Here is a 144179-nt window from a genome sequence, read left to right on the forward strand (position 1 = left end):
GATGTATTTATCAGATACCGGTAGTGCATGATATAATAATATAATACTATATCTTAAATTTTTCTGCTGGTTAAGAATTTTTTAGTATTTAAACTAATGAATTATATAATAACGTGTACGAATACATTATAGTAATTATAGTATATAGCCCAAATTGATCTATAATTTAATTTTATAGTATGAATTTCAACTTCAATAATTCAAACAAGTCAACTAGGTACTTTCATCAAAGTTATCTTTGCTATACTGCTTACCGTTTAAGAATAATATATAAAAAATTTAATATATTTAACTATAGAGTCAATAGATTCTTATAATGCATTGTTGACGGTTCGACAATTTGTTAATTTAATATGCTTATAGTCACGTAACAACAATTCATTGATAAATAAGCGTTTTACATTAATTAATCTACAAACTCTTAAATAATTCACATTATTGAATGCAAAAATTAATAAAAACACAATTGATATCCGTCGTGCCTATGTGACTACATTTTTCATTTTTCATTCTTTTTTCTATTTATTCTTTTTTTTAATATAATTATATTGGCTTCAATAAGTAAACTTTCTATATGTTTCCGGTTATCATTATTTTTATGATTACTATTACCCTTCAAAATACAGTTGTTCGTGTAGATTTTATAATACTATTCAAACTTGATTTTTGTTTAATATTGGTATCTATAAGAGACGAGCTAACTATGTATAATTTACTATTTATGTTTAATATATTTTTAGACGTGCTTGTCAAAGTCCGAGTTATTTATTAGCTGTAGGCACGCGTTATTCTATAGCTATTTTATATGTATTTTTATGTATAACGATAAATAAGTATATACATGGTAGTAATTTAATCATAGTTTAATGATCTTAATGATAATTCCTAATCAGAAATTTAATATCTGCCCTCAATAAAAAAAAAAACAATCTCATTATACCTGCGACAGATAAATCAGTTATGTTTGAAAACATTTAAATTAAACGTTTTAAATTATAGGCATGCATAAATGCTCTTTGTTTGGTATTCTCGATGGGTTTCTACATCTATCTCAAGGCAATTAATTTATTTTCCCGTGACAGGTATTTCTAGGGTTGAAAAAGGGGTAAACTAATGCATTATTAATGTCGTGATGGATTAATATCGTAAGGTTGGAGACATTCATACGAGTATATATTATAGCTACCAATATATAGCGCTGTTGATCATATTACAACTTAAGTTAAGTAGAAAAAACGTGTGTATCAATTCAATAAATATAATTACCATCGCGGTACTCTATAATTTTCTGTAGTAAATATGACCTTCATTTTTTGTGTTTTTATTGACAAATTTACCACATATCGTCTAAAAGTTTCGTTAAAAATATATGGGTTGTTAGGAATGTTGTGTAATCTCCTTTTTTTGTACCGTAAAAATGTGCTCGGCCACATATTGTAAATATATTATAACATCATATACCTATATACTTCGCATACCGAATCTAAATTACTTACACACACACACGGAATTATTGGAAATTTGTATTCATAAGACAAACATAAAATAATACAATACGACGTATGATAATATATTTTAAACCTTTAACATTTAACAATGAATATTTCACTTATAAATTATAAGAATAATGTTATGTGCTAACAGAAATGTTTTGGTTATCAAAACTCTTGAATGTACGTATAATATTTATCTATATTAACCATTAACAGCTGACTTATTCACTTACTTACTGTTTATATTCTATAATATTAAGTTTGTTATGACTTCCACATTATTTTATCGTTACATAGTTGTCGATATGTAGTTATTAGCGTTTTAGCACACGTGGCATTATATATCGTTATATCCATAACCGGAGATCCTTGTAAAGAAAGGAGGATGATAGACATTAAAAATGACAGTTTTAGCTTAATGAAAAACAGCTGATGATATTTTGTCATAATAAAATCATATTAAATTAAATAGTTACTCTTATAACCAAAACAACACTTCTTTATGGCGTTTTCATAATTATAGTATCTAAGTAAATATTTACTTATACATTTTCTTTCTTTAAATTTCGTATACCCGCTGACTACTGCTGGTAGTTTAGTAATTTTTCGAGTATTATAATATTTACAGCTATAAATAATATATAAAAAAGTATTTTATTCTTAAAAGATGAACCATATTTAATTTGTAAATAAGGTTTTATTGAAAATTGTTATATTATGATAATATAGTATTTTTTTTTTTTACTTTACTTAAACTAACCTAATATTTTTCCTATAAATTCTGAACACATTAATTTTTTTTTATATGCATAATAATAAATTACAGTATCATTATAATATTATAGTCGTATGTTTTCAGTTTCCACTATCGGAAGTCATAAATATGTCGTCAAATAATGTGGTATCTTATGATATACTCCAGCCAGCAAGAGATTGAATGTATTATTTATGTATTTCTTTTATATTATATATAGATACCTGACAATTGCAAAAAAAAAATAATAATCGAAGTTTGGAATAAATCTCTTGTTATTGCATCAGAAGTAACAAACTCGTTTATATAATGGTTTCTGTTTCTATTAGTTCTGGTTTGATGTTTCTAAATCATTTCGTACACAAACGAACCAAAACAAGCTACGTAGTGAAGTTACGAATGTGTGTGTATGAAACTTTTTCGATTACTATAGTTGAATTGATTTCAATTTTTTTTTTTTAAAGTGTTTTGCAAATGATCAGAAAAAAATTATATTCTAATGATTTTTTGTTGTTGGCTTACATTTATTATCTCTATTTTTCTTTTAATGCAACTTTTTATTTATGTCATCAATTATAGAGCTAAACAATAGGCTTAATCGATAAAATAATAATAGGTACTAGTACGAAAATAGAATATGAGCTAAGAGGCCTTCTAATTGGAGGTACTTCTTCATGAAATAATAGTACCCATACCTGTAATATTAAATTAACATAATAATGATCTAAATTTTTTAAATTTTAGATAAACAAACGACCACTGTATTTTCCCCCTTTTTATGGGACTGCCCATAGTATTTTATAATATTACGAGTTACGAAGAGAAAGTTTGAGGTGTACGAATTATTTTTTTTGCTCACATTCGATTAGTTTAAAAATAACAGTATCGAATAAGGGATTTAAATTCAACCTGTCTATGTTTACTGAAGTTGCTTCGTTTTGTGTAGGTTCGAGCAAGTTTGTTTGTGGTATGTGCAATATAGCTGCTATATAGGTAACGACGATTTTTTTAGTTTTATCGATTTAAAAAAATCAACAATTTTCTCTGTTTCAATATGTACATTGAACATAATAAATAAATCAAATTATTACTGAACATGTATTAATTACATTAAACCGTTTTATTATGTATTAATATTAATAAAATATGTACGTAATGAAACATAACATTGTAAACACATTACTCATGCTCTTATTACATTTTTGATAAGAATTTAATTAAAAATTTTGGATTAAAATAATAAATTCGTTGACAAACGGAATAACAAATGCTTAAACTTCAACGGTTCGGGAGAAATAAATAAAGTGTCTTTGAGCTGAAAGCATATCTGTTCCATTTCAGTGGCGTCCTTCGATTCTGCTAATGCATTCATTGACAACGTCAAAATCGGATTCCATATTATCATATTATATATGAACACAACTGACTGATACATTCGACTGAATGAGCCGTTCGGTATGACTGACCCACGCTTATATTATCTCCTGCTTGTCCAGTACCTATTGAATGACCCACAGATATGTATATTATAAATGTATTGTTGTACATCGCATTTACTGGTGCCATTTAATACCATAATAATACATAGGTACTTACGTTCATATTGTGTACAGCTATTACAATAAATAATTAATTTTGAAAGTTTATAAACGTGACTCATAATGTGTTTGCATTGCTTTTTGTGAAGATTAACAATGAACGCAAGCGACGTAATATGCCTTAAATAGATCATCTTAATAAACGACCGGTAACTATATAGTATATATGCGTATATAATATAAATACCAACGCCGTCCACGTGTTTAAAATTCAATCCCAGACAAACATTAATTTGTATGCCGAGACCGTTTTAGATATATGTACGTTTTACACGTTATGCGCGACGCAATAAAGCGCTGTTAAAAAATATTACAGTTTTATTGAAAATGTTCACTCTATGTCAAAATCTGTTCTATTTAACTGTCATAGTCATATCACATTCTCTAACCTAATATAATATTTAAATATAAACGGTTTAAAAACAAAATACGAATTATTTATCGAGGTTTGTAAATTTCATTTACACCAATGTTAAAATCTTTTACAAAAGTTGTTCATTTATATAATATATTGTAAATATAATATAAATATGTATTTATTTGAATTAAAATTACTCTAAATTATAATACTACAATTACAAGACTATAGTAACAATTTTTTCAAATTTTAATTACAAAATTAATTCAAATATACTCAATAAAAAAACTCTATACACTTAATATAGATAGGTCTAAAAATAGCTCTTTTCTACATATTACATCAAATTCAATATTGATTACTATTGCGACATTTTTCTATTTTTATTTTTTTTCAATTTATTTTCAATTTTTTTTTATTTCATCAATGACATCAATCATTCTGCTAATTTTTTTAATTTTTCGGATTTCCGTAGAAAATTATTAAAAAATTATTAATCCCAATATCAATTTAAGGTGTATTATTATATTATGTTTTTGTACCTTTTAAAAAATGTCTGCTTATAAGAATTAGAGGTATATTATGTTACTGATTTAATGATAGTAAAGCAAGTTTTGAATATATACTGATTACATTTTGAAACATGTTTTTATATTTAAGAGTATCACCAACTTGAATAATGAGCCTTTAACTATGAATTCATAATTATAGTTACAATAAGTATTAGAAAAGAATAATTCAAAACAATATCTATTTATTACAACCAAAACAATGCCATTTTATGTTAATAATCACTATTAAATTACGCGAGTACTTATTTATTTTTATTTTTATTAATGAAAAGTGAGAACAAGTTAAATATATCCTTTTGATACGAGTCTATGTTCTATGTCTGACCCCTTTTCTCAGAATCGTTGTCTTTATTATTTTCTTCAAACGGTTAACTAGTACGTTCGAGCGTTTAAGTTAAATCTAAATAATTTCTTCTGTTATAATTTTATTCTTAAGTTATTTCATTAAATACTTTTTAACTTAATACAAATACCATTATATGCAGAAGTAACTTGGTTAATTTTTTTCTCACTATACTATATTCCATAATATGTTTGATTAAATACTTTTTATTTAATTTATGTTACATTTTTTATTAGGTTTATTTTAATTTATTAAGAACATTTATAGGGCCGTGTAATGGAAATTCTAAAGAAAAGAAAATTCATATTTTTATTGTACTATATTTATATACTGAATTATTTCAAAAAATATTTTTTTATTGAAAACAACGATGTATAATCAACACATAGTTTAAATTCTAAAAAAATCGAAGTTAGTAAGAATTTTAAAATATGAAAAATGTCATTAAAAAATAAACACTTTTTCATATTTATTTAATTTATACCTACCATGGATAAATTTATTTAGATTTTAGAAATATTAATGGACACAAGGATCTCTCTTACCATCGGTTATAACTACGTGATAAAACAACAATTTAAAAAAATCAGAATTGTATAAGTTAAATCTTTGTTTATGCTTATGCGGAACGCTCAAAATATTTTAGAAATTATATAGAGAAAAATGCCTTTCGCCAGTTTGTTTTACTCTAAATCCTGCGTGGCTGCGTATATTTATTTCATACTTTAATGTTGGTGTTTTGTTATTTATACATTTTAAAGTGATGTAAATATATCATTAATAGTCAAATCTGCATCGTTAACTAGGTATATTCAAGTTGTGTCAGACCGATGATAATCCACGAATAAATCATGTTTTAGTCTGACTGACTTGTACATTTTATGTTTGAATGTAAAGAAAAATGTTTGCGTAAACGTTACGACGTGGGATAGGTACTTACGGTTATTTAGATTGATATATCAACAATGGGTTGATGAATATTCTGAGTTCCGACGTATATAGAATACATTGTCTAGAGAATTTTGCTTTAAATAACGAAAAACATTTTAGATATGAGAATTCAATTTATTTATTTTTTGATATTTTATTTATAGTTGAAGTAACACGGATTTACTCTTTTGAGCTTTATGATTTGATTTAAGGAGAGATAGCATATTGGTACATCGCGTCATTCGCATAATATATACTCGTACTTATACCACATGGTAGGATTATACCTAATACTTTTTTTTGTTTAAAAATATGATATTTTTCTTTTTATAAATCATTGATGTAAAATTAATTAGTACATAAACCATATTTTATATACAGCATTGGATAGTACTAATGTAATAAAATACATGTTTTTTGATGTTATAAAATGGTTACTATAACCATCTTAATTCAAATTTGCTTTGTGTCTTAGAGAGTTATGGCTGAGAGCGATACATCGGATTCACAGCCAGAAAAGACGGAATCAACATGTCGACTTACAAAAAACAAATTCTGTTTCAAACATGACAGTGGTGCGTACGATTTTTTTTTATTTAATATAAATAACAATTTGTAATAATATGTATAATAACATTTTCTTCTAGGATACTTTTGACGGTACAGACTACAATACCAACAATACATCACAAATTCCAAGTAATATAATATTTAATATAATTAAATTAGGTGCTATAAAATTATTGAATTTGTCACAAATATGAACAACTACAATACAAATAAAATACAATATACTTCAAAGAATCATGAGAAATATGAATTATGATTATAATTATTATTTAATTTATTAATTAATCACACTTCTGAAAAAAAAAACTTCATTAGCGAAATTTATGTACATATAATAATATATATAAATCAGTTATATACCCAAATTATGTACATAATATATATTATACAATATAAGTGTAATAAATTTATAAAAAGAAAGCCATGGTAAGTAATGGCTAATTTACTTTCAATCTATTATTTGTTCACTTTATTTTAATAGAATTAAAACTAAACTTAAAATTAATTTAAAAAAAAGCTAATTATTTTATTTGTCTTGCTCAATTTGTTGTACAATGTAGCGATATATATAATAAATAAATAATAACTATTATAAAATAGGAAAACTTATTCTTTGAATTGAACTAAATTTCCAAGTAATGTATAGGATTAAGTATATGAATTTTTAGAGGTGTTTTTCTATACCGATCCAAAAACATCCATAAAAAACAATAAGTGATCACATCATAACATTCATAAATCATCACTAATGCATTTAAAAACGTTTCAATTAAATATTTATAAATATATCGTACTTATTTGAGAGTTTCAAAGTAATTAATTGAAACAATTAATCAACTATAAATACTATTATTGTACCTATGTACTATTTTTTTAAATTAGGAAAGTCAATCCAAAGTGCAATAGTTACATAATTTATTAATATTTAAAATTTATTTTAAACAAATACATTTAAAAATAAGTAGATGTTTTTTTCAAATGTAAATGAAATATAAGTTTTCTGATTATTAAATCTAAAATCAAAATCACTTCATGTATTATACAGTATATTGAATATTCTATTTTATTACATCATTTTTAAATGACGTATTATAAAATATTATTAAGCATTTAATAATTTAATGTAAGTATATATATACTTTTTAAATTTGTATATAATATATAATATCTAATATTATATATATATATTGAATACGATTCTTTTAAATGTTTTAATTATTTTCCGAGAACCATAGTAAGGATGTTCTTTATCTATACGTTTGGTTGAAGTTCTAAAAATTAAGAAACAAATTATTTCGCTGTACCTACTTATAAAATATTAAAAATAAACTTTTAATTTTTTTAGCTCACTTACTAGAGTAGGTACCTACATAACTTCTATCTCAATATCATATAATATTAGTCAGATGCACTACAATTTTCTCAAAATTTTTTTATTTTTATTGTTTTTAATTAATACATTTAATTTTATAACAAGTTCAGATTTAACAAATATGTATAACTGAGTAAGCAGCTGTGAATCTGTAGTAATACTAATATAATGTTATAATTCAAAAATTGTACTATATTTAATTGTTGATTTATAATATTATTAAAGATTTAGACGTTATTTTGTATTTATTTTTCACATAAAAGCTTGTTTTAACAATAAAGTGCTGATAATAACTAAAAATTCAATTTATAATCAATAAAAATCGTAAGAAAATGCAATTTTCTCAAAGTTTCGACCACTGTCCACTAAAATATTACTCATTAAATCGTTCTATAAATCCGAACATTCTACATCTCAAGTGTAATGAAATTGTCTTGTAATTGGTTTATTTTATACTGTTCAGAAATGTTCATAAAACAATATTGTATGTTTATTAAAATATTGTATAAACAGATAATAATTTAATGAAATGTTTACCAATTGATTACGCACTACAAATAATATTTTTTTTAGTACCTTAATTAATTTTATTAAATTATATTTGTATTTATAGTTTTTAATTATCAATCATAACATTTTGATACAGAACAGGTACGAAATATCTGCAGAAGGTTAAGTTTAAAAAAAACGGATTATTATATTAGGTATATTTTTGAGAACAAGATAATGAACAGTTCAAATTAGTATACAGTTTTCCTGTAGATTTTCACAAATCCTTTCAAATAATTTTATAATTTAATTATACGAGTAAGTTATCTCTTATCACTATTATCTCCATTACGTTAACATCTTTAAATCAATAAATACAAAATTACTATAGTATTAATTAATTAAACAAATTAAAAAAAATATAGGAATAAGTACCTATTGTAGGTACTAACCTACTACCTACCCTTGTAAGTATTAATTTGGTGTGTATAGGTAATTATTGTAATAAATTGAAAACAAAATTAAATCATTGAAACTAAAACTTTTACCATTTAATGAATTGTTTATAAAACATTTTGTTTTTAAATTTAAAAATTAAGTATAGGATACTGGAAGGATAGAATAATATAGTATGTCATCAATGTTTAGAAATTAATTTCTTAAATGTTAGGAATTACTGTAAGTGTATGTTTATAAACGGGAATATACCATTAGTAAATTGTTGTTAATACAGTGTACTTAAATAATTAAAACTCTCAATAAAAAATATTTTAAAGCCTTCACGTTGATGATTGATGATAGATTTTTGAAGATGCTTTGTATATTTTTCTAACCAAAAACATTTTAAAGTTGTTATTATTTTAAAGACTTGAATCAATTTAAATTTATTTGGTTCCATAGTGTACTCATATTTCAATCCATTAAAATATTTTTAAAATATATTTTAGTAATTTAAGAAAATTTACTAAGATCATCATACAAACATTCAATTATGTGTTTATTTGTATTAAGGAAATTAAAAATATCTAATATTTAATTTATTTATTTTAAACTTTTTTGAGGATAATATTTTTTTTTGAATAAGAAAGATTCAACATTTTATATTATGACTTGTTCTTTAAAGAATTATATCAGCAAGTATAATTTGAATTGCAAAGCTGCGGTCAGAACAATTGTTTTTCAATGATATACCATTGCAAGTTATAAATTTACAATAATAAATAGTAGTACGATTAAACCCTACTATCAGCCCTAAAACGAGTGAATCGAGTGTCTGAACTGACACCATTTTACTGTGCCCTATCGAGTTCTTTCCTATGTACATCTTAATTGTTTTAATAACCTTCAGCTTTGTTATTAAACTTATGAGTGTTAACGTATACAATACATATGAACAAAATATTTGGTATCAACCTGGTACAAAATAATATAGACATCAATAATATACTATAATAAATATAATGGTTTTACTTTTAAACGAGAAAATGTGTAAAACTGTAATTCAGTAAATTAAATTATTTTTAAAAGGATAATATTTTTTAACTTGAATTAGTTGAATGTATTTTTTATTTTTAAGTTACTTAGTTCAATATATGATGTATATATGTATTTCTATACCATTACTTAAGTCCTATTGAAGCGGAAAAGCCTATAGGCCAGTCATATGGGATTTATATTTACGAGAAAGTACGAAGGTAACTAATAGAAACAGTACCTATACTGTGCTGTTGTACTACTGTATAATATAAAATATTAGCTAAGCAAAATATTGAATTAAAACTTCAAAGCTTTTCATATTTCAACATTAATATTTATTAACATGATTTATATATTGAACAGTACTGTTAATGTCTATCATCATAATATGCAAACCGGTATAGTTTGTTGTACACAAATTAGCAATAATGTTCAATGATACAAATAAACAATAAATAATGAACAATATTACTGTGTTTATCACAAACTATACACTAATTATAAAACAAAACAATGCTTAAAATTACTATGTTACAATATTATTTACAATTTAATTACAATATTTATAAAAAATACTATTTGTGTTTAAAAAAATATTTTAAAATATATTAAAATATATTGAATATTTATATGTGTTGTATTATATTTCTCACAACAAATCAGATTTCGTTTTTATTTTATTTTAAAAAACAAAACGTATCTATAGTACCTACCAATTCATATTCTAGTAAAATATTGCATGTTCAATTTGCTTTTGATTATATTTTCATCTACAAAATATACAAAATACATTGATAACAAACATATTATTTTTAAAAAAATAACGCTATTGTTTTATAATATCTTAAGAGAATTCAGTGCCACATTTTTTAGTTTTCTATCGATTACATTCGTAAACAACATTTTGTATTTTACGAATTGTGACTAGACGGTAAGACTTGTACAAAAATAACCAATCATAAAAAAATTACCCAGTAAAAACCATATACTAATATGTTACATATATGCTCCTTTATTAATAATTTAAATTAAATAGCTTGAAATTCATTACATAAACATATAATATTATTTCACAGTGTGTCGAATAACGTTAATATATAATACAATTATTTATAGTAATTTTTATAATTTACTTTTCGACTCAGCAAAGCTTCACTGTTGCTAGATATTTTATACATAGACTAAATGAACACAATTAAAAGTTAAATATCAATTATTGTATAGAATATACGCTGAACGCATTTCTACGCCTCTGTCCGAAATTCAATACGGGAAACTCGTTATGACAATAAGATAATTGTTTATGTCTTTTTGTACGTTTTCTTCAAAAAAATTATGAACATTAAATGTTTCGTTTTAATTACGTTTATTTAAATGATATTGGATACACATTATTTCTTGTTTTTTTCGTTTAACGTGCACATACAAAGACGGATTTCCTAATAGGTAAATTAAGCAGCAGCCTAGGGTGGAAAATTCTGTAGTGTTTTACTGTTATTCTTAAAATATATTTTTCATATTATATAAAAGAAAAAAGAAAAAATTCTTTGTTTTATATTTATTAGTAATAATTGTAATTTTTTTAATCTTGTAAATTGAGCACCTACCCACACATATACCTATTTTGTATTTATTATAATTTTTTAAAGCCATAATTCATGAAAATAATCGAAAATGTTCATAAAGAAGATTTTGAAGATTAAAAATTTTCAATGTATATATGTAATATATTTATCTCCAAGCCCGCCTTAAAAACAATGATAATATGACATAAATATTAATTATAGTAGTAATTTAAATTTAAATTTACCAATAAAAATGATTAAACACATATTAGTAAATATTACAATATTGTTCTACCTAAGATATAAAAATACCTCCTAAAATAATGGAGGTATCATAATTTTGTTTTTTTTTTTTTTAAGACTCAAAGAGACAAGAATTACAAGTATTTCATATTTTAACTTAATTTAATGTTTTGGTAAAAAAGTTAAATTTTTTTTTTTTTTTTTTTTAATATAAGCGAGTAATAAGCGACTGAATTTTATATTCACGAGTCTTATTAGCGGCGTTCACTCCCCTATATTTAATATTTAGAATATTTATTTAGTAGAGAGTCATATTACTTGTTTACTCAATATAATATAATAACGGTAGAAAATGTTTAATGCCTATAACTGTAAGAAGCTAATCTCACTTCTCTGTAAACGAATAAATCAGTTAGTTTTCCGATTCTCAAGTAGGCAACATACAGCTGACATTGTGGGAAGCATGAATATTCCAAATTTAGTCATATATTCCTTCTTCACGTGACATATGACGGACGTTAATTGCTTTCCCGAAAAACAACGAAGCATGGAATGTGTTGGATTAAGTTGATAGTTAATTAAAAACAGTTAACAATACAATTTGTAGATCTTATTTTTATAAAAATTCATATTTATTTATTTTGTACCCACTCAAAACTACTAGTTAGGTTACTTCTACTGATCACATCGAGAATTCAATAGCTGTAAACCTTCTTTTGAGAACACAGACCATTTTGCTAAACACACGCGAAAATCGGTCCTGTAGTTTTTAGTCTATATAGAGGGCAAAAAAAAGGAAAAAACGAAAGAAAAGAAAGAAACATTCGTTTATAGAACATAAAGATATATATAGATATTGAGTTATGGTTATCTTAACCCGAACCACACAATACTGTACAGGCACAAAATAAGAACATCTAAGAAGAGTATTTCTATACATCGTACAATGATAAACGGCGAGGACAAAAAAATATTGCGCCGACATCCTCTAATACATAATACAACTCTTAAGCATTTGACAAAACATTCCCGATTGGCTGGTTATACAAACACTAAACATGAGCAGACACTTTGTTATTTCTATCCCATAACACACAATACACATTAGTCTTTTACTGAATTTTTTCACACGTTTAGTGATTGACTAAAAAAAAAAAAAATTAAAGAAATTAAAATGAAAACAAGACTTTCAAGCTTCTACAATAGAACATTGATGAATTATGTTCATTATTTTGAACTAGGTATTACGTCTGTATGGATAATCAGCTTTATAATACATTAAATTTGTACGAATGTGACAAAAACAAAATGCTAATAAGTTAAGGTCGATTAACATATATATTATATTTATGTTTAAATACTGCAAGTATACTACAAAGTACGTTGTAACTATTGAGTGCTTACAAGAAACTTTCATAATTACATTTAATATATGCATAATATTCCGGATAAGCTACAATTATTACTGGTAACTACAATACTATTATTAACTATTTTCATAATATTTCAATAACGCAAAAGGTAAAACGCTGTAATAAGATCTTGTATTTGTTTTTCTATTTGTATATAATTAATTTTACACAATATTTGTGTAATGATATGTACATATTTAATTTAAAATGATAAATATAAAATTCAAAAAGTATTATACTAATATAATGTAATACTGTATGTACTTAAGCATTTCACTTGACTATTTAAAGAAGGGGATGAACTCAATATATAATTCAAATTATATATTATTTATAAAATATACATTATGGGTAATGGTTAAGAGTATGCCATGGAACCACAGTATCATTCTACCATTACCAACAAAATGAATTTAAAATAAAGAAAAAATAATCTAATATTTTGATTATAAAAACTACGTGCGACATTTTTTTTCTATAAAATAGCGTAATATTTCCTTTCACCCACAACCGCACGTTCAGTTGCTCTTGTACAACATATTATAATATATTCAAATATTTTTTTTTTAAAGAATAAAATTTTCTGTTAGTTATAAACACTCATAATAAACTTATAATACATATTTTCCTCTATATTTTAGTAAAAACATGTTTTGTCAAAAAATCTCCATTTTTCTATAATATCAGAGCATTATAGTCCCTCATTAATTTATATTTAGATTAAAAATGTTTGATAAAAGGCAAAAAAATTACAACACTGAAAAAAAATGATTGAAAAACGCATTAGACATGGGTGTAACTTATCTCCGGACTCCAAATTTTATATTTTTCTACAGTAAATATAAAATGCGACGTACACATTATATAAACAAAATGCTTTCTACCACCGACCAACGTACCAAGATTGCGATCTAGTGCATCGGAAAAATTTAAATTTAAATATTTATTCCTATATAATATGTTTAGTCTGTTTTAGTCTGTTTTTTTGGTGTAATTTTAAACTTATCACCGAATAGATATATTACTGAATTAAAAAAAAAATTACTAAATAAAATGTTTTATGTCTTAAAATTAAAATTTTTAGTTTGTATTTATAAAATAAACGAATTCAATTATTATTACTTTGCGCATACTGTAATGATAATATCACCAGTAGAGCGCAAACGGCATATTAGCCGAAAATGTCTTTAATAGGAAGGCGAGATATAGTTTCACGTATTCACATTTCCCGAAGTATTTGAACACTTTGCAAAAATGACAAAACCCATTACTTTTCCGTAGTAAGAGCATACTATTAAAAAGAAAAAATAATAATTCTATTTTATAATATAGATATTACATGATTCATAACTTAAGTCGAATTTTTCTTTTGTTTTTTTTTTCTTTTGTGAAAATAAAATCATACATTCATATTATTACATTAAATTATTAAAAGAAAGCATTTTGACACACATATTAAAAATTAAATTATAATAAATTGCTTTTCATCGTATAAGTATTAACTATATAGTCATATATTACATTTGAAATTTTAAGCGAATATAATAATTTAAATTACTTTTGAGTTATAAAATTTAATTTTAGATATATGCAATTTATAGGTACAAAACTTAGTTTATTTCCAACAAAAATAAAATCGAAAATTAATGTAGCTTAATAGTTATAAATACGTTTAAAGGGTTGTAAGTAACTTAATCTCTCTTTTAAAGTATATTATATTGTGTGTACCTAATCTATAATATGTATACAAACTTGTTTTATTTTATATAACTGTTCTAATTTTAATTTATACATTAAAACTACAAAATTAAACTTTAAATGTAAATTTTTTAATAAAAGTAAAATATTAAGACATTATATACCGTTAATTAATAATTTTATAGTATAAAATAGGTAGGTATTTACATACTATATTTTTAAGACTATTAAATCCTTCTCCGGAAATTAATTAAAAACTCATTGATGATTTATCTATATATTTACAAGTTACGCGTACGCTATGTGTAGTATACTAACTAAATATTTACAACAATCAAAAAATTTAAAAATAATTATGTTTACCTAATTATATATTATCATACAATAAAAAATAATTCAATCAATAAACTAACGATCTCACTAAATTTGTGTTTTAGATTAATAGTCAATCTAAAATTATTCTATAAATAATCAGAAGACTTTTTCCCTTGCTTGATTTGCTTACAAACCCTTATGGGGTCGAGACCGGCTCACTGACACTCATGAGAGATTTGCTTCTATGATTCACGGATCACCTCCCTTTACAATTTAAAATAGGTATTTAAAAATAAAATACGTGAAGATAAAATAGATTAGGAGTTAGATTAGGTTAAGTTAGGTTTGATAAAAACCAAAATGCATTTATTTAATGTGCGGAAGACAAAAGTAAACTTATTAAATTATAATGAGTTACACAAGGTGATTGTTTTAAAAATTAACTCTAAATTTTTCGAAGGCCGTTAACAGTTTTAAAGATTTTTTCACGTTTCCTATGTAGTCATTACAAAAAAGTTTTTTCTGAAAATTTCAATAAAGTTAATACTTATTGAATTTTAAAAGGATCAGTTAATGAGTAAAAAGTATCAAAAATTTTGATGAGCGGAGTGGAGTGATATAATGATGTACCTCGCAAAATGTTAGTCTACTTTGCTCATTAAAATGTTAAACACTTACAACAAAATAACCACTAATTCAAAATTCGACTTTTATATATCGATATTTTCAGACAAATTAAGCACAATTGCTTCGGATTTTAATATAAAAAATGGCAAAAATAATTTAATGAATATTTACTGATAATGTAATCATCCATTACAGAATTATATAATATATTTTAATTACTTTAGATACTATAAACGATAAGAACTATAAGATATTACTCGATTTCATCAATCCAAGTAAATTATAAAATTAGGCATATGAATGATATAATGCTATATAGCGCATTTGAAAACAAATAATAATATAATATTTGAGCTATTATCAAAATACTTATTATTTTTTCGCTGTCGGGGTCGTGGGTACTTCCCGAGGCCACGCGTGCTGTATGATTTGATATTTAGAAGGGGTGAAAGTTGATAAACGCTCCCTAACCTCTCTGGGAAAATGGGTTTTTCGTGACAAAACTGAAATGTATTTATTTATGTACCTACAGCAATATCAAAGTGGAGAAACGATTGTGGTAAAATATTAGTGAATGGGGGGGTGAAGTAGTTTTATGTTACAGTAGGAATATACACATGTGAGTGTGTGAATGTGTGTGTGTTTTGTGTGTGAGTGTGTGTGTGTTGTGTGTGGAGTTGTACACTTGACAAACTACCTCGTCATCGAAAATACCGAAACATTCTCCGGTACACCAAGTCTAAGCACGCATTATTACTTTTCGGTGCAGTATCTACTAATATTATATACTCCGAGTAATCATTACCGTTTGTTTAGTACACGATATTATTTATTTATTTATTATTATTTTGTATATACTTTGAAAATCAAAGTTTTTTTACATTTGACAATCACTTATTATCGCTTACTGCATAACGCCCGACCAACAAAGTAAAAATAATATTAACACCTACCGCACATCCTATATATATTCTACACTAAATAGATAAATAACTACGAGTAAATAAAAAATTCAATTATATACCCGACTATACGAGTTTAAATATGAGAAAATTCTATTTTTCTTATTCAATAATATATTGAACCTAACCTAACCTTGCTATTTAGCTAGTATTATACTATAAAAGCATGTTTTGATTCATAAAGGTTATTATGACAGTTGTATTTTGGTATGTCTAATTTTTATAAAAAAAAAATATATATGTGTGTACATTTTATCTATTAGTTTTTTAATTATTTAATTAAAATTTAGACATTATCTATGAGCTTTAAATAATTTCATGAATTTGTATAGAGACAAAGTGTGTATAAATGTGGCTTGATAAAAAGTTTAGTCATTTAGTATGAAAATTATTTAGTTCAAGTTCAATAAATCGTGAGTGCAATTGGTAAGATAGTTATATCTTGTATTTTTGTTAGAGATTTTGTACTCACAACTCATAGCTAATGCCTAATGAATAACAAATAATAATATACTACTCTTATAACTACGATAATAATAATAATATGCAAAACAAATTAGTCATTTCTTGAAAAAAAAACATTTATGTATAATAAAGCATGATAGTTATACAAACGTATACATAAATGAAACGTTGAATTCGTTTAATTAAACTAAAACAACTCACAAATTTATATAAAATTTATTTTTCATTTCCTACTTTATAAAATTAAGCCTTAGGTATATTATATTATTATTGTACTCGTCAAGGCATATTTTATATAAAATAAGTATTGAATTTTACACGTAAAATAAATTATAGTTTAATAATTCATTTAATAATGGTGTTGATATTGTACAAAAATAATTGAATCAAAAGTATTGTTTAATAATTATTAATTACGCTAGTTACCTGGTAATTATTTTTACCAATTTCAAGGATCAAAAATAAATAATATTTTCGTAATTGATACATGATATATTATTATGTATAGATATTTTTATAGTTAACTGGGCAATATTTGCAGAATATACACAATAAACAGAAATATATAATGCTTTGGACATATCTATTTAAAATTCCAAAAAGACATTAAAATAGCATATTACAATTGTATTATACACAAAGACAAACTTTTTATGTCTTCATTGGAATTTAGTTTTTTGCATTCGCATGAATAAAGATTTCATACAATATTCTGAGCAACTATTAATATTTTTTACAATCATGATGAATCCTAAATATTATGATAATTAAAGTTTGCTTTAGAACTCACAATTTACTTTCTCAAATACAGTTTCAATTTAGGGTTTAACCACGGTCCTTCGTAACCCCCTCACTGCTGAGGCAACTTCTGTGACTTCTTTCACTTATTTATTAATTTCCCTACACTTTCATTTAACGAGACAATTTTTTTAAAAAAAATATCTTCTCTTCCTTTAATATAAACCTTTCTTGTGTCAATTACTTAACAACTAATAACGTAAATCTAATTTAAATCCTTTTAGATTTCATTATTAATACAGTTTTTAACTACTATGTACTTAGCACAATATCCTATTTTCTGATATAAATGAATTTATGTTTAAACGCCTTCTTTATATTAGTAGGATTATAATAATTTTTATTAATCTTAATGAAAAAAAAAATAATTGAAGAAGTTATAGTTATAAATATTATGATTGCATAACCCACTCGTTTCTAAAAATAATTGTTAAATACTTAATTAAACCAAGTCGTACTGTGTTTCAGATATAATTTTAAATTTATTAATATGAATTTATAAAAATAACATTTTTATTTATCAGCTTTTTTCTTTTACTAAAAATACTATTATTATACGACCACGAGATCTCTATTGATATACTAATCTATAAAAATAAACATATTACTCAGTTATAAATTCACATTTCACGTATGAAATTCTATGATTTTGATCGGTAAAATAACTTAAATAATTCGAAGTTACTGAGTTTAAATTTTCACAGTGATTAATTAATTTTGTTTTAATTTGTAAGGTTGTTCAATTTACATACAATTATATTTGACTCATATATTTATCAGATTACCCATAGTTTTTATTATAAAAATTAAATTTTAAATTTCAATAATTTAGATAGCCAAATAATGTATTGTTTACGATATTATCTGTCTTTTGTGATTTATGTTTTTAATGAACTCATAATTTAGAGTATACTCATTTCTTACTTATTGGTTTATTTAAATTATTAAAAAATTAATAAACTATAAAAGTATAAACTTCAAAAATTATATCTTGACATCTTGTAGGTACTCTTACGTGTTATTTAAGTTACTTGTTTCTACTTTCTGTGTACCTATACTGTCCACTACGTATATACACTACTCATAAATTTAATTATATAGTATAAAACTTAAGTATTCATTGAAGTCTGAGTTTTGACTCAGTTATAATTAATGAGCACTTTAGTCACAACATGTGTTTAATGTATATCTTAATCAGTTAGAACTCGTGTTTACATGGCTATTTATTGTATTACATAACAAATTTATGTTCGACATTTTTTGTTTCAATCCTTGTGTAGTTAATCCATTTAAACAAAGGTAGGTATAAACCTATATTTACGTTTTTTATTTACAAATAAATGTGTACCTTATTATGTGTGATAAAATGACATAAAGGCATATAGTGTATGTGTAGTCATTATTCATTTGCGGAAAGTAATACTAATGTAGTTTTCTTCACAGTTCGCGAACCACGCGGAGAAAGAGTGTTCATTTGGAGTAAGAAAATGTCGAGTTACAAATTATAATAATCCAGCATAGTACTCAGAGAAATCCATACAATGAATACAAAATAAAATTATACTATTTTTACAATGGAAAAATAATTTTAAAATATTATTAAAGTTGATTTTTTTTATTTTTCAATTTTAATACTACCCTAACAAAAATGTGTTCCAATACAAACTGAACATTATTATTTAATTGATTTAAGATAATAATATACGTATATATTATTATATTCAATTTCATTTAAAGTTTAAATATCATATTATAGCATATAAAATATAATAACAATACATTAACATATTATAATATTATACAGATTCTATAACAATAAAATATTATTGGAACTACTTTAAAATTTTATTTTAAGTGAAAATATAAAACTCCATATATTTTTCATCATTTAGTAGATAAATCTTTATGCCCTTCTTGGAATAATTTAATTCCGAATGAAAATATCTTCACAATTTTAATGCCTAAAGTTAGACGCAAAATAATCCTTTTAACTTACACTTTATTGCTTGAGGTGCAAAGTTTATATGGAAAACGAGGACACATATAGTATAACTCTATACGTAATCGTCTTTACGTTTGAAGAAATTAAACAGTTTACGTTCGACTTCAAAAGGACGAAATCAACATAATATTATAAATATATTAGTTATAAATGTTATAATAGATATTGTGTGTGTGTATATATATATATATAGTTATCCCCTACGGATGCAATATAAACCATCAATTATTTACGTTTTAACAAAATAATATATCGTTTGGCTTTTTTCAATCAGCATACATAAAAATTATATCTATACGCTTATTGCATAATTTCGCTTACATAATAGCTTACATAATTTTAACGTGTGTAGATTTTATTAAAAGTGTTTGTGACATTTACTTACTGTCTCCTCAAGATTTTTATTTTACTATAAGGGCGAGATCATTTTTACGTTTCCGCACGAAAGTACAAAACTTTTGTTTTATAATAAACATTTTTGTTTTCTATACTTTAAAAACTATACAAAGATTATTCCCGACTCAAATCGCATTAAAAGATTATAGGTATTATAATATAACATATAGGTTGTTTGCCATGATATCAATTTCCGTTCGTCGCGTGCGCAAACAAACTGTAATCATGTCAAAAATTAATAGAATTTTTGGATAACAACGGCATCGTTTGTATGTACAATGTAGACTGTGGTGATTTACAACTTTAATTTTCACGTCATGAAATGCCAGGTGAAAATTATTGATCTAATTGTTAAAAAGATATTCTATTTTCGTCACATCTATCGTTTTTCCGACGTAAATGTTTGTATTGAATATCCCTAATGAGCGCAATGAACGGTTTAGCTATTATTATGCTATTAATGAATGATTTACACGATTCTCGTACGAAACTAAATGGACAATGATTAATACATAGTATATAGATCTACCGACTCTTTCTTTTTAATCAGTTGGTCTCTTAACAAAAAAAAAAGAAAAGAAAAACTCATAAATCATAGTGTTATTGACATTTAACTCAAATAATGTTTGTCCGTTAACGTAAAGTGAGGAACAGAATAAAAATATGTAACGCACTATAATGGGAAAACTCGTTAATATTTCTCGAAGAAAATGGAAGATATTATATCCAATACCTACAGTTATATTTAGTCGAAATTACTTTAATGCAGTTTTATAATTCATCATATACAAAGAATTGGACGTGAAGCTAGAAATAATACATGTTTTTGGTTTTTGGAATAACTACATTATTATTTCACTTAACTCAATCTTATTTTTGGACAGATTTTGTTAAACATGAGATTATTTATAAATTACAACAAATATGAAATTAAAAGGTTATAAACGTTTAATTTAATACCTGATTTACCTAACAAAAAACTATGGTTATTCTTTCATACTTAGCTAATCGTCATATATAACATACAAAAGCTGATCACAAAAAAAGGCGTTTTTAAGCATAACTCTATAAACTTGTGCCTATAGCGACGACATTTTCGACGCGGGGAATATTAGCATATTTTTTTTTTTACAAAATTACAAAAAATGTTTTTCATTTAATAAAATCAAATTTTACAAGTTTTAAAATAGAAAACTTATTTATAAACAAATTATATATTATAATATTCATAACTTAGAATAGTTTTGATGTATAGATGATTTTTCCAACATATCAATTTTACGTAGCTGTCCCGCCTAGCGTTGCTTTTATTTAACATTTAAAAGCCTTTTTTTATTCTTATTTTTTATTTTTTGAACGAGCTAAATTTATTCTTATTTTTATTCTGGACCAAAATACATCAACTCATTTAGTGTGAACCAAAAAACAACGAAAAAGTTTTGTAATGTCACAACTAGATGTCTAGATATTTACTAAAATACTTACTTCTAACAATAATTAATATTTGGTGACACAATTGGAAAAAAATATCTTTATATGCGTATTTATAGATTATTTAAAAAATTAAGCAAAGGTTAAAGGTCGTTAAGTTTTCTGAAATTTTCCCATTTTCTTAATTTTTCATTCCGTAAAAACCTTCTACGAAATGTAAGAAAACTTAAAAGTAAAAAGATGAATAAAATCGGTAAAGGCGTTCTCAAGTTATGGCGTGATTAAGGAAAGTAGGGATTTATTTTTATATACATAGATTTTAAAAGGAATAAGGAGAGAAAGGCGAAAAATGTAAAAGTGCCTTTTGGCAGAAAAATCCTAAATACGCAATTGACCACAGATCAACTATTAGGGTACAACTATTTATTTAACGTTTAATCTGTTCGTGGAATTTTTAATAATATGTGTTAACATACTGATTAAAATATTCTCTTAAGAATTCACATAGGTATGAGTTTATCTGTATGCTTATAAATATTATAAACTAAAAATTAAATAGTTATTCTATAACCAATAGAACCCTGTAAAAAACATACATTTTTATCAAGGAAAATGTTATTATTAAAAAATTATAAGAACTTTAAAATCCAATACTCAAAGAGAGATTCCAGTTTTTGTAACAATGTAGTGTAATAAAATAATATGAATTTTATTGTTTTTGAATTAAATTAATCTTTTCATTTTAACCATAATTTATAGTTGTTTATTGTAAATGAGTTTTAACAGTTTCCAACAGTTTTGTACTTTTAATGACAATCGCGGTCGTGATAATTCTATAGTGACAGATAATAATATTTAACTGTCTTTATGTTTGCAACACAGACTTCTATAGTTCTATACAACCATCATGGAATACACATTCAATTTAATATTATACTATCATATTATTAGAATCATGCTTTATGACCTTCGGTGGTAATAATAAAAATTAATATTGAGTTATATCGAGTCTACAATTCGGAGCTGGGGTGGATGAATATTACAATTATAGTATAAAATCTGCAATATAAATTTTGAAATATTTTAGCCTCTGAACTTCTGCAGTGAATTATTACTTGCGTTCACATTGGTGGGAATTGCAAGTCATGTGTATGAGCATAGATCGAGGGAGATATTAACCCTTCTAAATATTTCAATTCTTTGCACAAATCAGTAAATAGATTTTTTCACTTAAGGTTACAATTGGATCAGTTTGTATCACTTACGATAGAACTGATTAACTTAACGTACATATACAAAACAATATCATTGATTATTTTTAGCTTTTATAAGTTTATAACGTATAGGTAATTAATTATTGTAAAAATTGACAAAAAATCACTTGTAAATCATTATTCTATATTAGTCATTTCTCATCATGTCTCTCATGATAAATTATTTATAACATAAAACGGTATTTGTAATTGTTTCCACTATTCGTCTTATACCTTCAAACGATACTGTCTATATGACTTCATATCGATTGTTTTTCTTTTATCGGAATCCCTTTTTGATTACTGTTGTTTTTCTGACATCTTCTTAATTAAATCGTTGGTTGACTTTTTTTTTAAGGAATTTTACTATAATGTTTATACCTATTGTTTTGGTTTGTGTGTGTGTGTGTGTGTGTGTATGTTTATTCTTAATTGTCTGATAGTTATAATATTAATGTTTTTTTTTTTTTTTTATTTGATAAGTATTTAGTAGCATTTAGTTGCTTTGGTTTGATTTGAATAAAATCCTGTAATATTTTAAATATAACATTTTACTCAGAAATTAATTTAAAAAAAGAGTTAATAAGTAACCACTAATGTACCAGTAAATGTCAATTATAACTCATTAAAACACGAATCGACTTACTAAGTAGATACCTTATTTTAAAATTACAAAACTAAAGTTGAATATTTATTATATTTGAAAAAATGGTTGAACTTGAATAAAATAAAACCATCGACTAATCGACTATTTTTAAATTTCAATGTATAAAAATTGAAAATATATAAGTAAATTCGTAAATTATTTTTCAATATAGTGATAATTTTCCGTTTAAAAATTGTATTATTTAATATTTTAAAACTAGTAAGAAAAATGTACTGATAATATAGCCAATAAGATCTATTAGAGTTGAACATTGTACATACGTACGTGTATATTTCATAATAATGAAAAGTTATTTTTCTCTGCGTAAGGATTTGAAATACATAGAGGTTCTGTAAATCATATTTTTTATTTGTATTTACGAGTACATACAAAGTTAAACTTTTTGTAAATTAGATTATCATCAAGTTAGATCATATACTTTATAGTTAAAACTAACTTTTTACCAATTATCTAGTTATTAGTAATTAGTAATTACTTATTCTTATATATATATTTTAGTATCTTAATATAGGTATATCATAGCAAAATTTTACTAAATATCCAAAAACATTAAATAGTGATTAATAGCTTACTAATTTTTACATTTTTTTCTAATGAGGATATATTGACGCAGGAAAACTTAAATAAATTGGATCATATGACATTTTTATCACGTCCGATGTATCATTGAAATCTTAATTAAAAATAACCGAATGTTTTATAAAAAAAAAAGTAGAAAAGCTGAGTATCCTGCTTATAAATACAATAAAAATCCGAACAGATAAAATGCTGTTTTACATAGCAAAAAATTCTAATGATAATAATCGTCATGATAAACAGTATCGCTGAATTAAGGAGTTATATGCACTGATACAAAATATAGTGTTTTGTACATCATAAATCATAATAGTTTTACACTTCTACAAAAGTGTAGCCTGTGCTGCACGTGAAATTTGTATAATATATTATATACATACAAATATTTTATTTGGGTGGAATAATAATGATATTAAAAATTAAAATACATAATATTATACAGTTTTGACATTTTTGTAGAATACCCGTATGATAACTGATAAGTTATGTTTATATATTATATATATAGAATTTAATATATAGTTGAGTTGGAGACAGGTAACGGAAGTAAGTCATGAATTCACTAAAAGGTAAAAAAAAATTAAAACGAATTGGTAAATAAAAAAATGGACTTTCCCTTTCCTCTCCATGGGCAGGCACCCTAATAGGACACCAAAGTAGTAATTTTATTTACAGATGACATCGTAGGTTCGAACAACAAACAAAAAGACACCCTGTATAGGAAACTATATATAGTGTCCTACACAAGATCAAAAATTAAGGGTCCTATATCTGTGTTACATTCGAGGAAAAAATTTGGCGCCGTTTATGTTGTAATGCTTTGATCATGTCTTTTTTTGTTATAATATGATTCACCGTTTAAATGTTTGACAATAACATACAATTAAGAATAGGTTAGGTAAAGTAAATTCGTTAAACAATATCAAAAATTTATCTTTTTTTTAATAACAGTAGACTATAATTTCTTATGATATTTAAATTATATTAGTTAATATTATAACGTAAAGTTTTGAAAAATACTTCAATTTTAAAAGATTTTATTACGTTTTGTAAATATCATATCTATAGAACGATTATTATTTTATACGGTTTAGTTAATGTTACTTTTATTTACACAGATATTTATAAGGAAATTAAGTTCCTTATTAAGAATTGTTGTGTATTATACTTTCAGATTTATAAATAAATATAACTATTACTTATCAGTATTAAAATAATTTTAATCCGAGTGACAATATGGGATGATTTGAGTTATGTCAGTGCGTGTAGTGCTCCTATATATTTTCCATAAATTTCAAAATTAATTTAATTCAACAGAACAGTAAACGTTGTAAACTTACACTAAAATAGATAATTACCTACTCGTATATACATAATGTTAACGTTAAATGTATACAAATTAAGTTTAGCTCAAACCAATCCCTTGGGTTACGCCAAATTTGATCAACACTCAGCTTTATAAATCATCAGTATATTTAGTATATTATGTTTACCGTTTTCCATTGAGAACATAACTTTAAAACTGACCTGGTGTTGATAGATTGCTTTATTTATTAATGATGCTCTTAGAATCTTGGATACATATTCATATTTTGAAACGGATCTGGAATAAAATCAAATTACGAGGGTATATTTACTTAACCTTGTGATGTATTTGTGTAGATAAAAATGCATATCTGCTCGTTGTTAAATATGTATATAAAATATAAATTTATGATTATATTTTTTAATAATATTTTCGTTTAATTAGTATACCGTATGATATGTATTCTGTAAGTTAAATTAAAAATAAACTTTAAACATTTATACAGCAAGTTGCAATTATACATTATACACAATACACATTATATGTACCTACATATTATGTCATTAATAGATAAACTTTAAACGTTTGATGACGTTCTCAAGCTGATTGTAACGTATTAACGTATAATATGTTTACCGAGTACCGACAACTGACGAGCGGACGATGACGATATTATTATGAAAGATTTCATTTAACTATATTATTAGGGCCAGCGGGTTATATATTTGCAATTTCCTCTTGACAGCTTTCTGTGTTCATCCTTTCCCTCGTCACTCGACTAACCATCGTTCTGACAACATAATTACAAGAACTGTTAATTACGATGTGTACTAGACAAAACCAATTTAACTTCAACACTGCGTTGTTATATTCATCGTAATCGTGTTTGGCAATCGCTACATTATTATAACCGAACAACATCCTTTGGCTTCAGCAACCAGTGGAGCCACGTGCATATAAAACACCGTAAGCGGTGCTTACAATTTCAGTTGTAAAACGTTATTAGTAATTTTTAAATGACCAAATTAAATAAAATTTAAAGCATAGTCAAATTGTGATAATGTAAAATCATATATCATTACATTTTGTTGGTGGTATTATTTTTTATATACTATTGTTATTTATTGGTAATCTATAAATAACATTGTTGATTTCGTGTATTTTGACCATAGGAACTAGGAAGATAACAAATTGAGAATACTCAGTAAAATGTCCACCGAACTTCCAGCACACGAACATTCAAGTCAATATTGTATTTTCTATAAATATGAAAAACATGACATGTGTGTAAGGTGTGATTTCAATTCCCTTTCCTGTATTGTGTATGAGACACAATATTTTCTCATGTGCTATTACGTTGGGCATATTTCAACCGTGACATAACGCTTAAAAACAAATTATGGCCACATCGTCAGGTTGTCATGGTTACAAAGTAATCATACTTTCTGTAAAAGCACAGTTTTTTTTTTTTAAATACAAATTGAAATGGAAAGAGTGACTTCAATAAGTTCATCAGAGTGGAAAACTGTAACGATTTTAGCGGTTTTTGTTGAACAAAATAAAAAATCTACCTGATTAGTTGGTACACCAAAACAATAAAAATAAAAATAGATGACACATTGGATGAATTCAATCGTTTGATTCATGAATTACGAATTGGTCCCAGACGATTTCACTTCAAAGTACAAATATAACATGACACGCGTGAGGTGACAATAGCGTGGTGACGATACATTCAAATAATAAAACAACGTACAAATAAACAATCTATTTTTTTTCTCATAATGTGATAACATATTACTACAGTACGTGCTTAGTTATAATGCTAAAGCTGCTTATTGCTTATAGTGTAGAAATAATTGCATTGGAATTAGTGTATGGAATAATATAAATTATAAGAAGAAATGGTAGGTACTGACATAATATAAGCGATTTTCAAATGTGTTATACATGACAAAATAAATAGGTACCTATATTGATGTTTCTTCATCACTGTTGTAATGGTTTTTAACTATGCGCATATCCTTCACCTCTGGCTTATGCCGTAGTTCTCCACTTCTGATTGATTTGTTTTTTTTTTCGTATAATCTCATTTTTCATGTAATATTATATTTATGACGACTTATGTCAAATCAATAAGTGTTGAAAAACTACTATATATTTAAGAAATATTCGAGAGAAAGAGGTGCATATCAAAAAACTGTGATGATACCAACTACCTATATCTATTTTATCGTGCGATCCATCCATAGTGGTTTTAATGGTCACCATTCGTTACGTTTTTGAGTTAAATTTGTTTATACTTTTAATCAGACGTTGTTATTATATGATTTCGGTTATTGGTCAAAGACTCGCAAAAACGATGTGTTTGTGGTCATTAGAGATTCTAGGAAATAGATAGCTAGTAGATTTATTTTGAATATTATAAACAACCAAACAATCTATTCATTTTAATGGTTATAAATAAAATTATCAGTTACCTAAAACCAAGAGTTATTACTAAATATATAACCAAAATCGCGAAAACGACTTGTTTACAAAATATAGTAACCGGGTTACATTTGGTTAAACTCAATAACGCGCCTTTTATATCATAGTAGTATTTATTCAACGGCGTTGATTCGACACTGGGACTTATTGACTTCCAAGTTCAAACTGTTATTACTCAATAATCGAATAGTCGATATTAGGTACTAGCTTAGTGATTATAATCAATTATTTAAATAATTTAGTTTGATATTTATATTTTTAATTGTCTTATGACGAATTGACGAGTGATAATAATCTTGATAAAAATGTTAATTTTACCATTTGTGTGAACAAGAAACAATAACTAGCTTATGCGCATATTATATTCATGCGTTGTGCAAAATAGGTAGCTTTTAATTTTTAGTGATTGCTTACACCACTGACGGCTCCATTTTCGATAGTGTTCACACATACAGGAAACTTATCAGTCCATCGATTTCCACAGATAAATTCGACCGACATAAAAGTAAGTGGCGACAGTATATATTAATTATTGGGTACACTATTTCTGTCTAATATACTGTAGTAATTATTATATTTCTAATCAAATATTCAGTTGACGAATAATATATATATATTTCAAACCCATTTACATACACCGTGCGTTTGGATACACTTCAATCGCGTCCTCTTAAAAAACTATAATATTTTGTAATATGTATTGTGTAATTTGGGCATCGGTTATTCACCATCGCGGTGCAACTATTAAATCGTATTTTGAAAACCACATAATCATTGATTACTGAGAATCGACACTGAGTTTTATGTGTTTATTGACTGCTCAAACTGCACGGAGAACAATAACACAATACTGACCCACAAAATTTCTCAAAATTTCTTCGAGCGCGAGCACCCCGCAGTTACAAATAGTGTTATCGTTGAGATGCGATAAGCTTGACCGAGTCGGCTTCTGTCTTTGAAGACTATCGGTGTGTCTATATTATGTCCATAATATTATACACGCTGTGTGTCGATATAATTCGATTTCGACGGTCTGAACACGACCGCGAGGACGCTAAACACGATCATAACGTGCCCTAATAATAATAATATACCTATAATACGAGCATCACTGCACTCAGTTTACATTTTACTACTACAACACTGTAGTGTAGGTAAAACATATTTAATTACAATGCAATTATTGTCCAGCGTGAATAACACAATTAATACGTATAGCCGTATAGGTATTGCTAAGCCCAACGCGCGTTTCATTGTTCAAAATAAATTAATTGCCAAAATTTCGCCGAGTAGTCGTCACCCTGCTCAATGTAGAATGTGTATTTAAAGTGTAAGTGGGTGCTTTTTGCGAATAATAGCACTACCCACCCTTCGACTTACTTATTTAACGACCTATTTTATTTATTTTATTACAATTTTCACCACAAATATAGCCACAGTTTTTGTCTTTGTCACTTAGTCTTAAATTCTTAATAACGGTTCGTATATCATTTTATTCTTAAGCTATAGTTGCTGTGGTTAAAGAAAATTTAATTTTTAAATTTTCACGGTTTTTATTTTAAAGGACACTGAAAAATATCCAACCGCTTTCAAATCTGTATTACCGCTATTATCATTAATAATAAAACCATTCATTATATGTTTTTGTTGTTAATTATTTATGTAATTCTAATATTAAAATTAAAAATGCATATACATAATATTACTTATTGTTGTATATAATTATTTAATGCATAATATACATTATCTTTGAACAGTAAAAATACTTTTTACCTTTTCATATATTATATTATTTATATATTTACATGGTTTAAAGTCATTGCATAACAAGATATTTCCTACTAAAGCTAAACTTTAAATACTCATAAAGTAATAACCTGTAAATTATTATAAATTTACTATATTGGTTATGAATTCGATTTTTAGAAATATTTTGTGCTTAAGAATATAACATTTTAACTTTTAAGTGAATATTAAAATATTTAAAATATGACAACAATAAAACATTTTTTTTTTTTTAATGAAGTTTTGTCACGACTTAAAATTAAGTAAAAAAAAAATGATTTACAAAAACTTTAATACTTTTCAAAACAAATATATCTTGCTGTTTAAAAAAAAAAATGACATTGTAGGTACTTGATTCATTTTTAAAAGATTAATTTAATTATAAATTCTGAGTCGAGTGTTTAACTAGCATTTTGATACAACAAAAACTATATTTATATCAGTTATATCTATTAAACTTATAATGTTTTTTTTTTTTTATCATTTAGTTTTTTACTTTGCCAGTATGTGATACCTTTATCAACAAACACTCATTCTAAAAAAAATTATATATATTAAAAAATTTAAGATACATAATATATCGAATTCTAGTTGTAGAAACATGTTAAATCTGTACGATTCCAACTCTTGCATTTTCTAGACGAAATATTTTTAAAAAAAATTATAATAGTTTTTAAAACATTGAATGTTTGCTGTTTAAATGGTCATCATATTCCTGTATATTCACTGCTATATTACAACTTTAGTTGGTGATACTTGATTAATAATATTTATTATTAACGTTTCATATTATTAAACCTGCTGGCTGCAGTTAAATATATTATTATAATTTATTCTAAAATTCCGTTGCATAATTTTTTTCTGGTCCACACATTTGGTCAAAACCTCCATTTTCTATGCAACAGAATCATCCCAACTTGTAATAAACGTTTGATCGATCAATTATTATTTACTAGGTAGTAATTACTACAAATTAGATTTTACTGGCGTTAGTAGTCAGAAATTTCATTTCTCTAGTTAACTACAAAATATTTGCATTTGAACCAATAAATGTATACAGTTATTATTACAGCTACTGAAATACCTCTAAATGTGACCGGTCCCTATAAAATCCAATACTCACGGTTACACACTAACACTGCATCCCATTTTCAGCAGGTCTGATATGGAATATATGTATATACTTTTCAATCCCTCTCCAATCGATATACCTAACACACCCTAGACTTATACGTCGGTAGCCTGTAAATTAGATAAATGTTTATAATATAATCATATAAATTTTGCAAATATTTCGGCACAGCCAATGGTTACACTTTAACGTACTATTTCCCGACACGTGACCACGAAGTTTTGACCTAGTGGTATAGCAGATTTAAGGCGGAAGTAGCCTTACTAAACCTTGTGTCTGAACTTAAAATTTCTAGTATATAGTATAGGTAATGTTATTTAATTTGATCATTTATAATAATATACGTAGCATATGCTGTATATGCTGTGCATAATATATTATTTTATGGTTTAAACTTTCAATTAGCAAAGCCGTCAATCATTCGAGGAACATTAATTTCTTCCACTGTTTTAAGCTTGTGTTTCTAAATTTAAAAGCTTTGTACACTTAAGACGCTCTTAGTATATCTTAAATTATTTTTTTCGTTATTTCCAGGAAATATACATTTTAAGTAACAATAACGTATAGTAGATAATACTACTTTATAATAGTCTATTATAAACGCTAGTATATAATAAACTTATTACTTAAATAGCTTCGTACATTTTCATTTTCATAACTAATATTATTCTATAAAATATATCTGATGACGATTGACGAAATTTTAATCACCTATAACATTATTATATTTTCTACAAATTATAAAAGAAATAAATAAATCATTTTAACATTTTAATTCATTTTAAGTTATAATGTCATCGATACAAGAACATGTATAATTTGTGTAATTTAGATCGTTTGTATATTTACGTTATTTTATCCAAATTTATTCATTATAATCATATGTATTATGTATATATTATATATTGAGATTATATGTATGTATATATATTTAATAACACTAATACTTAAATTTATATAAGCCAAACTCGTATACGATTTCACCGAGACCTCTATACATTTATATCCACTGAAAACTTATATTCAACCATGGTCCTTTACTTAACAGTTTACGATAGAGATAATTTCGCATGAAAAATTATTTTTCATTAAATGTAATTTACGAGGACAACATTGTTTTCATCGATTTTCTATATAACCTCGTCACATATCTATGTCTCTAATGATAAAATTTTATAAAATATATTTTTATTTTTTGGCATTTTTTGCTTCTGAGATTAAACTTATCCCCGTCCTATATTTTTCCCCTCTATTTAATCTAATATAAAAATTACGTACTGTTCAAATAAATGTATATATTATAATAATGATTTAAGATTTTTAAAAAAAATGAATATAGTTTTATACTTTTATATAATATGCGTGTGTGTGTGATACATCATTATGTGTTAACTGTTTATTAAAATTTTACAATAATAACAGAGTTATACCTATATTGCATGCGAAATAAATTTAGTATAATTGTTTGAAGCTAATACAGATACTCAACCAGTAATGTCTTCATAATATGATCTATTAAGGTACATGTGATGTAGGCATTTAATAATTCAAATATTTTTTTTTTTTTTTTGTTAACACGTTAACACTATATACACAGTATTGAACTCAGTCAACAACAAATATTATGTACGTAAAATATATAAAATATAAATTAATATTCGCGAGAAAATTTTAAATATAGAAAAATATAAAAATTAGAATTTTTATCTGGATAAAAATAATTAAGTTTTATTACTGCAGTTATAATAAATATTCAAAACATCATCGTTTATAAAACTAATTTCTTAATGTATTCGTTAAGTTTTTAAGTTATGTGAAGTACACGATGATGATGTCATTGCAAGGATATAAATATATATTAGTTTGAAACTATGTGCATAAATTAAATAATAATGTATTTGAATCCAATTTATTAATTTATTTGTTAATATTTTATATTTAGAAAGTTCGTATCGAGTTTATTGTCGGGTCGGTTAATTCTATTTTCTCGTGAGAGTTAAATACATTTAAAAAAACATTTAATTTTATGCTGTATCCCAACGGTACGTTTTAAATACTAAAATTTTTAGCAGTGAGAATGTTAATTTTTAATTTTTTTTTTATTATTATTATTATTTAATACTTTAATCCATAGCTGGGCGAGCAACTGTTCCGAGGTATGTCTATGTATTATACAGAATACAGAAATTACACTATATAACATACCTAATACCTATACACAGGTAACGGCCCTTGCGGTGAGCCATCGCGAATTGTAATTGTATTTCTCTGTGGAAAATAATACACGTTTAATATTGTTATTTCCCCAAGGACGGTAACCCGGAAATTTCGAAGACTCGTTTGAATCTGTCTATAATTTTATACAATATTGTGAGTTCGTAATATGATATAGGTATTTTATAATATGAGCGATTCATATTTATTTACAAGTTACACTGTTTACGTTGTACATGGATACCCTCTTGGTTTTTATTGTTACCACGCGCAATGTATAGTAAAGATAATGATATACAGTTTATTATGATTTATAAGTATAAAATAATGGGCGTGTGCCTTAACCGACAAAAATAGCGAAAGGGTAGATAGTGAATCAAAGTCATGGGAAATTTTTTTACAAAATTGAATCATATAGCTAAAGAAAATATATCGAATGTTAAGTGAAATACCATAAATATAATAATGTAACTACATATATTTCTTGTAACCTATATAATCAGATATATGTAAGTCAATTACAGTAATAAGTAACAACTGTCTAGAGTCTAGACTCAGTGTAGTATCCTTTATCGCGTTTATCATGAATGGTGAACGCAGTACAAGTATTCAGTATACACACTATTTATACACTATAGTATAGTGGCTATACGAACATCAAGCTATAAGTTATTATGTACAACGATGTACGACGAATAAATGTATTGCGTATTATTGTATTTGTATTATATTTTAAAAATTTAAAAATATGTACGCCTCCTTAGTCGTTTAAAAAAATTAAGTCAACTGTATCGCATAAGTCAGTTATGTCAGATTTTTAAATGAAATCAATTAATACATTTATTTTAATTTATTTTATTTTATTTTATTTTATTTTAACATGTATTTGATATAAAATACAACAAATCTATTAAACAGCTAAATATGTACATCAAATTTGTCATTTTAATTACAGATAAGACTCTTAAAATTAGGATTTCCATAATATATAACAGAAAATCTTTTGATAGATGCGTTTGAAAAACTAATAGGTTCACAATACTACATGGATAATGAAAACATTTAACTACCATCTATTGGCAACAGAATAGGTCACCCAATAGGCCGAAAAAGGTAGATTACTGAAATATTCAATTAGTTTGTGGAATTGTTACGAATCAGCAAATACTTTATTGTCAAGGACTATAATAATTCATTAAAGGGTTGACATAATAAAGTGTTGGCAATTTGTACTTTATACCTACAAAAAATATGATAAAACAATACCTTTTGTGAATAAAAAATAATTTAAATTAATTAAATTACGCTGTTTTCAATTCCGTATAATAATGTTAACTTACTTCATTTTTATTTTTTTATTATTCTTACATTTACTATTTAGTTTTTGTCATTATAGTTTATAGCATCGATATGTACATAATATGTAGAGTTATAGGAATACAATAATACAATGTTTTATACCTACTATAAAGTATAATTAAACATACAGAAATTAGTATAATATTTTAAATTTTGAAAGGAGTGATTATTTATCAATGATGTGAAAAAATGTATGTGTCATCATTCAATTCAAATTTAACACATCCATTACAACGACTTACTCCATGACAAAGTGCACTCGATAATCAATATTTTTTATACAGCAAAGCTACTTCGCTGGTTTTTAAATGTGTTGTAGTACATAATACATTATATTATCAAAAAAACCTATTTGATCCACCTGGAAAACAGTTAGTGTATTGTGTATGTGAACTATTTTTATTTTATTTTATTGAAAACTAGTTGTAACTTGTAGACGACGAAAAATTTAATAATTTTTACGGAGACCATAAATGTTTTTAACATTTTTTGAATAATTAGAAATAAATATTAGTCACCTAAATTATCATTATGAGTTATGAAATTATATTATAGACATTTTTTTTTTAAAAAAAAGAACATTTTTTTAATGACGAAAATTGTATTAAAAATTATTTTAAATAAATAAATCTCCTTTCATACTTCATAAAATTGTATAAGAGACTGCATTTTAAATTATTTATTTTTCCTCTTAATTTAAGTTAAAAAAAAAATAGATACATTTTTAGATCATTGATTATAGTGTAATTCATATTCAATTATAATGGTATTATGCTATTGTGACACTAATCTTGATGCGCCGGCATGTTTAATAGTGTAATTATTATTTGTTACAGTTGAGTACACGGAACCTGTGTTCAAAAAAGGCAGAGTTTACAAAGGCATTTATTGTCCGACGCTCACCAACAGTTTCCGAGAACCGAGTCTCGAGCTATCGTATCAGAGATACTCTCACAGGCAACGACAGAAGTCCTTAATCATCGTTAATTTCGTCGACATGACACTTAAAGCAGTCTTAGCCGGTAAAATGTCTTTCAGATTTACGAAAATTATTTCGACTATTGATTAAATGTGTTATTGAAGAAATTTCTAAGGTAAAAATAAAATAATAACACAATACTATAGCGTAATATATTATGTAACGATGCAGTTCTAATAATATACCGTCCGTACAACGCCATGCATTTATATAGTGATAGCATCACAATAGTCATCGCACTTGTATAATATACTGTTATTATTTATTTTAAATCTGTGGTATTAAAATATGGTCCACGCACATTTAATAATATACATATTTAACATAGTTATAACGAATATGCGTTCGAATGAGGGATTTCGACTTTTGACAATATAATAACCACAACGATTATTATATAAAATATTATTGTTAAACATTATTCGTGTACATAATAATAACTGATGATTTTCCTGTCCAAACAGGTGTGTGGCTGTTGCCGACCTACCACGAGCCGTACCACAGTCAAAGGGCCATATGGACGTGTTTGACAATGTTCGCCAATCTCACCGTATGTCTGCTCGGTTGGTGGAAATGTTTCGCCAATAACTATCTTCAGTGGGCAGCCGTTTTCACGTGGTGTTTCATTAATGTACAAGGTACCCATCATGCAATAAATTATCATTTACTATAATATTATAAAAAATGCACAACATCATAATAACGTTACCGATAAACTGTCATAACACTTATAAGTATTAGTGTTGCTAGTGTTGGAAAATTGGAAAAATTCTATTTTTCCATCAATTTTTCTTCTATTATATCGTAATATAACAATCGAGTTATATTTCCTTTAGACGTAGCCACGTAGGTATTAGGTATATACGATTAGTTGCTTTTATTTCTGTATAAAGCATGTTGTAATGTTAACAATCGATTTAAAGTAAAAATGAAAATTTTCTATAAAATCATCCACTAAATAATTGACAGAAAAAAGCAGAAGTTCTCGTTTGAAAAACAAATGCATTCAGGAGTTTCCTGTATTTCTTAAGTACCTAGTACGAAAAATCTCGGAAGCTTGAAAATATGGTAAACCTATTTCTTAATTTTTTTTATATCAAAATTCAAAAATCAGATCATGAATAAATTAATTATTAAAGGAAAATGAGAGTGAGTTTACTTGGTATAATATTGAATCCATCCTAGTAGGTATATTGTATACGTAATTGTAAATGTTTTTCCACCGTGGCAACAATACATAATAGATATTATAGGTAATAATTATTGTAATTTATAATAACATACATCTGAGAGTTTTGCTGAATTCTGTATTATGTATTATATTAAAGGTTTTGTGTGGGAGAGTTACGGCCAAGGATCTAGAGAATATCTGGTGTGGTACGTGCTATTCATCGTTTTCGTTACATATGCCATGCTACCGCTTCCGCTGAGATGGTGCATATTGGCCGGTTGTTCGACCGCACTGTTACACATACTCATCACCAGTTACACGAAGTCATCAAAAGAAAAAGTAATTTTATAGCGTTAATTATTCTAATACCTAATCGATACATCGATGGAACACGCAGCATAAGTCCGAGTTCTCAGTCGTATCAGCGATGATGATGTTTATACATAAAATCGAAACTTAACAAATTACTAAAAAATTCACTTTGATCTTGACAGCAGTCGCACACGATAAGTAAATATGACTTAAAAGTTATACGCGATAGCTCAACCTGTTTTTGAGCAGATAAACCCGGTGGGGTGTTAGTATAATTTTCGCAAAAAACAATCCCCCCCCCCAAAAAAAAAAAAATTTATGAGTAATTTTCGCCACATCTAAAAATTAATTTTGATAATTTGAGCCACTTTAAAATAACTAAACAATTTTTACAGAATAACATATTGTATTTTTCATCATTGATCAATCAAGCTCATTTAAAATGTAAAATTTGCAAATATAATAACAAACCTTTGTGTCTAGTACATATAATAATTTTACCAATATTCTTTTCCATACCTTAAACTTTTATATAATTTTTAAATGTGAAATGTGAATGTAAACGTGATTAATATTGGATTAACTGTAAATATCAAGATACTGATGTTTAATATTGTTCGATATTGTTTTTTATTAGATTATGCAAGTATCAGTATTATAGTATTATATCGTGACGTAAATTACCAAAATTAATTTAAAGATGTGATGCAAAATACATTTATATTTGTATATTTTGGCGCAAATTACTTATGTATTTAGATGTAACTATTAATTGGTGGCACAAATTACAAGTAATAAAATTGGCGCAAAATACCATCTCCCACAAGATGTGCTTATTTTTATCATGAATATTTACCAGTTATATCAATTGTTTTTCTCGGTATTCATATGCATTGAAAATTTTTTACAATAACAAATATATCGAACATTTGTTTGGTTTTAATTTTTATAATACCTAAAAAATATTATAGATGTTTCAATTCCAAAATAACTAACCAAACGTCTGTAACTAGTTAACGCACAAATACATTTTTGCTACCTGCCTATAATGCGCGATAAAAACAATAATAATGACTTGAATGCTTGCGTGTTATCCTCGTGAATGTGTATACCGATCTTTTAATTTGATAGTCTTTAATTTTTTAATTTTAATGAAAGTTTTTAATTTTAACATTTTTTTCTTCGTAAATACAGAATAGACTATGCGTCTTACGCCAACTAACCGCAATGAGTTTGTTGTACGCTGCTGTCAACTTTGCCGGAATGTATACAAAGTACTTAACGGACCGAAGTCAGAGAAAGGCGTTTTTAGAAACGCATAGGTCCACCGAAGCCCGGTTCAAGACCCAAAAGGAAAACGAACAACAAGAAAAACTTTTACTCTCGGGTACACTAACAAAACAATATATTGTTATACAAATCGGTCGTCTTAGAATGTCATTAACATATTTTGTTTGATGTAGTTTTGCCGGATTTCGTGGCTAGGGAAATAATTAAAGACATCGCTTCTGAAACGGACAAAGGGCCTTTTATGCCAAATCAATTTCACCGAATCTACATTCATCGCTACGAAGACGTCAGTATTCTGTTTGCAGATATTAAAGGTTTTACAGGTCAGTAAAATATTTACAATATACACGTGGCAATACTTAATCGCTCGATCTTAATATTTTATTTGAAATTATTTAAATCGGTTGATTATCTTATAAAATCCCTAAACGCTACATATTTTTATTGTTATTTAGTTACACTCAATTTACTCAGTTTACACAGTTTAATATTATCGAGCAATAAAAGAGATAAAGTTTTTGTTATCATAATATGCATTATAAAGTTTCCTAGTTCTTATATTATAAATATAGTTAATATTAATTATATATTTAAATATTAACTATAGTCTATTTTTTAATAAATACTATTGAAAGTGTTTTATAGAAATGCTAAGCATAAATTGAAAATTCATGAAAATAAATGTAGTGTTAATAATGTTTATAAATCTATCTAACCTATCGTTGCATTTTTTAATTTTTTTACACAGAGTGGGCGAGTCGTACTTGTGCTCAAGAATTAGTCAGAGTACTGAACGATCTATTCGCTAATTTCGATAAACTAGCTGCGGTAAATACGAATTTTCTATTAAAAAATAATATGTGTTATTAATGATTACAACTTATTAAATTTATTAATTAGGAAAACCACTGTCTTCGTATCAAGCTTTTGGGCGATTGTTATTATTGTGTATCAGGTCTTCCTCAAACGAGACAAGATCATGCCGTGTGTTGTGTAGAAATGGGTTTGCATATGATAAACGCGATTAAGGAAGTGCGAAATAAATTGAACGTAAGGACATATAATATTTAAACTATAATTAAACTTACGAATAATGTAACCCGTGTGCGCTCAAAAGATAAATATATAAAAAAAATAACTACATATCGATTTGTTATCCATATCCTGCCGTTTCGTGCATGCATCGTTGCCTCCGCATGAACATCTAGAACATACTTACTCATAAAATACGTTTCTACTCGTCGTGGTATTAATTCATATTCAATTAGCTATTTATCGGTCAGCTTTACTGATAAGACACGAGTCTAAATGTGTTTGTGTGACATTTAAAAAAAAATTTAACTTTGCACAGCTTTACTTCGTTTATGTTGAAAATGATTTCGGGTACATACAGTTATTATTAATTAGAACGTACATATCGTACATGGGCCATGATCAAATAGGTCGTGACGATTATATAGAAATACAAACACCAAATTATTGGATTTAAAACAGGTTGATTTAAATATGCGCATCGGAATACATTCAGGGTCGGTTCTTTGTGGCGTCTTAGGACTCAGAAAGTGGCAGTTTGACGTGTGGTCTTACGACGTGACATTAGCCAATCACTTGGAATCAGGCGGAATACCTGGGTATATTTTTGAAACGTTTACTCTCTCTTACCACCTTCGCTATATTGTTAATTATTACATGACGTTCGGTTTTAGACGTGTTCATATATCCAAGGCTACTCTAGATTGCTTAGAAGAAGCCTACGATACAGAACCCGGACACGGAGAAAATCGCGATGCTTATTTAAGGGTATAATTATCATAATATATTATTATACTATTATCCAAAATTATCCTAATATGACACGGTATTGTGTTTTATTGTGCTGCAGGATCACGGGATTGAAACGTTCTTGATTAAAGAACAAGAGCCTTGTCGAGGTCACCGAAAACTACAGAAAATCAATTCTTCAAGACCGCGTTTATGGTCGGACGAGAAATTGTGTTTCAACTCCAATGCGCAAAAACTAATATCACCAAAAATTGGTAATTAATAATTATTGTTTATTATTTTCTATAAAATTAATTTAAATAAACTTTACTAAACGTTTACGTAAAGTTTAAGATAGTAATAGAATATCTACTTTATCAACAATTTAAAAACTAAAAATATCCGATACATTACGTATGTATAATAATAATTTTTTTCTCGGATCAAAAACATGTACAGATGGTATCTATACCTATATATTATATAAAATAAAATACAAAGATTTGCCCCATATTATACGCATAGCTTGTGTTGGGAAGTTGTATTTGAATTCAGACAATAATAAATATGTATAACAATATAGTTAGAAATTACATACAATTGTCATTAATCATAAATTAATTTATGTAAGATCAAGTTTATTTAAGAACAATTTCAAATAATTTACATAATTAAAATAATATATATTTATTCTAAGTAGTCTACAAAGTTTGATTGCCATTGAAATACAATTTTTCATATCGAAATGTTTGTAGTAAAGAGATACATTTAAATTTTAAATTATAGGTTTTGTAACGAATATTATAATTTATAAATATAAATTTAATATTAATAAAAATTGCATTATTTAAAGTAGCATTCAAATAATGAATATGAGACTCATTTACTTGCTAGACAAAACTATAATATTGATTGAACTAAAGCTAAATAAATTGTACGTTTCATATTAATATCAAATATATGCCATAAAATTAAAAAATATAAAAAGTCTAAAAAACTGTAGAAGAGTATTTTTTAAAGTTATTAATATGATAATTCCATATAAGTTTATTGTCTAAAGTGAGGTCTAGATACTTAATATGATTTATATTCTCTAGAAAACGCAATTATGGCAATTATTAAAATGACATTTAGATGAATGTATGCATATATTTAATTCTGAACTAATTATCTCTGAATTAATATTAAAGTTGATATATTTAGATTTATTTAAATTTAATCCTAATAAGTTATTGTCAAACCAATCTTTAATATATTTAATAACATTATTTGCATTGTTACACACAACACACAAATTATGAGTAGTATAACTCAGTTTCCTACCTTTCTTGGTTAAATAATATTTCATGTTTACATTAAATGCACTGTACAATAGGTATATATTTACATTTGTTTAACACAATAATATAATATTTATTTAATATAAAAATATAGCATATTATATATGTACTCACGAATAACTTTCATAATTTTATATTGAATTATTTATAATTTTAACGACTATCAGATCAAATAATTCATAGGCGTGCGCACGGGGGCAGCAGAGGCAGCATATGCTGCCTTTCGACTTTCTTTGAGGCTACCGCGGACGGTAAATACCGACGGATTTTTTTTTATCACTTTAAGAACAACTTATAAGAAACCTTGTATTAAATTTTTAAGATTTTCTGGTCAGGCAAAAAATTTTTATCGTTATTTAAAAAACAAATACTTAGAAAAATTGAAAATTTCAATTGTCTATAAATAGTTCAAAAAAAACTCAAAATTCTTTAAAAATTTAACTGTGGTGTACGGAGAGCGCTAATATAAACATTTGGTGAAAATGTCAAGTATTTACATCGATTAGTTTTTGAGTTATAGCAAAATAAAAAAATTCGATTTTGACGTAAACTGGGTTTTGCGTAAAAAATCCCGTTTTTCCCTCATTTTTTTGGGGTTTTTCTCGATTCATTTCAAAAATATTGAAAATTTTTAACTTTTGACCCCCTAAGTACTAACTAGATTCAATTTCCTTTTCAAAGAGGGGCTGAGGTCAAAAATCGAAGCATTTTTACTGCTCCAAATGTTATCGACAGACACAAAAAAAAAAAACACACATCATTGTAAAATCAATACATTCATCACTCCGTTCAGAATCTAAAACAAATAACCAATATAATTTAAATTTTGATGCCCAATAATAAAAAAAGTGAAACTATTTGGGCTGGTGAATTTGAAGAATGGGCCGAATTAATCTCTTGCTGCTCCTGAAACCAGAGGCTGCGCACGCCAGATCAATACAATAATTATTACTGACATTTTAGTCAATTGAATTATTAAAATGATTTAATTAACACACCAAGTATTATAGTTAAATTTAATTTTATAGTCTCAATTTATGGTTCACGCTTAAAAATAATAAATCTCAAAACTTTCGATAAATACTAAAATTAATACTTTTAATTTATTTAAAAAATATATCTGTATATTAATCTTTGCGTAATTTATTAATTTATTCGAACAAACATGCCGTGGGACAAAAACGCTAGTTACAACACATGATGTATATATAGTATATACAGTATATAGTATACACACCTAGTTAGCTTAATGTTATTCAACAATTAATACATTGTTTTAATTTAAATAATAAATATTGTATCACAACATAAGTCAAAGTCAGTAATAATATTCACAGTACTGTTACGATACATTCGGTACAGCTATAATAGTGTGGCGTGGGCTATTCCGTACATATGCATTGTTCAATATTGTTCGAACGAGCAAGTTTGTTGAATAGTAAATTAGGTTTTGTTACAGAGATGAAAAATAGTATACGCTAAAATAATAATACATAAATAAATTCATAAATTAAACTTTATAAAAACACCATGCACGCCGCACGGTATATACTATACATATATATAATAATATCAAGAATGGCCATTCAGCAGTGTGTATACATCTTTGGCCCGTAAAAGTTTTGTGGTCGTTAAAGATAAGTGTCATAATCAGGATTCAAGATATTTTGATTTTCTTAGCCTCATTTAAAGGTAGGTAAATAGATTGGCCAACACGAATCATCAATCATATCCGGGTTATTATTATAGCTGTACTTATATTATTATTACGATATTTCTCTATTTTTTTAATTTTTTTTTTATAATATATTACTTATTTTTATCAAGATCTTATATTACTGTTTAATAGTAAATACACTTTAAATAAAGAATAGTTTGCCGTAAAGTGTATAGGTACGTAAAATATTGATGTACATAATTCTCGTAATTGACATAAATATTCATAGATAAAAGTTAATAATTATTTGTTAAAGAAACACTATTTTTTAAATAATATTCAGTAATTATTTATACATAGTATTTAGGTAACTTGTTTATTTTTATAATCAATAATTTTAGTTAGTTGTAATATTTTTTATTTTTATTTTTTATTTAAATTTAAATTTACTAAGCTGTTAGGAACAAAGATAATATATTTGTAGAATTCATAAATTTTGCTATCATTTGTATATGTTTTCGTGTTATTTTGACATTTCAGTGAAGATTTTCAATAGTTACCTTTAAGATCTTTATTAAGATTCAGCAAGCATACTATTTCCGATATTTATAGATTTCATTTCCATTTGACTACCGATGTAGACGTGTATATGACGTGTTATTGGTTTGAAAATATACCTACATTAAATAATTTAACAATAAGTACAACTGAAAATGTTTCAATAATTATGTATTGCAATAAACTAGTTTATAGAAAAAGAAAAAAAGAAAAATTCATAATTCATTAAAAAACTTAATTTGATGACTAAACCATGACTAATTGGTTAAATCTTTATTCAGATCACAGAGATAAAAAATCAAAAAATTCTCGATTTCATTGAATACTGTTTATAAGTATTAGTATATTTCTCTCGACCTTAAATTTATAAAAATAGTAAATAAAAAAAAAAACAAATTTTACATTGCATTAATATTTTACTGAATAAATTGTTTTATTTAAAACCATTTATATATTTTGAAATAATTATTAATATGATGTTATAATGAACGTTACATATTAAACCAATTCTTTTAAAATTAATGTAACTTTTACTGTTGTATATGTATGTATTCATTTAAGACTCTCTGGCTTACATAAATATTATGAACTACTCAAGTGGAGTTGATAGGAAATAGACGTCTAGCGCAAGTGGTCTGACTAATTATTATTTATATTGTTATGACTAATATGTTATATTGGGTTGTATTTTTATTAATTAGGTATATACAAAATTGTTATGTTCTATCATTTATTAGTTGTAAGTAACGATAAGTTATAACGAAAATAAAGTACAAAAGTTAAAGTTATTGTCGAGGTTTTGTAATATTTAATATAAAACCTCCATAGAAGTACATACCTATAACCACCTACCTATAATAATACAAGTATATTATATAGTTTATAATTGTATAATACTCAAATTAATTCTGTTATTTATGATAATACATCCCAAATATCAACTAATAGTAAAAGTATAGTGAACAGCTCGATTGACACAATTTTTATAAAATATCTCTAAGGCCGAAATAAAAATAGAAATTTAAGTATAATAATCCACAATAGATATTTAAATCAAAACCAAATTTATTATGGAAGGTGGGTTATATTTAATTTACAATGATAATCATAGCTTTAAGTTTGATAATATGGTTTATAGAGGATTATATCGATGACAACAAAGGCAATGAATGGACTCCAGAAATACCATTTGAAAACGTAAGTTTTAAATACCAAAATGTTAAAATGTATTAAAGTTAAATTATAAAACTAAATATATTCATTTTTTTTTGAAGTTAAATACAAGTGATCAAGAACTGGAAATCGAAGACGGTGAATGTGGTACTCCCATCACGATCGAAGGAGACGTAGAGCACGCCGAAGACATTATGGATCATTGTATCGAAGTCGAGAGTAATGAAAGAATGAGAAACGAAAACATAGATCGATGGACATTAAGGTTCAAACAACCAGAAATTGAAACTAAAGTAAGAATACGAATCTACTATAGAATATTTAATTATTCAATCATTTTTAATTATCTTCATTACTACTATAACACTAAATATTGTTAAAGTGTTGTATTAAAAGAAATTTCTCGTCAGTACAAACACACCAATACAAAAGTATAACAATATAATAGCGCGGGTCCAATAATAAAATGATATATATTTAATTATAACCACTGATGATATAATTATATTATTATTTTTAGTTTTGTCAGTTACGCGAAGACATGTTTAAATCAAACATGGCATGTTGTTTTATCATATGGCTATTGGTCGTATGTTGTCAAACGATCATGTTGCCACGATGCATGAAACTATTGGTCGCCTTGGCATTCACCACCGTTGTGCTCTGCGCTGCACTGACACTTGTCATGGCAGAAGAATTCTTGCATTTGCCGTCCGCTTTACAGAGGATGTCCTCTGTATTGGTGCAAAACCGGTTCAGACGGACAATGTTCATTTGCGCCGTCGTCGGACTTATATGTTTTTCTTCCACTCTGAGTCTCGTGAGTATCTCAACTGTTAATATTGTCATTGACATGCAGGTCAAGTCTCCTATCTGGAGGCGCATTCACAAAATTGGACCAAAAAGCACATAGTACTTTCATTGTTTGAATGAAATAAAAAATTTAACAACGTAAATTAATGAATAAAATATATACGATTTAGTTGTTTACGCCCGACGAGCACTTGATCAGGAAAGTGGACAACTCTGACGGTGACGATGGCCGAAGGACGAAACGGCGGACCGAGGAAACCAACGACTGTGTGCACCCCGAGTATTTGGTGTTCACATGGGTCCTGTGCCTAATAGCCTTAGCCACCACACTTAAGCTATACTTCCTAGTTAAGACTTTCCTGGCTTCTATCATGGTGGCCGTATACACAGGGCTTACGTCGCTAGCCTACCCACAGGTATTCACACAGACGGACACCGAACACCGGACCATGCCGTTATCATCGCAGATGCTGTTGCTGTTGATCGTGTTCCTAGTACTGGTGGCTTATCACGCCCGACTGGTAGAGGTCACTTCCCGACTAGACTTTTTATGGAAACGGGAAGCCGAACGGGAACTGACCGAAATGCGAGAGACCCGGACCAACAACCGACAACTGTTGCGCAATATACTGCCCGATCACGTCGCCCACCATTTTCTGTCATCTTCGCGCAGGCATACCACGGACGTAAGTAGAAGCGGTGATTCAAAGTTGAAATGAAAAATTTTCATGATATTGGGGAGGGGAGGTTCGATGAGTATGTGGTTTGAACAACAAATATGCTTTAACAACAACCCCTCGGACACGTATCAATGGGGATATGCATTATGCAACTTATATTTATGATAATGAACCTTATTCAGTTTTATATATTTATGTATACATAAACTCGTCTGTTTTCACAGGAACTGTACTCGCAGTCTATCGATAAGGTTGGTGTCATGTTTGCAAGCATTCCAAATTTCACAGAATTTTATTCGGAAGACATAAACAAAGGCATGGAGTGCATCAGATTGCTGAACGAAATTATCGGTAAGCACACGAGACATAAACACGGTGTACGTTATAATGTAGTGTTATTGCAACTGTGTATATTGGTACATCGAAAATGAGTACCTATTACGTGCTCATATTAAAATATGATACTATTTTTTTCCCCGTTTACGCATTGTTATTTCCGGGGAGGGGGAGGTTTACACAATATGAAATCTGTAATCCAGGAGGTTAAGGCTGTACGAACAGGCGTCAGTTTTGACGTCACGTGATCTATGTATGTACGTACATTTATATTATGTACTATGTATATAGTATAAATATTATACATGAATAGATTATACATCATATATTTTATGCCATGGACTTTGTGGGTACCTGCTGTTTTATTATATTGTGTCGGTTAAGTATATGTTGAATTCGATTAAAACTGTCACTTACCTAAATGCGCTCAGTGATATACTATGGTAGTAAACTATATAGTATAGTCATTATTATCATTATTATCGTCGCATTCGTGGCCTAAATTGTGATATATTATACATATAGTGCTTAATGAACCATAATCTAAAGCGTGTACTTTGGTTGGTGTTGAGTTTTTTTTTTCCCTTTCGAAAAATAAGGTCGGGTGTCTACTACTCATAATGGTCAAACCTTCACACGAAAGAGTTTTTAACTGTTTTAACTTTTAAGGTTTTTATTACAGGTGTACTAATAAATAACTTAAGAACACAAACGTAGAATGATTAATGTGCGTGTATAACAGTTATACAGTTATATAGTTACTATACCCAGTATACGATAAATAAACTGCAATGTTTATTAAATTTAATGTCATCAATTAATTTATTTTACAGCTGACTTCGACGAATTGTTATCGGAACCAAAATTTGGTTCGATTGAGAAAATCAAAACCGTTGGTGCAAGCTATATGGCCGCGTCCGGGTTAAATCCGGGTGTTAAGGCAAGAATGTTATTACTATTATTAAATATTATGTAATATTGTATCCAAACTGCCAGATCCAATTTTTTTTATCACGATTAATATCGTTTTGATAAATAGGATTTCATTTTTATTACATTATGTTTTTCAAAATGTAAAATCATAATATATTTTAGTTATTTTAATGCGTATCTTGTTTAAAAATTATCTGAATATAATTTAAAAAACAAAAAAAAATATCGACTAATAGTTATGTTTTTTTTTAGGGGGGGGATTATATTAGGTAATAATAATATCATCTCAGTGTTTGATTTAAATTTCCAAAATTCATATTATTTTCAACCTTGTATAGTTGAAAAGCTAAAACGTAAAAATTTAATTTAGTATTAAATAATCGATAATATTAATTCATATTTTTTTAATATTGTTGTTTTAGGACGGAGAAGACGAATACGGTCACCTGTGCGCTCTTGTCGATTTTGCATTAGCTATGAAACAATGTTTACAAGATGTCAATGTGCACTCGTTTAATAATTTTCAGCTCAGGGTTGGTAAGTAATTATTAGTAAAAAATTAGTTAGGTTATATACACTACAATATGTCCATTATGATCGAACCAACAAACTGACGTCATATAAACAAACTCGATTACCATTTCAATATTATATTTCACATTTATATTTGAACTATTGATATTAATTTAATATATGGCTCCTTATATAATACAATATTAAATTTATTATTAAAATAAAGGCTATTGCATAATAATTATTATAATAGATTCATAAAGGTGAGAGAAAATCCATGAAATCAATTGTAAATTACAATTTGTAATTTAAATGTTCTGGTACTGCATACAATATTTTTTATACTTTTTACTAATAATGAATGGCCAAAAATAAAATTACCCCTATATTTTATTTCGCAAAGTTTTTTCCTAATATATTTATATATTAAGACAAGAGTTCTATTATTTTCGAAAAATTATTACCGTATAAGCCGTATAGGAACACAATTATCGTTTAATATACGTAATTACTATAATCATACATATAATGTATTTATTTATGCATGTATCATTATAATTATTCATTTGAACTTTTGATTCGTCTATAAGCTAAATGTAATGTTTCTTAAAAATCTGAAACTCCCAACTTTCTAGAACTAATGACGTTGTAAACATTCCAATATAGTTGTACAAATACACGACCAACATTTAAAATTTATGTTCGGGAAACAGTCTGTTAGAAGAATGTACATATATACATTATAGACACATATATTGTGTATACATAGTTAGTCTGGGGAATATTAGAATAAACACACCGTAAGGGTCACCCAGTATAATGTACACCAAACTACCATAGTATGACGAAATTAATGCAAACGGTGTGATGATCATATTATGTACACATCGAAGTTTTACGAGTACAAACAAAACATTCTGTAGACATCAAACCCTTATATATTTATTTTGGTATATAGATTACATCCTTTGATCAATGTTACTTTATTTCGATCGATACGTGTCCTACAGGAATAAGCTGCGGTGCCTTAGTGGGTGGAGTTATCGGAGCCCGGAAACCAGTGTACGATATATGGGGAAACACAGTGAATGAGGCTTCTAGGATGGATTCCACGGGCACTATGGGTCGAATACAAGTTCCCGAGAGTACGGCCAAAGTAAGAATCGTGTAATTAAATTAATTTTGATGCCACTACGAATAATGTTTTAAAATTATAATATTTGTATGTATACATCATACCGTATCAGCATCGCTTTTTGTTACTCGCATTTATAATATTATGTTTTTATCTTATAACGACCAAAATACATATCCATAGGTGGTTTCACTATTTTTTTAATCTGAATATAATAAACATATCGCGACGTTAATAATCTAATACTATATACAATTTATATGACGTATAATTAATATAGGTACCAATAGCATTGTTAAATTATTTTCGTTTACTATCTATAAGCAATAGTCAATAGGTATAGATACTTTGAAACATTATTTATAATTTCTTTTATTTAACTAATTAACTAAATTCATTGACATCATAAGTTATTATTAACATTATATTTTAACTGTAGAAAACATTTATAAAATTATTATCAATGTCTTATAACTAAAATAAAATTTATAAAAAAGAAAACCTATTGCATAGGTATAAGGGCTTAGATACATTTATACGACTTAATCATACTTTATATACATAGTTCCATAAACTAATAAACAACTCTAAAACAGTCTAAACCATTTTTTATCGATATTGCATTGCTTATATAAATTCAATTGTTTTAGTATTTTGTGCTCAACTAGGACAAGTTTCCTAAAACTTTATACGTTGGAAATTATCTAGGTACATCTATCTACCTACATACAAACTTAACTTTAAGAAATCCTTTTTACAAATTTATCAGTATAGCTTGTGAAAAAAAAATAACAATAATATATTCAGATATTCTAGTACCCGTGATAGAAAAAAATCTTGACCTTTTTTTTTCGGGTAAGCCGAGATCTAGATAACTTAGAATCGTTTTACAAGATCAAAAATACCCGTTCCTACAACTATATATCCCTCTATTTTTTCTTTTAATTGATTTTTCGAGTGAAAGTTTTATGAATTATATTACCTGTTTGTGAACATTGTTTTTAAATATATTTAGACAAAATAAAAATGCACGAGTACAATGAAAAGTTTTAAGCTTGTATCGGAAAATAATACAACGTATAGGAGGGTAGGAATATTACATAATATATAGGTACGCGTGCGTTTTATGCATTATTCATGATATTTCGTTTTTAAATAAAAATTGGATACAACGGATCGATTTGGAAAATAAAATAGTGTAATGTACAGAGGTAGGCTATAAGCATATTATCCTTTTAGATGACCAACCAGATCCGTCGGAATAAACAAAATAATTCACTTTATTGGACTACGGTGATGCGCGCGTTTACTACATTATATTGCATTATATTGTAAACACGCAAGACGCAAGGCGTAGGTATCTCTACTTGTATTATTATTATTTTGCGGGACGCTCGACGTATAGTTTACTCGCATAATATCATATATACATTTTAAATTTACGTAAACATATTCTTCTGTCGGACACCTTAAACTTTGAACATTGTTTTTCTTTCGATAATAAACTGCTCAGTTTTCGTCGTCACACGCAGCAGTACAATCTGTGTATGGAGTAGGTGGAAACCGCAACCCATACATGAATACGTTTACGCATCCATTATCAAACGGTTATATATTTTGCAGAATCGTTTATTAAGATTTATGTCGTTTGTTACATCGTGTAACATATACATGCAAAATTGTGCCGCGCGCCAGTTATGTTCAAATGTTGTCACGTGCACGCAACAGCGTTAGAACATGATTATTAAATTATTAATGCTTTGAATGTGTGTTAACTACACATATATAATACAGTAGTAATATATAGTAGATGTACGTGCACTGTATAGTGTACCACTGGAAAATTACATTTCGCGTAATACAATATGTCAGATCAAGGCGGTATGGCTGACATTTGATCAACGCGTCGAGAAACAATAATTTCACTTTTGGTAGTATATAGTGGTGGTACAACCGAACAGTGAAGCAGCGTGAACACCACTTTTCCGTTTATGCATATAATATAGGTATTATAATTAAATGTCATAAATGCAGTTTATACGATATGTGCATAGTGCATACCTATATACCTACCTACTGTAAATAGGCGTGCACCGATTAAATTCGTTATTATCTATTATTGGTACCTATATTATGTTCTATGTAATTGTATTCATTTGATCGTCTAAAATTTGTATCTAAAAATTTAAAAATCTCAATCGATTTACGGTCCATGTAAAATATTTTTGTGTAATAATAATGTGCATTATTAAGGTATTATATTGTTGCTAGTACTTATCGTCATCATTGGTGTGTGTGTGTGTGTAGATCCTGATGGACAGGGGTTACGAGACGGAGTTCCGGGGCTCGATCGCGGTCAAGGGCAAGGGCGAGATGAAAACGTACTTCGTGGTGGGCAAAAAGGGAGCGGTGGCGAACAACCTGAGCCGACAGTCGAGTCAGATCAGCAGCTTGGCGACCGTCGTCTACGGAATGGTGCAAGCCAGACGCCGGCAAAACACAGTAAAAAAAAGACATTTTCATCGTGAGTGCGCTTCTACTAACAATACTAATAATAAAATAATGAATACATAACGAGTACAGGCGTACGGCTTTGCTATTACTATTGCGGTAACGAGAGAAGGGTGTGTTGTACGTATAGTATATTAGTATGATTATATATGTATTATCGTGCTTGTGTCTGGTGAAATGTTTTCGACTTATTATTATGTTTTGCTGCGATTGATTAACGATAGCTTTAACGAGTTTGACTACATATTGTTAAACGGTATAGGTGTTGCATATTAACATTATTTTACTATATAGCAATGTAAATATTATACGGACAATCGCGGTGTTTGAACCATCCAGTAGGTTATTGATAGACGAAATCCCTAAGTATAAGAATATCTTCGCGTCCGGTGACTCGCATACATCACGTCGTAGCGAATGGCGATTTATGTTTATTTACGTTACAATATTATAATATATACCGATCCATGGGATTATATTGTCGTTATGTATTATAAGTATATAAACACACGCGCGAGATTATATCCGTGTGGAACGCGGTCGTATAATAATTATTATTGTTGTTGTTCGTATTATTGTATTGACGGTAATACATCGTAATTATTTACGGTTTCGCCACCAAATCGGATCTCATTAATCTTGTTCCGTAAACTAATAACGTAACATTTGCATTAATATACCAAAACATTACGCTAATTTGGTATTGCCCACTACAATTACTCTACAACCGTTTAGAACGGCGGCTATTATGATACATGGTCATTGTAAATGTACGGGCACAATAATAATATACCACTGACCGGTAACCACCAAGTCAACAACAACATATTATATACATTGGCATCGTCTTCGTTATAGACGTAATTATATATTATATATATATATATATATATATATATAAAGTGGAGTAGTGGAGTATTTGAGGGGGGCTGGGGGTATAAAATGGAATTTCTTTTAATAATGTTACTACGATAATGTACCTTTAAAATACAATCGCATAATATAGGTAGTATTTAATTTTAGGATTTTTTTTTTTTTTTTTTTTTAATATATTTGTAAAAAAATGTTTATGCCATATTTCTATAACAGTAATTTAATCTATAGTCGATGGCAACTATTTAAATATACAAATACATATTGGATTTTCGGGAGCCAAAACTAGATGCATATGTGATCCATATATAGTGTATAGCATAGCGTCCTATATGAGTTGAAAAAATAAATTAAAAACACCGTTCGAGTCTCGAGGATCTATCGGTATATAACTTGCAATGAAAACAGTCCACTATCTAAATTTTAAGTCTAAATAGGACAAAATAAACATTAAATTTAAACATATAAATAGATATATAGAGAACGATATAATATGTGATTTGTTAAATCTGTTCGCGATTCAGTTATTACAGTAATATGATATATTTTGCAACCATCGTTGTGAATATAATAATATATTGCGTACAGCGTACGTGTAGATGATATAATAATGATTATAATAATGACGCGATTTCCGTGCAAACGTATTATGTGTAATACGAATCTTGGGGTCAACAAGATGCCGGAAAAGGATTTATATCTAGTATACAGGATGATTATTTTGTGGTACAACGACCGATATTCCTTATCCACTAACCCAAGAGAGTCTTCCAACCTTTTCAATTTTTCATACGTTGAACAAAATCTTTGACAATTCAGTCGTCCAAAATTGTCCGTAGAGAACAAGATATAGGTATAGGTATTATAGTGAGATTGAAAAGAATTTATTATTTTATTTCACCCAATTGTACAAAGGAAAATAATAATTAATTCGTTTTTCTTTTGGTTAACTCGGTAGATTTTCTACCTTACCAATAACAACTTGGATATTTATGTAAGTATAGTTAGAATACTTTGAGAATATCGGCTTGCCTTTAGAAAAATTTATCGTAAAAACACCTCTTGTAATTACCGAGTAAATTGGTCAGATTAATTTGTGGAGTATTAAATCGATGGAAACGAGGGTCACACCTATATATTTTGGGTCTAGTAATACTCGGAATATATCTTACAGGATAAAATATCCACCACGATTTAAAAACTTTCTATTTCAGTTTCTGTTGAAAACGACACTATAGTTTAATATTATTCAAATATTATTATTCACGCAATAATGTAATATCTAACATTAATCCCACGCATTCGTTGAACGGATATCTATCGAGCGTACAGTATTACCGTGTTTGCGTGGTATAGTGTTGTAACGACTTAATCCTAACGTCATAATCGCCACAATAATAGTATATACATATAACAATATAATCATAATAATATGAATGTCGTGATAACGTGATAAGCCGATACAGCTATGAGTAACTAAAAAACCGAGTTTAATTACAATATTATTCTAAGTATTTAGAAGACCGCATGTGCCTACTATCAAAATCAAATAAACCAGTACTTTTTTATGAAACAACATTTAAACGTAATAAGCACTAGGCAGATATTATTATTATATTATTTGTATGTAAATCAGTAAGCCGTGGTTTATTTAGTAAATATGTAAAATATGTTCATAATGCAAAATAATTTCATTGGAAACAATTTATATTTATTAGGTAATTCTTTTAGCAGTAAACACTGGTTATCTCGAAAACTATTATAGTTTTTTAAATTGTTTTTACTTAAGTATTTAAAGTTTTGATGATTGGCGGTGCAAGGTAAAACGGTTGTAGTAGACCAACCATTTGCAGGGTACTTTTGCACCACTCGACTCTACTCCAAACTTTAAAAACTTGTAAGTTATAACTTACAACTAATTATTAATTAACAATTCGTCTGAAATTTAATTTTTAGATATAAACATTTTCAGAAAAACATTCAGTTTTGCATTACAATTAAAATGCATTTTGTAATTCAAGAAAATTATAAGTGCTTAACGATAGAAAATAAAAATAAATAAAACAGTTTTTCAACATTTTTGTTACATGATGACTACAAATCGTATAAAAAAAATTAACTGCTAATAATATTTTCCAATAAAATGAGTTTTTACTGTTAAAAGACTCACAATGCATACATATTCTTTCTGGCAACCGACGTGTTTCCGTAAATGAAAAACTGTACAAAAAATATAAAGATATGTGTACGTGTTTGACGTATTTTTATGCCATCATAAATAATAGTTCATACTTCGATGATTTACTTTTACTAATAACTGCATTTTTATTTTTCAACAAAATTACAAATAATATATAGATTTTTCGTAATGATTATCGGGATTATACTATATTATACAATTTATACTTACTCACCTAATGATTGAAATTATTTTTTTTTATTTTTACACACAAGAGTACAACAGTGTTACATAAGCTGATGATATTTAATAGAAATTATTTATTTTATCAACTATTCACATATATTTCACTAAGTATTTATAGAACTAATGATCTGGGCTTCAATGATACTTTTTTGATTTTTGCTATAACTTTTCATACAAAAAGTTATTTCTTAAACTGTTTAATGTTATTAGGTTTTACTCATATAGACTGTTTCTGATATGTTAGTACTTTTGCATGTATGATTTTGATGCTGTAAAATTTTGGATGGTATATTTCGTAGATATTTTATTTATTATTTATGTTTTTATTTGGTACATAATTTTTAATGGATTATAGTCGTAAACTATTAGGTACAATAATAAAATGTTATAATACATTTATGTCAATTGATCGTTCAAAGGAAAGTACATTATTTTATTGATTAAATAAATAAAAATAACTAAAAGAATAAATTACCAGTATTCTCTACTGGTGCATACATAAATTATTTTCAATTTAAAAATTATTTGCGAAAAATTTGAAATCTCTAAATTGTGTGATAAAATCTCTAGAATTTCAGCAAACTATTACCTTACTATTATCTATTCTTAGTTTCTACTATATTATTGAACTTCTCGGCTTATTTTCAGTATTTTTATAGATATTTTCTAGTTTTCGATTGATAATTAAGTAATATTAATTGTCTGAAATCATTTACATAAAGTTTTATCTCTAGGGTCTAGTGGGTCTACCCCACCACCATCCAAGTATATCTTTGTTGCATTCTAAAAATATAAATATGTGTATGCTTTTAGCCTTTTTTTATCATTATTTATGAGAATCGATATCGAGAAACAAAAATTTTGGTAACAATATATAGTTAGTTTATGTTTGTGTATCAATAAATAATAATTAATTAATTAATTAATTAACTTTATTAAAACTTTTGCTTAAAAAAATGATTTTAGAGGATTTTAATATTTATTTTATGAACAATTTTGTTCAAAACTTTTATTTAATGACTTATAGTTAAATCATTACATTATTGTATGTACACAAAATATGTAAATATACTTAAGTTAATGTAAAAGTCAGTAAAACTCGATAATATTTTACACTATGTTAGTACCTACGCTTAAAATAATAATTAAAACATTTGACCCAATCTAAACTAACTTTTTAGTAGGTACCGTTGTCGTTGAAGATTAAATTTTTGTTTTTTGTTTTTAGTAACTATATTATTGTTTATTTGTGATTTCGTTTGTTTTGATTTAGCTCTGTAATATATATATATATATGGTCATAAAAAGGTGTTGGTAAACAAAGCTTGTTTTATAAATCTAAAAATTAAATTTAAATCTATATTACATTACAACCACTAACGGGAAACGACAGTTAGAATTTCCTTTTGAAAAGAAATGTATATTCAAACTTTTCAAAAATTAATTATAAAAGCTTTTTAATGTTTATCTTTCGTTTTAAAAAGATGTTAGATCTTTTAGTGTTCAACTTGTAATTTATTAGAAAAAACTATCACAAGAGTATCATCCTTACTTCACGGATGCATAAACAACAGCCCTACTTTAATTCTTTAGGCACACAATATATCGTTATTATACAAATAGTCCAACACGTACATAGTATATGTTTACTCTGTCGTAAAAAAATACTTAAATCAACACAAAAACAGTTGTGTTTGAGATTTACACTGAAACGTTTTACAAACTTATCTGGCACATTTAATGTAAGTGTGTTTACTGTTATAATATTCACGGAAATCCAAGAAAATCTATTCTCGGTCTAGTCGTTAGAATAACATTTCAGGAGCTTTTCGTTTGTTATTGTAATTTGTCTGTTTCAATATAATATATATAATATATATATAAACAGTATACACCTATCTATATATATTATGTATATTAATATATAGACTTCAGTGTGACGTTGGCTGCATGTCATCATGAACAGTCTGTTCAGCTGTGTTTAAATGTCGCTATACCTATACAGGGCTACGTACCCGTTGTAAACAACAATGGTCGTGATTAATAAGAAAATCGGGTCATCCGATTCGAAATCGAAATAAAATTAATCAAATAAAATGAAAATGCTCGTATTATCAATGCATCACTATAAAAATGATTCATCATTATATAGTATCATCGTAGATCAAAAGTTCAAGTTGAAACCATCACACAGCTATAAATCAGTAAATAAACACTATGAAATTATTGTGAATTTTTTTTAAAAAAAAAGGCCTTTTATCGTTTTGCGTAATGTTATTTTTATGATTTTTTCTGTTAGACGTCCAGACAAAGAGTGTGTGTGTATTATAATATATATCGTTAAAATACCAACGTACGACATATTGCTGATCACAGTAATTATTCATCATTTGTCTATCAAATATCTCAATTGAACATTTTCCAAATAATTTCTTTTTAATTCTTCTCGATTATACATATACGATCGTGCGTAACGTATATATAAGTATACAACGAATGAATTAAAATAACCGTACGATAAATTTTGTTCAATCTCACTATAATATATTAGGTTTGTTTATTCGGTTTTCGATCAGATGACACCCGATTTTCTGCAGGACGTCGTCAACCACCCCTATTTTCAACAAAATTCACATATTATTACAGGAATGATCAGACTGCAGTGGGTGCAGATATATATAATATGTATGATGATGGCACGCGTGTGGAGAATATAAAATCGATATTTATACACTGCAGCATCACGGCCTGTTACGGAATGGTCGTATGAGATATCCAAAACCGTTGTCGACGCGAGTCCGTTTTAGACCTAATATAATAATATAGTTATCACATGCAGAAAATACGCAGTTCCTTGGTCGTGAACACATATCGGTTACAAAATAAAACACTATATTATGTAAAAGTGTTATAATAAATAAACTATGTTATATGCTAATAATCTCCTTGCCATCGTATCATAAAATGAAACGTTAGAACTTTCTCGGTTTTTCACGTTTTCTGAACTATATATAATTATGTATATATATATATATATACATTCGTTATCTTGTGTAACGTGCTCAGTTTCCATGCTCATCGTTCAGAAAAATAAGCATGAAAAATCTTTTTTTGTTGCCGCGTATATATTTTACATATTTTATTTAATCTTTGTTATTTTTTTTTTCAAACATCAACTTTTAAGTAACTAAATAATATATTATATTTAACTTTAACTTTGAAATGTAATGCATGTATATAAAGATACTATTATTATATAAAATGTTTATGTAAATTTGCAGTCAAATACAACAGTTATGCATTAAAATATTTTTATAAAAGTTTACGTGTGTAATATTTTTGAAAGATTATGATGAATTTTTGTAAGAGTCTATCATCTTCCGTTAAAGTGGAACAAATTTCAAAGTGAAAACGTGCGTTTTATGTTTTCACATTATATTACCTGGTGTGACATTTACATGCATGTGAATATATGCTGTTACTACCTATATACCGTTTAAGAAAACGTGGTTTTTTTTTATGACTCACAGCTTTAATACGATGAGAAAAAAGTGTAGAAAAAAATATTACTATATATATATGCAAATAAAGGTAGATATACGGCGAGTCCGACAAGTTCGATTTTATGTTAAACCGCAATTGGATAAAAACATTTGAGGAATGACGTTTAGTTATTCTGTACGAAGCACGTCAAATTTTTGTCGGAGGTCGAACTATACACGACTAAACCGTTTTTTTTTTTCAATCGGTATTTCAACTGCAGTCGTTTTCTTTACAGTGCGCCGCTATACGTTTTTGGCGAATTCCAATATCGGCGAGCAACTATTTCACGTCCGCGCACAATAAACGAGTATTTATTACGATTTTAATATAGCGCAGTGGCGCAATTGCGGAAAGTGATATAATACCATCACCTCACATACATTTTTTTTTTGTGTTTGTTAACTTGTTTTTTATTTATTATATTTATCACTTTAACATATAATTTATTTAGAGCATGTCCTGTTAGAGTTTAGATCACCGGTTTTTTTATTATAGGTAAGGACAATACATTATTATAAAGGTAAAACCTTAGCTGCAGTAACGAAACAGCGTTATGGCTTGAAACAATAACGAGACAACATAATATACCTACCCTACTTAGAACGCAGACAAATAATTAGATTTTATCATACTTGAATCAAACGTTATTCTATAAATTTGAATGTAATAACTATTAATATAATATATGCGGTATCATTTTTTATGTTTATATTATAGATAGTTTCTCTCTTTTTTTCATATAGTATTCTTGGAATATAGGTATGGTATATACGACTACTTACATTCCGCGCGCGTGAGCTGGTGATGTCCAGCTTTACGGGTCAACCTTATACATCCAAATAAAGTATACAAATGTTTATGAGACGATGTCAAATTTGTCTCATTCAGACAGGCCTGTAAGGAGAATCAGAAAACGTATACTGGTTATCGTTTCGCTGTGAAACATGTCTCGCCGTTTATATTTTCGTTTTATTTTATTTTTTATAAATCGTTATTTTTATATCTCAATTACGGACGTCGTCGTCGTAAGATATGTATTAGTCCATGGTTTTTAATTTACGGTTTGTTTGTTTGTTTCCGGTGTGTGTAATATTTTTCAAACACGAAGAGAATCGATACTATTGTCTGGTTTGTCTGATTTATATTTTCAACTTCTCCCAACTTAAGAAGGATTCCTGTGGATTTTAATATTTTGATTCCCCTGTTTGAGATTATCCAATGAACTCTGAGATTTGAATGTTTATTTTTTTACTCCTCGAAAAATTTTGGAATAAAATTTACTTAGAAAAAATACATTTCGGTGGCTCAATTTTTGGCCAATAACATTTCGATATCAATATGATATTATAATCTTAGGCACGTTTTCCCGCATATTTTCATGAACAAAATATACATAATATTTTCAATCGATTGTTTATTCAGACGTCAAAATAGTATTCATACATGGATAATATCGTAAGTTAATCAAATTTATAATTTTTTCTAAAATTTTGCTTATTGGGCACAGGCACACAACTGTTAACCTGCATTTTAACATTCCTAACACATGCTGCAGTTGTGGTGATTTTTAATTAACTCGGCATAAAAAAGTTTTGATTTTTCAAATGTGCAACTGTATTATGTAAGAATCGCTATGAATATACGACAATACTATTACGTAAATATAAATATTAAGATTTTGAAATCTATTATAGCTTCATAAATCCTGTTGTATTATATACATATAATATAGTATGAAGTAAATCAAAATGCCCACCACTCGTAATGTGCTGGGAAGTAAGGGAAATACCTATCAAAATACTTTTAGATTTAAGAACTGAAACCGACTCAATTTTTATCTTTTATATAACCTGTATCTCCATGATAGAAATCAAAATTGTTCTTTTTGTAACCGAACTACTAAAAGAAAAACATCAAGGTTTTAATTCCTGCAAAAATACTATATGGTGCGTGAGTACAACACATAATTTAATACGAGTATAAAATATTATACTGGGTCACATTAAAAAAAAAAAATCATTGATTAAATGGTTCTCTGAAATTTAATGGATCAATCGTTGGCCACTACCTATATCGTGTTTAAGGTGAGTTACCATATACCTATATTAGCTCACTGTGCGATTCGTCAATAGATATTATGTTCACACCAGTGGCGTGCGGTCAGGACAAGCTATAGGTAAGCGGAGCATAGCAAAGGAAGAATTAAATTTATTATGTTAGATGACAATGCGGTTTATACATTAAAATGACTACTTTCTTATGCGAGTATTCATTTTAAAACAATTTATCAGGTTTTTTCGAAATAAATTAGATTTTTTTGTACAGACAATATTTCTTTAAAAAAGCACTCGTATTTTAGTTGCCCAGCCCTGATCGTTATCACAGGAATGACCAGTTGAAGTAGAAAGGTATATCTACGTTCGATGATCGCTTTAATTCTAAAAACGTAATTTCAACATTTCGCTATTGAATATTGAACAATAATTATCATCGTCAATACACTTTTATTTAATAAATACATTTTAAATATATTGTTATTTTCATCAATAAAATACGTTTTTTTAAAAGATTTAATTTAAAAGATTATTTTAAATAATAAAATATTCACTGCGCGCCACTGGTTTACATCTAATAGCCGCTAAACTTCGATTGTTCATGCGTTCCAGCGTAAAAATTATATAATGATGTAAAAAGACGTAAAATAATATTATAATGGTATTCCTGTTACTGAATATAAGAAAAAACATTTACAAAGCTTTCTGACATCTAATATTATACCAAAATACAACTAAAAACAGTTCTAAAAAAGCTTGTTTTAATTTTTTGTAAATAATATGAATAGTAAATATTTAAGTTTCGGGTCATAACTTTTTTTTTATTATTATATCTATACTCACACTTTTTTTTGATTTTCGGTTTGTAAATATAAGTTATATATAATAGTTATATAAATATAAATAATAAACATTGACATTTCAAATCATAATTTGGACTTGTTTTTTCAGAACCCCTACTATAGTATAAAAATTATAATGTTATTATAAATGTCGAAAACGCTTATAATTATTTGACATTTTCTGAAGGGACAATGACACAGTCGTAATTCTTCACAAGCCGCAGAGTGCTAATTTCTTCTTTTTTTTTTTAAAAAAAAAAAAAACAAAAACCTAAAGGCTAGATTTCAACTAAATTTTCCATTAAAAAAAAAAAATCTCTACATTTTTAGACTATCATATTGCTTATGTGGTCTAAACTATACAAACCGTACGATTAAATAAAATCACGCCGATTTCTGAAGAATTATAACGTCATATTTTGCACTCGTGTCGTTGTTCCACCGCCTATATATAATATATATACTTATACTTATACTTATACTTATAAGTACCTATCTTTAACACGCCTACCGATATTATTATTAACGTCCTCGTGGCGTACCACGACGCTTGACTGATGCGAGCGCGCGCGCGTGTTGCAGATGTTGCAAGCAACAACAACCTGACGCGCACCAAATCGCAGTACCACCGCACGCAACCCGGCCGGTTGGTGAACTTTAGCAGTTTTCGCGTGTCCAACCGTCACCAACAACAATCGCGGCAACAACCGCAACAACAACCACAACCACAACCACAACCACAACAACAACAACAACAACAACAACAACAGCGGCAACAGACGTCCCACGACGGCGGCGGCGCAGCGAGCCCGGTGGCCAGGGCCGTGGCGGCGGGCGGCAGCCGCCTGTTGTGCGCGTCCGGTTTCGCGCCGCAACGCCAACACGACAACGGGACGGCCACGGCCACGGTGGTCGCGCGAATCGACGCGCGCAAGAACCACAGGACGGCCACCGCCGTCTCGTCGCTCAGGTACTGCAAGTCGGTGTCGCCCATCGCCGAGAAACCGCCGCCGCGACGGAGCCCACCGAGGTCGGCTTCGATGAACCTCCAGGCCCGCACCTTCGCGGCGACCGCCGACTCGTTCCCGAGGTGATGATGATGATGCACCGGTGCGGCGTTCTGAGTGTAGCGGAACAGAGTCCGTATTATTACTACTATTATTATTATTATTATTATAATCATACGATTACTTTATATTATTATTATTATTATTATTTATACGGAAGGCGAACGTCTGACATGGGATACATTCGAAGGTTTGCTAAAGTATTAATTTGTTCTCTATATTTATATTATATTATATTATAAAATATGTATTATATACCTCTGAAATCACATTAAGTATAATATTATTATTATTATTATTATGTATTAGAAATTTGTGCGCATAAACATATTATGTTTTTTAATACTATCTAACTACCTATATATACCTATTTAATATTGTATATTTTACCACGATATGATAAATTCACAGGAAATGTGTCCTGTCGAATGCAAAACTCACCGTTTAGGGGTGGGGAAGACCGACGGCAGTTTTAGACCTGTACGAATCTAACGAGTCGCGTGTTTGAGTGAAATACAGTTTTACGGTAAATTCATTTCTTTTAAAAAACATACTAATATTCTTATAAAATAATTCTAAGTCAAAATATCCACGAACAAAATATTTATCTAGGAAAAATTCCAGGTAAAAATTAATTAATTACAGTGGTAAATAAAGCATTTACAATTTTAAGATTCATCTTTCATAACTCTAAACTAGATATTAATATTATTATAAGTCTTGATACCCCATCCACACAATGCAATTGCTTATTCTAGTCATATTTTCGAAACTATAATTTCCGAACATTCATATATTTTTGATTAACCTGAACCAATTTTAAACAAATTTTTTAATTATTATACATATTGGTTTTAATAAATAGGTAATCATTAAGTTTGAAAATCGAATGTTCTATTAATATCGATCACACACATACCACCCTGTATAATGCATAATATTATACTGTAACCTTAGATAATATTCCCTTATTATTAACTTTACAGATTAGCTAATATCGGAGTAAAATCATTAGCAATATAAAATATAAATTATTTTGGTTTGGATATTTTGACTTAATACATATAAGGTACACATATTATCTATATAAAGTGCATACTACGTAAATTGTTGCATTAAAAACTTGTAATGGATATTTATTAAAAGGTACTTTTTTACATTTTTAACTTTTCAAGAGAAACAATCAAGTTTAAATTTTTAAGTTTTTTTTTTAATATTTACTATCTATTTATTCGATTGAATTTAATAAATAAAATATCATTAAATCGTGTACAAACTTTACAAGTTCTATATTATTTTGATCTTGTATAATGTAAAATATTAAAATTTGTTAAAAGGATCCTTTGTCACAAGATTTCAACTATATTTATATAGGAAAAAAATAAAAGGTTTTTTATTATAGGGTGATTCACTGAACATGCTCACCTTTACTTTTTCTTCAGTAACACAGTTATTCAAAATCTGATTTCGAGAATTTTCAAATATACTTAAAGGGGCCATATTTAAGATCAGGATTTTTATTTTGTACTTCTTAAGGAGTGTTATGTAGAGTTACAAACTTCTGTGTTTCAAATGATAATAGGTGCCCTTTTCTATAGTATAAATTATTTAGCGAATAATATTCTAAAGTCTAAACTGATGACGTATCAAAATCTAAATTTGGATTAGTAGTTATACTATAGCGTTATTGTGACATTGTGTTATTTAACTTTATGTACTAAGGATAATAGAACCATTATTATAATGGGTTTAGGGGATAAGTGAGCTGTACTGCTATAGTGATGGTATCATAGTTTTAGTAGGTACCTACCTACCTAATTAATATCAATCCATCTACCAATATTTATTTATTGTAAAAATGATTCAAATATAATAACACTGTAGATTTTAAGGATTATTATGTTTAGCACTTAAATAATTTTTAATTGTTAAAAACTACTAATTAGAACTTCAAATTAGTTACCCAAATCAAAATTATTTAGTAAATAATTTATAGCAAAAAAATAGAGTTCTCATATGAAAGACAACAGTTCGCAGTATTTCCATATGACACTTGTAAGTAGATATTACAAACAATTAATATTTTTGAAATTAAATTCATTATTAAATGAAAAATGTGCACGAGTATGATTAGTGAATCACCTTGTATGGCTATATATATACCTATATAATATATAGACTATATGGATTATGGGTACCTATTTAATTTATACTAATATTTAATGCTATGATTTAACCAACATTTTTATGATGGGTCTTAAAATGAAAATCAATTAAGATCAAACCAGGTTTTTGTTTTTCGCGAAAAGTTATTAAAAATGTACAGATGTCTCGATAACAAAAAAAAAATACCATTTATAAGCATAAGCAGTGTTGAAAATCAGAAAACGCGATCCCTCACTTAACCTAGTCGTAATGTACAATATAACTTATAAGAGGTGTGTATGACATAGTCTATTACTATTAAATATTATTGTTATTATTATTATTATTATTAGTGTATTATTATCATTATATTATTATTATGATACGAGACTTATGATCACACCTATAATTACCCATAGGTCATATATAGGTACGAACGGACGCTTAAAAAATGTTAAGATTTTTTATTGATACTCATATAATATGGTCGTAAAGCAGTGATTCCAAACGTTTTATGAGAGCCTAACATTTTAAATTTTCGTTTCCCTTGAAAAAATTGTAATAATTGCAGAAAACATTATTCTCATTTATTATACGAATGCTTATATACGGATTATTTAAAATACTCATATCGATTTTCTCTCTCTAATTTTTCTAACCAAGAAAAACTATTCTAGGAAATTGTTTTATATACATAGGTACCCGACTGGTTTTCGTCGGAGCGGTGTATCCGGGGATGACATTTTGGAAATTATTTATTTCTCCGTTCGGCGCCCATTTTATAATTTCAAGGTTTCTACCCCGTTTTTCGATTTTTAATTTCGTTACGTGATCTGCAAAACCAACGTACAAATAAGTTCCTTATAAAAATTATACGAGTCTACCACTCAATGCTATATTACACAAGTTATTAAAAAACATCGCGGTGCCTATCCATCATAATATATATAATTTGGTCGATAAAAAAAAAATGTTTCAGACATCTAAGTATATCTCATATTAAATTGTGTATAGATATTGTAATCCGATAAATTCTATGTAACGGATTCGTTATAAACATATAATTATGTTTATAAATAATGTAAATTTCGAGTTTGAAATTATTTTTTATGTATCTACCTCGATTCTCTGTAAAAATTCTGTAGACAAATACGCCACTGCGTCGATACGGACATCGTCGGTCGTTTGTTTTGAATGAAATATGTCTAAAAAACGTGGTTTTTCATACTTCACGTTACTATTCGGTCAGCCATATAAATACCTACCAGTGGCGTGCTCACGGAGGGGGGGGGGTTATTAAAAAAAAATTTAGGTTTAAAATTCAAGATTTCGCTCGTAGATCAAAATGAATATCCCCTCCCATTCAAAAAAGCTGTGCACGCCACTGATACTTACCGATATATTATGATGATTTGTCGTTAATCACGGAATCAACTCGGGCAGTAGGACATCCGTCGACTTATCGCAAATTGATGGTGGCCAAATATATGCGTATTATTGTAAGACGGACGCGCTCGGTATTTTTTTGTTCGGGGGGAGGCTTACACATTTTCAAAAACTTTCCTCACGCGTAATCTTTTTTTTTTGAGTGGGGGGCTTTAGCCCCAAAACCATTCTGCGCACGGCATTGACTGTACACACACACGCGCATATTTGTATCTTAATACGATAGGTACCCATATTGGAAATTTTCAAACGTATTTTGTCATACTTAGGTAATATAATTTACTTTACAACCATTCTACCAGCTCACGCGCAGGCGCCGCCCACCTCTTCGTGATCGATCACTAATAATCTATAGAGAATTCGATATAGATACCTATAACCATGGGCGCCCATTGGGGGAGACAAGATAGGGCACTTGCGACTTGTCCCCCCCCCTCCAAGGCAGAAAATATTATGAACTTGTAGTTCAATAAATATGGCATATTTTCATTTATACGAAAAAATAACATTAGATCTTTTTTATCTTAGAAATTTGAGATTTTTTTTTATTTCAGCCCCCAAACCCCCTATAATGTATTATTGATATGTCGTACACCGCAACGTTCGTATCTATATAATATATATATATTAGGTATTCAATTACTTTTCTCCGCCCCATCAACGCCTTTGAATGCTAATGCACTGAGTATGTTTAAAACAATATTATTATTTCTGTTAGACGTAAGTGTGTTTTGTTCAAATGTTCATATTATAATTTATACTATTCCCATTTTGTACTGTGTAATCGAACCAACGACCTTTGAATATATTTAGTACTTACCAACATATTATTATTATTTACCTACATGTGTATAATATTGTGTTTCTATTACTGTAAGATAAACATAATTAAAATTTTTAAAAATTTACCCTCTTGTTCGTCATTAAAAACGTATTATTACCTGTACGTTTGTATACCCGTGTAAATACATGTTAACCGTCCTAACACTCGTCCGTGTTCTGCTGTTACTACAACCCAACACCCATAGACCGAAATACCCGGAGGTAGGTAAACAACGTTTTTTGTAATGAAAAGCAGAACAATCATTTTGGATTATTCGTGAAACATTGTTTGATATAATTACAACACATACAATATATAATACACCATATTACATAATATATTAATAACAATTAAAAATGCAATTACAACATTATTTTAAAAAAAATATAAATATATATTTTTATAAAATTGAAAATTGGAGTACAAGTAAATTGAACTACTCGACAATCAGTCAAAATGATACATAGTGAAAAAATTGGTAGGGGTTGAAAATTAGAAAATGAGTTTATAAATTTAACATTTCAGGTATTAAAATAATCAACAATCATAAGTTTAAAATAAAAAAAAATAATAAAAAAAAAACATTAATGGTTAAGTAGTATAGATTTAAAATGCATGTATCCAAAATCAGTAGTATTAGTTAATAGTTTTTCAATATTTTCTTTAAGACAATACATGACAACAATATACCTTAAGTAATACCTATTATTGTACCTACTAAATAATTAATTATTTTAAGAAAAAAAAAAAATGATTATGCACTCATTACATCAATTACATCAATTACATCAGTTTGTCTTTTTATCCATCCAGGTTAGGTACATAACATTGTTCTTATAATAAATATTAATTTTACACAAATTAATAAAATTGGATAATAAAAATAAATAATATTAAGATACATATTTTGATCCAAACAAAATAAAATGATAAATTCATAAAATTATTAAATACGTATGTATATGGTGTATATAAAATTACATAGACATAATATATGTATTATATATATTGTATACACATATATTTATATAACATTGAACTAAAGGCATAAGTTGATATTAAAATATATATTCGTTTCAAATCACACATATATAAAGCTCATTGATTCTTAAATTATTATTTGTTGTTTTTAATAACATCGTCGTCACTCCAACACTCGTTATCAGATGGCACTGGAGTGAGTTCTCTTGTGGGTCTAGGCGGAGTAGACATTTTTTCAATTGAGTCATTATCATTATTTGATGAAGAATTGGAGGTATTAATTGGTGATTCTTCAACAGGCAAGTTTGCAAAACGTTTACGGCTGATATAATATTCAATGACCGATGAATTGGTTGCCTTAATTGATGGTATTACTTTAGCTACTTTCTTTTTTTCCATTTTCAATTTGGCGCGTAATTTCGATTTTTTAAATGGATACATGTTCCGTTTGAATTTTAATGTTTCCCGCATTAATGCTTTAAGAGGAGGAGGTGATAGCGGACAACCGACATCATCATGTGTTGGAGATGCTGCCAAATTGTCTCCAGGACGAATTCCATCGGCAAAAATCACACGTTTAGACGTGTTAGAAGTGTGTGATGACTTATTAGGCCTAAACATAAAAATTAAAAATTAATTGTAAGTATGTTAATTGTAAATAATTTAATAGATATTTAACTTAAATGCCATAAAACAAAACAGCAAATAATATTACTACATTAGTACAGTAATAACAAATAAATTAAGAATAACATATTAGTTTTTAAGAAAAATAAATTTAGATAAATAATTTTAATACAGTAATATTATGATATAAATTATAAGTAATATGACTATACGTCCCGCTTTAGAGATAAGTGTCCCGCTTTCCCCAGAGAGCTTAAAAATGTCCTGCTTCAAAAAAATCATGTCGTGTTCCACTCATACATAAAAACCAATCAGGCTATTTTAAAGTACATTATGTGGATCCAAAAAATATAGAAATATATTAAATATATAAATATGTTATTTTACACAAAATTATATGGTATTTTTATTAAAATATACAGGTGTCCTGCTTTAAAGAAAACAAATTATGGTCACGTTAATTATAAGTATCAAGTACTATTTATTTTAATTGAAGTTAAAGCAATCTATAGATATTATTACCATAAAAAAATAATAATTCAAAACATTTAAACACTAATATTATATTCTTAAATGTAAATATACGTGTATGCGTGAGCTTACCTTGATTTAGATAAGATACTGTTAGTTGGTGGCTGAAAGAGTCCTAAAAACGGGTGTTTAATAGTTTCCATGTTGTCACTATAACTAACCATTATTGTATCAGGCAATTTCTCACGAATTTTTTCTTTTGCACGAACTTTTAATTTTTGAATTAATATCTGAACAATACATAACAGTTGAATTATTAAATAAAATTTAATGAATTAAATGTACTTCAGTAAATTAACTACATACAAGTTATTTGCAAAAAAAATAAATATTTAAAATGAATATTTCAACAGTGTATTTTTTTAAAACAACTGTACATAAAAAGAGATTTAAAATTATTGTTTAATAATAATTTAATTTACCTTTTGATTAATAATGGTATCCATCGTTGAAAGGTCATCAACAGAAACCTCTTCTTTCATGACTACACCTACAAAATATAAAAAAAATATATTAAATAAAATACTACTATTAATATAAAACTATCAAATAATTATATTATTTATTATTATTGTTTAATTTAGACTATTAAAAGTGATATTATGTAAAATGATTTAAAATATAATTTTATTAATTGAAACAATTTACATAATATACACCTTTATTATTATTAAACACTATTCCAAATGTTTATTATTACCTGATTTATTTCTATTAATTTCTTTTTCTTCCAACTTTATGGAAATGTCACTATTGTTTTCCGTACTTATTTTTGAAGTTAAATTATTTTCATTTACCACTTTTAACGTATCAATCTTTTCGTTAGTTTCAGCATCGGTTACTAATTGTTCAGAAGATTCAGTTTCTACTAATAAATCTGAATTTGTAGCAGAGTTTTCAGTTTTGTCAGAAACATCTATAGGCATCACTTCGTCAATCAAATTTTGGTGTTTATCATCTTTAATTTCAAGTGAGGTTTGGGAATTATTTTCATTAATATGTTGTTTATCATTAGACATTTCAACATAAGAATCTGAAAGTTCACTTCCATCAGAGTCACATTCCGAGGAACTTGTCACACAATGTTCTTCATCGATGTTCACATTTTCCATAGTATATTTTTTAAGTATAAATGGTTCATCTAGCCAGCTATTGACGTCATCATTAATGTTGTCAACTATTTCCCATTCACTTTCAATTATATCATTGTTGTTTTCATTATTTACATCTTCTTCATGACCAGAATCTGATTCCAAAGAATCCATCTCGTCATCACTGAACACACCTGATTCAGCATCAGATGGAACATTAAATGGAATTAAATCTGCATGTAGCCAATACTCATATATTGTTCCACTTAAATTTATATTGAAACAATGTCTTACATCATCTCCAACTCCATCACGACTAGAAGGATTTACAGATATATGCACCATACATTTATCCTCAACCGCACAATATGCCATGTAATTGTCACTAGTGAGATAAAGATTGGTATTATCATCTTCAAGTATACATACATAAGCTCGGGTCCGTAAAGGTATGGCTATTGTATCATCAGAATTGTTATCAGTTTCTGATAATTTTTCTAGAGTTATCGAAGTATCTGGTATATTTACTATAACTTCATCTGTGTTACTAATAACAGGATTACTCAATGAGTATTTAATTGGATTTTGATTGTAATGTTGAAAATGTTGATGATAGAGTTTGACAAATAGTTCATCATTATTTGCACGATCCATTTTTTGGTTTTTGACAATTTTATCCTAAAAACAAAATTGTGATTTAGTATTGATAATCACAATTTAATAAATTAAATATTTATGTTATGTTGACTCCAAAAACCTTAATTGAAGAGCACTTATTTTATATTGAGGATTCATTTAAGAAAGCATCATTCAAAATCATACACATTCAATTGACAGTTAAAAATGAAATACTTGTTATTACTATATGAACTATTGTAATTTCTAATATTATAAATTAATAAATTAAAATTTCAATTACACTTTGTCGACCATAACAAATTCACCATAGTTAAATTATGCTATTAATAGTAACATTTAGCGTAACACTAGTAGGTATACAATATTTTTGATTTTCTTATATCCAGTTTTGAGAATGATACAGGGGCTAATCTAAGGATTGCAATAATCATAAACTGTAAAAACTTTCTTTAAATCATTTAGCAAAAACACCATAAAAATCAATTCAGTAGTATGGAGTATATTAATCTAGAACGGATATACCAATAAATTATCAACGTCCATTATATATAATAAACAATATTAAGAGGACGTCGTACCCACATGTGTTGTCTCCGTTTTACACACGTATGACATAGCAAATTTTCATTCACAAATTTCAAAAATATGCTGTTAGTTTTGATATTAGAGTGAATTGACCCCTATTATAAAATTTAAAGGTAAGATAATTATCTAAGGCCCCACAAAGCCTTTTATTGATATTATTAAGTTAAGTAAGTTTTGACCTTTTTGTAACTATGTTTTAAAATGATCATAACTTCCTTAAAAATATTAATATCAATAAAAGGCTATGTGGGGCCTCAGATAATAATCTTACCTTTAAATTATATAATAGGTCAATTCACTCTAATATCAAAACTAAAAGCATACTCTTGAATCTGGTGAATGAAAATTTGGTATGTCATATGTGTGTAAGACAGAGACAACACATGCGGGTTCAACATCTTCTTAAGTAATATTTAAGTGTTTTCAGATACTGAATCAGTTATTTGATATTTGTTATTGTTAAATTGAAGAGTGAGAAATTGAATGACAGTAATTTAATGAAAATGTGTGATTATGAAAACCTCCTTATATTTATCAGTCCAATTGCTATCTATTTATTTACCTGATTGTCCTGAATGTCTGAAATAGAATCAATGTTTTCATTTGAAACTTCCTCTTTTGAAAATTCAACTTGTTCAACAGCAACATTGTTAAAGGGTAACACTTCAAAACGCTTCTCACCCTAAACAATAAATAAAATTGTAAATACACATAACTCATAAATAATCACAGAAAAATTAAATAATTTATCATCTTACTTGAGAAATTGATTCATCTGTTGTTGGAATGGATGATATCACTCCATGTTCAGATGTAATTGTATCTATAGACTTCCACATATCGTAATCTTCATTATGGTAATTATAATTTGGATTATAGTTTTCATACACACTATAGTCAATTGGACTTAATATATTATGTTCAATAGTTTTCATATCGGAATACACAGGTATATCAGAATATTGTTCATAAGTTTGAGTGTAATCATCATATACATAAGGATCAAATTCTCGATTATCATTTGTGCAACTTATTGACATTATTTCACATATTTGGTTTTCTTCATTATTATCTTCATTGTTAGAAGAAGAACAAGTATATTTTAGATCATCAGTCAAAATGTTTTCTTTAGCTTCATCCTTATCCTTTTTCAGTTCACTATTAAGAATCGGCGATCTGCTAATTTTATAATCCATGGGTTCTTTGTCCCAACGTGATTTCTTTTTCAATTGTAAATTTTTATTCTCAGATTTAGAACTGTTTGAATGATTAATTTCAGTAACTGACTTATCCAAATTGACCCAATCTGACGTCCATTGAGTAATTAGTTCATTGTTTGATTGAGAAACTTCTAATACATCGATGTTAGCTAAATCTTTTTTCCCCGTTTCAACTAATATAGTATCATTTTGCAAACCTGTAGTATTATTATCTATATGGACATTATCAACTTCTAAAGGAAGTTTTTGTTCTTCACTCCTTGAATCTAATCTATTTGTTTCAAACCCATTAGATGTAAGTTCTTCAATTTCTTCAAACTTGGTATCATTTGAGAATGTCTCACTTTTATTGCATCTAATTGGTGAGTCATTTACCAATGAATTTGAACGAACGTGATCACTTTCTCCATCGTTACTTGAATGTTCTGACGTATCAGTGCTTGAAGTGAGTGATTGGTCAGTATCAGATTCTTCTGAGTCATCCCAGTCATTATGATTTATAGATTTTTTATCAGTTTCAATATTGACTTTAGGTGATTGATTTGCGGTAATGGTTACTTGAGATTCTTTAATTTGTGTTTGAGGAATTACTTTTGGTTCATCAGAATTTAAAAGTTTGGTTTCATTAACTATTGGATTGTTTACTTCAGGTTCATCCTCTTTAGATTTATTTTCTTCATTGTTCACTTTAAAATCTTTTGTATTATCCAATTTAAAAATGTTTGATTTAATTAGATTAATTGGTGTAGGAAATCCAAATACAAATGGTATGTTTTGGCAAGTTGAAAGTTTCTTTAAATTCATTTTTACTTTGTCCCTATATGATATGGCTTCTGTAACAGGTTTAACAGTACAAGTAATAGGAGATTTATTATATATATCGAGTGGTGTGCTTTGGGTTTCTGGTTTAAAAATACTCTTAGGATCTTTATCCATATTATGATGTTCACTATTATCTTTTTTCAAAAATTCAGTTAGTTTTAACTCTTTTTCAAGTTGAAATGTGTCATTATACTTGTCAACAGATTTTTTAAATATTTCATCATTTTCTCTTTCATTAGATTCACTGTCGGAATTTTTAAAATTAATTAAACAATTTTCTGTTTTATTTTTTGAAGTACTGTCAATTCTATCACTATTCATATCTTTATTGGTCTTTTGCAATCGTGTTTTTCTTTTTTCTTTTTCTCCAACATGGTCTTTTAATACATTAGGCAACTTAGGTATTTCACTTTTATTTGTATTACTATTTATAGGAGGACAGTTATCTTTTAAACTAATGGAATCTTTTTTTTTTTTTAAGTTTTTATCGCATCTTTCTGTATCATTTAAAAGCGATGTTTTATTTACATTTTTTACTTCCGAGTGATGGATGACTCCCCTCATGGAACTTTTTTTAGGAATGTTCCACTCATTGGGTCGCAAATCAAAAAACTGAACTGAATTATTTTTACATTTATTTTGATTTAATTCCTCTATATCTTCAGCCTCTGAAGTGTCAGTGGTCTTGGATTTCTTTTTGGACTTCTTTTTTGTAAGATGTTCATCATCTGAATCTACAGATTTTTTCTTTTTACTCAACTTTTTCTTATCATTAATTTTAGATTTTGAACTATCAACGAATTTAGATTTTTTAAGGATTTTCTCATCATCAGAAATATCAGAATCGTGCTTTCTTTTTGAACTTTTCTTGGATTTTTTACTCTTTTTTTTTTGATCATTAATATATTTTAATATTCCAACAACAGCAGTTTCATCACATGAAAGAGACTGGTTTTTATTCACTTTATCAGTTTTAACCAATTTTGTAATTGTTTCTTTTAAACAATCTTTAACTTTTTCAAATTTATCATCATTCTCTTCAATTAATTTATTATCTTTTTTGTCATGTTTCTTTTTTTTTTTCTTTTGTTTAAGTTCTTTACTGTCTGAAGGTCTCTTTTTAATTTCAACACTCAATGCTTTTTCAATCAAGTTAAGAATACTACTATTAGCATCTTTTTCGTCTTCTGGACTTCTAGACTTATGCTTGTCTAACTTGTATTTTTTTTTGCTATTTGTTTTGACTTTCTTTTTTTTCTTATTTTTAGATTTGTTTTTCCTTTTTTTTTCAACTGTAGAACTTGAATCGGTTGATTCAGAGTCACTATCATCTGAACTACTATCACTTTCTGAAGCTGAATCTTGTGAACTTTCACTAGAACTTGATTTATGCCTCTTCTTCTTACTTTCTTTATTCTTTAATGTCTTAGACTTTTTACTAGATGATTTTTTATTTTTTCTATTCTTTAGATCAATAGTAGAAGATAAGTGTTCATCATACGATCCATCATTTGAATCAGACTCCTCAGCAGCATTGCGTACTGAAACAGATTCATCTGAAGATTTTGAGGACATATACTCTTCAGACTCATCTTGTATAGAACCATCATTCAATGATACAGACTTAGTTGATGATAGATTATTTTCATTGTCTTTTAGAATAGTTACATTATTAGTAGTAGTAGTAATGGAATTGTTACTTTCTTCCTTCTCAGCTTTTACAATTTTCAAAAACTCTTCATATTCTGTATTCAATTTAGCGTGTTCTTGTGGTTCTTTAATCTGAATTGGTAGAACTGGACAAACGTTAACTTCAATTTTAGGTTCATCATCTTCACCAACTTCAGATGCAGTATCCATTGCTTCTTCTTGGTGGCTTATGTCCATAGGACTGCTTTCATCTTTTTTGGCTATGCAAACATTTTCATTAGTATTCATTTCTATACTTTGAGTAGCTCCAACATATGCAACTTTATTCTCAGCAGCTGGACTTCCATCATAATCACTATCCCATTTTGATGGAACTGTAGGTCTTAAATCAACAAGAGATGTATCATCATTGAATCTAGATTTTTTAGTTCGTTTACTAGTAGTGATTTCATTCATCAATACGTTTTCATCTATTTCAATATTTGGATCTTCTTGGACTTGAGTGACAATAAAATTTTTAATGGGCCACCAACCTTTGAATGGATAAATATTTTTATCCTTCATCATAACAAATAGTTGTTCATCAATGCTATTATAGTTATTTTCAGTATAATTTGTTTTTAGCCTGAAAAAATAATAATAAATCATTATTTATAGTGCAACAAAATTGACCAACTACAATTTGAAAACCTAAGTTAGATAATAATGTGTTTACTAAATAATACCAAGTCCACCAGAAGATGACTAAAGCATTGATCAACTCAAATGGTGCAAAACATGATTCAGTAGCATATTCCTATGCCAACAGTTAATGTGTACATACTCAATTATAGTATACACTCTACCTTATGGTATTATAGTAGAAAAACTCCATGCACCAAGGAAAAAAACATTATGACAAAGCTTATGTAATTCTACTACAAGTGTAAAAATTAGTCATTCTTTTGTGGACCAGAGTATATAATATTACATCATTCATTTTTAAATCAATATCAATATAATTTCCTTTTTATACACTTGATTATGATATAAATCGCTAATCTTAAATATATAATTGTACATTATGATAAATATATTATAGTTTACTTTTTTGGTTTCATTGAAGATAAGAATTTGACAACTATCGCTTCAATTTCTGGAAGAAGTGTGGCAAACATTTGCTGTCTATTCTGAAGATGGTATGTGGCATACGCTGGATTTTCACTAAACTTAATAACTGGTTTACTTTTTGTGCATCGAATAAGATAACTGGGGAAATCCTTTGTAAAATCTCCTTCATGTGTGTTGACCTCAAGACCCTTAAGAATTTCTTTTTTGCGATCTAATATGTTGTAACGTAATTTTTGATCTCCGGTTCCTTTTTCTGATTCAGATGGTCTTAAATAAAAATAAAATAAAAAATTAGAACAAATAGTAGGTTACTAATCATAACTTTTGATTTGTGAAATATTTGTATTTTACTGTTGGTTAAGATAAAAAGGAAATTTAATACACCCCAAATCATAGTATAAAAAAAAATTATATAATATAGAACGTAGCATGTTTTTTTGTAGGAAAAGCTAAATTTATAATTTTTACTAAGTAAAGCTTTATAAATAAATAATATGAAATTGAGTCCAATAACTAAATTCAGCAACAGTATCTCCTAATTAAGATAGGTTCGGGAAGAACTGTTTTTTTTTTTGTCAGTTTTTTAATTATATAAGATCATCTCTTGGCCATTTTCTTTTAAGTATTCACAGTAGGTTGTTGGTAAAAGGTGATTGATGACTTAAAAAAATTAGTGGATTTTAGTTAGAATAGAATTCAGAATGAAATTTTTAGAAATGACTGATTGCTACTTTGTAAACTGATAGAATTTGTAGATCGTTATAGAGAGCATTGTTGGTTATGTACCATAGGGCTTCAGTGATTTGCCATAAAACACATAGATTGACAGGCTTGGCTTGGCCTTAAATTTGATGGTTAGACTTGGATTTAAATACCATACAACTAAAGGGGAGTTATAATTGTCTTAAAATTTTGTTTTTCAGATTCATAGAAGAGGATATAATGGACTAAGTGTAGTCTAGTGTTAGATTGTTTTCTTTTGTTTTGTATGTTGGGCCCGGGTTAGTTTTTAGTCCAAACGGTCAACTAAGTATTTGGTTATATTTTTAATTGGTATGAGTATATTATTGAGATATAGAAGAAGAGAGTATATTTTGTTGAGAGTGGGATTTACTTGAATTGATTTATTTTTGTTTATCTTAATTTTTCATTTGTTTGTCCAATTTGAGATATATTTTAAGTGGTTTTAAATATTATAGGCAGCTATATTTGGGATATTTGTTTAATATTAGAATTACTGTATAGTTGGCAAAAATTGTAACTTAAATTGTGATTTATTCTGAGATCAGATGTGTAGAGATTACAGTGAATAGGTGATAAATCATTTCCTTAGGATAACTCAATATTGAATTTGTAGTAAGGGGAGTAAAAGTGATTACGCTAAACCATGAAGAATTATTCTTCAAGAAATTATTTTAATATAAGGAAATACAGAGCAAGTAGAAACAATTTTAATTTAACAATAGCCTATCATGCCAGACATGATAAAATGCTTAGGTAGTATCAAGAAATATACCTGGACAGTGTTCTTTTTTTTTTAATGATGATGATATTTTAGTGACTGTGTATTTAATTGATGGTTGAATTATATGAGCGAAAACTAAATTGTTAGGTTTAATTTAATTTTTATTGATAATTGAGGTAATTCTTTAAGTAGTAACTTTTCAGAGAATTTACCTAAAATCGATAGTAGGCTTATAGGGTGGTATGAAGTTACTAAATGTTTTTTGGTTAATCAGGTTTGAAAATTAGTTTAATTTATATAATATTAATTATGATTTACATGTTAGAATCATTTTTATGGTTTTTGCTATCAGATCTTGAGTCTCCATGCCTCTTCTTTTTTCTGGACTTGCGTTCTTTTTCTTTTATTTCTTCAGCTTCATCCATCTTGAATCTTCTAAATCTGTCAAAGTGAAATCCACCTTTAACAAAATCTTTCCAACTCTTGACTTCCAGCGCTCGCATCTTTGGCTTTTCTGTTGATCTTGACCTAGTCCTAAAAAAAAAAAAAATGTCACGGAGACATGAATTTTAAGTAGTAATAATTTCGGGTAATTGATATACCTCTATTTAAATGATAATGTAAATATCAAATAGGTACAAAAAGTGCTCAGCGCTTCCTTCACTAAAGTTTATAGAATAATATTGCAGCAATGCTGACGACCCGGGACTTTGTTTTCTGTGGATAACTTTTGCGCTAAATATTTATTATTGGATTTAGTACAGTCTTAGTGCTGAGGAATAAAAATTGGGAAAATATTAACCTGGATTTTGAATGTGAACGACGACGATGTTTGTGGCTTCTTCTAGATTCATCTCGACGCCTATGATGATGCCTACTCGAACGCTCAAGCACTCGATCTTGTTCCCTTATCTTAGCTGAATATTTTTCTGCTAATGATTCGATACCAAGTTTCTGAAGGATAGGAGCTTCATTACCTAAAATAAAAATAAATTTAACTTAGACTCAACACTAATTTACTTTAATGAAGCTTCTAATAAAATAGATATATAAATAATTAGTAAATAAAATATTTTAGCAAGTCATAACCACAGAATAACACATTTCTTTTCAAAATATACAAAAAAGATAATGTAATAAAAACAATTAAATTTCATGTACAATAAAACCATACTTATAGGCCAAATTCAAACAATACTAACAAAAATTATCGATCATTTTTTTTAAAATTAAACATCTTTCTTTTCATTTATGTAACCTTAAGTTATCAACACCATATTGCACATTACTAATAGACAATAGTAAAAGTAATTTATTGTAGTATAATTTTATAAGACAAAATAGTAAAAATACATAGAATATATATCAACAAAAAATCTTAATATGAAATAAGCCCTTGTTAAATATTAAAAAAATTACTTTTATTTAACTGGATACTTATAACTTATGGCAAAACACAAAACGCAAATTTGATAAAAATTAACAAAAATATATAATTTCAAAAAAAGTTAATGGTCAGCAATTATAGAAAGGTTAGGCTCCAGTAAGTTATTAACTACTTTAATTTATTATTAAGAGATTATGATGCTATTATATCTAATTTAAATGTATTTAAATCAAAACAATTAATTAACTGAATAGTAACATAGATAGTAACTGGATACAGTGAAAAATAACTTAATTTATAATAGAAAGTTACATCCAAAAAAAAAAAGGAACTCGTTTTATCTAAGTTAATAGTAATCTAGAACTACCCAGCCAGTATTTAACAGTCAGCACAAAATCTAGAGAATTTTGTCTAAAAGACCTCTAAAATATTATGTTATTTGTAATGAGTATTTTATTGGATTTGATGTATTACAAAATATAAATAAAAATAATGACTAATATTATTTCAAAATCAAAAAAAACTATTTTAGGTTGTAAAAAGTTTGAAAGACTTGCCAGAATACTTAAGGAGGTGATCCTGATTAACCAATAAAAATACAGTCAAGTCTCGATAACTCAAATTTCAAGGGAGGTATAAATTAATTATACATGCACTTTTTGAATTATAAATATTGCATTGAGTGTATAAAAGTTCCCAAGGGACAAAAAAAAAATATTTGAGTTACAGAGATTTTTGAGGTTTGAGTTATCAAGACATAAGTAACCTCCATTATGGATTGTATGTTTAATTTTACAAGTCTTGTCCAATATCTTTCAAAAAAACCAGTCGGTATATATTACTAAATATATTTTATGACATATTAATATTCCTATCATAGTAATTAATTTTACTATTAATAAAACATGGTTATTTTTGTCCAAAAATTAAAAAAATATATATAGTACTACATAGCATATATTTATATATATATCATAACTCATGATTTTGAGTCAATACTGACTCACAGTGGAAAGAAATGAATATATTTGTGATATTACTAAGCAACAGAATAAAAATTAACATAAATATTTTGAAATTATCACTGTTTAAATAAAATATGATGCTATATACATGAAAAAAAAACTACTTACAAACAATATTTCAATTAAATTAACTAAAATTATTGTTTGTTTAAACATCTTATTTCATCCAAATTTGAATTTCAAAAGTCTATAAAAATAAAAATAATTAAACAGTTTAAATAGTTTTTAGATCTATGATTTTATTATTTGTAATAATACTTATAAGGAATATTACATTAAATGTACAAGCCTAGCTATAAAAATTGATCATTTAATAATATTTTGTCAAGTAAAAAATAATACTTTGCAAATTCTGTATTTTATTCTATGTATAGAAAATGTACTTATATTAACATTTGGTAAAATTGTCAAGTATATATTATTTGTTTTTGGATAGCAAAAAAAAAAAAATAATAAGAACATTGATTTTATGTAAAAATTCACATTTTTCCCAATTTTTTTTGAAAAATATTAAGAATTTTCAATTTAACTTCCGAAAACTACCAACTAAAATCAATAATCTATTGATGAACATATCAAAAAAAAAAATCAGAGCATAATATTGGTCTAACTTAAACCTAACCTAAGTTCATAAACAATTATCTTATTAATAAGATTGAAATTTTATTAACATTCATATTACGTATGCCATTCATATTCATATCCCTCTTGATTATTTTAAAAAATACTGAGAAATTTATACTTTTAATCCACTTAAATACAAACTAAGTCGAATTTGCTACTGAAAACCTTCTTAATTAACTGTGCACCATAGGTTCAGACCTTTTAAGCAGAGGGTACAATCTGGTGCATACCCAGAGGAATTTGATCCCATTTTCGAATTATTTTTGTTATTCTCCGGTTATTTTTAAATTCGTCGTTATCTTAATCTTATGTATAATATGAACTAAAAAAAATCCCCCCTCCTAATTTCAGATTTAACATAATGTACATCAATAACTCAATAACAAACTAAAATAAAATAATACAATATACATATAATATTATTAAATAAGTTAAATATGTTAGTTGATGACGAAATAATTAAAACTTTAGGCATTGTTATGTATTGTAGAGATGTAATCACAATATCACAGGAGTGAACATAATATCATATGACTTTCCCAAAAGTTAGTTTGGTTTAATTATTATTTTTGGATTAATGTACTAGAGCCACTTGTCTGCTATTGTCTAGCAAATAATAAACATTAGGTATTCCTTAGGTATATCCCAATCAATTCAACAAATATGTCATTTAATTGTCATATATAAAACGCAATACTGGATGCTAGTACTAATTGCATGTTTACTTAGTCTAAGTGACTATGACGGCTCTATATATATCTATATTTGATGTACTGAGAAGGTGCCACCTGAAATCGCAGGGCGGAGGGGGGGACAGGCACATACATACTCTTTCTATTTAAAGTGTTAAAAACAAAATAATAACAAAAAAAAAAAACAATAAATAATTTCAATACATGTATTGCTCTGTATAGAATTTAATACTAAAATACATGTATACAAAAAGTAGTATATTAGTATTAATGGCATAACAATAAATGAGATTAAGTATAGATGATATTAAGCAAATAAAATAAAATAGTATTACTTTATATTGATAAATAAACATCAATAAAAAAACTATTTATATAATTTAACCTTCAGTTTGATAAATTGTGTTTAGATTATATTCTAATATGCCATAAAACTAATAAATATATTTCAATTTTTATTTATAGTGATTTAAATTTCAAGTAAAATATAGTCCAAACTTTAACTAATGAATAAATTATTTTTATTGTTTTTTTTTTTTAAATATGTTTTTAGTTTTCACTATTTAACACTATTTAATACATGCATAAATTAACATATTACTGTAACTACTATTTTTAAATAATATATTTACCACCACTTCTTAGGAGATGTTGATATAATGCTGCATTATTTCCTTGTAACAATTCGTCTTTCTTCATTTCTTCAATTTGTTCAATCGTTTGTTGAGCCTTGATAACTTTAGCAACTATAAAAATAACAAAATCTTATATTAAACAAAATTGTTATAATTTTAGACTAGGATACTATCTAATAATGATCTGATACTTTAAAATTTGACAGTTAATGAATTAATGCTTAATATTCATAGTATCTGAATAGATGAATTTTAATGTAAAAAAAGTCTCAACAACCCTATATAAATGATAAAATAATGTAATATATTTTTAACAGAATTTGTATAAAAGTATGTGAGAAATTGTTCTTTGTATGGTTCAAAAAATATACACAATAATATAAACAAACAATAAATTATATAATTGGGTACTTTCTTACCCTTTTTATTAGTAACAACTTTTTTTTTTGTAACTGTTTGGAATACATTATGTTCAGGCACAAATTCCGCATCATTTCCCTCACCAATGTCTGAACTCTGATTATCAGTAATTAAATTATTTTGTTCTTGTAACTTTTGTTTCATCATTGAAAATGCCATTAATCGTTTTTTGGCTTGGGATTTACCCAATACAGTTGATGCTTTAGACACTTTTTCAATAGAATCATCTTTTCCATTCAATGCAGGAGAGTTTTGTTTTTGATTTATTGCCTCATTAACAGTTTCAATTGATTGCATTTGACTTTGTGGATTAATTGGAAAGCTAGGTGGCTGAACCTGAATGTTGTATGGTTGTACTTGAGCAACCACAGGTACACTCTGTTGTACTGGTGTAATCGAAGGCAAAGTTGAAGCATCAATGGTCTGATGATTTACATTGTCAATGTTCTCAGGTATTTTTTGTTGCTCCTCAATTTGTTCAGGTGGTGCAGTTTGAAGGAGAGCAGCATTGATAGTTTGTGAGGGTTGTTCAGTAAGGATATCAGATTTAATATTTTCTGATAATCCATCATCATCAGTTTCTGCTGTAGGAGAATATCTGAAACATAAAATATGTGTATTTATTAATAAATATCATCCGATTGATTATTTTATTAATATTTATGAATTTATGAGAAATTATTAAACAAATAAGTTACCTATTAGAATCATCAACTGCAACATTGGTTTTATTAGCTGGCTTCTCTTCAACTGGTAATTGTACAGCACCAGGTGGTGGTGGTGGAGGTTTTGATGTTTGTGTTTGATTTGCTTGATTAAAATTATAATAATTATAATTTTGATATGGTTGATAGTATTGTTGACTATTGTAATCCCATTGGTATTGAGGATAAGGGTAGCCATAATAATTGTTATAATTATACATGTAATTATTATAGTTTGCATAATTTTGCATGTTATAATCAGCTGGCAATGGTGCTGCTGGTGGTTGCGGTAATTGTTCATTATCATTTGTGGGAAGTGGCGGAAGAGGTGGCATAGATTTATCAGTCGAAACAACTGAACTAAGTTCAGTAGTAACATTTGTACTTTGTGAACTGGCATCAGTTGATTCTACAAGAATTTGGTTTTCGGAATTACTAATTTGATCTACAATTTTTGAAGGTTCTGTACAATCATTGTTCAAAAATGTGTTTCCAACAGATTGACAGTTATTTTCAATGGGTAATGAATGTTGTTGGGATGTTTCAGACATAGCATTTTCGGTTGCTTCAGGAGTATCCATGTTTCTACATTAAAAAAATATATAATATATCATAAATTTATACTTTCTAGTATCATACGGACGATTAGTGCTTATGCCATACACGTTATCAAATCTTATCAATGGATCCTTTGGATCCAAACAAAAACTATTAATAGGAATAATATCGCTTAAAATTAATATTTTAATTAAATTTACACAATGTTTAATTTTATAAATTCATTAGGTTTGTGTTAGTAACACTGCGCATTGTTAGTTTAAGGAAAAATTGCGTAAATTGAGTTTTAACTACCAACAATTTTGTTCAAATTTTCTTAAAGTATATGCTTTTCATATAGTATGAAATATTTGTTTGGATCAAATTAGGACATTTGATAAGGATTTATAACATTTTTGACGTACCTAACACTAATCTTCCGCATTGTAGAAATAACTAACAGTACCATTTACACTATTTTAATCTGTTTAATAGTTTTATAATAAAATTTAGTATCTACCTACTTGCATTCAAATATACATTTAAATTAAGTAAAATATATCTAAACACCAAGTACCACTATATAATTTGTTTTATCTGTAGGTAATTATTTTTCAGCAAATATTTTGACTATAACAATCATGTTATTAATTCCATGTCTGAATTTTTTTTTTTTTTTTTTTGATTTGAATAAAAATAATTACTGTGCAAAATTTCAATGGACCCTTGATGATAATTTTTAAAATGCAATAGAGTAATTGCTTTTGTTAGGAAAGCTAAAAATGTAAGTTAATTTAAAATGAACCTAATTTTAAAAAAAATGTACAATACATTAAGCATTTTCAGAGTTCTTAACATTTTATGGGTTAATTTAATATTATAATTGTTAACTATTAGAGATTATGTATTTTCTTGAATTTAATAATATAGAATTTTTTTTCCATTTATTGGGGGGGCATTGTTTTAACAGATGGTTATGCCAAAACATTTTTAATTAAATATTAATTAAACATTATCAACATTATGTAATTTTGTAATTGGTAAGAGTACCTATTTAATAAATGCAATGTAAATCAAATAACATAAATTACCTATATTTTATACAGCACCAATCAAAAATGCTCTTGTACCTACCTATAGCAATTGAATACTTATATGTATTTTCACATATGTATACACAAATTTCATATTAAGGTTAATACGAGGGTTAATGTATTTGTAAAAAATTGTTTAATAAATTGCCAAATGTTATTTCAACGATAAACATTTGATCTTTTTATTGTTAGGTAATTAAGTAAATAATTTAACTGTAAAAATTAAATGCATAACTACTGTTGTATTTATAATAAAAATATAACATTAATGTTTTAATATAAACGAAAATGATAATTTTCAGAACAATTTTAGTATGTCAAGGTAATTCAATATAAATTATCAATAAATATTCATTGAACACAACTACCTACCTAATTTATTTAAAATTTACGAAGGATTACTTAAAATATGTAAATTTAAGTTTTATTTGTGAATATCATTAACAACTGTCTTTTCATATCCAAGCTTTCTGAAATTATAAATATAATATTTTAAGTGAAAAAAAAATTCAGAATAATAATCACAGATCTAACTTTTTTCTTCAAAAATAATGTACTAGATAATATCTGTATTATGGATTTATAAATATATTTTAACTTAAATTATGGGGGGTATTTTTAAACAGAAATGAAGATTTAAAAAGTTATTTGATTTTGTTAAGATAGGTACCCGGGTAGGTATTATTTTAAACTCTGTCTATTGATAGAACATTCTAATTCTGCTTTCACCACACGATAACCAATCATAGTGAAACTGGTTTCGATCGCCGGGTGTCGCATGGAGATATATAATAAAAGTATTCTTTTACCTATTGTAATTTAATTTTTTTTTATCATACAAGTTTTAAAGATCTAGTATATCTATATTATATGAATAGATACTTATCGGCACTGATTTATTGTATAGGTACAACTTAAAAGCATGCTTTTCTTAATATTTAAAGAAAAAAATGTTTAGTACAATAACACTACTGATAATCAAGATTTTAAATATGTTCAGTTTCGAAAAAACTATTCAAGGGTGGATCTCCGATAATCTCATTTTCATAGACAACCTAATGTATAAAGTAGTCATTTAACTTGATATCATATATTATATTGGGTACAAGATACAACAAATTATTAAAGTAAGTGCCTCATGAATATGTGGACAAATCAACCAAGACTATACAAATTTTAACATCAATACATTGATGTACACACACTTAACAACTGTGTGTAAATATGATTAAATAGGATATAATATGTAGCATATAGTGGTAAGGGTATATAAACCCATTCAAAGCAATAGACTAAGCACTAAACTGATGGCGAAAATAGCGAATGATCTATCAATATATCTATCATTATAGACTAATCAAAAACTAAGTCTGAAGAGAGTAGCTTTACCTCTATTAACAACGACGGCGGTTGATATGGAATTATCGTTTTCGATCTGATCGATTTCAACTCGACGAACAGGTAACCATGGCCTCCACTGAACGAAGATATAACTTGCAAGACGACACGCAACACGGTGTTAATTTTAATACATCGAAATCCGTTGTCGCTTAATGGAAATACACAATAGGAACGATAAAAGGTAGAAAAATTATATTTTAATAATTCACATCGGTTTCACCATCAAAACATTATAGTCATGACGACAGTCAAAGGTGGTCACGCGCCAGTTTCGAAAAAATTTGAAACGTACAAATCAAAAACCGACACTAAACATGTGCAAAATATCAAAAGTCAAAAACGCACACGCCACACGGCAATCGATAAAATAGAATATATTTTTAGTTAATAATTATCTAAGGTTTGTAACACACGAATCATGATAACATTAGATATTTTATATTAATTTTATAAATAAAAGTTAACTCTTACAGGTAATGTGTATAATAAAAATATAAAATATTTAATATTATACAAACAACAAAATTACAATATCGCTTTAGAGCAATAACAAAAACCGAGGTACCGCCATTGGCCGATGGTTTTTACTTTTTATTATTTCTTTTTTTTTTTCGTTATTGCGGCGCGCGATAGGTTCCCGTGGGTTATCGCCTATCGGGTTGGTGGGGGGTGAGCGACGGGACGGTAGGCGATGCGGCGCGCAATTCATAGTTGTCCGTAGATCGCAACGTCTTTGTCGACGCAGTTTCTTCCATGAGTCTTTCGGGGTTCGCACAGTGTTATCAAATCAAGTAGAATCCATCATGGTTTTGTTGTTTTGTAGTGTTTACGTTTTTATTGATGCTAAAATTATGTATTTAACGCGATCCGAGATCAGTCTGACATAGGTTCGGCGGACTTTCGTATCGACCGTTGAGTTTGTGTTCGGCGAACGGTGCGCGCCATGTACTCGAAAGGCAAGGGGTCGTCGGTGCCGTCGGACGCACAGGCCAGAGAAAGGTTAGCGCTTTATGTTTACGAATACCTATTACACACTGGCGCCTCCAAAGCGGCGCAAACGTTCCTCAGCGAGATCCGCTGGGACAAAAACATCACGCTGGGCGAGCCGCCCGGGTTCCTCAGCTCTTGGTGGTGCGTATTTTGGGATCTATACTGCGCGGCGCCCGAACGCCGCGACAACTGCGAACATTCCAGCGAAGCCAAAACATTCCACGACTATGGTTTCGTCAACCCGACCAATTACAACCCCGGTGGCGTCAACGGCATTGGACACAACACAGGACCGTCCCCCGGACCCATGGGCCCGATGCCGCCAAACGATTCGATTCCTCCCGGACCCGGAATGCCGCCAAGCTTTTTCAACAATTCAAACATGAGACCGTCACCCACTCATCCCGTGTCACAGTCCAGCCCTCACCCGCCACCCAACGCTCCACACAATCAAATGATGAATCAGCCTTTCATGGGCCCCAGGTATCCCGGCGGACCTCGGCCCGGCGTGAGAATGCCACCCCATATGCCCAACGATTTCAATAGCCCAAACCAACCAATGATGAATAATATGGATATAATGCGTCCCGGACCGCCGGTAATGAATCCCAGAATGAATCTTTCGCGGGGCGGCTATGGTCCCCCGATGCGGGGCATGCCTCCTGGTAATGTTATGGGCCCCGGCCCCGGTCCTGGAATGCATCCGGGCATGGGCATGGGTCCAGTCGGTCGACCACAGTGGACACCGGGCAATCCAAACCATCCGATGGGATATACATCTTCGTCACCTGGGAATTACCCGCAAGGTCCCCCTGGTCCTGGTACACCGTTGATGGCGAGTCCTCAAGATTCAAACTCTGGTGGTGAAAACATGTATACAATGATGAAATCAGTACCTGGCGGTAGTATGCCAGGAGAATTTTCGATGGGAAATCCTGACTCTGCGGGACCGTTGGGTCCAATGGGACCAAACTCGATGGGCCCTGTAATGAACGGCGACGGTATTGAAGGTATAAAACGATCTCCGCCTGACGGGCCGAGCACACCGAGAGATGACAGTGGTAGTGGTATGGGTGATTATAACCTAGGAGGATACGGCGGACCTGTGGACAACGATCAAAATGAATCTGCGGCAATATTGAAAATTAAAGAAAGTATGCAGGAAGAAGCAAAAAGGTTTGAAAAAGATTCTGACCATCCAGAGTATTACATACCATAATAGTTGTGGGCATTTTAAAAGCAACTCATCATCTCTGGTATTTAGAAAAAATTCTTGCCAAAATGTATGTATATTTATATTATTAATTATTATTTATCACTTAAAGGTTTAAAGATTACTTAATATCATTGTAAATAGTTCCCAGCGTGTCATGTGAAAACGCTGTCAATATTATGCGCTTCTTGTATTTTGTTATTTCTTTTATAGTGTTTTAAGACATTTCTGTGGATCACCTTTACTCTTGTATGTTATATTTTAGATTATCGGAATTTAGATTAATGACCTATGTAACCAAAGGAGTATTTCATAAATATCCATTTTGGGCTTAAAGCTAATTACCATTATTGCAATGCAAGTTATTATAATTTGTCCCCTATGGAAGAATGGACATAATATTTATTTCAATATGTAATTGATTTTTTGAATGAGAAAATCCATTTACTTAAATCAAGTAAAATATCATTGATTATAAACAATTACCTAATAACAACAGCATTTATAATCAACAATAAACATCAACGCATTATAAATAAAGTTCATTATCTCCTCTAAATAATATATTAATTAAAAACTGGTATTTTTGATCTTATTAAAATTATGTTAATTTTTTATGAGTTGAGGAATATTAAGTATAGACTTAATAGTATCAACTGCAATAAACTTATTTATATTTTATTTTATTTTTCCTGAGGAACTTAGTTTTAGATACTGAAATTGTTTCAATTTAAAAGAACTTTTAGTATATATTATTTGAAACAAACATTTAGTGTTTTCATGCTAGTTCTATAAGGAAATGGCCAGTGATGAGTTAAATTTATTTTTATCAAATATTGATATTCGTTTTGTGATGACATGTGCTTAAACCTTGTGTGATGTCTCCCTAAGCATACCTAAAAATTTATATGATAATCAGTAATCTCTAATTAGTAAAACTATTTAAAAATATCCTTGAAATTGTTGGTTGGGATACCAGTTCGTTTAAACAATTAGGGGGTTATATTTATATTTATTATGCCCATCATTTAAATTAATTATTACAAACTTTATTTATTTTTGTTTGAACTGTATGTATAAGATGGGGAGAATGAGAAAGATGTAAGATGATTCTCTTATAGACTCATCACATTATCCTAGAGTGTACCATAAATTTATATTGTATATTAATTTTAACATTTAATCTATTTTTAAACCATTTTCATCCTTGTGTATGTATGTTGCTGACTTAGTGAGAAGACAACTTAAATTTTGTTGTTTAACTTGCATGAACATTTTTTTTTTTTTTTTGAGAATTATGTAAAACGCTCTATAGCGTTCTGATATTGTTCTTATTTAGTGTTATAAAATATTGTTCTTAATGTTTTTTCTACATAGTGTGATTATATTCTCCCAACCAAGCCCTGTCCATAAATATTTTCTTCTTAAAGCTTGATGCAATTTATTAATAAATTTTTTTTTTTTAATTAATTAAGGTAATATCTAAGTATTCAATATTTGTATAGTATTAAAAGTAGTTTAGACATTATTATTTATTATACTGATATAAAAATAAAATATATAGTTTGGCTCAAATGTTTAAAGCGCTTTAAATATACGCGCAGATAATTTTGAATTATTATTAAGTACAATTCATATGCTTTATTATGACTTCCAACTTGAATGAACAATTCTATCTACATTTATTTTACATTCTTTTTCAAGTGCATTCATAAATATTTTGATACTTCCAGTTTTTTGTACCTCATTTGTTCTTTCTTTTCTCCATTTTAAATTTAATATTATCCCGCACTTTATTTAAAATTTTTTTGAAGCAAACTAAATAATTTCAAACATTAATCAGAATTTATATACATCTGTTAATAAATCTAATTTGGTGTCAACATTTTATGTCAAGTATTGTAAAGTAAATCAAAAAATTAAATATGGTTATTTAAAATTGTATTGTTAATTTTCAAAAACCTCAATAGTATATATTATTATTATGTATGGTCTTATATCAATATTATAAATTGACAAAATGTTGTCAAATGTGAGGATCTATATTGCTTTATTGTATATAATATTGATGTGTACATATAGGCTGTGGATAAAAAATAATATTTAGACAATTATTAAAAACAAATTGAAAGCAATCTACTTATTGTTAATCATACAAACCTATTTAAATTTTAAGGTAATCTAGAAAAATAAATACATTTATAATATATATATTATTGATAAATCCGTAATAATTCTTTCCATTTTTCTTTTTTATTCCCTTGATCAATCTAGTCTTTTTGCCTTTATCTTCTTAATATTATTTTAAAATGAAAAATAAAGAAAAAGAGTATATAATATACATACACATATTATACATTAAGTCAATTAAGTATAAAATTATTGTTATGAAAACAAAAATTTATTTATCTTAATTTCTTTAAAAGATTGTTTATCGACATTTAGGTCCTATTATTTTCCTTATTATAATGACATTTAATTCTAATAAATATATATAATATAATATATTATATAGTTTACAAAACAAAATCATTGTCTTTATCTTATTGATCCTTATATAATTGGTTAAAAAAATACTTCAACATCAATATATTTTCCACCAGAAAAGTTAATTGAGAAATTAGTATTGGTTTATTCTAAAGTTGAATGATCTAACTAATACTGGAGTTATAAATTCAAATAAGTTGGTGGTGCTTCTTGTTCAGATTATTACCTATGGCTTATAGAAGTATTTATTTAAAAATACCATGTTGCACCATATAACAAAGGTCAAAAGACAAGAAACAATTTCATGTTATGGTTATTGAACAACTGTCAAATATGACTTATCTATGTGATAAGTGTTCTTCAAATAATAAAACATTTGGATATAGTGATTACCTAACAACTTGTGCGTCTATAACAGTGAAATTATGGAGTGATAATTAAGAAATTCTAATAGTTGATATTAATAGGAGGCAGTTAATGTTAAACAATTATATATTTTATAATGAACACCATACAAAATATTTTCAAGGCCAAATTGAATAATGTCTTTGGGATGATTCATGTCAAACCATTACCAGGTAAGAATGTATACTAAGTAGTACGAGTAACTAGTGACTACGTATATATTTCACTATTGCTATTTGATAAAAATTGTTTTTTATGTATTGAATTATTAATAATGATATTCAGGCACACCGTTGTATGGTAGGAGCATAAAACAAATAATATACACCGCCTGTAAAGAGGCTGAAATATATATGAAATGTGGAGTAGTAAGCATTTAATAGTTATACTTATTACAGCGCCCAATATACAAAATAACTATTGATTATAGGATGGTATTATCGTTGAAAACATGCATGACATACCCTATGTGCCTGCTAAAGAAATAGGTCCTGAAATTGTATCCTCAATGACTAGAGTTTGTTCATCGATTAGACAATTGGTGCCTGAACATATACCTTGTGGTCTACAAGTAGGTTAGAAATTAGAATTATTGTAGTACAGCAATTACAAATTTGTCGATGACAACTTTAGATATTGGCTGCAGCCAATGAAGAAGCAATCGCTGTTGCACATGCAACAGACTTTCAGTTTATTAGGGCTGAAGGTTTTGTTTTTGGCCATGTCGCCGATGAAGGTTACATGGATGCATGTGCCGGTAAGTTATTGAGATATCGCAAATCCATAGATGCACAAGATGTGTGTATATTTACAGATATAAAGAAAAAGCACAGGTAATTCCTTTGAATGCAATATATTATGGTTATTTAATTTAATTATATATCTACAAGTTATAAAAGTTTAAGGACTTTTGGTCAAGAAAAAAAAATATTGTTTTTTGTTACTCTTAGTTCACATGCTATCACTCATGATGTAAGTCTAATCGAAACTGCTAAAGCAGCAGAATTTTTTCTGACCGATGGAATTATAGTAACTGGAACTGCAACAGGACAACCCGCCAAACCAAGTGATTTAATTGGTATATAATAATCATTTATTTAATTTTATACATAAACATTATGCACGTTTTATGTAATATTAAATGCATCATTATGAATTATAGAAGTGAAGAGTTCTGTGAATGTTCCAGTACTTGTTGGATCTGGTATAACTGTTAACAATGTACATGAGTACAGAGGTGCTGACGGATTCATAATTGGATCTCACTTCAAGAAACATGGAATGTATGAATACTTTCATTACTACTATCAATAATTTATTGTACATAAATAAGCTAACAAACAATTACTACAACTTTTGTTTACAGGTGGCAAAATGAACTTAATGAGACTACTATTTTAGAATTTATGAATTGCCTAAAAAAAGACTGAAATAAAGAAACTCAATTTTATTTTGAATATAAGTTATCATATAATTGATTCCATACAGAAAATCAATGAACACAAGCCATTAACATAGTTTTTCATTTTTATGACATACAAGCATTGTACATAAAAAATAACTAATAACTAGTTACATATTTTTAATGAATATAAATTAAATAGTAAAATAATTGTTATACTTATACAAATTACAGAATTATAAAAATGTGAAAAATATTAATAACATTACAATTTTTACTTTTAAGTAAAATATGTTACTGCATTAGGAAGTATTACCACAAGTTATTATTCAAACATTAATAGTTAATTGTTATAAACTACATTTAAACAAAAATGGACAACGTAACTGAGATCTCAAATGGATGGAGTACAAAAAAAAAATATAAGTTAAAAAAAAAAGTAAATATTCTTGATTTTCTATACTGAATTTCTTCCCACTAATTTTTTTAGTGTTGTTCCAAAATTGAAAACAAGATTTCTTGCCGAAGCCATGTATGACATATTTTGATTTGATTTAGCAATTGTTGTATCCTACATAAAAAAAATGAATAAATATGATATACATATACTACTACAATAGTATAAATTATAACAATTTATTTTTAAAAAAATATTAATATATTACTTTAAGGCTGTTTAATGATTTCATTTTTTTGGTTGGACTTGAATAACAATTTTCATCATTTTTATTTGTGTTATCTTCCTTTTTTCTTTTGACTAATTTCAAAGGACCGCATCTTTTTACTGGCATCAAAGAATTGGCTTTGCACTAATATAAAAAAAAAATCATTTGTACAATAATATAATTAATTATAAATAATGCTTATCAATAACATACCTTGTCAATAGATTGCTGTAACATTTCTACCCAAGAACATGTAGCATGTGGTGCATCCATTGTGTAAAATACAAATTCTACAGACTGACAATTTATTGAAAACAATCCTCTTTTGTACATGACAGATTTGGCTTCACACTTATTGAGTGGCAATACTCTGAGACAAACTAACTTTTCTGGATCCACCCACTCTTTACAATACAGTATCATGTCACTTAGCAAAATTAAGTAACGAGGAATAGATGTACTGCCTTCGGGTGATACTTTCATTAGAGGACCTTCTTTAATCAATTTACGTCCTGGTAGTACAATGTTAACTTTGCCACAGCCAGAAAGACTACGTTGAATGCTTACTAATCTGGACATGTTTTCTTGTTCTTGAACTAAGTTATTGATATGGTCTGCAACTTTACTTATTTGTTCTACAGCAGCTTTAAACAAAAAATATTATATTTGATATAAAATAATATAATAACAATTTGCAGTTATAAATAAATTATAAAATAAAATGAAATGAAACTTTCCATTACTGTAATTGCATACCTTTAATATCATTATAACCATGATGTTCAGTAGGAGTGTAATTCTGAAGTTCGCGTAAAAGCATTAAATAACGAGGTATTCTTTGAATGGGTGTTATCAAAAGTGAATTCAATTTAGCAGCTACATCTGGCCTTGATTCTTGTGTACATACAAAGCGATGAAGTTTTGGATGAGATTTTGGTAAATCCTAAAAGTAAATACAATTAGGTTTTCAAATCTATTAAAATAAATAATAATAGAAATATTTTACTTGAAGTGTATCCAATACATTCTTGTAATTGAATGCGTAAACTGAATAAAGTTTAAGAAAAGGGGCCGTGTTCAAAAAAACTTGTCCGATATTTTCTTTGGCTGGATGCAATTGAACCAAAAGTTCTTTATTCACGTTCAGTATTGTCTCAACATTGCCAAACAATTTACTGATAACTTGACTAGAGGCAAGTTTCTGTTCTTCTATTGGACGTTTAAAATACTGTAAACAGAAAATTTAAAATAGATTGAAACAATTTGAAGAAGTAAACGACAAGTGTGATAGTCTCAAACACTAAACAGTACTTACTGTAATCAATTTGTCCAACTGATGAATGTAATTTGTTTCTGAGACGCATATCTCTTGAATTGATCGAACCCTCAACTTTGCAATGCGTTTCTCATTGTCATCACAAATATGATCGTCCAAGTCTCGTAATACTGTTGTAGAACATCAAAGCAATTAGTAAGCATACAATAAATGGAAGCTAGAGGGTTATTTCGATTTTACCTTTTTGTTTGGTTTTGGCCGAAAGTATGTTTTGTTGATCTAACACTCCCCGCAGTTCTTTGACGAAATTATTCGGAGGCGTCATAGGCACAAACGAATTCATTTCGTCCATTTTTAATCAATCAAAAAAGCCGAATGTAGCGTTTAGAAATAGATCAAAACAACTGAACGCGGAAGCTGAACGAATACTGAATTTCTGAATCGTCAATAGATTATGATTAATAGCAATTATTCTTAATGGATTTAAGATTAAGCTTGCGAAATTCGTATAGGAATAACGATTGGACATTAGTATTATAGTGGGAAATTGGAAAAACGGGAGAAATCGGCTGCAGCGATAATCGGCATTCGAATTAATTACGGCGTTTTTCGGAAAACGTAAAAAAAGTACGTTACGACCATTACAGTATGACCATAATATTAACGAAGATATCGTTGTCGTTGTTGTTTAGTGAAAATTCTGAATTTTATGGAAAACGGTCGAATTGCCTTCACTGTCCTGTCAATCCATCACCGTTTCACTCAAATTTATTTTACGAGTTTCAACCATTTAATATGTCTACGGTTTCAAATCTTTATTCGTTAATCCACCTTTTTACGATCGAAAAATCATAAAATTGTAATCATTCTACGACCAATATCGGTTAGCCACACTGATTATCAAAGATGTAATGTCCGTTTTTAGTGTATGCACTGTGTGTTGCCAGATAAGTTCATTCCAACAATCCAACTTCTTATTATAGTGGATCGGACATCAGTTTTTAAAAATAACCGTCGTCAGCTGAAGAATTTTGTTTTTTTTTAATCAATTTAGCATTCACTATTCTGTAATTTCTATTTTCAACTTCTTTAATTCTATAAACATTAAAACGTACTTGTGTAGATGTATCAAACTATAAAGTGTCAACAATTGGCATTTATGCGTCTCTTGATATCCTAAAATCGTTTTTCAATATTTTATATCTTCCGTCTCGTTTGTTTTTAGTTTTTTACGAATCCTCCAATTTACGTGGTTTTTTAACTCCTTGAGACATCCATTGTTCTCTGTCATTAGTAATTTACCGTCTGTTTTTTTGACTTTCCATTTTCCCATTTGTTTATCATGAGTAGTTTCGCGCTCAAGTCAAAAGAAAACCGAATACAGAAACCGCGGCCACCTCAGGTAGCTACCGTTACTTCAAATGCTTCGTCCGCATCGGGTCGCACCGTGGCTTTCGGGACGACCACAACCACCGTTTCAACTGCTAAACCAGGTGGTGGTCAATACCGCCGTTCAGTCTCTACAGCTATTAGCAAAACCCCAGATCTATTACACCCGCCCAAGTTTGGTGGTCAACAGCTGTCCAACCGCAATTGTAAGCCAGACATCACTAAAAATCTGCCTTCCAAACCCATACAGAAACCTCCATCACAACCATGTGAACCGGCAGCCCAGACGAGGTGAGATATTTGTCAATGCTACTACTGATGGATATGAATGGTCTTGTTTTGTATGCAGGACAGAGATATGGTGTAGTCTAAGAAAAGATTTAAGGTTTTAAAATTCTTTATTGTATAAGACGGTTGCGAGGACGGTTGCATGTCCCTGGGTATAGAACTAAATATGGTATACCTACCACATTAACATTATTTTAACAAAAATTATAAAATGTCAGTAGTTTATACTTACCATACAATATTTCCAATTAATTACTCTATATATGATAACTAATGCACCTTAGTTTGTACCTAACTCAAAACTACAAATTAATACAAACCTGTTAGTATAACAAAATTATTATTGCAAAGATGTTATTGAAACTAGAATAATATTATATACCAACTTATCATATTTTCAATGTTTCCTTGACTTGCCCATCTATACTGTGATGAATTACAATAGTTATAAATACATTTCTTAACATAAGGAATAAAAAATAACAATTCATTTATAAAATAATATTATATGTCTACCAATAGACTATAAAAAGTTACATAACTATTTAATAATAATTTTAAAAAAATGAATGCTCATTTTTATTTATCCCAATCACTATCAAAATGTTAATTGTTAATTGTGCTGAAAAGCCTTTTGTAATTATTCTTTTCTTAAATAATAAAAAAACTATTATTTTCAGCTACTCGGATTTATACATAGATACCAACTTATACCTACCTAATAAAAATGAGTTATTAAACCTATTACATTCTTATAATGTTATCACACGAAACGCTAAGAGCTATTTTATTCTACTGCAAATTGGTTTTTAATTTAACCAGGACAAACTGCATATAGAATAGATACAAATTCAATATAAAAGTTTTTTTTAAATTTGTTACAATAGGTTATGAAACACCTGTTCTCATATGTTGAACATAGTTTTGTCGCTAAAAAAAAACTCTGAATGGTCACCCATCCATTACCTATTAATGTTGAGTGCTGCTTAACCACAGCACCATTCAGTGACTGCATCCAAATACTCTGCCACATCAATATAAAATTAAAATTGTTTTTAATATGCATTTGTTTAAAAATATTTTTTTTCAGTTATTTCTATGATAATTATTTTATCATTTATAAATATAAAATAGTTTTTCTACTAAAAATGTTTATTAAGACAAAATGTCAACATAAAATATTGAAGCTTAATTCCTGGATAATAGACCATCCCAAAACATTTTATTGAGATACTAGTGATGTATAAAAACCTCAAGAAAAACCCTAACTATTTACAATGATATTAAACAATTTTTATATCCTAAGGTTTATGTTTTTAAATCTTAAAGGTTAAGCGATAAACAATATAGCTAATAATATTAATTTAATATAGATATCTACCTGTCTTATATTTAATTTATAATTTTGAAATTCCCTCATTAATAAATGTATTTAAAGGTTTTTAAAATATAATTAGGTACATTGTTATAATTTAAAATAACAATAATTGCTAGTTCACAGTAATTGTTTGGATAAAATATTTTAAGATTAGATTAATTATTAACTATAAAATATTTTATATTGTCATATATTTATGAGTATTAAGATGAAATAAAACAGTTCTTCATTACCTATGCAATATTAATATACTATCCTAATTTCTTTCCATATTTTATACTTTTAGTTAATTATTCCTTGTTAGAATTGTTTTTGAAATCTTAAATACATTTCTTAGGTATCTGTTATACACTAAAATAATTTCACTTAACATTACCTATTTAATTACCACAATCTACTTATAATGGTTTGTTTTTATTTTAATTTCTATTACAAACCTTATCTTGTGTAATAGTGAGTGAACCATAAATAATTTAAAATGAGTAAGTGTCCATTTTTAAAAATATATATATATTACCTTTTTCAGGATTCCTTCCAAAGAAGTATTTAAAATTCCAACTGTTGCCAATATACCAAAAAAACCTACACAAGTGGCCAAACCACCTACTACAGTTAATCAACTTCAAAATAATATGAAAGCAGCCAGTCTTGAGGAAAAACCTAAACCTTGTACTGATCAAGAAAATAATAAAAACATGGGGCTAACAAATAAAAAAGACGAGTAAGTTATACATAACAAATAAATTAAATTTTTTTAAAAAGATTATCAATAATGGCATGATTTAATTATTAAAATAGTATGAAATGGACTTTGGATAATTTTGATATTGGTAAAGCATTGGGAAAAGGAAAATTTGGAAACGTATATCTTGCCAGAGAAAAGAGTTCTGGATTCATTGTTGCTCTTAAAGTTTTATTTAAAACGCAAATCTTAAAAGCAAATGTTGAGCATCAGCTCAAAAGAGAAATTGAAATTCAGACACATTTAAGGTAAATACTAAAACAGTTAAATTAAAAAAAAAAATTGGATTAAAAGATAAATTAATTTTTTTCTTTTTTAGGCATCCTAATATTGTACGTATGTTTGGATATTTCCATGATGATGCTAGAGTGTATATGATACTAGAGTATGCACCGAAGCAGCTTTATAAAGAATTACAAGCTCAAGAAAATCAACGTTTCTCTGAAGTTAGGTAAATATAATAATATTTTGAAAGTTTACCTAGTTATACTCTATTCAAAATAAAACCGTGACCAGGCGGCGATCAGATGCTTAGTCCCCACCACTGCTCGGAATTCTGATCAGGTATGCTAGCGCTGCGAAACGAGGCCACACCCATGCGCAGAAGTCAGCCGCCTGGTCACGGTCTTATTTTGAATAGAGTATAGATATAATTTATTTTACTAAAACGAAAGATATGATTTATTTTACTATTGTGTTAAACAGGGCAGCATTGTATATTAAACAATTAACCGAAGCATTAATTTATTGTCATGATAAAAATATTATTCATCGAGATATAAAACCAGAGAATCTTTTACTTACTAAAGCAGGTGATTTGAAAATTGCTGATTTCGGGTGGTCTGTACATACACGTGATTCCAAGTAATTTTCAAAAAAAACTACTTTTAGCTTAATATTTATATGTATAATTATGTACTAAAATATTTTTTAGGCGTATGACATTATGTGGAACATTGGACTATTTACCACCAGAAATGGTGAGCGGTAACTCTCATGACAAATCAGTCGATGTATGGAGTGTAGGTGTTTTATTATATGAAATTTTAGTTGGTAAACCACCTTTTGAAGCTCCAACATATGAAGAAACATATAAAAGAATATTAAATGCTCAATATATTTTTCCGCAACATGTTGCTCCACTTGCTAGAGATCTCATATCACGTGTAAGTATTTTTTAAATATAATTTTTCAATCCACATATTTTAATAAATAACAATTTGATTTGCTGTTGTTTAGTTATTAAGAGTGAGACCAGAGACTCGTTTACCTCTCCAAGAAGTATTACTACATGACTGGATAAAAATACACACAAATCTTTTAAAGTAACAAAATAAGATTTCAATTTTATGAAGTCTCTATTTTTTTTTATATAACCATTTAAAAAAAAAAAAAAAAATTAATTAGACTTTTTATAAATTCAATATCTATATTTTATTTGTGATGGTATCAATTTAATGAAGTGTAATAAAACAAAATAATTGTATTATTAATTATTAACTTTAAGCATTAATAATAACAGTTTTTTTTTTGTATATAAGACTTTGCCATATTTTAAAAGCTCAAAGTCTTTGGTAGTTTTATTATATTATAAGAAATGAATGTTGTCATATATTTTTTATGCGCCATTATATTTTACTACACTTATATAAAATACGTACTAAATTATATAAAATTTTGCAATTTCTTTAATTATTAATGCAGGTATAGAAGAAGAATGTTAAATATATTCAGTTATAATTATTTTTTATATATTAGTAAAATTGATTTGTTTCCATCCTATGTATTAATAAGTCAACATTAAACTGTGATTTATATATACCCAATAAATTCCATTTGATTGGATACTTGTTTAACTTAAAAAAAACTATAATTTTAATGTGTACATATTAGTGGTATATTATTTTTGACATTATGTTATTTTTTAACATGTTGTAAATCAAAATATTTTTATGATAAAAGCAAATAAAATAAATACTTTTTATGTTTTTTTTTTTTTTATTACATTTTATTCATAAAAACCATAACTTAAATAATTAATTATTACATAATAATATTATAGGTATTTTTAATATATCCATGTTTGGTTGAAATGTTCAAACTCATACTTTCCGTTTTCTGTCCAGACTTATGCTTTAGGGAAGAAATTGATCTAAATAGTAAGTATATAGATTTTAATTAAGTACATGTCATAAACGTAACCTAATATATATTTTTTCAAAATTAAAAACTAAAAAATATTACTTTTTCTCCGTTTTTAACAAAGCAGTTTCTGATCACTCGTCCAGCTGCGCATTTTTCAGTAGTTTTCGGATCGATAATAGCTGTAAAAATAAAAGAAAACTCGTTCGATTATCATTCGTAAATTTAAATATTTATCCGACACGAATTTTCAATTTATGGTCACAGTCGCAAACCTACCCTCTTTTTCGCAAGTCTCTATTATTGTCACTGCTTTCTTGTGTTCTTCCGGTTGATTAGCGAAACGTATCTTAGCCATCGCCTTGCCATCGTCCACACTGAACTTGTTATTCTTGATCAAGTTAAGATTTTTATACACGCATTCTAAATAACACCTTTGCTGTTCATTCTGAGGTACCACCGTATTACTGACCAGTGCCATGATTTCCTGAGGTGCGTGCAATTCATCCTTGCATTTTACCGCGATTGTGTTCAACTTCTGTTTTAGAGCTACATGCCCATCCGTCATCTATGTAAATCATTATTAATTTATGAATTAATTGAACATCATATGGTATCAAGTGGCAGACATAAGAATATAGGTAAACCATTTTAGGTAAGTACCTATAATTTTATGTACTGAGTAATTATTAATTATACTTCCTAATATAAGTATAAATACTATTCATCTTAATAGCTTATATCTCATAGTTGAAAACCCAGTACAGTTATAAGCCACCCCCTGGCTAACTTTTAAGAATCGTTAAACTTATTAAAAAAAAAACAGAATATTGTGTTATCACTAGGGCTATGAATTAGTATAAAATCATTATAATTAACTTCCTTTACAAAACGTTTTAAATTTGAATTAGATACTATTGGTATATACTAATAAATTCAATACTGAAACATTAATTACCTATATAATTTAATTTCCGCCAATTAAAATTTTTACACTTGATAAATAACTATTTTTATTTTTTATATAATGCATTCTTGCATTCAATTCAAGCCGTAACTATCCCTTGTAAGGTGATGGTGATGGCCTTTTAAACTCACAAATTTTATTCAACATGTCTTAACCCTACGTTTTTAAATATTTTAATACGAGCTAGCTGCTACCATTGACATAATGTATATATTGCCTACTCGGAGTGCCGGGTTTAAAGGTATAAGTGCCTTGCACTAGTCTCAAAACTGTTTAGTTTGAGTTTTCTTTCAACATTTAAAGGCGTCAGGTTAAAGTCCTAGATTTTACAAAATTATCTTCAACCATTTATTTAAAATTGTTATGAACTCGTACTTATCTCAACTAATGATTCAATTTAAAGAAACTCAAGCTATATAGTTGGGTAACTACCGAGTTGAAATGTTTTCTTTTTTAGTCTACCATTTATATTTATCAAATACCAAAAGAATATAATATGTTTAATGTATCGAATTACTTATAAATATTTTTTTTTTAAATTAGTAGTTGCACCTGCAGTGTTTTGAAACTTATCTGACAATCTACTCGGTCTATGTTTAATTTCGAATGTCATCTTATAGTAACCCGTTAGTACTGATTACTGAATTTAATTAATTAATTTTAGTACTAAAAGTTAAAACAAATCCCGTTGACTCGTTTATAGAAATTATCTTTCTAAAAGGTTGAATTTAATTTAGATAATAATTTTCAATGATTTATACTGTTGGCTTTGGTGTTGTGACGTTTCCAGCTACCCCGGAGGAAGATTTTACGACAGTTGTTCGCTCCGTGCCGTTGACCGACGCTCCGCTAGTTGTCGTGGCGGTGGTATTAACTCCGGACTTGGTAGCGGTCGAACTGTGCACATGGTCCTTGGCGTACGTGGTCTGTTGATGGCTGGTTGGTGTAGACGATGACTGCACCGGCAGACGAGTAGGCGTCACGGTCGTGGGTGGCTTCGTCGTTCCGCTCTTATAGCAAGTGGATATATTACACGGGTCCGAGCTCTAAAGATGAAACGACGGGGTGAAATGATAATTTAATAATTTATTATTGTGTACATTTATATACTAATGGACAATGGTTCTACCTACTTGTTATCAAATTTAAATATTATTTATTATTTACGACCCTAAGTGATATCATATGAATAAATTTAATACTTCTAATAAACAAAAAGGACTGTCGAGAAGGTAACCACTAGTTTAATAAAAGTACTTGAAGTGTTATAAATGTTTGTATTCTCAATCCCCAGACTAACTTCCTCCCGTAACCGATTATTTTTAAAAAGTACTCAAAATTTTCAGTCTTTTACCTCCCAAAAGTACCAATTCGCTACCAAAAACTATTATGGGTATAATGGAAAACGATAGTCCTTAAAACTTTCTGCATGGAGTCGCACTCCACCCAACTTTTGTATCTTTTTTATTTAAAATATTTTAAATAAGAACTACATTTTACACTTAATAAACCGCTTGAGTAATAATTCATAATTGAGTCTAAAATATTACACTAAGTAGTAAGTATAGTAAATATCTATTTATGGATATACTATAATATTGTACGGTTATATACTTATGTATTATAAAACATCAAATGATGTGTTTGTAAACCTTTAAAATTTGACGGTAATAACTTTTATAGGTTGAAACTCGACTAAATGAGAGTCAGCATAGTTTCTTATAACTTATAATTTATAGAGGATTTGTATCCTTATACATATACGAGTATAAATTATAATATAACTATTTGATTGAGTCCTGCTTTTCATGAAACAGTATTAAATAGTTATTAATCGAATGTACTTCATTAAGATGTATCTATAGGTAACTAAAATATTAGCGTCCTGCTATATATCAAAATGGATTTTTAAAGGTTTTCATAAATAATTAATACAAATCACTTACTCATCACTTTTTGACCTGTATTATATAGATCCCTATGAATTTTAGTATAAGTATTAAGAAGCATCAAGCGCCCCGACGTTTGAACTTTATATGGATACCCGATAGAAAAGCTACATGAAAATTTAAGTTTGGAACAAAATTGCACTATACTCAGTTATACAGGTATATTAATATATTTAAATAATTAAATACCTATACATGGCTAATATGTAATAACTAATAATAACCAACTATCCTGTTATTAACGTTGTATATTATACATATGTATGCGAACATGTGGTATTAAATGGCTTTACCTGCACGGTGGCGACCAGAGCAACCAGGACGGCGGTCGCTGCAGATACCTTCATTATGTCGACGAATGTACCTACTAAGTACACACGATGCTACTGCAAAAGCTAATCTCGCACGATGAACTATGATATTGCACTGTGCAGTGTAATAAATGAAATAAAGTCAGCCCGTGAGTGTGTTCTTATGTATAATAATTTACAACGCGATACAACTGTAGTATTGACTTCTATGATCTTTGAGCTGCAGTATAATGTCACTTGGTACGACGATCAACGCGTGAATTCGACTGACGCCCGGCCGCGGTACCCGAGGTCTTTTATACGAGTCTGGTGCCTTTGTCGCGGTGTTATGATTATGACCTCTGTACACATTAAATAGCAATGAAATGCAATGTCTACGTGGAGACCAAATTGATGCGAGGACGTCGGTTTTTTTCCATTTTCCCCCCGAACGCATTTTACATAAGTGACGCGTCCTGTTTGTGCGGCGCACGTGAGAATTGAGGAATTAAATTGGCACTCCAAATACACAATACCCCGCCGTTCCCAAACAATAATAATATAGTCGTGATTTCAATTGGAGAACAAACGCCACATAAATCCGCGACAGCAGTACAAAATTGTGTATATATCATTTTACGGAGTCGCGCGCGTTACAATAGTATAGGTAGGTTGTTATTGTTATTGTAATATTATGTATATATGTACATACCAACGTGCATAAACATAGACGATCCAGATTCACAGACCCGACAGAATCAAAATACGTTTCCGTATCTTATTTTTTTTTAAGTGGGCAATAATAATAAAGGATTATACGTGTAGAATAGGTATCATGATGAATACTCCTATTTATATACACTTCGACAATTGAATTATAGAAGATTAAAAGACTACCATTTACATTAATATTATCCTGCAGGAACAGGGCAAACAGCAAACTAGATAAACCGAAATAGGTACATATTATTATATATTATGTCCTTTTTAAAAATATTCGTCTGACATTAAAATCATTGAAATTGATATTAATATGACATTTAGTTATGTCTATACTGCGAGACCGGACTGGAAATATTACGTATGAGTTGATACTATGTTTGTATGTCAATGTAATATTTTTTATCACACATTATCACAATATAAATACCTACTCGAGTTTCCGCACTCTTACTACAGATGCCATAACTTAAGGATGTACATAATAATATTATATAATATCGCCGTATTGTTATATACGTTGGTCATATTTTATATAATATATATGCTGTCCTTTATGATATTCTGTATCAAGTTCCCATGTATATAAAGGTATACACCATGTATTCACTTTAAAGGGAGATTGTGGCTCACCAAAAATATAATATAGTCTTTAATAGTAGTAGTTTAAATGTAGGTATATACCTATACAATAAATTTTATACTTCATACTTTTTTTTTATTATTATCAAACAAAACAAATTGTTATTTATTTTACAATCTGTAATTTATGTACAATAAGTAAATTAGATGATTTTTGAATAATTATGCAAAGTGGAAGTCGCTCATTAGCGGCACACCATGGAAAATGTTCTTAAGAAAAAAGTAAATTCCTATTCAACAGTATCTTTTAAGGCCCCTGGATGAGTTACCTGAAATTTGTTTGGATAAAAGATGAATGATAATATGATTTCTATGAGTACTAAAAGTGTTGTGTTTTTTTGTAGTGGCCAGTGTGCGTGGCAAATGTAGCTCAGTATAGTAGTAACGAAACATTACACTATATTATTATATTTTTATAATTATGTTAAAGTACTTTAAAATATAAAATATAATTCATTGAGCTTGGAATATCAACTTTCTTTACTTTATTTTTATTATTTATTTATAGTCTATATAGTATTATTTAATACTTTTATTGTAAGTCGGTAGGTAGACATAATATTTAAGGTACCTAGTGTGCATAATGCAGGGTTATAAAAGTTATTATATATTTATGTACGATTATAATTTGATATAATGTATATTTTTATTAAAACCTTTAAATTATTCTTATAGAAAACCGTATTGTTTTGTTTATTCAAGGTAGGTTATGATTGACGTATTTTTATTATCATTCACTTCTCAGTGTCTTCTTACTTGTGTATTCTAAATAAGTATAGGTATTCTCTTTGTGTAGGTAATGAATCCAATATCCAAAAGATGAAAGCCTGCGGAATGGATAAATGCAGAACAAGGAAGTAAATCTACAGGTACAAATAGTCTACCATAATCAGATTCATTATTCTATTATCAAAATGGGTAAGTAATAGATCGGCATATCCCAAACAGCTTCAGTCAAAAAAGGTTTAACGAACGGGTAAATTCCTAAACGGTTCCCGTAGAAAAAAAATTAAATTGAAGCTTAAAGTTATGTCAATACGCTTAAATTTAAAAAAAAAATATGGTCCTTAGTTTAGGTTTTTATGAAATGGAAATGAATTTGTGTTTGCTAAAAATGTATCAATATTTTTTCAATTAAAAATGATTAAATCATAAATATAAGTTATATAGGGCCTCCATCTGACTGAATGGCCGCGAACAATAGAAACAATAGAAATTACAACTTTAAATTTTAAGCTGTAACGTATTAATACGATATAAATGAAGATTTTGCAGATCAGAAATCTCGAAAAAACCCGCTGCTTACCAAGTTCGACCGTTTAAAGTTGTAAGTAATAAACCATCTCTAATTCTATAAGTGCAATTAGGGAGAGGGGGTCCCAGATTCGAACCAAATCACTAAATGACTGTAACATCGTAATATACTGTATCAGGAGTAGGCAATTGATGGCCCGCGAGCTTTTTTAATCTGTCCGTCCTACATTTCCAAATTACATCATACAGTTTTAAAGTTTATCGTCTATATTCTATAATGTATATGTATAGTCTATTAGATCGTATCGATATAATAATTGTTGTCTGGTATTGAATATCATTAAATGTTATAATATAGTATATACAGTATACACGCATTACACACGTAGATATGTATAAGTACCTACAGCTTTTAACCATAGCTGTTTGTACATTCGTATTGTGCTGTCGTTGAGTTTATTACTTTCGTGTTTTTGTAGTGCATAATTTTAGTACCTAATGTCCGCAAAAAAAAGCGTAAAATTGATGACGAAAATAAAAATGTTAACACCTCGTGATATAAAATTACTATTTATTTATTTAATATTTACAAAATAAATGCTAATTGCTAATTAAAATGTATACTTTGAATGACACTTTTTTTTTTCCTTTCTATGTGCTGTGGCTCGCTAGATTTTAATTTTCTAAAAATTGGCCCTCTATAGTTACTTAAAATTGCCCATCCTTGTACTATGTTATATTAAAAATGTAGTTCAATAAATATAAATTTACTTTTGACTTACGTATTATTTATCACGCTGGGGTTAAATACTTTAAGTTGTTGTTTTTAAAACGCATTTAAATAATATAACATTAACAAGAGTTCTTACAGGTGATAGATGTATGTATAGAGATGGACAGATAGTTAATAGTTTAAACAGAGCAGAGCAGTGAAGCTTTGCTACTTTAGTACTTTAGTGTCTTTACTATAGTAAATTGGTAAATAAATCATTAAAGACTGACTGTAGTATTGTTATTAAATTTGGTCGTACTCATATACCATTGGGCACTGGCATTGCATAATTACTTATGAAATACCTGTTGTATTGCTCTATTCAAAAGATACACAATGCTAAAGTGTTATTACATATTTTTTTATTAATTATAAAATACATACATATATGACATTATTATTAAGTTTTTAATGCGTGATAGGTATACATAGTAGGTACCATCAAAAATTGATATAGTATGGACTATGGTACAGGGAAATAGGGTATAGTTATTATATTGGAATTAAGAAAATGAGATACTAATAACATTGTTATCAAGTTTTGTGGTGTAATAAATAATAATAATAATAATATATGAATAGTATTGCAATTATTTAATATTTATATTGATATTTACCACGGTTCACAATATGATGTATAAATACTACTATACTAGGTACTTATTTAAATACTGAATTTTATAATTTTTTTAAGATCATGTAAATTCGACTTTAAAATTGTATGATAAATGTATCAGTTATAAGTATATCAGTTTTGGTGCATAATATAATAATATATTATAATATATTATAACGATACTCAACTAGACACCAGACGACTCGCCCTATTTATTCAGTTGTTAACAGTTATTCGAAAAAAATTATTATTCTAACATAATTGCCGATTAATTTAATCGATATGGCACAATTTATCGACAAAAACACCAGCCGCGGGTGGTTTGGAATTGCTACTGTTTAGGTATATATAGTATAATGATTAATGAGTAAAAAAATATTAGGTTTTTCCTACAAACGGTTTTCCCGTGATAAACATATCATAACTCATTTTACTTGCATAATTACACAGCTCACAATCATTGAACCATGACCAGATTTATGAAACTCGCACTAACAACATAGCGTCATTAATATCATAAGTTGATACTTGTTTTGCATAGATATTATTATTTTTATACGTGTATAAAATAATCATTTTCCGTCTATAAGTTGCCTAAATATAGGAAATAATGTTATATAATTCTACAACCAAAATCAATAATTTTCGAATAGACTATTATACTGAGAGAGGTATGTCGTATATAAATATACACAACCGTAGGGCAAGCATGGCGCACGTATAAAGCGTGGGGCCGTTTGTGGGTTTAATCCCCTTCCCAACGGAATGTTATACGGAAAAAATGTTACATTATTTATTTTAAGTTATATTATTTAATTTAAACCACCTCCCCTGAATTTTTTTTTTACATGCCAATATAATTGAATATTTTTATTTTACAGTTTTTTAGTATTATCGTAATATTAGAACAATATATTTTATGTTCCTATATAATAACTTAAAATAAATCATTATAATTAAATAACATTATTTAACTGTCAATCATTTTAGATTCCAAGCATATATTATGTATTGGTAACTATGAAAATATTGCTTTTATATAATGTATTTATGTTTATTTTTTACTCCCCGACATACTAATTAGATCTAATTTACTACTACCAGAAATCACCCTCTGCAATGTTGAAAGTCAAATCAGTTTTATTGCTCCAAAAAAAAAATAAAAAATAAACAGTAACCGTTGTAAAATCAATACAATGTTACGCTGCTCAAAATCTACAATTATGGAAAACCGGATTTTTTCCACAAAATCTACTTTTGACAATACCGATTTTTTTTTTTTTTTTGTTATTCAAAATTCAAAATTAATTGTAGATTTTACTTTTTTAGTGAATTATCCATGTTAAATATATTTTGGCTCTTTATATACTATTTATAACCATTTTAATTTTTAGACTCTTTTTAGTTACCTATTTTTAAATTTATGAATTGTGATAGAATTTTTCTTTGAGGTAAAAAAGCTTATTATAAGATGCTTCATGCATTCAGTATTGTTCAATATTTATACACCAATTAAAAAGCATCGAAGACTCAAGACACTTATATATAGTCACAATATTGTTTATACGTAGCTATCTATAGCGTTTAATATTCAATTTCTTAAGAAAAATCGCTCAAATTTTCAAAATATTTTGTAGTCTAAAATAATTAAAACAAAATAGAAATCTTAAATGGAATCCAAATTAAATGTATTAATCTTAGAAAGTTGAAATATTCCACAGTTTCTTAAATTTATTGTGATTCGATACTTGATGACATTTTCAATATCTGAACTAATTTTAAGCTATTTTTAGTATTTATACGCATTTTATATTATTACTTTTTAGATATTGATAAAAAAAGTTAAGGTTTTATTAAAATATTTTAAAATGTTATGTACCTATATACATAATTCCACATAAGTTGATTTTATAGCTACAATAATTTCATATTATAAATATTTTTAGTTAAAGTTTGAAATTAATGAAATATTTAAACGAAGAATAATGATTTCACAGTACATTAATTGTGAAGTTCACGGACGAATTTGTTAGGACACAGATATATAGGAGAGGGTTAGCATTGTCGTCATACATCGGTAATAGTCATAATGAAACATTAAAATGTAAACATAAAAATTTCTGTTCAAAAATTATTTCTTTTATAATATAGTCAAATACGCGTCACCACAATAAATCATAGTAGGTACTAACGCTGTGCCAATTAGCCAATTTGATATAATAATCTAATGTGTGAAAAAAACTACGCATTTAAAGTGTACATACTTGGCCATATGTTTATATATTGTCGGCATTATCACATTAATGTTTCATAAATGTTTTATCCGCCTTCGTGATCGTGAACTAGAGTCTTGGTATATAAAAACTGGAAAGTTAAAATTAACGAAACCAAATCATAGCATATTACCTTTACACTCAAACACGAAATCGGCCCACCGATAACATTAAATAATATTGTAATATCAACCTCGAATACAACAAAATATCTCGGAGTACATTTCGATAAAAAATTGAACTGGTTACACCACATCCACTGTACAAAACGAAAAGTATAAATCCTGAATTCAAAGTCGAAACTTACACTCCACACAAAACTTAATCTTTATAAGCTCCTTATAAAGCCAATCTGGAGTATTTAAATTTAGAAATCCACCAAAAAATCAAACTTCAATAAAATTAAAATACATAAAATAAAATTTGTTCCATTTGTCACAACTCAAACCTTATACTCCGCGATCTAAAAACTAAAACAATCGCACAAACAGCTATAAATTACTATACTCAGTATACTCGATAACACAACACCTTAAAAAATCATTATTCGAACAACCTCGCAAAAGGTTTGAATTTACCTATCTTTAGAAACCCTCTTAAAGACTGAAAAAAAATGGTACCTCGATCTTCTTTTCAATTAATGCAATATTATGTATAATGAGCCCTCTTCCAAAAAAAAATATTGATTTACATATATTTACAAAGGATTTACAGTTTACACACTTGAAAATATTTTTAAAACCTACGTAATTAGAAGTTATTAAACATTTAAATATTAATGGTTTAGGAGATTTCACTCCATTTTTTTTCTATTAACGACCTTTTTAATCCTCGCCTTGATATTTAAATAAATAGAATAGATACCTATTGAGGATTAAAAAAAAATTAAATTTGATATACCTAGATGTATAAAAAAGTAAAAACTAATAATAGCTGTATTATATTAATTAGGTATAAATAGCAATTAAATATGAAATGGTATTATAAAATAATTTTAAATAGATTCGGCCAGAGACTTTCTACTAACGACCACGACAATATCAAATACAATTCTGCAGCTCTTAATACTGAAAAAAATAATTCAGAATATACATCGCAGTGACGCAGTGTATTAGTTTACACGTAACGCCTATAATACCCATAAATATTTCTTTTAAATTTATAAAACATAAACCTTATTAGTTGGATGCACATTGTACAATATTGATTCAATGCAAATATTTAAGTAGGTATAAATTAAGTATACTCCAAAGTTCACAATTATAATTTTTAATCCTTCCGTTAAATAAGATTCAAATTATCAACTTAACATACTTATTATAGGTAGATAATTAAAACACTTTTTTTATTAAATTTTAACTATTAGTAAGGCACCTATACAAGTATAATTTAGATACCTACCATAGCTGATTCAATAATATTTACTATATAAATTTCATATGAAACGTAGTTCCTCTTACGTGAAATTTTTTATGAACCTTGAGGGATATAATTATTTAAATTTAGTATTTTATATTCCAGAAGTATTTTCTAAAATTATACTCTTAAACGTCTTAATTAAATAGGTATTTATTATAGTAATATGGTAAATATATAATATATATATATATAAACATAAAATAAGAAATCACAATAATTGTCGCCGACAACATCGGATTCTAATTACCTAGTTTTATTTATTCGGCACATTGTGACATTGAGTTTTGTGGTGAATTTTCAAAGACTTATAATGACAAATGTCATAAGAAAAACAGCACAAGGTTAAGTGATCATTTAGATCATCAGTCAACTATAAATAATTTATATTTTATATAGAACATCTACAAGACTGCAATTACTATTTCATACAATTACATATTCTTATTAATTATTATACCATTCAAACCATAAGCTCTCAAGCTTTAACAATACATATTTACATGTGATTTTTAAATTTTATATAATATGGATAGTCACTTAAGTGCTTAAAACTACTATTGAGTGATATTTTAATAAAATCTAAAAATAAATAAATATAAAATATAATATATAATATAACAATAATAATTAGTATTTACTATTTTCAATATTTAATCAAGGCACAGTTCTTGGGTTTTAACAATATAATATATTATGCATGAATACATACAACACATTGTTTAGTACCTATAATATTATACATATAATTATAGAATAAACACAATTTTTAATATTTTTAGAATATCATAATGATTGACGTGACACAATTGAGGTTTACGATTTATTTGTGTTTCTTTTTAATTGATCTTTATTTCGCTTAGACAACTTGACCTTTACCGCTACAGAAGTTTAAATTATAATAATTATACACATTTACATATTTTACATGTTATATAGGTACGTGTGAATGACAAAGAAAAATAACGATTTTAATATATACATTATTGTTATTTATATTATGACATCGTAATAATAATGATAGTAGCCTATATATAAGCCTATATATGTAGGCGATATCAGTAACGATAACTAAAATATTTTATAAAGATAATATTATTGTAGTTAAATTTGTTGATATTTACTTAAGGGTTTACTCAGTTTAGATTGTATATAGTGTATATAATTTATGATTGCCAATTTCTCTAATTTACTTCATCTTGATTTTAATTTGTTGATGATTATGCCCACAAGGCAAATAATATATTATACAAGTAATAAGTTTATAAGTTTAGACTTAAAATTTAAAAAATACATAGTAAAAATTAACAATGTTGTGTTGCAAACGTCCGATGTGAGTTAACCTAATGAAATCCGATTACAACTCATAAAAATCAACATAATTCATTGCATTAAAAAATTTTCATTCGCGTTAAATATAGTGTGGATTTAAGTTATGTTAATAGGAGAAAATAATGCCAATTAAATGTTTCTAGAAATCGAGAACAAAATTCTTAAATACTGTGCATATTAAACGTGCAGCTTATAAATTATTCACGCAGTAAATAATACATAATATATCATAGGTATGGTAAATGAAACAGTTTGAAAACCCATTGAGGTTTTTAAATTGTTTTGCTGCCACGCAGTACAATTTTTCACCTCCTATACGTATAGTAAATTTTTTTGAAAGTTTAGACCTATATTCGTACAACAGTCTACACGATAGGATGCATCAATTATATTATGTATTTGTACTCGTATAGTATATTATAATCGAACCATTATCCTGAATAATAAATAAAAATAAATAAATAAATATACAGCATTTTTTAAAATTAAAAGTATAGATTACTGCATTGTTTAATTAAATATAATATACATAAAAGGAATAACATTGTTTAAAAATGTTATACTATTGCGGGGTATCAGTTTACGAATAAATAGTAATTATCAATGTAAATACATTATTTTGATTTCAATAACAATAGTCGATTAAAACTTCGAGAAAGCGATCGTTTAACCAATACTCGTCATTTAACATTACATTTATATTTTATATTATATTATTTATAACTATTATTATAAATTATAATATACATTATTCAAAATGCAGAAACTTATTTTGTTCAGTAGAGTAATTTCAAAAGCTTGAATTTAATGTAATCGCGGACTTTTAACGAACACATGAATACCTATAGATGTATATAATATAATATTATAATATATTCATACCTATATATTATATACATGTTTAAACATATTTTTTTTTTAAAGAATAATTTACATTTTTTTAACGTATATTATATTTTACATAATCGATTTAAGATTAAACAAAAAAAACATATTCATTATCAACATAGGTATTGCAAATTAGCTATATTTATAATATATATTATTTATCTGAGCATATTTTAAGTACCAAAACGTGTTTTTTCAATATATACAATTTTTACACTTGTCTTGGGAAGGACTTCGAATCGAATGATATAAATAATAGTTTATAGAATTTCTGACTAATTTTAGAGAAATGAGAAAAATTTTAGTATAACGCAGTAACACACCGTAACGTGATGTTTTGAAATTATTGAATTTTTGTTTTTTCTTTTTTAAATAATATTTTTGTCAAAATTGCCTATACTTAACCCCTTATAAATCGTTATATTACATAACTGTACCGCCCTCGTAGAATAAGACGTCTCTCTAAAAGAATACAGTGATGTATACGTTTTTAAACATCCGGGGCGGAGAGCCCTCGGGCCTGGGCTCAGATTTGACCTTGGTTTTTAACAAATAACAAGTAGTCCGTAAATAATAGAGTGCACACAAACGCATGTTTATAGTACTACCTATATTCGTTTTCACAACAGAGAGTATAGATAATATATAATAATACGATATTTATAGTTGTTCGGAGTACTTAATAATAATATAGGTAGAGAGATGCTAATAAATAAACGTAATAAACGCATACTTGACACCTGTTAACTAATAATAGTATAGTGATGCAGTGTTGATAATTATATGTATTTAGCACGGCTATATAGCCGAGGTATTTAGGCAGATATAGGTAGGCACATAGATAATATTTATATATATCTGTGCGCTGCAGGCTAATTCAAACGGCCGAGTTGACGTCTTGACGTCAGTTGTTGAATTGTTACTTACAAATTATAAATTTTGGAGCAATGACGTACATAAAACGTATCATTTCTATCATTATATTTTTAACGATGACATATAAATAATACATCCTAAGTATATTACGTATACGCCAGGTTCGAAGATATAACCATGTAAAACAAAGTTAAACACTGGTGGTAAAAACGTATGAATTCATTTTAAATGCTCTCCGTGTCTAAACTATTAAAAATTATTACAAACGTAGATACCTAATTGTTCGCCCAAACGGTTAAAAAAAAATCATCCCGCAAATATTCGAAACATTAAAGTTCTCGGTTTTCTTGGGTACGTCTGTGAGCGGGGGAGGGAGACTTTAATAAAATGTTCAGTATACTTTTCACTGTACAAAAATAATGTAAAACAGAAATTCTTACGCAAAACCAATTGTTCAAAATGCATTGAATTGTTTTAAAAATTCCATCGTGTATATAAGATAATATAAGCAAACTTAAAATCCTCGTAAAAAATATTTTAACTAAACATTTCAATAAGAAAAATAGTGTTGAAAATACTTGGAATTTGTGATTTTTACCTTCCGTTATAGCTTCACTTCCCTATAAGAAAATATGCTAAATTTAAAAATCAAAGCATTTTCCCAACTGTAAAACGATTAAAACGTGTATACAAATACACATTTACTACAATACTATACACACATGAGTCATTTTGTGATTGTTGTGATACGATTGTAAAAACAATACATTCATTGTTATTTTGCGCCACTAAAAATCTAAAAAAATACATACATTATACGTTATGAATGTTGATAATTATGAGCTGGGTACTCAATTATCAATTATTATTTAAATTTATTTGTTCATTGTTTATATAACTATAAAAAAAACTATTTTTATTGAAGTGTAATAAGAATTTTCGCAGTGGATAATACATTTTCCATGTAATCGTGTCGTGTTGTGTGATAGACAATACTTCTCCTCTCATTTATTCTGTTATTTAGGTAAAATAAAAAATGTGGATAGTGCAACTGAAATTATTTTGTTTAACGATTCTACTGTACACGTACTTTTATTTTAAGAGTATTTTATTTAATATGGCGTGTACGAAAGGCTAATATAATATGTATTAGATACCTACCTATATTTTGACAATTATAGTCTATAATAATATGTATGTTTATAAATTATAAATCAATATCGAAAGGTTATCGACTTGTATAAGTACTTACGTGACTATTATATATTATCTCTAAAAATAGTGGGTATGAAAACTAAATTGCGTAGTGTGTAAAGGGTCGTATCCCGTTTCGCCGCCTAATTCTCAAATTATTTTTGTTTTAAAACTTGGTTGTGATTATGAATTTGTGATTTAAAAAGTGATAAATAGACACAGTGAAATATTTATCATTTGAAACGATCTTAATACTGTACATGAACTATAATTAGGTTCTTAGTTACGACCTTAGTTCAGAATTCAGATAGTTCAGTCTCCAGTGACTATCTGAATTCTGAAGTTATCGGTTGATAAATCCCCGATAATTGTATAGATAAAATAGAATGAGTAGTGTGTCGTGACGGCGATAACTATAAAGTTAACAATACAGTCAGTATCGTATGATCATCATCAATGTTAGCGAATTTGCAATTTGCAATTTGCATTTTAAAATAATAATAATTGAAAATTGGATAAATAAATATTGTATTCAATATTTAAAATATTGAATACATTTCTACACAGTGAAAAGAGAAATGCCTTATTTTCAATAATAACTGTTTTAAAAATGATAAAACAGTAAAAAAATATTGAAAGTGCACTAACAACTGTGGTGCTCGCAAGATAACTCCAATTTTTAAATTCATCGAAATAAAACAGCGGCAAAAAGAGATCTGACCGTGTAAAGGTAAAACATTAAACATCTATATAATCATTACTCAAATGTGATATCAATTACCTATGTATATTGTATATGTAGTTTTATAGAGTACCTATACATTAACTTTTTATCTATACAATTTCAAAATTCATTGAACTTTTTTGCCTTTTGACGATCAATTGATATTTAGATTGGGCGTAGGTACTGTAATTTTAGTTTAAAAAAGTTGTCTAGAATAAAAGATAATTTGAAAATAAAGCAGCAGGACGCATAGGATTCAAGTTTTCAATTACGGTGGACACTGGACTGTGACTACACATTTTGTCCCCATCGCCTCTAACAATATACTCCATAACCTAACCTTCTCATAAATATACTTATAAATAATAAAAACAATTTTTTTTTCACATTAATATCATTATTATTAGAGCCGGTAAATATTAGTTTATTTTTTATAAAAATATTATATTATAATTAAATGACTAACAATAATAATGATTCGCGAAAAACGTCTTCGCGTCGTATAGCCAATCAGCACACTACTGACTTACTATATACTACCTTTCTATTGGTTATTATTATTATTGGATGCGTTTTAACCTATCTTAACTACTCGAGACTCAAGACTAAGTACGTCAGTCGTAGTTAGAACGCAGTGATCTATACTTCAAACCCTGCAGGATCGTTCAAAGCACCGAACCGTTGTCATCACATCGCATATACCTACGTCGACAATAATAATTGATTCATCGTCGATTCTACATTCTGAGGTAGGTCGTGGACGATTGCTTAACTATATGCTTTCAAAAATTATTTTAATATATTATAATAATGTATGGTGCTAGTGTAGCGTGTGATCTACCAGCTCGCTTCTGGTGTAGCGTACGATCTACCTAACCTCTTATTACAAGTGTTTTCACACCAAATAGTGTGTTTAGATACAAATAACATTTATTTTTTTCACTCTTACAATACAGTTTAAAGTTTTCGTGATTATTTGCAATTATAGGTGCCTTCATTATTTTATTATAACGTGTAGGAAGTACCCTACACGAAACAAAAGCCATCAGTGTTTGGCAAATTTAAACTTTAACATTTGATACAATATATACAATATCGCGATGTCGATGAACCTAAAATATTTAGGAAATAATGAGTCGACAATAATATGAAAATTAAAATAATAAAATGTCATGTTGGACACATCAACAAGCATAATTATTGTTTATTATCCGCTCTAATACTTTAAAATAATATGCAGAAATAGGTTCATGTTTTATTATTTTATTATATTATACTATATAGCTATCCTCGTGCACTTTTATTGTTCGTACAAAATGCATCGATCCGTATTTAATTTGGTTACCTAATGCTAAAATTTAGCGTAACGAGTGTGGATAAATACCTATATAGTATTTTTTTTTTTGTTTTGTTTTCTGATTTTGTGTATAAATGATATTTCAGACATATCAACTTAACGTAGGTAGCTGTTCCGGTCAGTGAAGCTTCTTTTTGACCATCTAACAGCAGCACAGCAGCATTTTTTTTCTCTTTTTATTTATTGAACGACCCTTTTTACGTATTTTTCATTCTGGACTAAAAACAACGTAAACGTTTTTTTCTGTTATACTACATGAAGTCTACATCAACTATTCACTAAAATACTAACTTCAAATAATATACCTAACTATATTGATTACATGGATGAAAGAAAATCTTTATGTGCGTATTAATCGATTATTTAAAAAATAAATAACTCAAATTTTTTTTTAACTTATAGCACCTTATAGAATCATGAATAGGCTTAAAAGAAACGGTTAGATTCAGATAGTTATATCGATAGATTATATTGTATCTCCGACAGTACCTACTACGTATCTGACACACGTTGCGTATAAATGATATTTTATACTGAATTCAGCTGCAGTGGTACACTGTTTGTAAATAATATTAAAAACATAATAATATACCTAAATAGAAAATATATTTTATTCTCAAAGCTCCCCCTCGCGCATTCCTACATCATTCACGACGTTCATGATGTTTATAGACTTATAGCAGTACCTATATGCACGGCATTATAGCGATTATTTATCGAGTTCGGAAAAAAAACGAGACCGAACTGCTGGCCGGCACGAGTAAAAATACGTACAATATATAATATTATATTATTAGTATTATTTCATGACGCGTATAGGAATAATATTATTACGCGTCGAATATACACGATTTGGAACAGTAAAATGGAGTACGATTTACAGCGTGCAAAAACGAGTTTTTTTGTTACGATCGCCCCGACGTCGTCGATACGTGTGTGTACAAAATATAAATATACATATATTTATTTAATATTTATGTATAATTACAGGAAGACAAAAACAAAACGAATCATTCCTGTATGAACCGCCGTACCGACATATACATACGCTCCTGCACACCACGGCCCCACCACTTCGCACGTACATGCACGTTATATTATACACACTCACACAAGTCAGACCTTGACCATTATTATCATTTCTACTACTATAACGTACGAGTACTACTACTACTATTATTATTATTATTATTATTAAATATTGGATCAGAGAATCGATCACTAGTTATATTTAATGAATTCGCGTCGAAGTACGTGAACACCACATTCTCTACATAGGATGCTACCAGTCGGACCTACTGCAGAGGTATATTATTTTTAAAATTTTTCTCGTTGTATTAATATAGGTAGTAGAGATATTCTAATAATATTATTAGTGTTTAGCGTATGTGTACCTGCCACCTGTGTATAAAATAGAATTTTTTTTTCTGCACGGTAAATTTGTATTACCTATAATATGTTATAATACATGCTTACACAATACATACCTACATTGTTATTGTTTATTTATAAAACAAACTTAATCATATTATGACATTACCACTGCAAAGTAATAAGTAGATACCTATTCATTATACAAATAAAAATATATGTTCAATAAAATAATTTCCTCCAAAGTGTAATGAAACCAAAATCAAATTCAAATTTGTAATTTTCTAAATCATTAATTCTTGTTAGAATTTAATAATAAAATATTGAAAACATGGCTGTAACTCATAAACATAAATGTTAAGTGTAGGTAGGCAGTATGTGTGATTGGAAATCAAATGGTCTTTCTAATAATTGATTGTTTATTTTCCATACAATGTACTATATTTTTTTATTGTGTGTATGTAATTTATCTATAAAAACTATATGTATTTTTTTATTTATTTAGATGTGGTCAAAAATGTTGTTGTTAAGTTTAAATATTTACATTCTGTTGTCAATAGTGGATGGCAATAAAATTGTATTTTTGGATCCTATGGTGAAGACAAATGAGACCTTAGCTTTAAATGAAAATGGAACTAAGAATGAAATTAAACCAATGAGTTCTATGTTCTCAGATATTATTTTTAATGAAACTAGACCTATGAGTTCTATGTTCCTAGATAAAATTATTAATGAAACTAAATCTATGAAGATAAATCCAATGATGAATGAAACTAAAACTATGAATGAAACTAAAATTATGAATGAAACTAAAACTATGAATGAAACAGTTCATCAACATGTACAGAACAATTCAACTTCAAATAATGTAGAAGTATACTATTTTATCTCTAATTTTATACATTGTACTTATTGGTAAATTTTATTTCTATTTTTTTTTTCAGGTATTGTCGCTAGGTTTATTGGATGCAACATTAAATATTGACAGATCGATTGATAGTTTGCAATCATTATACACCTCTAATCGTGACACTAATATAGTAATATCACCAATATGTATGGCCGCTGCTATGTCACTTGTACTTCTGGGAGCTAAAGGTGAAACTAAAATTGAAGTTGGTAAATTATTTGGTTATGATGTGGAGACAATAAACCATTTAGCTGATAAGTGAGTGTTAGCGCATTTTATTTTGTATTTATATTCTAAAAATATTGTTTATATATTTTAAGCAATAGTCAAAATTTTAAGAATTTGGGATTACTATTAAATTACTTTCAAGCTAACTCTGGTGAAAAATTGGGCTCCGAAGTTAACCTAGCAAAAGCAATTTTTGTACAGAACGGATATAATATTACAAAAAACTTTATAAAAGCAGCTGATGAATATTTAAATAGTAAATTGATTACAGTTAATTTCAAATCAGACGGAGAACACACGAAACACATTATCAACCAGTGCGTATTAATCACAAACCATATAATATGAAATACAGTAAATTATGAAATTTTAGTTAGTTTATATATTAATAAGCAATATAAGTTGTATATTTTTATTTATACGTTTCAGTTTTAATCTGATAATGTATGTCTAATTTAGGCTCAGATATTTTTTTCTGTTTCTATACATTATATTTCTAAAGAGCATTTATTATAAAAATATCTACATTTAGTTTGAATTTTAATGATATAATAATATAACTATTAACTAATGATTTTTTTAATTATAGATTTTAATCTATTTGGAATTTAAAAACTAAATATTTTATATTTAAAATATAATTATTTCTACAGTGACAAAAAAACTATATGGTTAACAGATGATTTAAGTTTCCAAAAATTTAATCTATAACTAAAAATTTATGAATTTCATCACATATAAATTTGTTTAACATTTTACTACCTATATGAGTCAATATAATAAAATAATTAAAAATATAGTTTATGACTAATACGAATAAAGTTAAACATGATTAATCATAGATTATAATTAATGTTGATAACTAGTGTTTATAATCAAACTTTATTTATTTTTATATCAGTATAACATTATCTTAATCCTTTTAGTATTGATCAATTCAATCCATTTTTATCTATTAAAATTCATCGATTTTAAATTATAAATGTAAATAATAATAATAAATTATATAAAATAATCATACTTTTTTCTCAATACTACAAATTACTATCATTATATTTTATAATATGAAAGACTAATTATTTCATTATGATTATGTTTTATTTAATTACAGTAATGAAATAATGAAATAATAAATTCATTAATTACTCATTTATTATATGAAAACATTTAGTGAGTAATGTTAAACTACCAAAGAATAATTCAATTTATTAGTTTTTAATGATGTAATTAAAACCATATAATTTATGAAGTATGGTTAATTTTAACAAAGTGATTGTTTAAAATAAGTTTAACTAAAATTTCAGTTAATTATTTTTTTAAATAAAATATATCTTTGATTTTGAATCTAAAATCTATAATAAAAAACATTTTCAGATTTATTATAATTAGTAACAAGTTTTTCTTTTTTTTTTAAATAGATGGGTATCTAATGAAACACGTGGAAAAATAAATGATATTATGCCAGATATTCCTCCATCTGATACCAAGACTATTATTGCAAGTGCGTTATACTTCACAGGTGAATGGGAAAACCCATTTTTTATCAATTACACCAGAATGTAAGTTTAACTATTATAACATAATATTATTTTGATATATTAACTATTATAAATATTGTTTTATTTTAGAAAACCATTTTGTTATGGACCAAACACTGGTGATAAAAAATCATCCAGGCAAAACAAAGATTGTGTATTCGTTCCAATGATGGTAGGCAGTAGTGAAGTATTGTTTCATAAAAATGAAGAATTAGAGTTTAAAGCCATTGGGCTACCATACAAAGGCAATCAATTTATAACATATTTTGTGCTTCCCGACACAAATGTCAGTTTAAGAGGTTTAATTGCAAAAATGAATGGAAAAGTATTAAAAAACATAACTAAAAATACTAAGTTAGCAGAATTCACATACTTTGTGCCTAAAATGACTCTTAAGTCTTTGATTAACCTACGTCCAGTTTTACAAGTACACAATACTTAATTTTGTTTTCATATGGTTTGATTCTAATATAACTGTTGTTTTTGTTTTTAGAATATTGGAATTAACAAAATGTTTGACCCTTTAAAGGCTGATTTATCAGATATGGCTATAGATCCAGGCTCTTACATAAGTGACATTTTACACCAAGTTGAAATTGATATCAATGAAATCGGTACAGTGGCATCGGCAGCAACCGTAGTAACCATAACAAGAGGAGGACAGGCTATTTTTAATGTAAACAAGCCATTTGTATTTTTTATTCATCATGTACCAAGTGATACAATAGTATTTTGGAGTACTATTTATAAACCTACACCATATTCAATAACACCGCCAAATTTAAATCCTTATAAAAAAACATAAATCACCTATTAGTATAATTTGAAATATTAAAAATTTTTTTATTGTAATCTTGAATACTTATACAAATATAATAATATATATGTTATGTTACTTCACAAATGATCAGTGTATTTATCATCTTGAACAATTTTACTTTTTGGCAAATGTAATTTTCATTGCATGAGTAGGTGTGATCTTGAAACCATTTAATGATAGCTTGGCAGTATTTGATTGGTGTTCATTTTCAAATTCAACAAAAGCAATGTCGTGTCTGTTTGGTACAAGTCGTACTTCTTTAAATCCAGGGAACCTACGAAAATTAAAATAGTTCACATTAAGTTAAATTGTATACAAAACAATAGAATAAAACGTACTGATTGAACAGCATGGACAACATCATCTCAGTCGTTTCGTCAGGAAGGTTGGTCAAGAAAAGAATCTGGTTAGGTGGCTGTTCGGGTACATCTGTTGAAGAAAAAGAATTAGTATTTATACAATAACAGGGCAATTAAGTCATTAATAGGACATCGTATCTGCACATGTCTCTATTTTGATACCACATACCATACCAAACTATATGTTTAGCAGTTCTAATTTTGTGTATTTAACTTAAATGTTAGAGCAAGTCATTATAAAACTAAAAATTAAGAACATCATTTGAGTTTTCTCATTAAGTTTATATGGTATTTCAATTTTTTAGGAGTTATGAGTATGTACAATATTAATACTCAAATATGCTCATTTACTCAAAAGTTTAATCAATTCACACTAACTAAGCATTTTAACACAATATTGGAACTGCTGGATGTACACTTCGGTATGTTATGTGTTAGTAAGAAAGAGACAATGTATGTGGATATGATGTCCTCTTTACAAGTAATATAATAAATAACACTCACTGCCACCAGATACACCTCCTGGATTATTTTGTTGTGCCAAAGCACGTGCTTGCTCTTTAGCTGCTTTACGTCTCTTTTTTGCTTCTTCATCATCCTTTGGTTTCTTAGGTTTTTTCTGGCGCTCAACAAAAGTACCTTTCATCTTTGCAATTATATCTGATTCTGATTTAGCAAATTGTATACGCTAAGAAATAAAATAAAATAAATTCTACCAACTCTAATACTACATTGTTAAATTACACACAGTATAAACATTCAATTTTTGATTAAGTTTATTGATTATTGGTAAAAATATATATTATAATATATCTTATGTAATAGATATTAATGTTCATATTCTAGGACTAGAATACTTTTTAGTTCAAGGACTTATATTACGCATTATTAATCTCGATTACTAAAATATAAGAGTTTTAAGTGTGTTAAATTAATTCATATAAAATATTGAAAAAAATATTAAAATATAAGAATTTTATCAAATTAAAACAAACAATAATTATGATATCTACATAAAGAAAAATAACTATGCACAAAAATGTGTGCAAAATAATTCAAATTACTCAAAATAAAAACTAAATTAAAACATTGGAATAAAAATTATCTATTAAAATCACCATTTATAAAACCAAGCACATAATTTTACTTTGGAAAAAGATAATATAAACCAGGGTGAATACTAAAATGACAAATGGCCTCAGTTCAGTATAAGTATTTATAATTTACAGTATTCGAAAAGTTCACTTGGAAACTGAATTTGCTCACTGTATAAAATACAAAGTTAATTTGATCATTCACTTAAATTATTATTAAATAAATCTTTAACAAACATAAAGTATAGTAAAATAATTTTTTCAAGTTATTTTTTATTTATACAATAAATATTGTATTATTATTATTATTATTATCTATTTATACAACAGCAATTTTCAAGAACATAACCAATACAAAAATAAGATAATAGTTGTTAATATAGTTATTGTTATCTTACATGGTAATACAGTTACTTTTGTTTTATATTTAATATATTACGGAATAATTTAAAAAACATAGCATATAGTGTAGACTGTAGGGCTGGGGTGTTCAATCCGCAGTAGATTTTAATGTCACCCTCACTTTAATTTCAAGACCATTAATTAATAGTAGACAATATTTTGAAAATAAATTTAATTTAAGAAAATAAAAATTAATAATTAATTAATAAAAACATATGAAAAATTTAACTTTATTGGGTCTGTTAGCAAGGGTGTCAGGCAAACATTAATATTATCAATATGGGTGATCAGACGATTAACTTAAACTGGTTTGGTAAATGTATTGTTATTAAAATCCATCTTTATTAAAGGTTGGTGTAAGCTCATAGGGATATACTCATGATATACTCTTAGAAACGTTTCAATTCATTCATTTGTGATGTTCACAAATGCATTCTTCCAAACACTGATAATACAACTATAATACATTAGATATATAATATATCTTACCATAGGCTTATCGTAAAACGGAAATCCTTGCATTGCACGTAAGGCATTTGTAGAACTAGCTATGTCTTTGAATATTACAAAAGCTTGTCCGTTCATTTTAATACCTTTCATTGCCACAATATCGAGAATTTGTCCAAATTGTGAAAATATCGCATACAAAGATTTCTTTAAGTCTTTAAAAATAAAAATATAAAAATTAATACATATTTTAGAACAATAAATTTCCCTTAAATAACTTTTATTCTCAGTAAGTTGTTTCCAAAAAAACTTACCATCTTTTTTTATTTTTTCATTTAAGTTGTTAATGTATATGGTATGATTTGGACGTGTGTCCAACATTTTTCCACAATTTCTATAAACTGAAAATAATATAAATATTATCGAATAACACAATATTTAACATAAAAATACTATAAAATAAGATTTAAGTGTTGACTATACATTAATATATAAATATTTAGTTAATTTATAAATTGCAAAAGAATATCAAAAGAATAAGATTTTATGCGTGATTTTGAATGTTATTAGTATACTTAATTTCACAGTTAATGTTGAGCACTATTACTCAAAAAATATCTTGATATTTGATAAATACTTTTTTAGCCGTACAATTTTAAATACAAAAAAGTATTAATAATTGTAAGTGCATATGATTTATTAAAGAAGTCTACCTATATTAAATTATTGTTGGTCGAATAAAGCGCATAGAAATCCAACGTTATTTCATCAAGTTAATGTCGGCAATATCGAAGGGTAAATAATAACAATGGGTAGAAGACTCGACGCGGAAAGTCCAATGACGTGTTTCCAAAAATTACTTTTTTTTTTTACACATCGCCGACACAACGCTGTCGAGGATGGACTTTTCGAACGTACTTACCTAATCAATTATGTACAGACGGAAATCTTACTTTGGCGTTGTAAGACAACGGTTAACGTAAAACGTATCGAACACACCACAATTTATCTGCGGGATAAACAATTTAAAATTCAGTAAAAAGTAAATTTAAAACATGACAATTCTGGAGTTCGGCTTCTACAATCGAGTATCGACATCCAGAACTTTGGTAACGATAACGAAACCGCACATCATAAACAAAACGGCGTTGACTATAATCAAAATCAGTCCGGCCATCGCTCGGCATATTGTATTTAGCGTCGGCTAGTCTTGAAAAACGAAGTTAGATGGCGCCACTACAATCCACTATAATGCAAACATTATTTCAAATTTTGAAATTCAAAATAATAATATAATAATATTAACATTGATTAAACAAATACTAAGCAATCAATGATTTTAACATATAAATCATATTATTAAAGTATCTAAGGTAAATATAGACATATACCAAGTGTACATTATTATGCAGCATGCAGTATGCAGTGAATGCACTGTGACGTTTTCCTACGAGTTGAATGCGTACTACTTAGACTCGAGATGAAATTCAAAATCGCATAAACGTCACTACACACGAACATGATTTATGATTCCAGTCGTCCGACGAAATTTTAAAATGTAAATCTTGGACCTATCTAGGTGTAGACTGTAGGTATTTCTGACGAAACGATCACTTGATGGCGTATCGACTCCAAATCTTCACCAATGTTTCACGAGTTATTTGCAATGATTTGCGTGTTAAATAATAATGGACTATTTTATTATCAGAGGTGTTACCTATTGAATTACAGGCAATTGTGTTGTGCACTTATGCGTAGATATTATGTGCAAGTCAACTTCACGAAGCAAATCCGTGGTCCATAAACTAATGACAAACAATTTCGAATGATTGTAGGTAGCTGTTGCCTGTTTCCTGTTGTTATCTGTATGTTATAGGTAGTATAAGGTAATTACTAATTACTACAAGGATGACGGGTGTTTATCGATTTTAACATATTTTAAATTTTATAATAGTTTGAACAAGATGAATACAATACAATAAATATTTGGGTATTTGATAAAAAAAAAAAAAATGAATTGAGTCTTTTACGCGGAAAAAAAGTGTCTTCATCTGCATTTTTTAATTTTTATAGGTTTTTAAACTGCGAGGAACTATGCTCCTATCCGACAAATCAAAAAGTAAACAAATAAAAAACATTCATTGACAAGGTTTAAATAAATCCATAAAATACAATCGTATAGGGCATAGGCTATGGTAAGTATGTTGTTTTTTATTTTTCAATTTAATTACCATCCAACGAGTTTCATCCGCATATCATTTACCACTAGTTGTAAAATAGATTTTATATAGTTATAGTTTATAAACTATTTAGTGGGTCAGTGAGAAGTCCAACACTCATTACATTAACAAGTAAGAACCATGAATCATGTATACCTAAGTAATAAATTATTTTAGATTCTGAATATATTGATTTTGTAATGATATAATGTGTGTCTATGATAGCCAATTCCTAATAGGTATCGTTTAAAGTGTTTTTTTTATATGTATATTATGTTACAGGCAAAGTATACACTTTGAGCTTTTACATACAATGTGAAATGTGTTATATATAAAACGGTATTCGTAAATTGGACAATATAATTATTTAATCAAATTTACATTCACCAGGGCCAGAGTAAGCACTGATTATTATTTATAGATTTAGATTAGTTATTGAGTTTGTTCGTTTGTTCTTATTAGCTATCTTACAATGGGTCAATCATTGCGGGCCATCTTTCAACTCTGTACAGTAGAAACCACGAATTAAGACATATTTCATAAAAATTTGAACTATAATTATAAAAAAAATTTAATTCAATAGAATTTTATTCCTTGAAGAGTGCTGACAAGAATAGTCTTTACGATACAAATATCTTTGTTTATTTGGAAAAGTACATTTAACAATTCAATTTAGTTTTAGTTTCAAGAGAATATTTCTGAATCCATTCATCGCATGAAGTACTAAATGATTCATTATTGTATTTCAGTTTGGTTTACAAAAATATTTCAGAAACAGTTTTATTTATAACTTGACAGTAATCGTCAAATTGAAAATTTTCCATATTGAAAAATATTTTTAAAATGGTTTGAAATATAATAATATGTTTGGTTAAATATATATAAAATAAAATATATTATTAATATAATTGATATTGTAAAATATTTTTAAATGTTTTTAAAATATAATAATATGTTTGGTTAAATGTATTTAATAATTATATAAATAATATAGATGAGGGCTAAATACCAGTAGGGAATGTGATAATGTGATATTGTTTCATTCTCCAAATTTTATGACACACATGTGCACTCATGTTTTTGACTTAAAAAAAATTAAATATTAAAATATTGTATATATTTTATAAAAATGTTGTTAAAATAAAATATTTCGATAAAAAAATGTATTCTTTTTTACTTAAAATTTAACAAGTTTAATTTTTACGTGCATTCGTTTTTACTTATTAGTTAATATAACTAATAACTAATTAGGTATAAGTTATTAGTTAATGAACGATATAATATGTTTATTTACCAATTATTTTTTTTTATAAAATTAATTTAATACCTACGAATTATTTTAATAGTAAAAATTATTGTTTTATTATTTTAAATAATAATTTTAACTGCTTCACTAATAAATACACTTTGTTCTAGCTATACTTCTAACCATTTATGAATCAATTCTTAGCAAAACTAAATAATAAAATTAGTATTGCATATTAGGTAATTAATAATTATAAGGAATAACTTGTGCATTATTAATAATTGAATATAATATGTAACAATTGTGTAACTGTGGCAAACAACTATAAATATCTAATAGTTAAATTTATCTCACTGGTTACGGATCTTTCAAGTATGCAAGGCATTGCATTTCTATTAAGCCAACACATAAATATTAATTAAATTTAGCTTTTTTAAAACAAATCAATGATTAATGATAATTTGGTGAGCTAAGATGCGAATGAGACTTGTTGCATTCAATACACACAAATGGTTTATCACCGGAGTGTACAATGGAGTGTTAATGCGGTACACTTATAAATTATTAATTTAAATTTTAAACACAGTCCACTACAAATTTATTGTATTCATAATCATATCATTCATTTTGCATGTTTACGTGGCAACTGGAAATCGAATTATAATAAAAATATAAACAAAAATATTTTTAATATTAGATACCTACCTATACAAGAGAAAAAGAGATTACATAGGTAACAATAAGTTATTATAAGATATTAGCTGATATAAATGCATGCATCGTACATGTCATATGACGTCGTGTAATGTGTCGTTTTGACATAATGGAATTCAGGAATTGTTATTATTACTTGAGTTTTTATGTGATTGTGATATGAATACAAACACAATATGCCTATAAGTACAAAGATAACAAATAATTTTAAGAAATGAAATTGATACACAAAAGACTACCGACTTGAACTCGGTAATCTATACCTATCTTTATTCTATATACATTTTTTACAGGTATATTAATTATATTGTTAATAGTTGTACTACACTGCATTGCCATTTTCCGTACATAATCGAATAATAACGATACCTTCGTCCTACCTAATATAATACTATAGTCGTATAATAGTAATAATGTGTATAGTGTATTATAATGAACTCAAAACTTAACATTCAAACATTTCCAAATTGTTCAAAAACACGTCATCAATGATAAAAATAAACTCACGCATATCCATTAATATTATTTTAGTAATTAACCACGGTATGACGTCGGTCGTATCTGATAATCGGTACCTACTCAATAAAGTTTGTGAGTCGTGCAGATAAATTATTCGTGAATGGCAGACATCCCCCCCCCTACTGTGTTTGGCGTAGTAGGATATTCTCCCCAATATATTTTCGAAGCGGACATTTTCAACTTATTTTTTTTTAAGTTAACTACCTATTTAAAATATTATAAGTTATAATATTATTTATTATTTAATAAGAAATTATTTTTTCTTTCATAAATATAATAATAATTATATAGGTGTATATTTTTGATCAATTTAACTACTGGAAACAATAAAATAATAGTAATGTATAAATTTAATACTTATTTTGCCATATTTTATTATCTTTTAGCTACCTGTTATATTTGTATATTTTATTGTTAGGTATACAATTTTTATTAGTTTATAATTATTTATAATTCATAATAGGTAGTAATAATTCATAGTAGGTTTATAAAAAAAAAACTTAGCCATTTTTAATAATTATTAATTATATTTTATGTAAATGTATAAAATTACATTTACAATTATAATTTATTATATTTGTGAAAAAAAAAAAAAAATTAAAAATGAGAGGAAAATGTCCTACTATGCCAAAAACAGATAGGGAGGGGAATTGTCCGTTTACCATTATTCGTACACTTATATTACTATAAAATTTATGATATCGTTAAATCATCATTGCTCATCGGTGGACAATATTTCATGCGGATACGTATTATATATTATAAATTTAATATATATATATATATATATCACTATATCAGTCTAAATGTATGTTAGCGTATATTGACCCCAACAGAAGAAAATTAACCGGTTAAACTTCTAGAAGTGTATATAATATAGTGATGTACATTTATAATTATTAGCACCACATTGACATTATATGGGTAATGTTTGTCAATTGATATTTCCATAAGTCACGTCTCGTCTCGGTTTCACCATTATAAGTTATTACTTAATTAGTTATTAGTTATTACATATCTACTTCGAGGTCATGACTAATTATTATGATTATATTTATAATGTATTTTAATGGAAACAGGAAAACTGTTGATTTTTGTTACTAAAAAATGCTCAGTGGTGATTAATAATATAGCTATACAGATAGAATTATTATTTTTTTACTTCTATAATATTATTATATGTAAGTATATACATAACTATCATAGAGAATATTTTTACAAATATATTAGCTATCATTAATTATTATTAAATTATAACTGATAAAGTAATAACTAGACCTGTAAAATTGTATCATCTATTTTAAACTCTTTTTTTTATAAATCAATGACTTTTATTCCGGGACCGTTTTTATTCTCGAGAATGGTTTTCTTACCATCATAGAATATAGATAATTATTATTGCAGTATAAAATAGAATTTTATAATATTAAATATAATAAAATTGGGTTATAAATTATAATGTATTATTATTTATTATATAACGATGGCGTATCGTATTTATGGACTATATTATTGGATATAGGTACATTAATTGGATTTTCAAGTTGGTACCAACATGGCAAGAACTAACGATTTGCAGTGGTTTTTAATTTATATTAGTACAAATCAATTATTATGATATAGTGCGGCGATTAATCTTCAATACGAATATTTATTATCATAGGTATACCTGAAACACTAGATTGTGAAAACACTAGATAAAAGCTACTAAGTGATAGGATCAAAAATGTTAATACACAGTTAAGATTCAACAATTTTGACTTGAAATTATTTCTAAATAATAACCTGACATTGTACCTATTTTTAATTGAAACATTAAAAATATAATGAATACAGTAAAATACAATAACCAAAATGATTACCTATGTGTGAGAATATTTTTTTTTGCACATAGAAATATATAATTTTTATTGTCAATATAGACTAGTTTTAGAAATGGTATTTGGTATTAATTATTTGCCAAAAGCAAAGTATTATTATTCGATATTATTTTAGAATATATTTTTACCAACTATAAATATAAATTAATTTACGATTTATTGTCCACTGGTACACATTTTTTTTCTAATAGTAAACACAAGTATCAACGAGGCTACAATAGTAATGTATAATTATATACCTTCAATAAATTATTCATAATTATAATGACGAATTATTAATTATCTGTATTAAATAAGAATGATATTTTATAAATCAATAATATTGTGAGGTAATCGGCAATTAAGTAATAATGGGTAATAGCCAATACTAATAGGTTATATGAATTGGTACTACCTACCTAAATATAAGAACCATTAGGAACTAGTATGCCCAAATTTACAATAATTATTCAATTCGGCCGATGTGTTTCGAATTTCTTTAAATATTTTTATAGGACGTTTCTTCCTACGTTCATATTAGTTATGCGTTATTTTGCACACAGATTCATAGTACCTACAGTCTACTACACTCAAGAAAAAATACGGCTTGGTTTTAATAATGTTACACACCTATGAATATACTATAAATTAAATTCAAATATATACATTGTATATTTTTGACTATACCAACCTTTTTTTTTTTTGGTATATGTCATTTGATAAGTACTAAATATTATAAATGAGCATTAAATATTTTATTCAAATGAATATTTACATTATAATTTAAACTATATTATGTGTTTAGTATTGTTCAAATTAATAAATTCCATTAGATTTGAGAATTGAGAAGCCGAAGATAGATAAAAAAAAATCAGTCTACCGGCAAACCTTATATACTGTAGTATAATAATATATATCTAATATAGTAGCTCCGAATGCGATAAAATAACAAGGACTCAGTCACTCAAATCTAGTGACTTGAATAATCTGGCAAAAAGCAAAATAGTACACCTACACTCACATGCCTATAAATACACATTTGTTGTTTTTACTCAAACAACTAGATATATTGTAAAGACACGGAGAGTGTGAGACACGACCAGTCTCAAAGTTTAAAAAGAAAAAAATGGATATCAATCTAGATTCAAGACATCTTTTCACAGATACAAATCGATACTAGCTTTATACAAATATTATTACATTTGAATTCAAAATAACGTTATTGTTGATCAATATTTTTATTATATTATTGAAATTGTGTTTATACCTATATTCACTTACCTTGTAAGTAATGCGAAAATTTATAATATTAATTCATTTATAAGTTTTATAAATTAAAATTATAAACATTATTTATTTATAATTTATAGTTTTAATTGTTTTAACTTTCAACTGTCATCATGTTGTTCTATTATATATATTATACACAGTTTATACAGCTTAACCGACAAAAATCAATTGGTGTTAACAAAGTAAAGGTAGTACATATCTACTTGATGAGTAGGTATTTGTTAATGAGGAGAGGGTTGGTAACTTGACCGTTATTTTTTAGAGAGAGGTAAATAAATATTCCCAAGCTCATCAACATTTATGATAATGCAATTAATAATTGTAGTTATGCTGTACCTGGTACGCCACTTATATTTTAAAAACATGAATAAAATCATTTTGAAAGTGTTACTGCTGAACAATACGAGTATCATTTAATTTGTCTTTCATGTTGTTATAAATAACACTTAACTTAATATGTACATAATCATATACTCTTATACATGGATAATGCGCAATTATGTAAATAGATTTACAGATTGGGTATTTGAATACTTTTAATAATCTAATGAATATTTAAAAAAAAACCTATCCATACATTTTTAAATTCAAATACCAGCGATGAATGTATTGGTTTTACAATAGAAGTGTGTTTTTTTGTGTTCATATTTCATTACTTTTTGGAGAAATAAAAAATTTAAACGCTTCGATTTACAACTTATTGTGGGTTGTTTCTGGTATCAAATTGCATCTAGTAGGTGTTGAATTTTCAGTGCATTAAATAAAACTTAAGTATGTAATAATTTTACAAAATATTAGTTGTTCTTAAAATTTTTTTAAAAAATTAGTTTTTCGGTTACCTAATGAAAAATATTTTTTTTTTTTTTTGGGAGGATCTTTCGAATCATATTATAGTCACACAAAAATCAAATCTTAGATCGTTGGTCACGTTCATATCACTTCCACCCTAAATACTAAGCTCTATATACTTATCTATACACTTTACAGTCAACATTATAAAAATAAAACTATAGTCAATAAACACATCATATTTGGCAATTATTTTGAATTTTTGAATGTCCGTACGACCTCGTGAACTTAATGTATAACACATTTTGACAATTTATAATGCCTACCTTATTATTTTGTAACACTGCCAATTGGCAAGTGAAAATGAAATTATAAGTTTACATATTTGTTGTTATTACATATTATATATTTCATATGTATAAACATATTAATATAATATACCTAAATATTATATTGTGATAACTGATAATAAAAAATAAAGTATTAAATGTGCCAATTTGTTATTGTTTATGAGTTTTTGACGATCCAGAGCCACATTTATAGGTATACTGCAGTATAATAATTAAAAATAATAGTAATAATAATATTATGTACTGCAGTCTGCAATATGTCAATTCAGATTACTACAGTTATATTATATTGTAGTTAATATGCTAATAATATGTAAATATTTATGGTAAAAAAAAAATTCCTGAAAAAATATTCGAAAATAAAATAATGTAACATTTATAAAAATATTGTATGTATTATGTATACTACCAAATATTTCTAACTATAACTATAAGTTATAACGTTTATGAATATTTCTAATAATTCTAAAAAATATTTATATCATTTTCTATAGTGGTTTTGTTTACGTATACAAGTTATAATTATAACATTATACCTGCATCTTAATTTAAAAAATTAAAATGTATTATATATTGTATACATAATTGTTATTTATTATTAAAAATATAAAATATTTTAACCTTTTACTTCAAAATAAAATATTATAACATAATCTATAACTCCACTGACTGAATACTTATTACATTTATACTATAACTAGGCATTTTATCAATGCAATTGTAGACTTAACCATTGTATTTGTGTTTTTTGCACAAAACGTATATATTAATGTATTATACATAGTGAAATTAGTGAATATTAAGTTTATTTTACATAAAATATTTAAACTGTTACTTACATACTTTTTTTCCAGAGACTTATTTTCCGTTCCCTATTTTTATTATTAATAATGGTATAAATCTTTAGTTTAATATAAAAAATGAACACTATTTTATCTATTATAAAGTTGATATTTTGATTTTATACCTATAAATTACTAATTTACGTACAAATTTTGAGTTGTTTACTTGTCTCAAAAATCTAGTTAATACTGCAATTGTTGAATACTTTAAATATTTCACCTATCACATTTATTACTAGTATTGAAAAATAACAATTAGAATTACTTAGTCCAAACTTTATAAGTATAAATCAGATTTTAAAACATTTTTTTTCTATATGTATAGTCTAATAAAGATTCATCTATAGGTGTATGTTTTTAACTTACGCGATGTATTGCAGTTGTGAACAAAAAGTTTTTTGTAAATATTTTACAAAATATAGTGTATGCAGAGATTTAGTAGACTAAAGTATAGACGTTTGAGAATAGTATGAGGAGTAACATGTGTGGTAAACTCAATTCTCAAAGTATATGACCCTTTCTTCAATTCAAATATTTAATTGTAATAATACATACTGCAGGATGCATCAAGACAATGCAGTTATCGCTCAAATATCCTGCAAATACTCGCTGTGCATTCCATGATTCCATATAGCTTTGCAATGACCTTGTCTATTTTATGAATTACGATTGTGTCATACTGTCACAAGTTGTATGGTGTTTATGGTATACTTTTAATTGTTAATATGTGTATAACTGTATATTTTTATGCTGTACGCTGCACGGTCTGCACTCGTCTGTCGTCTGTCGACGCTCCATGAGTCCTGCAGTTATGTAATGAGTAATGATACTAATGACTAATAACATAATGATTCATAAACGAGTGAACGACCAAAGGCGACAAAAAAATCAACCTTTCGTCAAGTCTTTACAAATAACGATCAAAATAGATTTCATTTTATTCGCACATTGATGATACTGCATTACTGCTGCAATCTGCGAAATCACGAGCAATATAACCGCTTACAATAAAATGCAGTTATAACATATTATTATTATACCTATATACAAGATACAATTATTTTAATTTTTAATTACTGTTCAACCGTGTACGGCTGTCTGCCGCACTGCTGTGGTAGCCAATAATTGTATAACAATACGCCACATAATATACTAATTAAATAGCAATCAATACGGTAATTATATCAATTAAAAGTAAATTATCAATTGTTAAAAAATAATAACAATGCGTGAGTGTTTAATCGTCTAGAAGACGTGTCTCAAGGCACACGCGCGATTCTATTATTTACGCACTGTACGCACAGAAATTTTATAACATTGGACGGCGTACCTAACCTATAGCTACGTGCTGTATAAACGCAAATACACATTACAGACAACCCGATAAAATATTACACTGCGGATGATTGACAATTATTGTTCCCGCGTCATCGTCGGAAAAGGAAGTGGAAAAAAACCATTCGTCACAAAATCCGTCGTCTGGTTTTATTTACCTTGGACGTGTTCGGTGTAGTCGCGCTCTCACGCAGTGAGTCAGACGGTCAGGGTTTTCTAAATATTTTAATATTATAAACTATATAATAGTATTATAGGTACATAAAAAGTAAAAACACTTCGTCAACAGCGCGTAATCGTTATTAATTTATTAATATTATCAGGTATCTATTATATTATTATTATTATTTATTTACGGTATATACCGCCATAAAGCGATACGCAGCCTCGAATAACAGATTTTTAAAATATTTTTAGAATTATTATATCTTATGATAGATATATCATTACGTCATGCATATGACGTTTCTACGACCGGCGTAGATAAATTGACGATATATTATGGTGATTCTTGTTAATGTATATTGTATATAATATGCATATACTAGTCAACCAATATAGAATATTATATAATTAAAAATACGTAGGTGGCCGTAGGTCGACGTGCCGTTTATATACCGTGTACAGTTTACACTGCATTATATATTATTATAGTAAACACTCCTTTTCACGGGGAATAAATATACATTTTACAGTAATAATTATTCACAAATAAAGAGTACTGACAATAAAAATAAAATGTGTTTTTAAATTCATAATTATATTCATTATAAATTTATGTCTGGTTCAGGCGAGGAAAGTGGTTTTAGAGATCATGAATACAGATACATATGATATTTTTCTTAGAACTTAGCAGCGCACTACTTTGTAAACTTGTAGTGAATACTTTTAACGAAGAAGGACGAAAAGACTTTATTAATACTTCCGTTTTCGCCGTTTTTGGGCTGGGTATATTGTAATCGATTTATATATACAGATTATTGCGTTGGTTAAGAAAATCGAAAGAATTATAATTAAGCCTTGTACTATAGGATGATTTATTCAAATACTTGAACTTGAATTCGGTGGGTGTGGATTTTTTTTTTCATTTACCAAATTATTATTTTAACTAGAACTATGTGACTGCATCACGATTGGTGATTCAATTTATCCATACATAGTCATTCAAATGAAAATTATCGGGTTGATAGAAAGTAGTACCCATAGTAGTATACCTATATAACTATTTAAATATCAAAATCCGATTATAATATTAATAATATTACTACAAGTATAATGTATAATGTATATATTGTATATAGTTATAGACTTTTATAGGTAATAATGGCAATATATAATATTTGAATACTCAAAATTATACAAAGTCAAGCTTTCCCTGTAAACGTTTATTATGTTAATACTAAAATAATAAAATGAATTTGTTATAATGAATACATTTTTGTTTGGTGGGCGACAATAACGTACACTATCTTGTAAGAGGACCGTACCTTGTAGATTCATTCATTCAAAATCGCGTGATGTATAATTGAGTATATATAAATAATGTGCAAATTTGTAATATTTTAATATCAGTGGGCAATGACGCGTATTTACAAGGAGTAATGTTGGAAATATATTTTTCCTTTGGAATTTTTTCTTTTTTTTACTAGACTTTCTTTTTTTGTACTTACAGTTTATACGAGATCATCACATTGCACCATGTCGTATTTTTTCGTGTACCTTGTTAACAAATTTATGAGAAGAATGCCAAATGGTAACACCTGCAACGTCCAACACGTTTTAATATTTTATTTACAAGATGAATACTATGTAATATTTAAAATGTTTATGGTAATAGATAGGAAAAAGAAAGAACTATAGCATTAAGTGGGTTACTCTCAACCACCCAGTTGTGGACTGGGAGGTATGCGGTATCGTATTCTACAATATGATAAATCGATAAACTATACATTATATGTATAAATGTATAATAGATAGTAATATTGACAATATTATTCAGCAGTTCGGCTGTTCCCCCCGGCAAAATTTTGATTAAGATCAGTGTTACAAATTACAATCTATAGCACACTAACACCACGATTAAATATATTATATATTTAACTAAGTACATAAGCAACTAACTAAATTACTAATTACTTTTTCGTGACTAGCAGGAAAGCCTAGTTAGGCTATCCGCCTATTTACCCCTGGTTTTTCTCCCGGTTTCTTTCTAAAAACGATTAATTTCCATTGTTTGATGAAGCCAATAACAACAAAAAATATAAACAAGGTCATATTGTACAAAACAATTATTAATATGCAGCGAGGTACGTTTATCGAATTATTTTCTAAATTTCTATAGAAATATAATGTTTGTAAACAATGCAATTTTCTGGCTTTGTTTTTCTCCACGTCCAAATATTCCAAATATTCGTAACACACCGCACCGCGAACAATATGATATTACGAGTACCTATACGTACAACGCGATATCGTCGATCCTATTTAATAGAGATCCTTGATCATTAAGGCTCTCTAATAATAACAATAAAATTATCGAAGCCTGCAAATCGTATCACCACCACGATTATTATTTTTACCGATGTAAAGTCGTATCCGATTTTTTTTTCCCCCATTTTTTTCGTAGTGGGCGCCGAAAAAAATAATTTATTGTACACACAATATACACATAATATTTATTTTATAATATAATACGGTATAATATAATTAACTCGGTCCGGACGACATTTCGGCCGACGACGACGGCGACTTGACGGGTCGTCGGCGTCTCGGCGAGCCTTGGCGGGGAGGAGGGGAACCGGTGAGACGGCGTCCACGCCGGGTGGGAGTGCGCGAGGAGGCGGTGGCGGAGGATCGAGTCGCGGCGAGCGGCGAGGGCAGCGCAGTGCTGCTGCTGCTGGCGCTGGTGAACCGTCTGCCGAACCGCACACTGCCGCAGTAGAATTGTGTTTATTTTAAGAAGTCGACGTCGTTTCCTATAAATGGTTATTTCGCTGGTCCATTGACAGTAGTGGTAGCGTCGTTGTGTGTGCTCGTGTTGCCCGCTTTTTTTTTGCACCTTTGTGCGCCGCACCGCCCCTGCCCACCGCGCCGCCGCCCGCGCGACAGTCGCGTTTGTGCGTGTGATATTGGCGCTCGCCAATACCTCTGCTGCGTCCCGAGTTCCGTCCGGGTTTTGAATTTTTTTTATTTTTTTTTTTTGAATTTTTCCGTCCGAATTTCCCGCCGCCAAAATGCCGGTGTTTCACACGAAAACCATCGAGAGCATATTGGAGCCCGTCGCCCAACAGGTAATAATTTACAAAAAAAAAATTTTCAATCTACCCAGAAGCTACCTAACCGAGTGTGATAGACGATGCGATACGATTTGACGTAACACCTACCAGTGTATATTATCGTTATTGTATCGCGTCTGACGTGTGTAGGCATGTGTAGGCAGACTGCGTGTAATTTAGACTCAGTAAGGATCGGGCTCGGACCTTTAAAGGACGACCATCTGCTGCCGCTGCCGTCGTCGCTCTTGTCCAATGCCAACAACACTCCTCACACGATATCGTTGTCCTACTATATATCTTATTGTCGTATACGCAGAATATAATCAAATGTGATTGTGTGTGTGTGCGTGTGTTACACTTGTCACTTTCCTCGTCTGCGAGCTTGACCCAATTTGTGATATTATTATATTGTAATAATGAAAAATATATATATAGGTACCTATTTCGTTATTATTATTACTATTATTTTTTTTCCTTTTGATCTGATCTCAAGGATTCTTAATGTATAGTGTTTGATGGACTTGTGCCAATGTGCCTTCAATTAATGTTTCCATCATGTTCATATCATGTTTGTTTGAAATGTTTTACACGATGATTGATTTACAATGAGCATTATGTATATTCATTAGCTTTTGCTGCTGCAGTACATTACCTACCTAATGTAAACTCTTTGATTACTGGACGTTGACTTTTTGAGTTTCCTAGTTTGCCTCTCATCTTCTAGTCATCCTTGGTGAGACGGATTCTTTTTATTATTTCAGTATATTTTTGTAATGAGACAAGGTAAACAATTTTATGCGGTAGGTCACCTGGTCAGATGATATATTGATATCTAATATTCAATGACAATTTAGTGTAGCTTAATAAGTTATATTATAAATAAGTATAAGCATAATAAATTATTTAATATAATATAATTTAAAAATTATTTGTAACAATCAAAACTACATAGTTTTATGTTGAGGAATTTATTTTATCAGTGTAATGTTGATAAAAATTTCAAGAAATGCAATTTAATAAAGCAGTAAAGTACAGTTAATATCATTATTTTTAAAGTACCTATAGGTAGTTTTGATAAGAGTATGACTCATGTGACATTGAAGTCGCATAGATAAATCATGGGTATCATACCTGCATAAAATTTAAATTTAAAATACAGAATGCGTTCATAGTAATTCTTTTTTGGTATGATATGATTGTTAATGATTATAAACTACTTAAATTAGGTAATTGAAATATTTTGAAATTGGAAATCATATGTATGTGTTTACTTTGAGTGATTTAAATAAAATACCTACCAAATACATTTCTTAACACTACTACTAAATTTTGAATTTAGCCAGAATTTCACTAACATTGTTAGTTTCTATTAAAATAAATAAAACCCCAGATATTTCTGTTTTTAATAATATATAATATTGATGTATTAAATAATAACGAGAGTTATAAATAAATAAATAGATACCCAATAATGAAATTCATAAAATGGATTGTCTATATTATTTATTATTTGTATTGAGTATAACTAAGTATAATGTAGATTGATGATTCATAATAATCTATAGTTCATAATAAAGTCATCAACATCAATAATATTTAAAGGGGAGGTTAGTAGCTCAAATAAATATAAAAAACTAAGTATATTAAACATTTTGTTTTAGTGTTTATTGATATATTTATAAATCTACAAATAGTTGGATGGAATTAGTATTTAGTATTTACTATTTACTATAGGCATAAAATAAAACAATCTATAGATAATATATTATTTGTACTATATATTTTTAAAATTTTAATACCTATCTACTTTATTACTTAATAATTAATTTCCTTAACATGTTTATTATATTTAACATTACAACAACTATTTTTATCAATAAAATGAAAAATGAAAATATATATGGGATATTATAATTCTGAAAAATTATTTCAATTATTTTATTAGGTATTTATCATATTTTAATAATTTCTTGTGAGCTTAAAATTATATTTGGCTTAAACTCCATATAATACATTTAAATAGTCTAATGAAATTTATCTATATCTTTAGAGAATGTGATTCTTCTGGTAATATGTTTTTTAAAACAGGATGTATTTCAAACTCAAGATTCTTGTATATATTTATACTTCTCTTACTAAAAGGACCCAAGAGAGATGTATATTAAAATAATTTAGTTTACCCTTTAACTACTCTATTTTTATAACTAATGTAGTCTTACAGTTGGGACAAAACATTACTATTTTTAGAGTAGAACATGATACATATGGATTCCAAATGACTATTTTTTAACACTCAATATTTTTAAATGACTAGTTACTTCTATTGCTTATTCGACTCCTTACTAGCTTTGCAGTGTATTAATGGTTTATTACTTGAAAGGTGCATTGTATTTCATCGTATTATTTTAATAACATATTACCTGTATTGTAAACATTTTTAAAATCTAATTAATACCTATAATGATATCTATTTATTAAATTTATAGGTATCCAGGTTGGTTATTTTACACGAAGATGCTGAAGATGGAAGTGCTATGCCAGATTTGGAAAAGCCGGTTCAAGCTGTAAGTCGTGCAGTTATGAACCTTATTAAAGTGGGAAAAGAAACTATAAGCAGTAGTGATGATCCAATACTTAAACAAGACCTTCCTTCGGCCCTTTATCGAGTTGAAGGGGCATCTCGTTTACTTGAAGAAGCTTCAGCTATGTTAAAACAAGATCCCTATAGTGGACCAGCTCGGAGAAAACTGATAGAAGGATCTAGAGGAATTTTACAAGGAACATCATCTTTGTTGTTGTGTTTTGATGAATCTGAAGTCAGAAAAATCATAAGAGAGTGTAAAAAAGTTTTAGATTATTTAGCCGTTGCTGAAGTTATTGAAAGTATGGAAGACTTAGTGCAGTTTCTTAAAGACTTAAGTCCATGTCTAAGTAAAGTAGGTTGATTAATTATTATTATTTAAATAGTTTTAGACTAATTCATTTTTTTTTTTTTAATTTATAGGTTTCTCGAGAAGTAGGGGCTCGTGAAAAAGAACTTACTCACCAAGTTCATCGAGATATACTGATTCGTTGTCTTGATCAAGTGAAAACATTAGCTCCAATACTTATATGTAGCATGAAGATTTATATTCATATTCTTTCAGAAGGTAATAAAATCAAAAAATAATTATAAATGTAAAATACAATTTTATAATTTTTTGCATTATATTAACTAAAGATTAATTTCAGGAGGTAAGGGTGCTGCTGAAGCAGCTGAGAATAGAGATTATCTCACTAGCCGAATGACAGGAGAGTTATTAGAAATAATAAGAGTACTACAGTTGACCACTTATGATGAAGACGAATGGGAAGCTGATAACATAACTGTAATGAGAAAAGCCCTTAATGTAATCGAAGGTAAAGTCCATACAGCCCACGATTGGTTACAAGTAAGTTTTAAATTATACAATATTGTAGTTGATATTTTAAATGAAAATATTTTCCAGGAACCATTATCAATGCCTGGAGGTCTAGGTGAAAAGTCTATTCGCCATTTACTCGAACAAGCTCATTTAATATCAGAACGGTGTTCACCTAAAGTTCGAGAGCCAATACAGAAATTGTGTTCGGAAATCAACACTATGACTGATGCTCTTTGCGAACTAAGACATGATGGAAAAGGTGCTACTGCTCAAGCAGAAAGTTTATCGCGTAGCATTGACGAAAGAATTGGAGAGTTAGTGAAATTAGTTACACGAGCAGTTAATGACACAGAGAAAAGTGGAGTTGCTGCTAAAGGACAGCAAGTAGCTCATACGCTTGGTGGACAATTGGATCAAGCTAGACAGTGGTTGTTACATCCAGAAAGAAATGATAATGGCTTAGGGCAAAGAGCTATTTCTTTGATAATTGATGAAGCACATAGGGTAAAGTAAAAAAAAATTGATCTTACATTTTGTTTATGTCATCTTATTTGTTTTCATTATTCAATTTATCATGTATGAAATATCTTAGGTGGCTGATGGACTTCCTGGTGTTCAAAGAGCAGAAATATTAAATCTCTGTGATGAAGTTGATACCTTATCTCGACAATTAAATGATTTATGTCGCCGTGGTGAAGGTAACTCCCCCCAAGCGCAACAAATAGCCAGGTAATCATCAATTGTCATGTTTTTTTTTACTTTTTACCATTTTTGTATATTCAGCTTATAACTTTAATGCTATGATTTGTAGAAAATTATCTCACAAGTTGGATGAATTGAAAAAAATGATACAAGATGCAGTGGTCAGTCGTGTTGTAGAAGATTTTGTTGACATAAATACACCTTTAAAACAATTTACAGATGCAGTGCATGTACCAAAAGGTAAGCATACATAATATACAATAATTGTTGTATTTGTATTTTAATATTTTGCGAATTTTATCTTTTACTTTGATAAGGAACTCCTGGTAGAGAGGCAAATTTTGCTGATCGAGCTACTAGGTTATCTGACTGGTCTAAACGAGCAGGTCGAACTGGACGACTCGTAGCTGCTACTGGTGGGGGTGGAAAAAAGTTGTCTGAAGCTTTAAATCAAGCTGCCTCACAGCTTGAATCTCTCGGACCTCAGTTAATAAATGCTGGACAAATCCGATCACAATACTCTGATAATAAAGTAGCTGGAGAACATT

At 27.7% G+C, this 144179-nt stretch overlaps 10 protein-coding genes across 17 annotated transcripts in view; 6 read left to right on the top strand and 4 right to left on the bottom strand.

Annotated features, from left to right (window-relative positions):
• Positions 1–6501: 6501 nt before the first annotated feature.
• On the top strand, positions 6502–67116 carry LOC114123034 (adenylyl cyclase 78C). 4 transcript variants are annotated; one of them, XM_027985879.2, is made up of 22 exons: positions 6502–6623; positions 6696–6747; positions 35488–35673; positions 36095–36268; positions 36959–37140; positions 38308–38500; positions 38577–38726; positions 39152–39231; positions 39304–39453; positions 39898–40034; positions 40110–40203; positions 40286–40439; positions 44858–44916; positions 44994–45185; positions 45413–45712; positions 45876–46391; positions 46610–46736; positions 47555–47661; positions 48077–48191; positions 49178–49323; positions 51610–51826; positions 62133–67116. In XM_027985879.2, the coding sequence occupies exons 1-22, from the start codon at positions 6615–6617 to the stop codon at positions 62642–62644; spliced, it is 3852 nt and encodes a 1283-aa protein (XP_027841680.2). In that variant the 5' UTR covers positions 6502–6614; the 3' UTR covers positions 62645–67116. The 4 variants fall into 4 exon arrangements, with proteins under 4 accessions (XP_027841680.2, XP_050058047.1, XP_050058048.1 ...); XM_050202090.1 differs by having other exon boundaries at positions 51610–51804; positions 62133–62304; XM_050202091.1 differs by lacking the exon at positions 62133–67116 and adding an exon at positions 57758–58278 and having other exon boundaries at positions 51610–51804.
• Positions 67117–67294: 178 nt separating this feature from the next.
• Positions 67295–86854, bottom strand: LOC114123035 (protein PFC0760c-like). Of its 2 annotated transcripts, XM_027985881.2 has the most exons (13): positions 86260–86854; positions 83234–83824; positions 82535–83133; positions 82113–82226; positions 78555–78729; positions 78071–78286; positions 76264–76554; positions 72244–75802; positions 72048–72167; positions 69871–70939; positions 69593–69660; positions 69243–69400; positions 67295–68625 (listed from the first exon to the last, which is right to left on the bottom strand). In XM_027985881.2, the coding sequence occupies exons 2-13, from the start codon at positions 83818–83820 to the stop codon at positions 68148–68150; spliced, it is 7434 nt and encodes a 2477-aa protein (XP_027841682.2). In that variant the 5' UTR covers positions 83821–83824; positions 86260–86854; the 3' UTR covers positions 67295–68147. The 2 variants fall into 2 exon arrangements, with proteins under 2 accessions (XP_027841682.2, XP_027841684.2); XM_027985883.2 differs by lacking the exons at positions 82535–83133; positions 83234–83824.
• Positions 86855–87011: 157 nt separating this feature from the next.
• On the top strand, positions 87012–90413 carry LOC114123024 (single-stranded DNA-binding protein 3-like). The gene has a single exon (XM_050202092.1). The coding sequence runs from the start codon at positions 87215–87217 to the stop codon at positions 88478–88480; it is 1266 nt and encodes a 421-aa protein (XP_050058049.1). The 5' UTR covers positions 87012–87214; the 3' UTR covers positions 88481–90413.
• A 594-nt stretch (positions 90414–91007) lies between these two features.
• On the top strand, positions 91008–93446 carry LOC114123025 (uncharacterized protein F13E9.13, mitochondrial). The gene is made up of 7 exons (XM_027985868.2): positions 91008–91539; positions 91652–91734; positions 91797–91937; positions 92000–92199; positions 92317–92444; positions 92529–92649; positions 92733–93446. The coding sequence occupies exons 1-7, from the start codon at positions 91464–91466 to the stop codon at positions 92794–92796; spliced, it is 813 nt and encodes a 270-aa protein (XP_027841669.1). The 5' UTR covers positions 91008–91463; the 3' UTR covers positions 92797–93446.
• LOC114123021 (rac guanine nucleotide exchange factor JJ) lies at positions 92812–95297 on the bottom strand. The gene is made up of 7 exons (XM_027985865.2): positions 94950–95297; positions 94749–94879; positions 94440–94661; positions 94190–94376; positions 93647–94077; positions 93434–93577; positions 92812–93339 (listed from the first exon to the last, which is right to left on the bottom strand). The coding sequence occupies exons 1-7, from the start codon at positions 95059–95061 to the stop codon at positions 93226–93228; spliced, it is 1341 nt and encodes a 446-aa protein (XP_027841666.1). The 5' UTR covers positions 95062–95297; the 3' UTR covers positions 92812–93225.
• A 411-nt stretch (positions 95298–95708) lies between these two features.
• LOC114123022 (aurora kinase C-like) lies at positions 95709–100490 on the top strand. Its single transcript, XM_027985867.2, has 7 exons — positions 95709–96389; positions 98291–98485; positions 98563–98754; positions 98826–98957; positions 99212–99370; positions 99441–99672; positions 99746–100490. The coding sequence occupies exons 1-7, from the start codon at positions 96052–96054 to the stop codon at positions 99833–99835; spliced, it is 1338 nt and encodes a 445-aa protein (XP_027841668.1). The 5' UTR covers positions 95709–96051; the 3' UTR covers positions 99836–100490.
• On the bottom strand, positions 100485–104163 carry LOC114123026 (uncharacterized). Its single transcript, XM_027985869.2, has 5 exons — positions 103858–104163; positions 102377–102661; positions 100928–101216; positions 100751–100830; positions 100485–100658 (listed from the first exon to the last, which is right to left on the bottom strand). Exons 1-5 carry the CDS (start codon positions 103909–103911, stop codon positions 100635–100637), a joined length of 732 nt encoding a protein of 243 aa, XP_027841670.1. The 5' UTR covers positions 103912–104163; the 3' UTR covers positions 100485–100634.
• A 13033-nt stretch (positions 104164–117196) lies between these two features.
• Positions 117197–122869, top strand: LOC114123027 (leukocyte elastase inhibitor-like). Of its 3 annotated transcripts, none has more exons than XM_027985872.2 (8): positions 117197–117310; positions 118909–119224; positions 119795–120163; positions 120234–120457; positions 120526–120744; positions 121846–121986; positions 122056–122392; positions 122459–122869. In XM_027985872.2, the coding sequence occupies exons 2-8, from the start codon at positions 119198–119200 to the stop codon at positions 122768–122770; spliced, it is 1629 nt and encodes a 542-aa protein (XP_027841673.1). In that variant the 5' UTR covers positions 117197–117310; positions 118909–119197; the 3' UTR covers positions 122771–122869. The 3 variants fall into 3 exon arrangements, with proteins under 3 accessions (XP_027841673.1, XP_027841674.1, XP_027841672.1); XM_027985873.2 differs by having other exon boundaries at positions 119795–120157; positions 120520–120744; XM_027985871.2 differs by having other exon boundaries at positions 117199–117310; positions 120520–120744.
• On the bottom strand, positions 122779–126197 carry LOC114123028 (U1 small nuclear ribonucleoprotein A). 2 transcript variants are annotated; one of them, XM_027985875.2, is made up of 6 exons: positions 126041–126197; positions 125402–125488; positions 125130–125302; positions 123649–123832; positions 123124–123214; positions 122779–123059 (listed from the first exon to the last, which is right to left on the bottom strand). In XM_027985875.2, exons 2-6 carry the CDS (start codon positions 125466–125468, stop codon positions 122900–122902), a joined length of 675 nt encoding a protein of 224 aa, XP_027841676.1. In that variant the 5' UTR covers positions 125469–125488; positions 126041–126197; the 3' UTR covers positions 122779–122899. The 2 variants fall into 2 exon arrangements, with proteins under 2 accessions (XP_027841676.1, XP_027841675.1); XM_027985874.2 differs by having other exon boundaries at positions 126010–126197.
• Positions 126198–139127: 12930 nt separating this feature from the next.
• Positions 139128–144179, top strand: part of LOC114123020 (vinculin) — an 8081-nt gene continuing 3029 nt past the window's right edge. The window contains exons 1-8 of the mRNA XM_027985864.2: positions 139128–139540; positions 142012–142461; positions 142530–142674; positions 142757–142956; positions 143014–143433; positions 143522–143658; positions 143741–143871; positions 143949–144179. The exon at positions 143949–144179 is cut by the window's right edge and continues 96 nt beyond it. Coding sequence (XP_027841665.2) covers positions 139484–139540; positions 142012–142461; positions 142530–142674; positions 142757–142956; positions 143014–143433; positions 143522–143658; positions 143741–143871; positions 143949–144179 — 1771 coding nt within the window. The 5' untranslated portion in view covers positions 139128–139483. The remainder of the gene's footprint in view (positions 139541–142011; positions 142462–142529; positions 142675–142756; positions 142957–143013; positions 143434–143521; positions 143659–143740; positions 143872–143948) is intronic.

The sequence above is a fragment of the Aphis gossypii genome, chromosome 2 (assembly GCF_020184175.1).
Source record: "Aphis gossypii isolate Hap1 chromosome 2, ASM2018417v2, whole genome shotgun sequence".
NCBI lineage: Eukaryota > Metazoa > Arthropoda > Insecta > Hemiptera > Aphididae > Aphis > Aphis gossypii.

Coding starts and splice junctions, on each gene's coding strand:
- LOC114123027 (XM_027985871.2), top strand. CDS start 119,198: ATGCTACCAGTCGGACCTACTGCAGAG. Junction 119,225..119,794: donor CAGTCGGACCTACTGCAGAG/GTATATTATTTT, acceptor TTATTTATTTAG/ATGTGGTCAAAAATGTTGTT. Junction 120,745..121,845: donor ACGAAACACATTATCAACCA/GTGCGTATTAAT, acceptor TTTTTTAAATAG/ATGGGTATCTAATGAAACAC.
- LOC114123025 (XM_027985868.2), top strand. CDS start 91,464: ATGAACACCATACAAAATATTTTCAAGGCCAAATTGAATAATGTCTTT. Junction 92,200..92,316: donor GATATAAAGAAAAAGCACAG/GTAATTCCTTTG, acceptor TGTTACTCTTAG/TTCACATGCTATCACTCATG. Junction 92,445..92,528: donor CAAACCAAGTGATTTAATTG/GTATATAATAAT, acceptor TATGAATTATAG/AAGTGAAGAGTTCTGTGAAT.
- LOC114123026 (XM_027985869.2), bottom strand. CDS start 103,911: ATGAAGGTATCTGCAGCGACCGCCGTCCTGGTTGCTCTGGTCGCCACC. Junction 101,217..102,376: donor TCACAACACCAAAGCCAACA/GTATAAATCATT, acceptor TGATTTACATAG/ATGACGGATGGGCATGTAGC. Junction 100,659..100,750: donor TTGTTAAAAACGGAGAAAAA/GTAATATTTTTT, acceptor CTTACTATTTAG/ATCAATTTCTTCCCTAAAGC.
- LOC114123024 (XM_050202092.1), top strand. CDS start 87,215: ATGTACTCGAAAGGCAAGGGGTCGTCGGTGCCGTCGGACGCACAGGCC.
- LOC114123028 (XM_027985875.2), bottom strand. CDS start 125,468: ATGTTGGACACACGTCCAAATCATACCATATACATTAACAACTTAAAT. Junction 125,303..125,401: donor TGAAAAAATAAAAAAAGATG/GTAAGTTTTTTT, acceptor TTATTTTTAAAG/ACTTAAAGAAATCTTTGTAT. Junction 123,833..125,129: donor CGTTTTACGATAAGCCTATG/GTAAGATATATT, acceptor TTTATTTCTTAG/CGTATACAATTTGCTAAATC.
- LOC114123021 (XM_027985865.2), bottom strand. CDS start 95,061: ATGGACGAAATGAATTCGTTTGTGCCTATGACGCCTCCGAATAATTTC. Junction 94,377..94,439: donor ATGTATTGGATACACTTCAA/GTAAAATATTTC, acceptor ATTTACTTTTAG/GATTTACCAAAATCTCATCC. Junction 93,340..93,433: donor AATCATTAAACAGCCTTAAA/GTAATATATTAA, acceptor TTTTTTATGTAG/GATACAACAATTGCTAAATC.
- LOC114123034 (XM_027985879.2), top strand. Junction 39,454..39,897: donor AAGTGCGAAATAAATTGAAC/GTAAGGACATAT, acceptor GATTTAAAACAG/GTTGATTTAAATATGCGCAT. Junction 40,035..40,109: donor GAATCAGGCGGAATACCTGG/GTATATTTTTGA, acceptor GTTCGGTTTTAG/ACGTGTTCATATATCCAAGG.
- LOC114123022 (XM_027985867.2), top strand. CDS start 96,052: ATGAGTAGTTTCGCGCTCAAGTCAAAAGAAAACCGAATACAGAAACCG. Junction 96,390..98,290: donor GAACCGGCAGCCCAGACGAG/GTGAGATATTTG, acceptor TACCTTTTTCAG/GATTCCTTCCAAAGAAGTAT. Junction 98,958..99,211: donor CAACGTTTCTCTGAAGTTAG/GTAAATATAATA, acceptor TGTGTTAAACAG/GGCAGCATTGTATATTAAAC.
- LOC114123035 (XM_027985881.2), bottom strand. CDS start 83,820: ATGGATACTCCTGAAGCAACCGAAAATGCTATGTCTGAAACATCCCAA. Junction 70,940..72,047: donor CAGACATTCAGGACAATCAG/GTAAATAAATAG, acceptor TTTTGTTTTTAG/GATAAAATTGTCAAAAACCA. Junction 68,626..69,242: donor AGTATCTTATCTAAATCAAG/GTAAGCTCACGC, acceptor TTTTATGTTTAG/GCCTAATAAGTCATCACACA.